Source organism: Phocoena sinus, chromosome 16 (assembly GCF_008692025.1).
Source record: "Phocoena sinus isolate mPhoSin1 chromosome 16, mPhoSin1.pri, whole genome shotgun sequence".
Lineage (NCBI taxonomy): Eukaryota > Metazoa > Chordata > Mammalia > Artiodactyla > Phocoenidae > Phocoena > Phocoena sinus.
In genome coordinates this window covers 1629783-1773961 of record NC_045778.1, presented here as the reverse complement: position 1 = coordinate 1773961, position 144179 = coordinate 1629783, and the positions used below count along the sequence as shown (strand labels likewise).

Genomic DNA, 144179 nt, shown 5'->3' with positions numbered 1-144179 from the left:
CAGCTTTACACTCAAAGTCAAGAGCAGCCGTGGTGGGCCCCGAGGGGGAGGCAAGGGTGTCCAGACCCCGTGAGGGACGCACACGGGGCGGCCCAGGCTGATGCACAGGCGTCCTCTCTGCCCTGCCCCACATCCCCCCTTCCCTACGTCTCTGAGCACCAGGAGCCCAGCTCCCCTCACGCTGTGTGTCCCGTCTTCCTGTCGGGTATCTGGAATGCTTGGCTTGTCTGTGGACCTGGGCAGTGGGCAAGGTGTGGCCCCAGGGTAAAGGCAGTGGGCCTTGAGCTGCTGGGACCCTCTCCCAGGGCTTCAAGTGTCAGGTCTGGGTCTCGTTAATCTCAGATGCTCCTTGAGGGCGGTGGCCAAGCTCTCCAATAAAGTGGCCACCAAAGCCACGTCGTTCCTCCCACGGGGGCTAGCTTGGTGGGGCCGCTGGTCCAGCAGCAAGTCTCTGCCTGTCGTGACCTAGGGTCAGGGGTCTCCCCACCGTGCCCTGTGCCAAGGAGCAGCTGGCCCCAGAGGAAGCTAGAAGTTTTCCCATTTTGCAGATTGGAAAGACAAGGCTGAGAGGTGATTATAAAGTCCCAGGCTGCTGTTGCGTCAGGAAGCTGGATGTTTCTCCGGCGTCCCGGGATGCCCGGGGCAATGACACAGGGGGGATGGTGGGCGAGCCCTTGGCAGCCCTGGAAACACGGAGTCAGGCTCCTTCCTGGGGAAAGACCAAGGGGGCACGACCCTCCCCCATCCCCTCGGTCAGAATCCGCCTTGAGGACAAAGCCCGCCACCACCCTTCTCAGGTGTTTTATTTTTCTCTCTTCTAAGTGGCCTCCCCTTGTGCCATGCACCTGGTTTGCCATCTCGTGGGTTCATTATCGTCCAGACTGAGCTCCCAGCGCTGGGTCTGGACTGCAGCCTGGAGACAGGAAGAAGGGAGTGGGGGGAGAGCAGCCTTCCTGGGCTGGTCTCACAGTGACAGCTGAGCCGCATGCCTGCCATTCCCCCCAGCACGCTCATTCTCTGGATATAGGGGCTGCTGGCACAGCCAGGGCCCTGGCTCCAGGGCTGGACACACTGCTGCTTTAGGGCAAGGCCAGCGGGCCGGGCTGGGGCGTCAGCGTTCCCCCTGTCCTTGCATGGTCAGGGCCCACAGCCTGCATTCTGATTTGTGTGTATTATTAGGTCCCAGGACTCCTGCAGCCCTGGGTGAGCCTCAGAGGGTGGGCCCCAAGCCAGTCTGTGAAGGGAACTTGCTCCTGAACTTGAACTGTGTTTGGGGGTCCTCTGGCCTGCTTAAGATGGCAGGTCCACCAGCTCCTGCTGGTAAAATGGAAAGGTGCCTCAGTGCCTCTCCTTGCTGTCCCTCCAATTGCCCTTGAGCCCACGATGCTTGGCAGTCCCCTCCTGCACCTTCCCTCACCCCCGACCCCTGGGGCTCCTTTCTGTTCTACAACCTAGTTCATGGCTGACGGAGCTTCGCTGCTTTCTCTCCCTGGTGACATGGGGGAGTGTTTGCTAGGGTGGTTAATGCCACGATTCTACAAGGAGGGTTAATTCTGGGAATTGGGACCACACTGCCCTGGAGGTGAGGGGGGCGTCCCCGTCCAGGGCACAGAGCCCCCCGACCCCCAGGCAGGAGGAACGCCCAGACACTAGTTGGCGATGACTGTGAAAGGGGAGAAGCTGTGCAGCTTTGCCACTGAGAGGACAGGAGTGACAGGCCCCTCACTCTTTGCCTTTGGCGCCTGCCCTCCGCCTTGGGGGCTCAGAGCCAAGGCCAGGCCTAGTGAGCAGGTCTGGTTTGATTGGACTATTATTATTATGAGTTAATCTTTTTTACAGGTAAAGAACTTCATTAACCTTTGTTTCAAACGTTCTTCCCAGGCTTTTTCAGCTTACTGAGCTGCAGAGGATGAATTGTTTAAGCAAAGGCTGAAAAGAGATGCAGTGTCCAGGGAGCTTGGGCTTAAAACTCTCAGAGATCTGATTTTATCACATCCACGAACAAAATGTTTAAAAGCGGCCATAACAGACTGGCAGCTCCTAGTAACGTCTTCAAGTTTTCTCTTCGTCAGACGTTGACTGCATTCAGTTTGCCTGGTTCTTAGAAGCCTCATGAGAATTCTCAGCGGGCTCTGGACCCTCACCATCACTCCCGACCCTGGTTGGAGCGCACAGGTGAGGGGCTGATGCCGGGAGGCCGGGCCTGAGGCAGGAGCTGCAGGAGAAGCCAGGCCAAGTGGAGGGCACCGCACCCTGACCCCTTGCCCGGCCCCTCGGCCAGAACCCCTTCCCAGTGGGCGTCTCAGGGTAAGGGCTGCAGCCTTTCTTCCCAGGGAGCTCCTCCCAGGCGGGCAGGCTGGCAGGCCGATCTCACCTGTGCTCTCACAGCCCTGGGTGCCCCACCTCCTGGGGACAGAGGTCCTACCTCACACTGGAGACCCTCCTCTGCAGAGGTGGGCACAGCCCCCAGGGCATCTGAGCTCTCCCCACTCGCTCCCGGGGACAGTCCCTCATGACTCAGTGCCTCGGGGCATCTGTAAACAAGGGGCACCGCGGTCACCTCCAGGGGCTCTCTCTGCCCCAGCCCTGAAGTCCTGCCTGTGCTGCCATTCCAAGAGCAGGACGTGGTGGGCTCCTGAAGGCCCTCTTGGCTGTGGCAGTGCTGGTGGACCCTCCACCCTCGGGGAGGAGCTCTGGTCCCCCGACTTGCAGCACCCAGGCCGTGGACCTTCTTGTGTCCTCTGCCCTCTGCCTGCCGGCTGGGGCCACAACGGTCACCACTGGGGTCACCACTGTGTCAGAGGGAGAAGTTGATATTTCTGCTGCCCTGAGAACAGTGTCCTGAATGGGGTAAGCGCAATATATGTGTTTGTTGAATGCATTAAGGATGTATTACTTAAGACCTCAATTAGAGATTTTTCAGAAATAAACTTTTATTTTGGAAAGTTTTTAGGTTTGCAGAAAAGTTGCCATGGGAGCATGTAGACTCCCATACATCATACCCCCAGTTGCCCCACTGGAAGACATTCTGTTAACTGGGAGAGTTGTCACTGTTGGGAACCAGCCTTGGAGCGATGCTGTTACCTACACTCCGGGCTTTCTCTGGGTTTCTCCTGTTCTCCCGTTGGTGCCCTGTTTCTGCTCCAGGACCCCATGGATGCCACGTTGCACTGGGCTATCATGTTCACCTCCTCTGGTCTGTGAGAGTTTGTCTTATCTTGGTTTTCGTGACTTTGACAGTTCTGAGGAGTTCCGGTCTGGTATTTGGTAGAAGGTCCCTCAGTTTGGGTTTCCCTGGTGTTTTTCTCATGATCAGACTGGGATTCTGGGTTTTTGGAAAGGATACTAAGAGGCAAAGTGCCCGTCTCCTCATATCACATGAGGGGACCCTCATGACACCCGTGCTGACGTGAGGGCGCGTGGCTGAGGGGGTGTCTGGCAGGTTTCTCCAGTCTGAGTGACTAGTTCACTTTCCCTACAATGTTCTTTGGAGCCCAGGCTTAGAGCTTAAAGAAGGGGGATTAAGCCCCACCCCCTGGAGGAGGGAGTATCTCCATATCCTGTTTGGAATCCTCTGTAAGGTGGAGCTGCCACTTCTCACCCATTTATTTACTTCTTCAATCATAATTTTCATCAGTATGGGTTTATAAATATAGCTGTTTTATACTTTGGGTTATAATCCAGGGCTCTATTATTTATGTTGTTGCTCATATCCTTCGAATTTGGCAGTAGAAGCTCTGACGGGTTGCGTAAGATAGTAGAAAATATGTATATATTGGTCTCTGCCCCCGGTTCCTGACACAGGGCTCCTGAAACCCTTGTGATTTCCTGGGCGTTAGGAGTGTCTTCTGTTCTAATGAGGTGACTCTGCATGGTTCCTGAGTGAGGGCTGGTCACTAGCAAGACCCAGCAGGATGAGAAGCTTGGAATTTTCAGATCCACCTCCCATTGTTTTGGGAAGGAGAAGGACTGAAAGCGGAGTTAATGATGGATCACGTGAGCCTCCATAAATCCCAGTAGGCTGGGTCTTTAGAGCCCAAGGGGAGGGGCCCACAAGGTGCTGCCTTGGCCACAGGGTCCTGAGAAACGGGGTCTTCACTCCTGCAGGAGGAGCCCAGCCAGACCCCTGCCCAGCACAAGCCTGCCCGTCTGAAGGTGGTTGGCTTTGCCTTCACCTTTGGGGACGTCGGCAGTGACCGCCCGCCAGCCACACAACCGGTTTGTCGCCAGCCCCCTCTTCTGTGTGGGCACAAAAAGTTCCCGCAGCTTGGGCCTGAGGTCTCACTCTTTAAGTCCGGGCAGAGGGCACATCTGAGGGACACGTGGGGCTCAGAGATCTCGGAAGCTTCCAAATTAAAGGGAAAGGAATCTTGGCTGGAAGCACCAAGCATCTTAAAGAGACGTGACTGTAGTAAAACAGAGAAGTGTCATAACTCTGGCTTCTGCTTCAGACCTCGTGCAGGGGGAGCCCTGCGGAGGGCTCGCCAGGACTGGGGCCTCATCAGTGCTGATCGCACAGGGAACTGTGTGCTCTCTGGGGAGAGAAGCAGGATTGAAGTCTGAGGCACGTAAGGCAAGGTAACAGGCATTTATTGGGCACCCACCATGTACCGAGCACTCTGCTGGCCACTGGGAGAGACAGCAGGGAAGAGGACACATCTCTCCTGCCCGAAGAGCATCTCTCCTGTCTCCTGAAGAAAGTAAGACGCACAGGAAACCACCCTGTTAATAGGAATGCTGGCTGGCGACACCTCTGTGATTCTGCGAGTTAGGACCGGGCTTCCCGCAGACCAAGTCCAAGGCTGCTCTCTCTGCAAGCTCTCAGGGCACCTTCAAAGAGGCACAGCCAGGCACGGAGGGGAGGGCGCACTGCCCTGCCCATGTCAGACAGGCATTCCCTCCAGTAAGAACCTGAGCACCACCCTGTGCCCTTCTGCTCCTGCCTCACATAGGAGCAGGCCAGGCAACCTGGACCTCTTGCCAGTTCCCTTGGAAGCAGAAAAGGCTACAGTGGTGTGGTACATAGGATAAATAGCCCCCAGAGATGTCCATGTGCTAACCCCCAGAACCTGCGACCCTGGTACCTTATATGTCCAAAGAGATCACAGATGTGACTAAGATAAGGACCTAGAGACGGGAAGCTTATCCTGGATTATGTGGCTGGGCCCAGTGGAATCACAGGAGTCCTTAGAGGAGGGAGGCAGAGATTCAGTCAGGGAAGGAGAAGTGATGGGGGCAGTGATGCAGTTGCAGAAAGGGACCAGGAGACAAGGAATCCAGGCAGCCTCCAAGGAAACGCACTCTCCCCACGGCCTCCAGAAGGAATGCAGCCCTGCGGACACCCATTTCAGACATCTGGCCTCCAGAAATGTCAAACAGTAAGTTTGTACTGTTTAAACCACTAGGTTTGGGTTATTTGTTACAGCAGTGGTAGGAAACTAATACAGCTAACTGTCTTATGAAAGATGGCCCTTTCTAGGGCTAACTTCCCTCTTGACCTGGACCACAGGTTGTACAGAAGCGATGGAGAACATGTTGCAAAGGGGGATGATTTCTTTGGGGTCTGTATTAGGTACTTGACATTGACGTTTATGTTGGGCTCCCACCACCTCTACATCAAAAGCACATTTTTATATGCATCCACCTTACTCGGGTGGCAGCAAACTTGCCTTCCGTTCTTGCTGACTTCTCTTTGGACGACAGCAATTAGGTGCCTTTGCTATTTCGAGCCTCTTCATTTCCTGGATATCAGCATGACCACAATACCCCACAGAACAGACCCTCTGCCACCCAAGGATTTATTTTCACACGTTGCTTTTCCCTTCTACGTGACAAAGTGTCTCAAGGGAAAGGCAGCTTCGCGGAGCCGGGCACACAGAACGGTGGGCGACATTTCTGTGCACACGTGTCTGTGAGGATGTGGGTGCCATGTTCTCTAAACCTCTCCAGAAATAGACGAACTAAAACTTCCACGAGATTGAGGAAGGCTTAAAGCAACAACCCCACTCTAGTCTCTGTGCATTGTAGCTGAACCCTCCATAAATGGAGGTCACAGATGCGCCACATGGAAACCAGCAAAGCTCGCGTCCCACGCCCTGCCATTCACGATGGCGCTCAGAAAGCAGCACCTGCGCGTCATATAGCATCTTAAACCTATTCTCATTGTACAACTGAGAGCTGCTTCTTTGCCTCTGAGACTTGAAATATGGCGAGTCTGGGCCGTCTAGGTGCTGGGCTCCTTGCCTAGTGTGGTGGTGAGGCAGGTATCTGTCGATGCACCACGTGCCTCACCCTGGAGCCTATAACTCAACGCGGATTGGCTTGCGTCGTGTATACTTCTTGATTGATGGATGCTCAAGTGATTTTCAACAGAAGTGCCAAGACCACTGGATATCCACATGCAAGAGAATGAAGTTGGACCCCTACCTTATTCCAACACAAAATTAACTCAAAATCAATCATAAATCTAAATGCAAAAGTCAAGATCTTAGAAGAAACATGGCAATCGATCGTTGTGTCCTTGGAATAGGTGATAGTTTCTTAGATATGATACCAAAGGCACAAGTCACAAAAGAAATAGGTAAATTAGACTTCATCAAAATTAAAAACTTTTTTCCAAGTTCTGTGTCTTCTTTTTTTAAAAATTGAGATATAATTGACATATAACATTATATTCGTTTCAGGTGTACAACATACTGTTTGATACTGTATATATTACAGAATGATCACCACAAAAGTCTAGTTAACATCCATCACCACACACATTTATAATTTTTATAATCAAGTAAGTGATTTCTGTGACTGGAAGAAAATGAGGACTCAAAGTAGGTAGGTGCCAACTGCAAGCTGCCAGGGGGAAAAAAAGAAGAATAAAAAAGTGAAAGGAAGGGGAGGGGAGATGTGTGGGGACAGCAGACCCTGGGGAGCATCAATTTTTCCTTTAGAAATTTGATGGGGAAGAAAAGGCCTTGGTTGTTGACTTCATTTCCTTTTCTTTGTTCACTAGTGAATTGAAGTTTGTTTTTTGTGAAGCGTGTGTGGCATATGCTCACTGGGCAAACTTGGCCTTTTGTGACGGGCCTGTTGCATCCTCTGTTGAAAAGCACATCCGATTTTCTGATTAGTTTGTAAGGACTCTACACTCCAGCTTATGGGCAGGTTTACAAGTTGTGAGCATATTTTGCGGCTCCTCAGTTTGAGAAGCTGTGGTGGGTTTGCAGGTATTTACACATTCTCAGCGTGTGTCACACATCTATGGCTGGAGTCTGGTTTTGAATTTCATGTGCGAGAAAAACTCATGTCACTGGGGATGATAAATTTCCTTCCCTCTAGAGTCTGGTAGAGCGGGGCTGAGAGTGCTTTGTGGGCCCGGAGGGGTCTGTGACACCCTTGCTCGTGGGTGAGGGAAGAGGAATGGCAGACAATCGTGGCGTGACAGGGAGAATAATGATGCGGACTTCAGATAGTGGGACAGAAGCCTCCTGACTTGCAGTGAGATCTTGGCAAGAGCTGGAATTTCTGCTGGAGAGGGTGTGGAGAAAAGGGAACCCTCTTACACTGTTGGCAGGAATGTAAATTTGTGCAGCCACTGTGAAAAGCAGTATGGAGGTTCCTTAAAAAACTAAAAATAGAGTTACCATATGATCCAGCAATCCCACTCATGGGCATATATCCGGAGAAAACTATAATTCAAAAAGACACATGCATCCCAATGTACATTGCAGCACCATTTACAATAGCCAGGGCATGGAAGCAACCTAGATGTCCATCGACAGATGAATGGATACAGAAGGTGTGGTACATATATACAATGGAATATTACTCAGCCATAAAAAAGAATGAAATAATGCCATTTGCAGCGACATGGATGGACCTAGAGATTGTCATATTGAGTGAAGTAAGTCAGACAGAGAGGGACAAATATCGTGTAGGATATCACTTTTATGTGGAATCTAAAAAAAGTGGTACAAATGAACTTATTTACAAAACAGAAATAGAGTTACAGATGTAGAAAACAATCTTGTGATTAGCAAGAGGGAAAGGGGGGAAGGGATAAATTGGGAGATTGGGATTGACACATACTACTATATATAAAATTGATAACTAATAAGGACCTACTGTACAGCACAGGGAACTCAATATTCTGTAATGACTATATGGGAAAAGAATCTAAAAAAGAGTGGATATATATGTATGTATAACTGATTCACTTTGCTGTACAGCAGAGGCTAACACAACATTGTAAATCAACCATACTCCAGTAAAAATTAATTAAAAAAAAAACTGTGTGCCAAAAAAAACAGAAAACCAAAAATCTGAGCTTAGAAGTCAAAGCCAAGGATACTCGGCCTCTCCTGATGCAACAAACGGCAGCCTCTTTAATGACGAAAGAGTCACAGGATAGAGAGGAGGTAAGGAGAATAATGACATTTCAAAATATTCTGCTTCATCAACATCAACAGATGTAATGATTCATGTGTCTCAGAGCATATTCAGGGAATAAGCAAAAAGAGGAAAGAAATAGAATTAAGCAACCTTGGCCCTACTTTGTCTCCTAACTTCTTCAATGTGACATGACACTTGTCATGTTTGTTTAGGCCACTTTTCCTCATGGTGCTAGGAACTTCTTGATCATTCTTAAGAGTGATACTGATTTTGATTACATCTTTGAAGATTACATCTTTGATTACATCCTTGTAATTTTGATTACAACTGATGATACCGTAATAAGGAGAAAAACGGATCAAAACGTAAACAAACGATTCATCGTGTGGAAACCGGCAATTGATCCAGCCCTGTTACCACTGTGTGTGCAGCGCATTTCCCACAGTCAGGGAGAAAAAGCACTTTGTACCTTCATACGAAATAAAAATAATACACCCACTCTATCTAGTTTTGGTCTCACCAAAGAACAAAATCTCTAGCATTTCCTGTAAGCCTGGACTCTCAGCAGGGACCACGTCATCCTGGATTTGGGGTTAATGTCTGAGACAGTAACACAACATCAGGGCGTGAGGAGCTGATCCTTTCCCACCATGAACAGACAGATGTAAACATGCAATCTGGTGGGGTTTTATAACATGAGATACTTGTTGGATTTTTTATTGGATGAGCTGGTCTTACTGAAGTCTGGCTCCCTTGCCCTTTTTGCAAATAAAAACATTTTTTTCATCCTGAAATACTTTTTGCCTCTGAACCTTCCCTTGACAGACTCAATGAATTTGATCTCACAGTTTTGAAAAGCCACACATGTCGCTTTTTGTAGAGCCATGTGAAACATCTAAGGGGCCCCAGAGCCCCAGTGCCTGCTTTCCCATGGCTCCATCCCAGGGCTGGCACCCTCCTTCACGGTGAAACTGGCATCAAGGCTCAAGGGACAGCAACGGCCTCCCTGGAAGCCTGGAAACTCCACGGGGCTGCCTCTCTCAGCCCACTGTGTAATCCATGCAACTGACAGCGCTCAGCTTCATCTCCTTGAGAAAGTGTTAGCCCTGGGGCTGCAGGTGGGCAAGATGTTGCTGGAGGAGTTTGGTGACCTTTGAACCCAGTCCCCGTCACCTAGGGCCATTTGTACGCATCCATGTATTTGGAAAGAAACATGGAGATGCATATGGCCTGATCCCTGGACCAGCCACAACGTGTCTGAAACCACCTCTGCCCTGCAAATCCAGGGCTGTGCTCGCCCCAACTGTGTGTCTGCTTTCCATCGGGGCTCCTGGACCCGGGAGGCCGCCCTCACTAGAGGAAGCCCTGCAAGCGGCATGTCAGCTCTGACGGAGGGAGGGCCGCCCCATCAGTGTGTCTCTAGCTCAATGTCAAAGCTCCGGGGTTCTAAGGGTCCCCATGGTCCTGTGGCAGCTGCCTGTGTCACGCCTGCGTTACACGGTAACTGAAGCCTTCTTACCATAGCAGGGGGTCGCTAGCAGAGCACCTGTCCCGTCCCTGCCGTTCGGCCTCAGTGAGAGGACCTGAGCGCTGACATCCCCCGCGTGGACCTTTCCGTGGGGAGAAGGAGAACGGCTGCGCGCAGACCTGGCGGAAGTGCTGCGCGCGCCGCGCAGGCGCAGAACGGGTGCTGAGGCTGGCGGGTGCTTTCTGGCAGCCGTCTGTCCACACCCTTCTGTCCTCCTGGGGACTGGCCCTCGATGCTGCCCTGCACTGTCAATCACATTGTGGTGCACCCACCCACCCACCCCCCCGCCCGCCCGCCCGCCCAATCGGAACCGGGCGCCTGACCCGGGATCAGCTGGAAGCAGCATTTGGTCCTGGATGAGTCCGTGATCCAAATGGTCCAGTCGTCGCCCAGATAGGTCTGTGGAGTGCAGAGATGGGGGCTGCTTCTGCGGGGCCGGGGCGTGCCACATGGGGGGGGCGGGGGGTGGCGCTGTGCGGCTAGGACCCGCCCGGGGAGGGAGCTGGGAGACAGAGAGACAGGTGGAGGCGCTCGGATCGGGTCTGAGGACCCAGTCATGCCCGCATCCATTCCCATTGCTTGACTAATGGGAATTTACTTCCTTCCCACCTTTGTTTGGCTTCAGCTAGTTTGATTTGGGCTTCTGTCATTTTCAACTAAAACAGTCCCAGCTGTCCCTTGTACCCAGGCAGCTACCTAGTGGTTAAAGGCACAGATGCCCGGGTTCTGATGCTGGTTCCACCTCTCCAAGTGCAGGACTCTGAGGCCCCAGCCTGTTTCCTCAGGTGCGAGGTGGCCCCGGTCGCTGTTAAAGAGCCTGTTGGTCATGCCCAGGTGATAACGGGTAAGAAAGCTTCCAACACCTGCCAATCATTATGACTGGGTCCTTTCAAGGCCTCCAACTGTTAGGTGCTCCAAAGAAGAGCTTTCCTTTGGAAAGAATGTTATTTTTGAGGCAGTTTTAAGTGTAACTGGATTAACCCGAAGACCTCTACTTGCTTATTATAGGGAAATGTATCCAGAGGAAAGGAACACATTCCCATTTCTCCAGAGAGCTCTTCAAGAAAGGAAATCCTCCTTTACCCCAAACATTCTGCTAAATTCCAAGGCAGAGGTGTTTTAATTAAGTGTGTAATAAATACCTATGGTGGCCAGGACAGTAGTAGGTCACGTTCCTCTTTCGGCTGCCGAGCCTCTTTTAAGAGCTGCAGGGCATTTGTAGAGTTCTGATTGCTTTTTGTGAAATCGCTGTAGGCTTTCATTCACATAGTGATTTGTATGCAAATCCTTGCAGGAGGCTGAAATGCTGTTTGTTTTTTTATTGGTTTTTTTTGTTTGGTTTTGTACACCTTCTTGTTCCAGAAAAGGTTTATGATAATTTATACAAGATTATAAAAGATAAAATAAAAACAAATAAGTGAAGAAACTGGACCATGGAGGGTGGAAAGCTAAGACAAATCTAGGCAGACAAATAATCTGCCTCTTATTTCTAGGGACTTGTGGATATACAAAAAATTTTCCTTCGTGACAGATATTTCCACGTCTGCGTGTCTTACCGTACCTGAGTAAAACGAATCCCTGGCCCATTCTACAGTAGTGCTCATGGCATCCAAGGAGAAAACCAAGCCAGTTGCTCAGAAGCACGATTCTTCATAAAAGTGAGGCCAGAGGTAATTACCTCCTGTGAGTCCTCTTAAAGAGGACATTGTGCCATGATGTGAACGAAGCCTCAAAGGCAAATGCACGACAGAATGCCTTGGTGTCAGTTAGGGCACTTTCAGCAGCAAGTGATAGAAAACTGACTGAAAGAGGGATAGACACCAAAAGTTCAGAGGTGGGGCGGTTCCACAGAATTTACAGTTCCAGGAGAGCTTGGTTTCTTTGTGATTCTTTGGGGTTTTTTTTTTTTTTTTTGCTTCCCCACTGAACACTTTCTGAGACACAGTAGATCTGTTTATATTAATGTAGTAAGAAATATATATATATATTTTTTGCGGTACGCGGGCCTCTCACCGTTGCGACCTCTCCCGTTGCGGAGCACAGGCTCCGGACGCGCAGGCTCAGCGGCCATGGCTCACAGGACCAGCCACTCCGCGGCATGTGGGATCTTCCCGGACCAGGGCACGAACCCGTGTCCCCTGCATCGGCAGGCGGACTCTCAACCACTGTGCCACCAGGGAAGCCCATAAGAAAACATTTTGACATATTAACTGATCATTTTTACTTTTGGTATTCCTGTCTACCCCGTGGCCTTTCTTTTTAACATTAGAGGCTAAGTCCAGAGATAAAAAAATGGAGTCAAAATCTTAGCCTTGACTCTAAATAAAATAGGCTTGTGAAAACCATAGCAGAGGTAATGTCTTGAAAACTAAGGATTTCAACTGACAAGAACCTGGCCTTTGGGGGAGGATCAAAAAGATCAGAATGAAGAGCTGAGTGCATGATGTCTACCTGGAAATGACAACTGGAAGAACACCTACCAGCCCATTCTCTCCACCACAGAGCGAGGGGAGGAAGGCCCTTTCTGGGCTACAGGGAGGAGAGTTTCTCCAAATTTCAGAGGGTAGGATAGTAGGGAAGGCTACTGATGCTGAGGGTCTCCGAGAAGGAACTCTGTGTCAGGTGCGTCCAGGCTGAATGAGCCATGATAATGACCCTTTGATAAGTTGGGAGGACCCCCGAGCACTGGGGTCTGTGCCCTAAGAAATGGCCAGCATGGACCAGGGCTCAGAGCATCATCTAAGCAGGGTCTGTACGTGGCCAAGGCTATGGCTCTCAGGGTAGATCAGGGAAAGGTCCTGAGACTCCAGGAGGTCCCAGAGGTGCTGAGAGAGCTGGGGGAGCCTCGTGGTCCTGGTGAGGGGGTGTAGCTGCTTACAGAACTGGGAATCTGGCATCCAGGACCATAGCAAGGCTGCGGGGGATGCAGAGGCGTGGGAATAAGGGGCCAGGTGGGCAGAGATGGACTGAGGCCAGCACCTTCTTCTCCTCACAGCTGCAGCACTTACCTGGGTCCCCCAGAGCCTTGACCCATCCCTAGGGCAGAGCGGGGGAGAAACATCTGAACTTAAATCCTGAAATGGCTCCATAGTCATTAATAGAGTTTGTCTGGAAATACCAAGATTATTTTTGCTCTTGGGAGAAAATAGGGGCTCAAGACAAAAGTAAACATGATCATGGAAAAATACTGTTTCATTTTCTCATGGTTGAGCTCACAGATCCTAGCGAAGCTTGGTGTAAGGTATTTTGGTGTTTAGTAAAATAATTGTTTCACTCCAACGAATACCCAATTATTGGTTATTAGCTGTAGGCAGGACTCAGATGAGTCTTAAAGTTTCTCTTTTATCCTTATAGGAAAATAGTTTGCCTATATTTCCTCATTTTTATTAATTTTCTATAGTGAACATTATTGCTGTGGCATTTATTCATTCAGTAAACTACTGGGGACTTCTAGGCACCAAAGGCATCATGCATCAGTTTGGCATGAGAGACAAAATACCAGCGACTTCAATGAGATAGAAAAGTATTTCTCTTTCTTATAAAACCCTGGGAATAGACAGTCCAGGACTGGAGTTGTAGGCTCCACAACTCCACAGGCCATGCACTCAGGACTCTTCTCTTGCCGTGTATGGTCTCATTTCACATAGTCACTTCCTGGTCTAACATGGCTGCCCAGGTCCAGTCATCACACCCATATTCTGGCTAGTGGGAAGGAGGAAAACGAAGGACATGCCTAGCTGTCTTCTGTGGAAAGCTCCTGGAGGCTGCCATGTGATACTGCTATTTACATGTCCTTGGGCGAATCTTGGTCAAAATGCATTGCTTTAAGAGTGACACAGCAAAGTAATTTTTATTCTGAGTGGCATGTACTCAAAAAAGTGGCAGTTCTATAAAGATGTAAGAAAGGGGAATGATTTAAGGGGATAACTAACAATCTCTAACAAGCACTAACAAAATCTCTTGGCATGTTTCATTTGTGTCAATTTAGTTCAACAAACACTGATGGAGCATTTATCACAAGCCAGAAACAGGCAAGACAGATGCTGGCGGGGTCCTCCTCCTTTCAGGCTGCTCTCCCCCTGAGGAGGCAACTGTCTTCTCATTCCCTTCTGATCTGATTTGGCTTTGCAGAGACAGATTTCTTTCAACAATATTTTCCGCTAGCAATGTTGCCTAATGCTGAACTTTGAGGGTAAAGAACTGTTTTACTTACCTGCCACTTTGATTCTTTATGAGGAATCACCTAGCCTACAATTACCTCTAGGCTTTGAGTGTGAATCATCCATTGATACTAAATCTCTTAGACCCAGAATCAAAGAATTTTAAAGCTAGAATGGTCTCAGAGAACACGGAGCCCACCCCACTCATACACCCGGGAAGGGATGCAGAGGCTGGCCAGCGCCAGAGGTGCTCGGGGTTTGTGGTCCTCTCCAGGCCCTCTGCCTAGCCCTCCACAGGGGAGGGCAGCATCTCGCTAGACCAGCGCGCAGTACAGTCCCAGGCCTCTGTCGCATGTCAGCAGGCAGTGCAAAGGGAGGCTGTAATTGATGCTCCATCCTGCTCTTTCATCCCCAGGTGGCTTGTCCCAATTCTGCAGATACACGGTTCTGAGCCCTGCTGGAGGCAAAGCTTGCTCCTTGTCGCCTCTCTCCACCCTCCTCCCCTCTCCTCATCTGAGCCTTCCAGCCACCCACGCCACCGTCCACCCCCTCAGCACTTGTCCATCTGTCTTTCTACCCATCCCTGGGTGCAGTGGGTGGGGGCAGAACTTACCCGCACCCGGCCCGGGCAGCATGTCCTGAGCAGGCGGGTTGCGTGTAATTTGTTGTCCTACTAGTAGAAAGAACTCTGGTGGTAAGTGATTGAGTGGGTGTATAAAGAGTTAAAATTACCAAGGTCATTCTTACTTGGGCTGAAGTTACAGCCAGGAGGGCTGGGGATTAATTAGCCTGGTCCTGGCACACCTGGAGGCTGAATCAGCATCTCCTCCAGCCCCGCCCTGGTCACACAGCCTCCCGCCTTCGATCGATCGTGTCCCTCACCTGGCCGGCCGGAGCTCCCTGCCGCCCCTTCCCCGCGGTTTCCGTCCTCGGAGCGGAGCGCATCCTCTCCTCGGCCCCTCGCGGGCACCACCTACGCTTCGCTCGAGCTTTCCGGGCACGCGCGGGAGCCAGGGTGGCCAGCGTTCTCCCCTCCTGTGCGTGAGTAACCCTCACGCAACCCAGAGGTGCAGACAGGGCAGCGGGACAGGTCGGGATAGAAAAAGACTATGGGAGCATCTCACTCCAACGGATGCAAGATGAGTCCCCTTCCAGTCCCACCCTCGGCGAACTGGTCGTCAGATGTCTCCCTGATCCGGATTCATCTGACACAAGGTCCCAACTGCTTGCCACAGGGCAGGGGTCGCTCAGGGCTGTCAACACTCTGCTTTTGAGCCTTCCTTTAAAGCACTGGGGCGGGGGTGTGCGATGGGGCATAGACGTTGATAAGTGTTGGGGGAAGGGTGTGTCTATTCTCCACAAGGAGGTTGAGAAAGTGTTGCCTGAGACGCAGAAACTCCTTTTTTCCACATGCTTTGTTGTTCTCTGTGTGTGTGTCTCGTGCATTTCAGAATTCCCCGCAGAGATTCGAACCAGAATGGAAAAAACAAATATTCCGGGCTGAAAAAGAAAGATGCTTCCTGGAAGTTATGATGGCATCGCATCGCGTGGGAGCGCCTTCCTTCTGTGGCCGAGAAAACGGAGGGCTATTAATGGATACAGATTGTGGGTGGCCTATTTCCTTGCAAGTCATCCTAAGTGGAAGGCCTAACTGTGCTCCGTCGAGCTCTTTTCCTCGAATTCATTTGCAAAAAATTGCTTCCAGAGTTTCCCTGCAGAGGAAGAATACACCATATTATTTTAGAGAAGGCCAAACACCGCGCGAGAATTCCTGGTCCCCTAGCCTTGTCTCCCACACCCGTGTGCATCCCTGACTGCAGGCTTGCAGCTACTTGGTACTCACTGTTGCTGGCAGGCTGGGGCGGGGGAGGGCGGCCCCCGTTTCCAGGCTCTACCACTCTTTTATTTTTTATTTATTTTTTTTCGGTACGCGGACCTCTCGCTGTTGTGGCCTCTCCTGTTGCGGAGCACAGGCTCTGGACGCGCAGACTTAGTGGCCATGGCTCACGGGACCAGCCGCTCCGTGGCATGTGGGATCTTCCCGGACCGGGGCACGAACCCGTGTCCCCTGCATTGGCAGGCGGACTCTCAACCACTGCGCCACCAGGGAAGCCCTCTACCACTCTTTTAGGGCACAGATGGAGGAGGGGTGAAGTGTGTTCCTAGGTTCTCCTCAGCACAAAGGTCCTGGTCTAGTGCATTTTGGATGTGACCTCGAGAGACACCTCTGTCCACAAAAATGGCCCCAGGTAGCAGTAATCAGACTCTGGGAAGGCCCTAGGCCAGAGGTCCATTTGGCTACCTTGGGATCTGTCCTTAAGGCCACAGAACAGCCTCAGCTGGGATCCCCCTGGAGCCTGTACTCGCACTTTTTCTTCCTCTAGTCCCGATTCCCTATCAGGAACCTAGTGTTTAAAGTGGGAGGACAGACGTGGTGAGGAAGAATTAGACTTGGGCAGTGAATCTTCTTTGTAGTCTGAGAAATAAGTGAAGATCTATCTCGGGTCATCTTATCCGAGCTTTAGACTTAACAAGACAGGCTATCCAATGCCACGGGTGGAGGACATGTTATTCATTGAAGGTTCTCTTAGGGCAAGTTCTCTTAGGTATTTCTTTGGAAGCATGTGTCCACAGAATGAAATCCCAAGGGTATAATGAAACCGCAGAAGGGGATTCCCAAACTGATACAAGACCAGAGGTACTTGCTTTGCTTGGTGGCGGAATGGGGATGGCTAGAGAGAGATAGAGGGAAAGGGGCCAGTGAAATCAATGAGCCCTCTGCAATCTTCAGAAAATACACTTGACTGATGAGCTCACCAAATGCTCAGAGGCTGGGTGGGGGAGGGTAATGGGGTCACAGACATTGGGGGCTTCTATTCTGATGGGCCCCAAGATTGATAGTTGGGCTGGGGATGGATCTCAGCCAAACAAACTTAGACCTTAGGGTGTAAGGGGATGCCAGTGGACATGTGTGTTCCAACACAAATAAACAAGTGAGTTTGGAACGAAAAGCAAAATCTACCTGCACTTTCCTTTTTATGCTACTTGAGAATGTCACCCATCTCCAAGTGGCAGGCTTTGGTCTTTGAGTGTGTTCGTGCTTGACAATGAGTGTCCAGCATCCCTGCTCACCCATGTGGATCACGCGACACATGCATCCCTGTCCGTGGCAGGCAGGGTACAATTCTCCATCTGCCTCCTTGACTGAGAATTCACACCCAGGGGGCGACATTGTGCCTCCAAATACCTCCAACTTTTCCCGTGGTGACTTGGGTTTCCTTTTGAATATTGCAGGACCCCCTTTCTGCCTTTTCCTCAATTCTCCCTCCCCCACAGTCGGGTCAGTGTGTCTCAAGTTTTTGGTGTCGAGTATTGCCTGGAGGTCCTATTAAAATGCAGGTTCGAATTCAGTAGATCTGGGTGGTCTGAGATTGTATTTTTAACACACTCCAGGTGAGGCAGGATGCTGGTTTGTGGACCACAGTTTCAGTGCTGACCCTCTAGATCCCAGAGGAATTTCTCAGCCCAGTGTGGTCCTCAAGCCGTCGGCATCAGAGTCCCAGGGAGGTGGAGGTGGGGGTAGGGGGGAGGGACTGGGCTCCAAACAGAATCCAGGGAGGACACCTGGCACCCACAGTAAAGTCCCAGATGACGCCTGTGCGGGCAGACGTTGGTGAGCAGCTGCTCCAGGAGAAGAAAGACTCACAGCCTGGCCCCCCGAGCCCCCCAGCCCCTCGCCGGGCAGAGCCGAGGTCACAATGACCCATGGGCTTGTGCTGCTGCTACTTGCACAGTCTCCTCCACCTGGGCCTCCAGGTTTTGGCCTCCCGAGTCCTGGAAATAGGACATCGTCTTCGTGGGATGGCTCCAATAAGTAGCACTTCAGATCCTGGCATAAAGAAGCCCTCCTCGAGGGGAATACCACATAAAAGAAAAATCACCCAGGAAAGCACTGGAGGGGGGCAGGGTGGGGAAGGATGCTCCCCCCACTTTGTTCCATGGAGCAGCCCTCAGCACAGGGGAATCCCCTGGGCCATCGCTGAGGCCGTGAGGATGGTGAGCCCGGCAGAGCTGGTCAGCAGGACCCTGGCTGCCAACCCAGGATGCCGCCTCGGGGTGGCACCGGCACCCTCCATGGTGGACGCAGAACCTCCCGGGAGATGCGCCTTCCCGCGGGGTAGAGACAGGCATTTAGCCCGGTAGACCCTGCCCTGCCCCAGCCCCCAGCAGAACATGAACTGGATCCCACGCCTGAAAGACGCAGGTGACAAACCATGTACAAATCTGATCACGTGAGTAGATGGTGTGGTCCCCTTGGCACTCATACCTGGTGGCTGCTGAAACCCTAGAAAGAGAGTGTAATTAGAGCGTAATTACACCATGCTTGCTTCATACATTCATTTCCCTGGTCAAGTGAGAAGTCTCACCCTTGACCAATGGTTTTATCTTCCCTGAAGGCTGTCTGCCTGCCCAGCGTGGACCTACGGATGATTTCCACTTTCATTTTAACGTAGACGTAATAACAACCCTAATGTTACCACCACTTCCCATAGCAGTGATGGTGCCCCTCGTGTGTGAAAGGACTTGCACTTTGAAAGCATGGTTCCCCAGCACCAGATCCCTGGAGACTCCGAGCCGCCTTCCTACCCCCTTCCTCCGAACACGCAGGGTGCCTGTCAGGTGCGGGCGTGGAGAAGTGCAGAGACAGCCAGCCGGTTAGACGCCCTGTGATGAGTGCGGTGAGAAGGGCGCAGCGGGAGGGAGGCTTCTAGAAGCCCCCCGTGCCTGGATGGAGCCCTGGAGACCGAGCAGGAGTTTTATAGGGAAACACACCAAGGCTGGAAGGTCCCTCCCATTCAGGGAACGGGAAGCAGCCAGCACTGCTGGCGCTGACGATGGACATGGGCCGGGGAAGGGGAGGAGAGAAAGGCAGGCAGGGCCAGAGCGGGAAAACTTCCTATGTCCTGCCTAAGGTTTTGCCCCCTCCCCCCCCACCGCAGGATCCCCTGTAAGGCCTTACGCAGAGGAGCCTTTAGGAGTGGGTCCTGGTGGAAGCACCAGCCGGCAGTGCGTGGCTGCCCGCCTGGAGAGGATGGCCTTGGCATGCATCAGCGCTGCGCTTGCACAGGCGGAGAGATCCTTGCAGACTTTGGTGCTTGGCTCTTCATAGGGCAGTTCCCCCACTACCCTTCACGCCCCGGTTGGTGCCCTGAATGGATCTAGAGTTCGCCATATGTCTGCGATGGTGGCGGCAGGACTGAGGGAACCCAGCCATCAAGTTCATTTTCAAACAATTGGCGGGGAAAATACTTGGCACAATTAGCGAAATGGTTAGTATAGTCTTACATAAAATGGAAAATTGACCTTAAAAAATATCCAGGGCTTCCCTGGTGGCGCAGTGGTTGAGAGTCCGCCTGCCGATTCAGGGGACACGGGTTCGTGCCCCGGTCCGGGAAGATCCCACATGCCGCGGAGCGGCTGGGCCCGTGAGCCGTGGCCGCTGAGCCTGCGCGTCCGGAGCCTGTGCGTCCGGAGCCTGTGCTCTGCATCGGGAGAGGCCACAACAGTGAGAGGCCCGCGTACCGCAAAAAACAAAACAAAACAAAAAACCAGTGATCTAGTAAGTAAAGGGTTTCTCTCACTTCTGGGGGCTGCTCTAGCAAATTAATCAAACCCCAGGAGGGTATCCTTGGAACCTCCAAATTACAGGCAGCTGGTCAGAAGCACAGGTGGATTTGCAGCTGGCGTCTGGAGTAGCGGCAGTCTTGTGGGACTGAGTCCTCAGCCTGCGGGACCTGATGCCGTCTCCGGGTGGAGAGCGGCAGAACCGAGCTGAATTGTAGGACCCCCGGCTGCCGTCAGAGTGCTGCTTGTTGGCAGTGTAGGGAAAAGCTCCCCGCACGCTGGACTCGGTACTAGAATCATCAGACCTGCACCTGGCCTTGGAGGAGCTCTGGTTCCAGCGCTGAGACCCAGGGCATCTGGTCCAGGTTGGACTCCTGAGTCTTCCTGGGCATCACCTGGGCAGCAGGGACCCTGGAGCTGACCTCAAAGCCATCACAGGCCTGGGGCACTCGGACGTGGAACGCTGTTCACAGAGGTACTTGGGGTCCCTCGTTGCCTTGAGTCTTGCTGTAGGGCAGGTCCTCACACTTACATCTGGGAACTCAGCCTTTGAGGCTGGGGGATGCTCTTCCTCCTTCTCCAGCCTGTGTGGTGGTCGGAAGGGGAAATGGGGGGACACAGCATGTTTGCTCAAAGGACCTGCTGAAGTCTGAAGGCTCAGGTTTCTGAACTCTGAGTGGAAACCAGAGCCCTATGGGGCCCTCAGGTTACGACGGACAGACCTGGGAAAGGTATTTTCATGGACCCCTGCTGTGGGTTTGGGAACCAAGGTCGTTAAGCTGGTGGCCATCACGATTTAACTGTAGTGGGAGCAGAGGGGCCAGGGTCAGGGGGCTCCAAGAGAAGAAAGCCATGCGGTTTGGCTGGTATCCACCGGCCCAGTGTACCCAGTTGTCTGACCTACTGGCAGGAACGCAATCTCAGGCGCTCATTTAGAAATCAACACTGTTCCTCCGGCCCCCACGAGGGAGGTGGCCCTGAAAGTCCCCACTGGATGGATACTGTTCTCTGGGGACTGCAGACCTTGCCCTCACCCAGCCCGGCTCCTGCATCACCCCTCGGCAGGGTGGCCGTGCCCTCCCTGGGGGCCTACAGGGGACAGTCCCGGCCCCTCCCCACCCTGCTCCGGCTCAGGTGTGCCTCGCTTCTCGCAGGGCCGAGGGGCAGGCGAGATAAATTCCCCAGTCAAATCCACCTTTGTTTCTCCAGAGAAACCGGATCTGGATCTTCAGCCCCCATCAGCGAGAAGGTGCTGAGTCTGCCCGCCTGGCCGAGATGCCGGAGAGGACCAGTCTGAATATAGCGTCAGATCAGAAAGTGGAGAACCGGGTTCCAGCTTCTCAAAAAGAATCAAGCCGTCAGCCTCTTCGGGAGCTAAGTCTTCTTTTCAACATCTCAGTTATTACACACACCCCAAACTTAGTTCCCTAACCTCTGAGAAAACTTCCGGTCCGATGCTGACCACTGTTGTCAAACCCACCAAATCTAACTTCAGAAGGGAGTTGATCTGAACATCCTCGGTTCTGTATGGGCTTGGTTCGATGCTTTTATTTCATGCGAAGCAACCGCTGAAGAAGGATAGCCATTTCCTTTGTGCCCAGGAGCCCCTGGCCCCTCCAGAGATGTTTGGAGCTATTTATAAATGTGACGCACGATGCCTGCCTTGGCAAGCGGGTCATACAGAACTTGAAGTTTGGGGAGGTCGGAACAGATACCCCAGCCTGAATCTGGCCATGATGTCATTTGCCTTCTAATTCCAGGTGGCCTGCTGCCCGGGGAAGCCATCTGAGCCCTTGAGGGAAGCAGGGCCCCACGGGAAATTTTGGTCCCTGAGGACCCCCGCTGGTAGGTTGGGAAACGTCTGGAGCTGTAACAGGTCCTGGGGTGGGAAGGCTCCAGCACTCCATTTTGGGAATTTATGCCCCCAGAGAAGTTCTCACGCGTTTTAATGGAAATCCGTTTCCCTCTGCTTCACCGTCCTCTGTCTTGTCCTTTTAGGCAACAGCACAACCCAGGGCAGAGCAAGATGCTTTAACCACCCAGACCCCAGACCCAGATAATCTACAGCTGGGTCTTCTGAAGATGCTCCTGGATGTAATTTGGAACCGTTTTTTTTTTTTTTTTTTGGGCTATTTTTAAGGCCTCATTGAGAATAGTAGAAATGACAAAAAGATTAGAATCAGACACACATTCTTTTAAGGAAAATATAATAGATCCTAAGAAACTGTATGTCTGCTTGGCATTGCTTCCCAGAAAACTCCTGGGATTGACGGTGGAACATATGGTTTGTGACTGTCATGCAAAGCACGCAGAGGTGGCTGGGGGCTGCGCTGGCTCAGCAAGGGCAGGTCCTGCCAACCTGGCGCCCCTTCTCGTTCAGACCATGCTGTTCAGTTTATACCTCAGGTGGAGCACATAGAGAGTAGTTTTCTTATTTCATAAAATACGAAATATAAAGTATGAAGTAGATCAGATCAATGAATAAAATACCGACCAAGAGGAGTATCAAGTTTGGATTTCAAATTTTAAATATGAAAAGAAGAGTGGATATATATGTATAACGGATTCACTTTGCTGTACACCTGAAACTAACACGGGATTGTAAATCAGCTATATTCCAATAAATATTCAAGACAAAACAAAACAAAAATTTTAAGTATGGGAGAAACGTTTTGGCAATTCATGGGAAAAATAACTGGGGAGCTGTTAAATAAACCACAGTGTGGTGTGATTGAAAAGCACACATAAACCCGCCCTGCCTGCCTGAGCAGCTACGTCCTCCTTGAGGGTGGGTTCTGTTCACATTGTCACATCTGTTCCTACACCAGTGCCAGCCACACGATGGGGGCTCAGCCGTCTCTGGCGATTCCTGCCTCAGCCCTCGTGGGCTGCAGGGAGAGGGACAGCCCTGACGCCAAGGTGGTTCCCAAAGGCTGGGTGTCCCCTGTGAGAGGCAGTGCAGCAGCTGGAGGACCGAAGGCCTGCACTGAGTTTAGGGACAAGTCGGTGCTCGCCCAGGTGACAGCAGTCGGAGGGGCTCCAGATGGAGCCGTGCAGAGGAGCCCGTTTGCAGGTCCAGGTGGCTGACCTTGGCAGACACAGTGCTCAGCGAACACCCACGGGCTCCTCTACATTTTCCTCTGCGGTTGGTTGAGTTCATGTGACCAGATCTCACGGCCACGGATGTTACGAGCTGGTGTGTCTCCTCCATCCCTCTGAAATTATAGAATATATATGTACGTATATAATCTCTGTCCCTGGTTCCAGTCACAGAACTCCTAGAATCCAGGTAACTTCCCAAGTGGTAAGAACACTTGGAACATCCTTTGTTCTAATATTTGGTCTCTGACTTTGGTTCCTGACATAGATCTCTTAAATCCTGTGGAATTTCTTGGGCAATAGGCATGTCTGCTGTTCTAATGAGGCAACTTTTGGTGGGTTCCTGGATGGCTTCCAGATGCCGGCTGGTCACGAGAAAGGTCAAGCCATTCTAATCATGGTTAGAATGTTCAGCCCTACCCCTGCATCCTCCGGGAAGGACAGAGAGCTGGAGATGGACTTAATGATTGATCTTGCCTATATGATAAAGCCTGTATAAAGACTCCCAGATTGTGGAGTTCTAAGAGCTCCCGGGCTGATGAACACGTCTACGTGCAAGAAGGTGGTGCCCGTCGACTCCACAGGGACAGAAACTCCTGCGCTCGGGACCCTTTTGGACCTTGCCTTATGTGCCTCTTCATCTAGCTGTTCATTCATATCTTCTACTGTCTCTTTTTTTTTTTTTTTTCCCGGTATGCGGGCCTCTCACTGTTGTGGCCTCTCCCATTGCGGAGCACAGGCTCCGGACGCGCAGGCTCAGCGGCCTTGGCTCACGGGCCCAGCCGCTCCGCGGCATGTGGGATCTTCCTGGACCAGGGCACGAACCCGTGTCCCCTGCATCGGCAGGCGGACTCTCAACCACTGCGCCCCCAGGGAAGCCCCTATCTCCTTTATAACAGACCAGCAAATGTTTCCCTGAGTTCTGTGAGCCATTCTAGCAAATGATCAGATCCAAGGAGGGGCTCATGGGAACCTCTGATTTGCAGCCAAGTCGAACAGAAGGTGTGGGTCACCTGGGGACCAACTACGGGTTCTTGGCATCTGAAGTGGAGGCGGTCTTGTGGGACTGAGCCCTTAACCTGTGGGGTCTGATGCTAAACTTCAGGTAGACAGGGTCAGAACTGAATTGCCGGACACCCAGCTGGTGTCACAGGCTTTCTTGATGTGTGGAGAACCTACATTTCCGGTGTCAGGAGTATTGTGAGTGAGTGCTATCGTGAGAGTGAAGGTGAAACACGCAGGGAATGATTTTCTCCAAGGAAACCCTCCCTTCCCTTCTCCTTGTGTCCTGGAAGCTATGTGTCACGATGGCCGTGTCACAAGGTGAAGGGATCTGGTATCTCTGACTCATGCTGGGAGGACAGTCCCTCTTTGTTTGAGTGAGAAATAAACTTCTATTGTTTTTAATACTGAGACTTTTAAAATTGAAGTAGAGTTGATTTACAATGTTGTGTTTATTTCTCTTGTACAGCAAAGTGAGTCAGTTATACATCTATATACATTCTTTTTCATATTCTTTTCCATTATGGTTTATCATAGAATATTGAATATAATTCCCTGTGCTATACAGTAGGACGTTGTTGTTTATCCATCCTGTATATAAGAGTTTGCATCTGCTAATCCCAAACTCCCAATCCATCCCTCCCTCACCCGCCTCCCGCTTGGCAACCACACTTCTGTTCTCTATGTCTGTGAGGCTGTTTCTGTTTTGTAAATAAGTTCATACATACCATTTTTTTAGATTCCACATGTAAGTGATATCATATGGTATTTGTCTTTCTCTGTCTGACTGACTTCACTTAGTATGATAACCTCTAGGTCCATCCATGTTGCTGCAAGTGGCATTATTTCATTCTTTTGTATGGCTGAGTTGTAAATACTGAGATGTTTGAATTTGTCTACTATAGAAGCTGGTGGCTCCTTGTTCTGTCTAATACACTGACCAAGTAGGAAGTGTTTACAGGGACTATTATCTTATCCAGATGTGATGAAAGGCAGCCTGCTCAGATTTCCCTACTTTTCTAGAGAGTGAGGATTGTCACCTTGGTTTCGTCTATCTGCTTTACTTGTTCAAGCTCCTTTGGTCAGATTGTCTTTAATAAAAGGCTTCTGCTGATTTTTCAAAAGGCATAAAATAAATGAAATTTTCTAGCATTTATGGAGGGCTTGTGAAGCTCTCAGTGTGCATCTTGCTTCGTCCTCCCAGCAACCCTATGACACAGGTGCTGTTACCAGCCCCATTTTTCAGGCTCAGAAGCTGAGGTGACAGAGGCAGGTGGCTCCCCTGGGCACAGTGGAGGCAGGCGGGGAGCTAGGTTCTCAGCCCTCGTCCAACTGACTGCAGAGCCCTCTCTCCTAACGGCTAAGTGACTCCGCTGATCTCATCTATCCTCCACTAATGCTTGAGTCCCCAACAAGTGTCTTCCGTAGTCTCTCTGGTAGAGCCCTCAAACACATTTCTGGTCCATTTTAATTTGCCAGAAAGTTCTTTATCCTGAGGTGAAATCTGAGTCGCAGACCTCCAAGAGATGGATCACGAAGCATTCATGTGTCATCGTTCTCCTTCTACACTGTATTCTGTATGCACCTTTCTATTTTAAGAAGACAAAGAATCTGCACAGGAAAAGGGAAGAGCTAAAGGAGAGTTTCCAACCAGCCATCCATTGCAGAGAGAGGCATCACACAACAGAACTGATGAGTATTACGTAGTGCATTTCAAAGTCATGGTGAGGGATGAAGGGTGATGTTGGCCATTGGTCTCAGGATCTTGTGCTGTGCTTTTATTGCTATTTGAACATCCTGTACATCGAAATTATTTTTCAAAAATCTTTATCATGGACCATAGACAATAGTATTCTTCGGAATCATCTTTGGGGTTTATAGCAGGTGGCTCTCACAGAATGTAATATATTTTCTTCCATGTGAATGAGGCAAATGAAGGAGTGGATTCTGCAGCTCTGTCAGTAAAGGTATGATCTTGGGACACTCACTTACCTTTGCTAGGGCCTTGTAAATGTGCCCTCAGCTTTCAAGACTAATGGGATGTGGTGTAAGGAATATCTAGGCAGCCTCTGAATTTCAGAGGACCCATGAGGGAATATTTTTCATATTTAATCCCACCTCCACCACTCCCAAACCCCACCAACAGGGATTCTAATTTAACTTTGCAGTCTTGATCAGAAGGCTCAGATACTTTTCCTCTACTATCTATGCTTTTTAATCAAGATTTCTTGATGACCTGTGTCCATGTGTTTAATCTCTAGTAGTGAGAAGTTAGGGAGCACAGTTCACAAGACAACCTTCCCTTTGGACACTTGAGTCTGGTAATTCTCTAGAAGGATTCACAGAACTCATTGAAAGCTGATATACTCATGGTTACAGTTTATAACAGCAAAAGGATGTAGATTAAAAACACATAAGTGGAGAAGCACATGGGCAGAGTCCAGGAGGGAGGGCTCCGGACTCAGGCCTTCCAGTCTCCTCTCCCCATGGAGCCATGAACAGTGCTAACTCCTCCCAGCAATTATGTGTGACAGTACGCGGGGAATATTGCCAGCCAGGGAAGTTCACCCAGGTCTTGGTGTCCAGAGCCTTTATTGGAGCTCCAGGGTCAACTGTCCGCGTGGCTGGCCTCAGTCTCTAAACCTTCTGGAGGTTGAGCTGATACTGTATGACTCAAAAGCCCCCCACCATCAACACATTGCTAGACACTCCGGTGCAGTCCAAAACTCCAGGTCAACAAATGCCCCACTCATTGGTAGGGCATTCCAAAGGCTTAGAAATTACCCACCAGGGGGTGAGGGCAAAGGTCAGCCCTCCTATTGGTCCATGTTAAAATTCTCACTACATATGCAGAAATGTTTTCTTTTAGATAAGCTTGCAAACACCAGTCTCTTTTTTTTTTTAATCTTTTTTTCTGTTTGAGATAAAACAGTCAACGGCTTCATCCACAGTAAATGCACTTTGAACGCCTGCTCTTGTGCTTGGAGAATCCTGTGTTAACTGCTGACATATTTTACCTTGCCGTACCTCAGCCATGTCTTCTCTATCAGCAGATCACGGCATGTGACATGTTACATGCGCCAGCAGCACAAATGGATGGAGTTGTGGAAGGGTTACCACCCCTTGACCACAGAGTGCTCAAGGCTCAACCTGGCTTCTGACCAGTACTGTTATTTTGGTCGTGGTTGCCAGTTCCCAGGGTTCTGAAAAGAAGGCATGATGAGATGCAGAACAATGTCAGCAGCCTCAAAAGCTACAGTTGATTTGTCACGGTCACTCGATTCCCTTTCACATACCTGTTTTCTCCTTCTCTCCAGGCTCAGAAAATGGGCGACACCCTGGCTCCACAAGGCTAAGACCTCTGCCTGTGCGTGAGGTCTCATTTATCCCACTTTTAGCCCCTTTCTCTCCTCGATTTTTCCCCTTCTCCAAATATGAACAAGTTACTCCTGTCTCTGAGAAACATTTTTATTTGACCTAATTATATCCCAATTTTCTGTTAGAGTTATTTATTTGTTTGTTTATTAGATTAAACACAAGCCAAAGACTTATTTAACTCATGATTGAAGGAGCCAGTGAACTGAGAGAGCTGTTTCAAGGGACTATGGGAGATACAGAAGTATTTATAGGCACAGAAAGAATGCTGGAAGAAGATTACAAAATTCCATACAAATTGGTTAATGTTCTATAGTGGAATAATAACTTTTGAAGTCTTCTTTTCTGTAAGGTATAAATCATTTGCATCTCTACAGGACAAAATTCTTTGGATAACAATAATTTGTGAGTGGTATTAGCAAAATTATTTTGTACCTATTTCTTTTTTTTTTTTTTTTTTCTGCTGTACGCAGGCCTCTCACTGTTGTGGCCTCTCCCACTGCAGAGCACAGGCTCCGGACGCGCAGGCTCAGCGGCCATGGCTCACGGGAGCAGCCACTCCACGGCATGTGGGATCTTCCCGGACCGGGGCACGAACCTGTATCCCCTGCATTGGCAGGCGGACTCTCAACCACTGCGCCACCAGGGAAGCCCTGTACCTATTTTTGTTAAGCCACATACAAAATATCTTTTCTGATCACAATGGAATAAAACTAGAAGTCAATAACAAAATGAAAGCTGGAAAATTCACAAATATATGGAAATTAAACAATACTCTCAACCAACCAATGGGTCAAGGAAAAAGTTACAAGTGAAATTAGAAAATATCTTGCAAGAAATGAAAATGAAAACAAAACATAATTATGGGAGGCCAAAACTTACGGGAGGCAGCAAACACAGTGCTAAGAGGGAAATCTCTAGCCGTTAACACATTTAAAAAGGAAGATCTCAATTCAACAACCTAACTTTACAGTTGAGAAAAAGAAGAAAGAACTAAACCCAAAGCTAACAAAAGGAAGGAAGTAATAAACACTAGAGTGGAGATAAGATAGAGAATAGAAAACAATAGAAAAAAATCTGTGAAACCAAAAGTTGGTTCTTGAAAAAGATGAACAAAATTGACAAATCTTATAAATTTATTTATATTTATTTTTGGCTGTGTTGGGTCTTCGCTGCTGTGCACGAGCTTTCTTTTAGTTGCAGTGAGCCGGGGCTACTCTTTGTTGCAGTGGGCGAGCTTCTCATTGTCGCGGCTTTTCTTGTTGTGGAGCACGGGCTCTAGGCGCACGGGCTTCAGTAGTTGTGGCATGTGGGCTCAGTAGTTGTGGCTTGTGGGCTCAGTAGTTGTGGCTTGTGGGCTCTAGAGCTCAGGCTCATTAATTGTGGTGCATGGGCTTACTTGCTCCGTGGCATGTGGGGTCTTCCCAGGCCAGGTCTCGAACCCATGTCCCTTGCACTGGCAGGCAGATTCTTAACAACTGCGCCACCAGGGAAGCCCAGAGTTGACAGATCTTTAGCTAAATCGATTAGGAAGAAAAGAGGAGAGAAGAAAAGTCAAGTTACAAAAGTCAGAAATGAAAGTGCGGCCGTTACTACTTATTTTATAGGAATAAAAAGGATTATAAGAGAGTAGTAGGAACAATTGTATGTCAACAAATTGAATAGCCTAGGTGAAATTTACAAAATCCTAGAAACACACAACCTACCGAGACTGAATTATGATGAAATAGGACATACAAATAGGCCTCTAACTAGTAAGGAGATTGTATCAGTAATCAAAAATCTTCCAACACAGAAAAGCCCTGGGTCAGATTGCTTCTCTTGTGAATTCTACCAAACATTTAAAGAGGGATTAACACCACTCCTTCTCAAGCTGTGCTGAAATATTGAAGAGTAGGGAACACTTCCTAACTTGTTCTATGAAACCAGAATTTCTCTGAGACCAAAGCCAGACAAAGACATTACAAGAAAAGAAAACTACACACACTTACTTTTGAATATTATGTAAAAATCCCTAACAAAATACTAGCAAACCAAAATTAGCAGCATGTTAAAAGGATTATACACTGTGACCAAGTGGGATTGTGGGATTTATTCTCAGAATGCAAGGATGGCTCAACATATGAAAATCAATTAATGTAATACATATTAACAGAATGAAGGAAACAAATCGTGTGATCATCTTAATTGATTCAGAAAAAGACTTTTGACAAAATTCAACACCCTTTTATGATAAAAAGACTCAATAAACTAGTAATGGAAAGAAACTTCCTCAACATAATAAAGGCCATATATGAAAACCTACAGCTAACATCATATTCAATGGTGAAAGACCGAAAACTTTTTCACTAAGGTCAGGAACAAGAAAAGGATGCCTATTTTTTGTCATTTCTTTTCAGAATAGTGTTGGAAGTTCTAGCCAGAACAATTAAGCAAAATCAATCAATCAATAAATGACATTTAAATTAGAAAGGAAGAAGTAAAATTATCTCTGTTCACAGATGCCATGATCATATATGTAGAAAACCGTAAAGATTACACACAAAAACCTGTCAGAACTAATAAATGAATTCAGCAAAATTGCAGGACATAAAATCAACATACAAAAATCTGTAGTGTTTCTATACAGTAATAATGACAATACAGAAAGGAAATTAAGAAAACAATTCTATTTACAATAGCATCAGAAATAATAAAATTCTTAGGAATAAACTTAATCAAGGTGGCAAAGGACTTGTACACTGAAAATTATAAAACATTGCTTAAAGAAATTAAAGAATACACAAATGAACGGGAAGACATCCTTTGTTCACAGATTGAAAAGACTTAATATTGTAAGATGCCAATACTACCCAAAGTGATTCACAGATTCAATGCAATCCTTATCAAAATCCCAATGATATTTTTCCAGAAATAGAAAAACTCCTCTTAAAATTCAAGGAATCCTGAACAGCCAAAGCAATCTGACAGAGAAAAACAAAGTTGGAGGACTCACAGTTCCGGATTTCAAAACTTATTGCAAAGCTACAGTAGTTTTAATAAGTGTGATACTGGCATAAAGGCATACATATCAGTGGAATAGAATAGACAGCCCCCAAATAAACCCTTTCACATAAACAAACCTTGGCACAAGGGTACCAAGAACGTTCAATAAGGGAAAGACAGATTTCTCGACAAATGGTGCTGAGAAAACTGGATACCCTCATGCAAAAGAATGAAGTTGTACCCTTACCTTACACCATACACAAAAAATCAACTCAAAATGGATCAGAGTTAACTGTAAGAGCTAAAACTATAAAACTCCTAGAAGAAAACGGAAAAGCTTCATAACATTAGCTTTGGCCACAATGTCCTGGCTATGCCACTGAAAGCACAAGCAACAGAAGAAAACATACATAAATTGGACTTCATCAGAGTTTAAAATTTTGTGCATCAAAGTACACTATTAACAGAGGGAAAAGACAACCCGCGGATTGGGAGAAAATTTTTGCAAACCATATATCTGATAAGGGGTTAATATCCAGAATATATAAAGAATTCCTGCAACTCAACAACAATTAAAACAACCCGATTTAAAAATAGGCAAAATGCTTAAATAGACATATCTGCAAATAAGGTATACGAAGGCCAATACGCACATGCAAAAACGCTCTGCGGTCTACATTAATGACTGTTAGGGAAATACAAATCAAAACCACTATGCGATGTCACTTCACGTTCATTCGGAGTATTGGTAAGGATGTGGAGAAACTGGAATCCTTGTGCATCGCTGGTGGGATTGTAAAATGGTGTATAAAACACAGAATCACTATCTGACCCAGCGATTCCACTTCTGGGTATACACTCAAAAGAATTGAAAGCAGGGACTTGGACAGATATTTGTACACCCATGTTCACAGCAGCATTAGTCATAATAGCCAACGGGTGATAACAACACAAATGTCTGTTGACGGATGAATGGATGAACAAAATGTGGTCTACAAAACGTGGAATGTTATTAAGCTTTAAAAAGGAAGGAAATTCTAATACATGCTACAAAACTGATGAACTTTCAAGACATGATGCTAATTGATATGTCAGTCACAGAAGGATAAATACCCTGTGGTTCCACTTATATGAGGTGGAATTTGACTCAGAATAGTCAAAAGTCATAGAGATAGAAAGCAGAATGGTGGTTGCCGGGGGCTGGGGGAGGAGGGGAAGAGGAGTTAGTGTTTGATGTGTATGGAGTTTGAGAAGATGAAAAAGTTCTGGAGATGAGATTCACAGCAATGTGAATGCACTTAATGTCGCTACAATTAAAATGGTAAATTTTGGGTTACATATACTTTACCACAATAAACAATTATTTACATTTTTACAAGTTAACACCAATCCTTACACAAGTTAAAAAATTTTAATCAATAACTAAGCAAGATACATACCACTAGCGCAGGGTTTCCCAGCCTTGGCACTACTGATGTTTGGGGCCAGATGATTAACTCTGTGGGCATTGTCCTGTGCACTGAAGGGTGTTTAGCAGCATCTCTGCCCTCCTCCCACTAAATGCCACTAGCACCCCTCTCCCCTTGTGACAACCAAAAACGTCTTCAGACATTGGCAGATGCCACATCTCTACTGGCTGGGAACCACTAATAAGGGTTCTGGAAATTCTGACTTAATCTCTGATATTGAATGTTGTCTAAGCAGCATCAGCTTGGAAGTCTATAGCCATAAACTTATTCCTTGAGCTATCGATCATTAGAAGTTTCTGGTGGAGTCCTTTGCACCAACATCCTTTAGACCATCATTCTCTGCTGTAATCCAACTTCCAGAGTCTGTCGTTTAGAGCAGAGCAAGTCCATACCTCAGAGGACTGATCTCGTTTATGGTGTGCCTGAACTATTTACGTGACTGACTTGAGTTCATAAACAGACAGGTGAGACTATTAAGCACCCCACCCTCACAAAGACTATTAACCCCAAGTCTTTACTGTATTTCGTGTGGCAGAGAAAGATTCTCATCATCTTCCTATATGCTTAGATCATAAAGCCAGATTCCTAATCATCGCTGCCAGTGGGGAATAAATTATTGGCCACGTGCAAATCAGAACCAGAAACAAACTAGTCTAAGGACCAGAAATAGAACCAAAAATCGTGGGACAAGGGTGGAGTGCAGAGAAACAGAGAGTCAAAGAGGTGAATTCTATTACCACTCGGGATTCACTCCAGGCACCAAGAAAATATGTTCCTGGGCTTACCTGGCCTAGGAGGTGCACCTTTTTGGGCAATGACGTTCTGAAAGTTGGATCCACTTGGACTTCACAAGGGGATCTCCAAAACTGTCAAAGTCCCAGATGCGTACGTTGAAGCTCCAACCCCAGTGTGACTGGGTTTAGAGTTAGGGCCTGTGAGGAAGTGATAAGGGTGCCCTAATCTGGCAGGGCTGGTGTCCCTATAAGAAGAGGAAGAGACACCAGAGCTCTCTCTCCATCACGTAAGGACACAGCAAGAAGGCGACCGTCTACAAGCCGGGAAGAGAGCTCTCAGCAGAATCTCATCATGCCAGACCTTGATCTTGAACTTATAAGCACCAGAACCGTGAGAAGTAAGTTTCCATTGTTTAAGCACTCCATCTATGGTATTTCGTTAAGGCAGCCTGAGCAGACTCATACAGTGTCATCCCCCCAAAGTTGTCAGCGTGACTTACAAATACAGGAAGAACGTGTGTCCAAGATACATTTAGCCCTTCACTGGGGGCCCAGCGTGATGGGCCTGGATTCATCCCCAAGGCCCGGGGTCATCCTGCTGTGCTGCTTTCTAATGAAGAGACCTACCATCTATCGATCGCTTATTAAATGCAGACACGGTTCTCACTGCTTCATAAACGGTAATTTTATCTAATCCACACAAGAACTTGCTGTTGAGCTTATTTTATACCTAAGATCACTGATGCACAAAGAAGTTAAATTACTTGACCAGGGTCACGGAGTTAGTGGCAGAGCCAAGATTCAAACTCATGCAACCTGGCCCCAGTGTCCCGTATACTTACCCCCACACCTCGTTGTCTGCACCCTCTCTTCTCTCTGTCTCAGAGTGCCTGGCTGATTATTCCTCTGTTGAATTCCTTTTGTCTTAATCAATCCCTTCTAGCAACATGAGTGTTAACTCTGGAGCCAGCCATACCTGAGTTCCAGTTCTATCTCTGTTACTTACTGGCTGTGTAATCTTGGTCAAGTTATTTACTAGGTCTAGTCCTCAGTTTCCTCATCTGTGAAATGGGTGTAATAGTAGATTCTATTTCAAAGAGTTGCTGTGAGAATTAACTGAGACAATGTAAGGAAAATGTCTGATATATAGTGGGCATTTGATGCCAGTTCTATTAGAAAGCTAATCATATATTGTTTTTCTCTTGAATACAGGATAGGGGCTCTTGTTTTGGGATCCATAAGCCAGCACGGGGAGAGGCTGACAGGCAGGCAAGTGTCTTGTGTGTACCTTTATTTTTTTCTGGGGAGAAAGCCTACAGCTTTTATTATATTCCCAAGAGAGTATGGACCTCCCCGAAAGTTGGGAACCACTGAACTTTGAGTCTGGAGGCTGAGACCGGAGTCCTTCACATGTCCTGCCCTCAGCACAGCTGGGCCACAGCAGGACATGGGTCTTTCAGGTCTCCTCCCCTGAGTGCAGCGCTGGGCACACAGAAAGCTTTCAGCAACGAGCCTGGAATTGAATTCCACTGGAATTTAGCAGCTATGTCATGGCCTGGGACAGTGAGGTCCCTGATGTTACCAGCCTGTCCTCATTCCATTCAAAGATGCCCATGGTTAAAAGATTTCCAGATCACATCTCTGGTCCAATAACAATATTTCAAAGCTGAATATCCCAAATGCTGCATTGGCAAAGGATACTGATTACATCAATCAAGCTGCACTATGACATTTACTGCTAGCTGACTACTACACGGGTGGAGGGGATGACTGTGTGTATGGCAAGTCTCTGTTATCCCTCTTGGCCCTGGCTTCACTGGAGTACCTTAAAATAATAGCAGCTATCATGTAAAGAGTAGAAACAAACTATTCATTTTAATTTTTACCCTTCTACTTGGGGTTTGTTATACCCATCCCCAATTCAAAAAGGATTCATACATACATATATACACACACACACACACATATATATATTTATTTTTTGAAGTATAGTTGATTTACAATGTTGTGTTAGTTTCAGGTGTACAGCAAAGTGATTCATTTATGCATACATATATATGTATCTATGTGTTTATATATGTAGGCATAATGAATAGATATACACATATACATATACAGTATTCACGTATATTTAGATATTGATTTCCAATTAAGGTATTAAATATATCTTATGTATCTTATATATCTATATGAGATCTGTGTAGTTTTATAGTACACATTTCCTGCAAGTCTCATTGAATTAAAAAGTTCACATTTTACATGAATTCTGGAAAATAAATAACAATTTTCAAACCTTTAAAAAAGCATTTAAGTCAGCTTCCAAAATATACATGATACAAAAGGATCAAATCCATAAGAGAGGAAATCAGAGGAAAAGAAAATAATATAAAATAGAATAAAACTGTGGTATGTTAATGTACAAAATTGGTACACAAATTTGGCTCTATACTTTATAGCAGCTGAAGCAAAGAAAAAAACCAAAAACAAACAAACAAAAAAATCCCCCCAGGATTTCCAGTGTCCAAAATGTAAAAAACGAGTCAGCTTGTCAATAAAAGCCCGAGAAGAATTTGTGCCATGAGTTGTCACAGGGGGTCACAGGGGAAGCGTGGACCAGGTCACCTCCCTTCATGGATCTAACAGTTCCGTCTGCCTGTTTCCGGTCCAGTGCCTCAGGGAAGCTGATGCCCTGACAGTACATGCAATTCAGAAAAAGCAGTTCTGTGAGGTGCCAGAGCAGTACTCTTGAAGTACACTGTTTTCTAGTAAATTGGCTAGAAGGCAAGGGGAAAAAAAAAAAGGCTTTGGAATCCTAGAGCAATGGAGAAAGTGCGTATTCATTAGCAAGCCTCCGTGAAGGATATTTTCTTTCTCCCCAGCCTGGCGCTGTTCTCTAGGGGGGAAACCTGAAGCGTAGGGAGTCGGTGCTGCTCGACTAAGAACGTCATCCTCTCACGAATATTCTGAAGCCTCAGAAAATGATGGGTATCCTGATGTGCATGGTGCCGGGCTGATGGAGTATGGGCAGTTTGGTTGAGAATGCCTTCAGAAAGGCACACAACTAGGCAGCCCAGGGCTCAGCACTCCACCGCACAGAGCAAGACAGCCGGAATTCGAGTCTGGGCACGCCCTCAAGGCAGGCGTGCCGGATGCTGCCGACGGACACACATGTAGAATTCCGTGCTGACGAATTGCCATGGCAATCGCACTGCTTTTCTGGATTTGCTGGCCTATTATCGAGGAGTCAGGTAATTGGGGATATCTTGGCTTCTCTGTTAGATGGGACCGAGAGTGGGAACAGCAGGGAAGGGGAGTTTTCTGGAGGGAGACAGAGGCACTGCTGGAAGTGGAGGGGGGGAGGGAGGGGGAGGGTGGGGGAGAGCTGGGGGGCGGTGCAGGAGAGGCCCTAGAAGATAAGAAGCGGCAGCGGGGGAGGAAGGGCAGAGGACAAGTGTTGCTATGGTCTGAATGTCCACGTCTCCCTAAAATTCATATGTGAAGCCTACTGCCCAAGGTGATGGTATTAAGAGGTGGGGCCTTTGGGGAGCCCTCATGAATGGGATTCCTGCTCTAAGAGAAAAAGCCCCAGAGAGCTCCCTGGCCCCTTTGCCCACCATGTGAGGGCCCAGTCTGTGAGAGAGAGAAAGCGGATTCTTCCCAGAACTCGACCATGCTGGCGGGCACCTTGATGTCAGCGCTGTCAGAAATAAATGTCTGTCGATGATAAGCTGCCCAACTTGTGGTACTTTGTTAGAGTGGCCCGATCGGACAGAGACGGGGTCTTCACCTGAGAGCCCGTCCCAGGGCTGAGTAGCCTCTCAGGGAAGAGCTTAGCTGGTGGTCCAGGTCAGGGTCTGTGGTCAGTGGGTGCCAGCACAGAGCCTCTCTTTGCCTCTTCTCAGGAAGTGAAGGACTCCAGGGATTCCCTGGTGGCGCAGTGGTTGAGAGTCCGCCTGCCGATGCAGGGGACACGGGTTCGTGTCCCGGTCCGGGAAGATCCCACATGCCGCGGAGCGGCTGGGCCCGTGAGCCATGGCCGCTGAGCCTGCGGGTCCGGAGCCTGTGCTCCACAGCGGGAGAGGCCACAACAGTGAGAGGCCCGCGTACTGCAAAAAAAAAAAAAAAAAATTAGGTTGCATCAGGAAGTGAAGGACTCCAGAAGCCCCTGAGATAAGCAGGGGTCTGGACACCCTCACTGCTGCATAGACAGAGTGTGTTCTGCATTGAGGCTGGGGCTTGCTGTTTGGGAACCCTCTTCCAGTGAACAAGGCTCCAGGCTACCAAGTTGCGGGTATTTCCCCCAGGCTTCTTTTTTTTTTTTTTTTTTTGGTACGCGGGCCTCTCACTGTTGTGGCCTCTCCTGTTGCGGAGCACAGGCTCCGGACGTGCAGGCTCAGCGGCCATGGCGCACGGGCCCAGCCGCTCTGCGGCATGTGGGATCTTCCCTGACTGGGGCACGAACCCGTGTCCCCTGCATCGGCAGGCGGACTCTCAACCACTGCGCCACCAGGGAAGCCCCCCCAGGCTTCTTGGTAGGAACTCAAGCTAAATACTTCGTTGTTTTCAATGCATATTCTTGATTTTTCCTGTGGCCGGTATGGCCTTGAGATAAAAGGTTATGACCACCAGCACTAATCCAGTGACACAAAGGCTTTGCCCAGACCGTGTCCACATAAAAGGAACTGTTTATATGTATTTTTCTACATGATAGCCCCTGGCTACATCCACTGTAGACAAGAAGGGAGAGAGGGCAGTTAAACAGTACTGAGCTGCACTTGAGGATTTTTTGGTTTTAATATTATTTTTCTTTGCCCTCATTGAGCAGTCTGGACCAGGCTGTGGCTCTGACAGCCCCCTCTGGGGTCAAGGGGGCTTCCCCAGCAGTCGTGCATGGGGGCGGGGCTGAGGGTGCAGTAACTAGCCGGGCCCGCTCGGGCTGCAGACCCCTTGTTTGGATCAGGTCCTCACTCTCTGCAGGGCCTCAAAGGGGGCTTGATGCTTGTGAGTGTGCCCCCATCCCCGACCAAGGTGATAAGGGGAGGGGGGATGGACATGTGAGACACCATCTGATGGACATGATCGCCCTAGCCAGTGATTGCATGTGGGCAGCCAGGCTCAAGGATGACCCTGACATTTTGACCCTGTGACTGGGAGAATGAAAATGCCGTTAACAGAAATGGGGAAAGGAGACAAAGGGACTGGTGGCGAGAGCAAGATGGTAAACATGAACACCGAACATGAGCTGTTGGCAAGCTATGCACCAGGGGAGAATGGCCAGTGAGCTGGATGGCGGTCTGCAGGGTGGGGGCCATGGAGGTATTGATGCCCCGGTAGAGAGCAGTAATCACTGCTATGTGGTCCCTTGTGCAGAGATGGCAGGCGGAGAGAGGTGAGGGAAGAATGAGGAATCCTTACTTTAAGAAAGAGGAGGGGCTTCCCTGGTGGCGCAGTGGTTGAGAGTCCGCCTGCCGATGCAGGGGACACGGGTTCGTGACCCGGTCCGGGAAGATCCCACATGCCGCGGAGCGGCTGGGCCCGTGAGCCATGGCCGCTGAGCCTGCGCGTCCGGAGCCTGTGCTCCGCAACGGGAGAGGCCACAACAGTAAGAGGCCCGCGTAGGAGAAAGGAGTCAGGACAGACCACTGTATCGAACGAAGTGCTCGATTGCTCTCAGACAAATCAACTCTGCTCATTTCAGCAGTAAAGACACATATTTAAAAGTCACTTGGGTGGCTTCCAGAATCTCTGGAAGAGGTCTGGGGCTCTGACAGGAAGAGCATCAGTGGAGACCAATGGGGCTTGCATTGCTGACACCATTGGCTCTGGACACTGGCATTTCTGCAAGCACTGGGGTCACTGCTGCTCCAGGAACTCAGTTCTGAAACTGGCATTTCAGCCAAAGAGAGACCCTCCTGGTCCTTGCTTCTCTGCACCAGCAGACCCTGATTCTAAGCCTGGGGGCAGGAGTATCTGATTAGCAGAGTTTAGGTCTCAGGACTACTCTAGCTGCAAGGGAGGCTGGCGGAAATATAGCATCTGTAGCTTCCACACTGGGAGATAGGTTTATAAAAAAGGTAGAGGGGATAGGGGACTCCTGAGTCTTGTCTGTGTTTGGAGAGAGAAGGAGAGGGAAAAGGCGAGGGAGGGGGAGGGAGGGAGGGAGGGAGGGAGGGAGACAGAGACAGAGACAGAGAGAGGCGACATCCAGAGACGAATGGGAAGACAGAGGCTGATGGAGGGAACACCGGCTGGGAGGGGTCAGGAGAGGCAGGAGGCGAGCATATGACATGGAAAGAACAACTTGGGAGGAAGGAAGTGTGAAGTCAAGGAAGCTCTTGGAAGATCGCCTCTCTTGGCTCAGAAGGATATGGATTGACACAGGATGGGATGGCACCCTGAGGGGAGGGAGTGACAGTGCCAGGGGCGGCAGGTGGCAGGGCTCTGGAAGTAGGGAGTGCAGGAAGTTCAGCCCAGCAGCCCAGAAGGAGGACAGCCTGCGGGGTTCGCCACTTTGTGAGGCTGCCATCCCAGTGCAGCCAGACTTAGTCAGTAGCAGGCTTCTTATATGGAATCTGTATGTCTAGGTAGCAAATCTCTATTATCTTTCTATGATCTTTCAGGAGTCCGCCATTGACCTTCCTTTCTATTGGCTTCGACTCTCCCTCATGGAGGGGCCCGCCCAGGGTTGCCTCTCACTGAAGACTCCTTCGACCAAAGTCCTCTCCTCTCCATGCGGGGACCCTGCTGCCCGGCCTCTGAGGTCCCTTTGGTGCCTGCCCATTTTCTACTCTCTCTGTTTCTTCTGTGAGCTCCTTAGGCCAGTCCTAAAGTTTCCCTCTTGCTTCAGAAACCAGTTGCAAGTCCACAACATTGGCCACAGTTGTGTCTTGTATTCTCTGCTCGTTGGTCCTGATTCTACCTGCAGAACAAATCGATACCGTCATCCACACGGGCAGTCCTTCAGTGCCGTATGGACAGAGGATTTTCTGGAGGAAAGGTTTACCTCCCCTGATATAGAAATACAACTTTGTAGTTATTGCTTATGATTGTGTTCAATTTCTTAACAGCCATACTTCACTTATGGTCAAATAGATCCCAGAAGACTTCCCCTCACAAATGCTGTCAGATGAGATCTTTCTCATCCTGTTATTCTTCCAAACACAAAGATGAATATATAGATGGGCATATGTTGTTTTGTCTGCCTACCGCTCCTTCCTCTGGGAAGCCACTTCTTCCTTGTTCCCTGTGGTTCTCCTGTCAAGTTCAGCCTCCCGCCCTATCCCCATTTACAGGGATGGGCACATGACCCATGCCTGGCCAATCACATCACTTCCTACCCCCCCCCCCCCCCCCCCGCAACAGCTAAGCATGTGACTGAAGAATCTGTCTATAATTGGAACACCAAGAAGTTCTCTTTTGCTGGTGGTCCTCAGCGAAGACAACATAAGCTTGGGGTACAAGTGGCGTTTTCTCCAGCTGTGTGCAGGAAGTCCATTGCAGTGGGAGAAGAGGCCAGCCCTCCTCCCACCCTCACCCCCCAGGAAAGCAGAGGTCAAAAAACTAAGAGAAAGAAGTAGAGTCCCGGTGACATCGATGGATCCCCGGGTCTAGGTCTGCTGGAGCCAATAAATATTCTTTCTGTTTAAGCTAGTTGAATCGGGTTTTTGTCACTTCCAAGTGGATGAGCCCTGACTAATAATAACACTTTAAAAAATTAGAACAAAACAAAAATCATTCCTAACCCTATTTTTCAGTTATACAAAAAATGGTATCATACCTTATATACTTTGTGCGTGTGTGGTTGTGATTTTAAGATATAGCTGCACATTCCTCCATCCAGTGTGCACGCCCCTTTGCAATGTAAGTTTGCTGCTGCTACTCCCGTGGAGGGGTGGAATTTCTCTCTCCCTGGATCTGGGCTAGCCTTGTGACTTATCTGAGCATTAGAATGCAGCAGAAGAGATGTATATGACCTTCAGAGGCCTTCCAACTTCTGCTATTAACCTCTTGGAAGAAAGGGCCAGGTGAAGAAGTCAGGCTAACCTCTTGGAGGATGAGACCGCAAGGAGGAGATCAAGACAGCCCAGCCCACAGCCAGCCTCCGTGCCAGGTGTGTGAGTGAGGCCATCTTGAACCTTCCAGCCCAACTCTCCCTTCAACTGAACACAACTGTTTAAGTGAGTCTAAAGCAGCAGAGGAACTACCCAGCTAACTCATAGAATCGTGAGAAATAATACACGGTAGTTGTTTTAAACCACAACAGGTGGTTAATTATGCAACCAAAGCTAACTGAAACATTGTGTTCTGACTGCACATCGTCATTTCCCCCACGTTATTAATATATTTATTAAGGTTCTTTTGTTTGCAACCATGGGAAACCAGTTTAAATAAAAGGGGGATACGTTAGAAGGTTCCTGGGGGATTTCAAGCTACAGAAGGTAAAGTTGGGGAGGGGAGAAGTCAGGGCCACCATGGGGGTGTCAACAGTAGGAGGAAACAAGTGTCTCTCCAGAAAACTGCCATTAACAATTAATGTTAATGACTTCTGGACAACTAACTTCAAGTTCTCAGAACAGGCTTGGGCCCAGCGTCTACCTCTGGAACTCCGGGCTACGATGGGGGGCGGGGCAGGACGCAGAGACAGGAGACAGAAGGGAAAACAGCCGTAAGTCTGTGGAAATCCAGGAGAGAAGCCGGAACCGGGTAACTCATCGTGACCCGGGCCTTTTTTTTCAATTGCTAATGTTTTGATTTCCCCGAACTTCTTTTCTTTCAGATCTTTTTTGTTACTAATGTATCCAGGCTCCTTTTAATAAAGGGGAAGAATCTGCATGGGGCCACGTTGGAAACTGTTAACAACCAGAGCAACGTTGTATACTTAGCACAACGCAACTGAGTCAGCCAAGGTTTTCTGTGCAAACGAGTCTCTGAGAGGGTGGCTTGGCAGTTTGAGTCAATAGCTTCAAACACGTTCGGGGTGTAGACGAGAAAGGAGTTGTACCAAAGCGTTGAAAAGGGGTTAAAGCCAGAGTAACAGGTGTTGTGAACAGAGAGAAGGAAGCAAGAGCCAACGTGCGGACTTGGGGTTGTTTCTGGGGAGCGCGACCGGCGCAGGTGTCGGGAAGAGAACACAGAACGTCGCGGGCTGGGGGGGCGGCCTCGTTCCCGGATGCGTCCTGCGGCGGCAGGGGACCCGGCCAGCCGAGTCGCCCGCGTCCCCGCGCGCAGCGCCGAAGCCGCCGCCCACACCGAGCGGGGCGGGACCCGGGGCCCGGGGCCCGGGGCCCGGGGCCCGGGAACGCGCGCGGTAGGCATCTGCTGCTGGGAGTGAGGCGGCGCTTTGCCCTCCCGGCTACTGCAGGAGCGCGGGCCGCCGCGTCGGCGGCGACATCTTGCTCAGCAGGAAAGCGCGGGGAGAGCGGGCGGCTCCGGGCTGCTGCGCCACACGCGCAGAGGACCGGCCGGCGCCGCGGGGCCGGGGGCGCACGGAGGAGGTAAGCGGGTTCGACCCTCCCGCCCGCACGCCGCTCTCGGAGGGCTCTCCTGGGACCGCGAGGCCGCCCGGCTCCCCGCGCCCACGCCTCCTTCGCCTCCCTCCTCCACCGCCCATCCGCGGGCTCCCGCGGCTTCTGGCTTCTGAGCTCCGGAGCCGCCCTCCCGGCTGACCCCCCACACCCCCACGCCCCGCAGCCGCTGCCGCTCGGCCCCCACCCCCGCCGGGGCCGAGCGCCCAGGTCCCCGCCCCTCTCCCTCCCTCCCCTCCCCTCCCCTTCCCCTGCCCCTCCCCTCCCCCTCCCCTCCCCTCCCCTTCCCCTGCCCCTCCCCGGACAGGCCGCGCGCTCCCTCCGCCCCTCGCCCCGCCCACCTCCCCGTCCCGCCCCCACCGTGCCCGCCCCCGCGCCCCGCCCTCGCCCGCGCTCCCGCCCCCACGTCCCGCCCCGTGCGGGCGGGGCTCCGGGTTTAAACGTCGCGGCGGGCCGGGCGAGTGGGGGGGCGGGGCGCACCTCTGTGTCGTACCGCGGGTTCCGTAGGCGACAGCGCGGCGCGGAACGGCGGGCATTCGGGGCCGGCGGGAGGCACCATGTCCCCGGGGAGCGGCGTGAAGAGCGAGTACATGAAGCGCTACCAGGAGCCGCGCTGGGACGAGTACGGGCCGTGCTACCGCGCGCTGCTCCACTACCGCTTGGGCCGCCGGCTGCTGGAGCAGGCGCACGCGCCCTGGCTGTGGGACGACTGGGGCCCGGCCTGCGCCTCGGACGACTCGGCGTCGTCGGCGTCCTCGGGCGCCGGGGCCCCCGCGCCCCAGTGCGCCCCGGCCTCGCCGCCGCCGCCCGTGGAGCCAGCGGCGCGCGAGGAGCCGGAGCAGCGGGCGCGCGCGGCCCCGGAGGAGGAGCGGGGCGCGGAGGCCGCGGGGGACGCGGAGGCCAGGGACGCGGAGGCCGCGGAGGACTCGGCGCTGCCAGGTACCTGGCCGGGGAGGGCCCCGCTCGCGGGACTGGATTTGCTCTTGGGTCTCCTCAGAACCGCCCAGCTGTTTGTCGCAGCGCTCAGAGCAGGCGCTTCCTTGATTTTATTTAATCTAGGTATTTTGGGTAGGCGGAGAATGCGCCTCCCTTGACAAAATAATGAAGGTGGCTGCCCCGCCTCCGCCCTCCCACCCTTTATTCCGTAATGAGGTGGCTCTGGGTTGAGCCCAATGTGAACGCCTTTGACGTGTCCCTGGCGAAGTCCCCGGATCTTCATCCGCTGGCCTTGGTGGCCTCTGGACCACTGAACTCCCATCTGTTTATTTCTGAGCGCCCGTTTGTTTATGAGAGGCTCCCAGCTTTCATCAGATTCTCGAAGGTGACCGCCAGAGGTTAGGAACCACTGAGCTAAGCGCTCCGTCTTTTGAATGGGGCCGTTGTTTTCAGTGCTAAGTCCCTGACCTCGCCGCGCTGTCCCTAAGGAATATTTTGCATTTGTTTACGCAGACTGTTGCGTAACTCCCGGCTGGTGGGAGATAATCCTTGTAAGTGCCTGGCTCCCTCCGCTTCTCGCCACCCCTCCTCCGGCTGCTGCTGTGAGCGGGAGGAGAGGCAGCTGGAAAATGGCTCTTGGGGGCGGTGCATCTGCAGTTGCTGCCGGGGCCCCGCGCCTTCTCTCCTGCCTGGAGGAGCGCAGAGCTGGGGGAACTCTCGGCGTGTGAGGCGGGCTGGCTGGTCACTGGTGCTAGGGGCCAAGTTGAATGGATGCCCCAGATACATCCTGGAGGAACCCCCGGTTTCTTCCTGATACTCTAACGTGGGCCAGGCACCACCCGGCGTCGCTCAGTTTTAAAGAGGCTCTGGTGAGCGAAATAACTAAAACGTACTGGGAGCTTGCCATGCATCCAGTCACTGATCTTAGAATACGTATTTTCTCATTCAGCGTTCAAAACAATTCTAAGAGATGGGACCACAGCTTTTATCTGAGTTTTATAGATGAAACTCAGGATACATGATCAGTGATTTTATCTTTGTTTGCCAGATTGCAAGTGGTACTCAGTCAGACTCTCATCCTAGCTTCTCTGTGAGATGCTGAGCAGGAGAGGAAATTGAGTCCTGTTATACTGTTTTCAGCTACTCTCAGTTCATCATCGGTGGCCGGTGGCAGAGCTGCCCCTCCATCCTCAGGTTACTTGTGAATTCCCACCCATTCCTAACCTTTGCTAGAAGTTCGCATAACAGAAGGTGGAGAGGGTAAGGGGGCACTGACCTACCAGCTCAGTTATGAGATGTACTTTATCAGACTGAATGGGCTTTTCTCTCCCCGCCTCTCCCCCTTCATTGTTTGCAAAAGAGCTGTCAGCTATTTCCATGCGTATATAAATGCGGTTTTTAGACAGCACTGTAGTGTGGATGGGGTCTGTGTTTGCAAGAGTTCGTGATTATTTTGATTTCCTTAAAGACACTAAATCCTCCCAGTGGCTAAGGTAGTTACTTTTTCTCTGCTAATATTTCTGGTTTAGGCATCCAGGAGAAGAAAGGATGTTTCTGCTTTCAGGACTCCCAATCCCAGGATCTTTTGGCTTGCTCCTGCCTGTCACAGCCCCTGTCTATCCCTGTGAATGGCAGGATCGAAAGTCCTTGTTTTTCAGTGGACAGTTTCTGGAATGATGAGCACGCTTTTGAGTTTCTATAAAACGTAAGCGCTTAGCCCTTGTCTTTACTGAAGCCATGTGTGCGCACAGAATCGTGTAGCTCTATATGGCTGAGCACCGCTACAGCAGCTCCCCTCCCCACCTGCCTATTTCCTAGGCGGCCACTTCCCACTCCTCTGGTTTGCCTTGCTGTGTATTTCTGTTTCTCCAGGTAACATGGCTTTTATTGATACTTCTTGATCTTTTTCAGTTTTTAGCACCATCTGTTGGCGTTAATTCTTTTTAGTGATCTCCTAACCCATACACATGGCCTATCCCCACCCTCTCAGTACCGTCATCATAGAGTTTGTTAGATTCACAGTTAGTGCCTGTGGAAAGGTGGCTCACAGCTGCCCTATATTGTTTTTGCCGTGATTCCCTTTTCTTTCTTTTGCAACACCACGGACACATCAGGTTCACTGTCACCCTCCCCATCTTAAGACGTCCCTCCCGGGGCCTCTGACCTACTTTCATCTGGCCTGGTTGCATCTTGGGATGGCCCTTGGCCACTGCTGCAGGGTCTCCCTGGCTTCTCTCTTGGGTAGGACCCTCTGTTGTGTGGCTCTCACATGGTCTTCTTTCTTGGTTTACCCTCTCCTGACAAAGATTATCTTCTAGTACCTTCCTGAGAAAGGGTGTGTGAGAGGTTTAACTTTCTGAGACCTTGCATGTCAAAAGATTCTACCCTCACTATTCAGTAGTTTGTGGCTGGGCATGAAAGTCTAGGTTAGAAGTAATTGTCTCTAAAAAATCTGGAGGCGTTGCTGTCCAGTGTTGGAACTCCTGATGTTGCCATTACACTTCCATGTCATTCTTTGTTGATAACACGTTCCCCGCCTCGGGAAGCTTTTCAGGTCTTCTCTTTGTCCTCTGTGTTCTGAAAAGTTTCCCCGATCCAGGCCTGTTTTCCTCCAATGTGCTTTCATGGGTCCTTGCAGTCAAACTCAGGTTTTGTGATTCTGGGAAGTTTTCTTGAATTGTTTTCTCATTTCTATTTATTTTTTTTCTGTTCCTTTCTTTTTGAACTCCTTAGTTGGATGTCAGACTTCACAAATGTATCCTATAATTTTCTACCCCGGCCCCCATTCCATCTGTCTTTTTCTTCTGTTTTTCTGGGCAGTATTCTCAACGTCATCTTCCAACTCTTCGATTACATTTTTCATTTGTGGGATCCTATTTAGTTTTTTTTTTTTTTTTTTTAATTTTTTTTTAATTAATTTATTTATTTTTGTCTGGGTTGGGTCTTCATTTCTGCATGAGGGCTTTCTCTAGTTGTGGCGAGCGGGGGCCACTCTCCTATTTAGTTTTTACTGTAAGAGCTGTTGAATTGTTTTCTAGGTTTTCCTCCCTCCCTTCCTTCCCTCCCTCTCTTTATTCCTCTTTTAAAAAAAATAGTATTTTGTTCTTGATTTGTGCACATAGTGTCCTCTCTTACCTTGCTGAGAATATCGCTAGGAGTTTTTTGTCCACTTTCTTCTTGCGTGTTTCTTCAGCACAGTCTGTTTCCCCTCCGTCTCCCTGCATTTGTTTCTTTTGCTTGTAATCCTGCATTTCCTGTTAGAAGCTTTTCTCAGATGTCTAATGATCCTTGGCTTCTCGTTCTTATTTAAGAAATGGGTATACGAAGCTGTCGGGAAGTTCCCTGTGTGTAGGGGGTGTGGGGGGAGGTGCTCGTTCACTGCAAAGTCCCTTCTCTCCATAGCAGCGTGCTTCAAAGAGGGTCTAGAATGTCTCCAATTCCTTTCTTCATATTCCTTTTTAAATTAAATTTTATTTTTTAACCAGTTATACGTATGCATAATTTTTTAAAAATAGGCTTAAAATGAAAAAATAATCCTGACCCATCCACCAGCCATGCTCCTCGCGCCCTAGGGGCCTCCTTTCAACTCTCTACCTTTCGTTTCAGCATTGTGGGCAACACTCTTTTCATTCAGACTAATGTTGGCTTTTTTAGTTTAAACATTATATACTGACTTCCCGTCAGTATATTTATGATGATTTAGCTCGAGATCTTAGCTCGGCCATCCCCACCCCTAGACACATACCAGCACCTACTTTGTCCCACGGTATTAACTATGTGACTGTTTTCATTAAAGCACTATTCTGTGTTTGGATGATCACGGCTATGTAAATGTTACTTGCAGGTAATCCATGTAGTACATGCTGATTACATTTTCTTGGTTATTATTTATGTTTCTCCTGGAGTTAATCATAGCTTTACTTTTATGTTTGTTTGTTTGTTTTTGGTACTCCCGTCACTCATTCAGCCTGAAAGAGTCTGGTAGTACCGTAAAACTTGTCATATGCCAAGCACATTAGGTGTTCTGTTCGTTTCATTATTTTCCTTGGAGACATTTTTGTGGAACCCTTGGTTCTCCTGTTTTAATTTAGACTTTACGCTGTCCAGACCTGACATAGCTGTCAAACTGAGGCTTCTCTTCCCTGATTGCCTGACGATTCCTTTTGCTCAACTCCTTTATGCGGCCCCATCTCACAAGTCTCAAGTCTCCCTTCCTTTTGGTGGAGAAATGTTGAAGGGGAGTAAGCATTTTGTCACCTTGCAGTCTGAAAATGCCTTTATCCAAGGGCTGGACTGCCATTTTGGCAAGATAGAGACTTCCTAGGTTAGAAATTTCAGTATTTGAAGGCATCATTACGTTGACCCCTCGGTTTAGGTCTTACTGTTGAGAAGTACCATGTTATTCTGATGCTTATTTTGTATACGTGACCTCTTTTCTTTCTTTCTTTTTCTTTTCTTTCCTTTTTTCTTTGGGGAGGGAAGTTTTGGGACATTCTCTTCACCCTAGGTGCTCTAAAATTCTATGTGTCTGTCATTTTTCATTCATTGGGCTGACAACTTGGTGGGCCTTTTTAATCTGGAAACATTTCTTTTAGTTCCGTGATGTTTTCTAGTACTGTTTAAAATAATTTCCTCCACTCTATTTAGTTTTTCTTTCTATAATTATTTTTAGTTGGATGGTGTACTTCCTGGATCAAACCGCTAACATCTTTATTTAAAAATTTTTTGATATTGGAATTTTTGGTTCTGTTTTCCAGAACTCTTTAATTTTATCTTCCAAATTTTGTATAGAATGTTAAATCCTACCATTCTAGTTTTTAATTTCAAAGAGATTACTTTTACTTTTTTGTCCCAAGTGTTCTTTAAAAAATTTTTTTTAAATAGCATCCTATTCTCTCTGGGTTTCTTTTAACTCCCCCCTCCCCCCGCCCCAAAGCCATAAATATCCTTTGAGCGCTCTCCTATATTCCCAGCCTAGTCTTTTTCTCTATATTTTGGTCTCTTTCTTATTAAAGGATGTACTTGAATGCTTGCTCTTAGCCTGTCTGCCCATATTTAAGAGTGAGGCTTGAAGGGCTTTTCGGGAGCTGTGTTCCCGGGGGAGCTTGTGACCGTAATTGCAGGAGGACCCTGCTGTTTCTCTGGGGGTTGCCAAGGTCAGTACCTGCCCGTTTCTCTAGTGTCAGCTTCTCAGTGCTCATCCAGCCTTCTGCCTGGGCGGGCACAAGCCTGGCTCTCAGCATCCGGCAGCAGAGTTGGGGGAAGGGAGGAGGGATCCCGTTCTTTACCACGTCATCCTGTTCTCAGGAAGGTGCCCCCTTACTTCCGCTGTGCCTGGTGCCCTCCAGTCGTCCCTCTCCAGGCTGTAAGGCACCTGCATTCTGGGGCGGGGGCAGGGCGGTCGCCTGGCCAGAGGAGCAGAGGAAGGACTGTTGGAGAAGTATGCATTGCTGCCCAACAGGATTACCCTGGAAACTAGTGCTTCAGACTCTGTTATTGCTCATGGTTTCTGTGGGTTGGAATTTGGCCCCAGGCACAGGACGTGCCTTGTCTCTGCTGCGTCGGACTGCGGCCGTCTGCTAGGATGCTTGCAGGTGACATCTTCAGGTGCCTGGCCCTCCTCGTCACATGCAGGCTGGCCTCCAAGGGCGAGCGTTCCTGAGAGAGAGCTGGGCACCTGCTGTATTGCCCTTTACGACTTATTGCCGGGAGCCACGTGGCACCTCTTTCACCCCATTCTCTGCTCATAAAAGTCTGCCCAGGTTCAAGGGGAAGCAGCATGGACCCTGGTTCTCAGCAGAGGCACATTCATACTACACTGTCAGAGGAACCCCTGGGGCACTGATTGATGCCGGACCTTTGGGAAGGCAGTCTGCCGCACTGGCCTTCTGGGGAGTCTGGTGCCTCGGTGCCAGTTCCTGCGGGGCTCCGCTGTGTCCTGGGCCCTTCTCCTGCAGGGAGTCGGTAGCATCCTGCTCTTCCTGTGAGTCACTTCTATCTCTTCGTCACTTTCCATCTTCCAAAATTTGTCTGACGTCATCGCCTCCTGGCTCTTTGTCCTGTGGGTTTATACCTTTTTTCCTTCACTTTAGTGGGGTTTTGGGAGGAAGGGACTATATGCATGTGTCGCCAGTGCACATTTAGCCTGCTGACCCCATTTGCTCTATTTTTACTTATTTTTCACTTTCTTTATTAGTCTTAGAGGTTTGTGAATTCTGTTAATTTTTTTCCTAAACTAACCCTTGGCTATGTTGGTTTTCTTTATTATATGTTTATTAATTCATGATGTTTTTTCCTTACTCTAATTTTTTAATGCTTACTTTTTTTTTAGTTTTTTATTTTTTAATTAATTTATTTGTTTTGGCTGCATTGGGTCTTTGTTGCTGTACGCGGGCTTTCTCTAGTGGCGAGCAGGGGCTACTCTTCGCTGTGGTGTGTGGGCTTCTCATTGTGGTGGTTTCTCTTGTGGTGGGGCACGGGCTCTAGGCTCACGGGCTCAGTAGTTGTGGCTCGCGGGCTCTAGAGCGCAGGCTCAGTAGTTGTGGCGCATGGGCTCAGTTGCTCCACAGCATGTGGGATCTTCCCAGCCAGGACTCAAACCCATGTGCCCTGCATTGGCAGGCAGATTCTTCACCGCTGTGCCAACCAGGGAAGCCCCTAATGCTTATTTTTATAACATTTTAAGATGGATGCTTATCATTGACTTTTTTCCCCTGCCCCCCCTTTTTTTTTTTGATATATTGATTTAAGGCTATACATTGCATTCTGATTACTGCTTTAGCTGTATCATGTTTAATGAGGAAACTGTAGAAACATTTCTAATAGGAACAGGATTAAGAAAGAAATGCCCTCTATCACCATTTTTTAATGTTTTTTTTTTTTAATTTTTAAAAATTGTGGTAGGGGCTTCCCTGGTGGCACAGTGGTTGAGAGTCTGCCTGCCGATGCAGGGGATGCGGGTTCGTGCCCCGGTCCGGGAAGATCCCATGTGCCGTGGACCAGCTGGGCCCGTGAGCCATGGCCGCTGAGCCTGTGCGTCCAGAGCATGTGCTCCGCAACGGGACAGGCCACAACAGTGAGAGGCCCGCGTACCGCAAAAAAAAAAAAAAAAAGTGGTAAAATACACACAACACAGATTACCGTTTTAACCATTTTTAAGTGTATAGCTCAGTGGCATTGAGTACATTCACATTTTTGTGCAATTATATGATTTGTTTTTGACCCATACATTATTTAGAAATGTTTTTAGGGGGAGGGATAAATTAGGAGCATGGAGTTAACAGATACAAACTACTATATATAAAACAGATAAGTGACAAGGATTTCCTGTATAGCACAGGGAACTATATTCAATACCTTGTAATAACCTGTAATGGAATACAATCTGGAAAAAAATGTGTGTGTGTGTGTATATATATATATATATACATATATATATATATATATATATATGAATTACTTTGCTGTACACCTGAAACTCACACAATATTGTAAATCAACTATACTTCAATTAAAAAAATTTTTTTAAATTTCAAAACTGGAGATTTAAAAAAGTAATTTATTTTTGTTGTTGTATCTAGCTTAATTACATGATAGTCAGAGGATACATTCTATAAGATTTCAATTTTGTAAATGTATTAAGATTTGCTTTATGACCTTGCTTGGATAAGTAGATTTCTGTAAATGGTCCACATGTGCTTGACAAAATTGTATATTCTGCAGTTGTTGGGTGCAGTGTTCTGTATGTACCCATTGGGTCAAGTATGTTAATTCTGTTGTTCAAATAGTTTAAAAAGTCAATCTGTTCAATCAGACTTTCTGTGATGAGGGGCGGGTTCTCTGCAGCATCCAGCGTGGCAGCCACGAGCCACACGTGGGAATCGAGCACTTGAACTCTGATTGGTGTAACTGAGGAGCTGAGTATTTATTTTTACTTAATTTTAATTAATTCAAGCATATTTAAGAGCCACATGTGGTTAATGGCTTTCGTATTGCACAGCATGGTCCTAAATCAAGACTGAGCTTATTTTTCGGTTACTGAGAAAAGGGGGTATTAGAATTTTTCACAGTAACTGGTGGTGACACCGTTTTGTCTGTCTGTAAATGTATTTATTTAAAACTTTGAATAGGATTTTGAAACATATACGTGTATACACTTATCTTGTACCAGGCAGTATTTCAAGAGGTTTTTTTTTTGTTTTTTTTTTTTTGCGCTACGCGGGCCTCTCACTGTTGCGGCCTCTCCCGTTGAGGAGCACAGGCTCTGGATGCGCAGGCTTAGAGGCCATGGCTCACGGGCCCAGCCACTCTGCGGCACATGGGATCTTCCCGGACTGGGGCACGAACCCGTGTCCCCTGCATCGGCAGGCGGACTCTCAAGCACTGCGCCCCCAGGGAAGCCCTCAAGAGTTTTATAAATATTAATTGTATGGTTGTAAGTTCTGTCTCTTCTGTGTTTCCCATCTTTTGTCTCCCGCTACAGATTTCTTTGAGCTTGTTTTTTCTTTAAGTACAGAGCGTGAACACGGTTGTCTTATGGTCAGTGATCATCCCATTATCCCAAGTCTCTCGCTGCTGCTGGGCCTTCCTTCCTGTCTTGTCTCTTGTGTGCCTGGTCATCATCCCAGGACACTCATCGTTGTGTCTGGAAGATTACCTGTAAGAATAATGTGAGGCCTGGGCTCTCCGGAGAGGGTTTTAGTTTCTCGTATTGGCTGCTTGTGGACCCTGCTGTTTTTAGTGTCAGCCCTTTTGGTGCTCCGTGGTGAGGAGAGTTGCTCCATTACCTGCATTGGGGTCTCCCCACTCTTCACTCTGCAGCCTGCTGTGACCTGCTCCCCCCGCCCATGCTCCCCTACATTCCCCGTGAGACAGCCTGGCTGCCCAGTGCTGAGTCTTCCTTTAAAAAAAAAACAAAAACGGAATACTTTATGTTTAATTGTGGTAAAACACACCTAACATAAAAGTTACCATCCTATTTTTTTGTTGTTGAGGTTTAGTTGATTCAAAATATTATGTAAGTTTCAGGTGTACAACATAGTGATTCACAGTTTTAAAGGTTACGCTCAGTCTATAATTGTTACAAAGTGTCGGCTGTATTCCCTGTGTCCTGCAGTACACCCTTGCAGATATTCATTTTGTACGCAGTAGCTGGTGCGTCGTAAGCCCCTGTCCCTAGATGCCCCGTCTCTTTTCTTCTGCATCCTCCCGCCCTCTCTGTTGTATTTGGCCCTATTCACTGATCTCTCCTTTTCCTTTTTTTTTTTTGCTGTACGCGGGCCTCTCACTGTCGTGGCCTCTCCTGTTGCGGAGCACAGGCTCTGGATGCGCAGGTTCAGCGGCCATGGCTCACGGGCCCAGCCGCTCTGCCGCACGTGGGGTCTTCCTGGACCGGGGCACGAACCTGCGTCCCCTGCATCAGCAGGCGGACTCGCAACCACTGCGCCACCAGGGAAGCCCCATCCTTTTCGGAGAGTCCTTCTCTGGCTTCTCTCCTGGAAGCTTTCCGACTTTGCTGGCTGTTCGCTCCCTGGCTCCCTGGCTGCTCCGTCTGCCAGCTCAGCCCCGGGGCCGCCCTCCGCCCCCTTTCCCCTCACTCCCACCGCCTACACCGCGTCCCCGTTGGGGGACCTGCGCTCCGTCTGAGCCTCGGCCCCCATCCGCCTGCTCAGGACCCCCTCCGATTCCACGTTCTCTTCTCGGCCCCGGATTAAGGGTCCAGCTGCTGCCTTCTTGGTGGCTCCAGGGGCATCTCACACCCGAGGCGTCAAGCACCCTTTCCCCATCCTTTGGCGGCCTTCTGCTGGAGGACGGCGTGACCAGCCGCTCCCAGCCCCTGAGGACGCAGACTCCTCTTTGCCTGCCAGCATCCTCGCGGTGTCCGTCGCCCGCTCCCCTGTCCATCTCGCCCTGTGCCGCTGGGCTCTCCGCACTGTGGTCTGATCGGTGTGCAGTTCACAGGTACCCGGAGCACCGGCCAGGTGTGGTGGGCGCCATTCTGGTCTTTCCCACCGCTCCGCCCCTGCCATCACTGTGGGTTACCCTCCCCTCCCCGGACTCTGCTATCTTTCCCTAGCTGTCCTTTCTGTCCCCACCACTCTGAGCTAACCTGTCCTTCACGTTCGTTGCTAGAGACCTCATTCCCGAAATGAAAATAGGACCACATCATTTTTCAGCCTAAAATCCTTCAGTGATTCTTCTTCATTTTCAGGAAAAAATAAAACTTCTGAGTTTGGCACAGAAAGTCTTTTCTCCCCGCTGCTACCCGCCACCCCCGCCCCGTGCGTTCATCTCTAGGCTCTCTGTGTGCCTGTCATCTTGAACTATGTATATTCTTTCTTCTGTCCAGGCCATTGAACAGGCCAGTCCCTCTTTCTGGAATTCACTTTCCTAACCTCTTCGTGGCTGGCTTTACCTTGTCCTTTGAACCAAATCATTATTGTCTTCTCTGGGCAGGCTCCCCACGTGGGTTAGAGGAAGAGAAGGAAGGGAAATGAATCGATGAAGATGATTTAGGTTGTTCCCATCTCTCTCAGTGTTGTGACTACACCAGCCTCGGTCCCCCTTCTACTCTCTGTTGTCTTGGTCCTGATGGGCTCTTTCCTCTTTTCCTACATCCAGGGAAGAGAAGCGGACAAGGTGTGGACACATCACTCAGAGGAGTGTGTGAGTGATGGGTGGATTTGGGCTCTCATGATGCAGTGGAGGGCTGGCACCTCACCTCACCCCAGGCAGCACAGGGCTGGGTTTATGGACATGGCGCACGGGGGTGCGAAGCACTGAGCCCCAGGGTCGGACGCAGGCTGTCTGCTCCCTAAAATGCTTAGTAATAAATGAAACAATTCGGTAGATCAGGGTCATTGCAGAAGACAGAAATGACGGTGATCTGTCAGGGTTCACACGTGTGCATATTGTGTGAGGACCTCTGCTTCCACGGGGACGTGGATGTCTGCAGGGAAGGATCCACTAAAGGGGTGCGGGACCCAGGTGTGTCCTAAAAGTGATGGGGTTTGGGAATAACAAGCTGGAAAATCATCACCTAGAGCCAAATTCTGGAGCCTCGGAAACGAGGGGTTTCCCACAGATGTGAACAACGGGGTCTGTGAAGTGGAGCCTGGATGCACAAGGAGCTCTTATTCGCACATAAGTTTAGTCTGAGATGAAACACAGGTTCACTAGGGGCTTACACAAAGAATACAACCTTTACAAGATCATAAAGTGCTTATAAAAATAATGAATGGAAAGTCACGAAGGGTAAAAGGGAAATAGTTACGTTTTGGACTGTGTGCTTAGTATCTGAGTTCACCTCAGGTGGGCGGTCTATTCCCCACTGGAGTTTCCCCAGCCCCGCTGAGAGATTTAGGACTGTGTAGACCAGGGGCCCTGGTTCACGTCAAGAACAAGAGCCCCCTTCCCAGATGCTCACACTGGGGGCGCCCAGCTGTGGTGTGTGTGTGTGTGTGTGTGTGTGTGTGTGTGTGTGTGTGTGTGTGTGTGTGTGTGTGTGTGTAGCTATGGAAACCCTCCCTATTGTGATGGAGGGCTTTTGAAACTAAGGAGCGTTTTCCATAATCATGGAGCTTCACAAAGAAATGCAGTCCTGGAGCTCCAGTTGAGTAATTTGAAGATGAACCTTTTGCAGCTGTTGAATGATTGTCACAGGTCCAGATCTGCCCCTGAAGCAAGACGGTAAGATGATTGGACTTATCCTGGGGAAAGCCATCAGGCCGAGTTGCTTTCTAGCTTTTAGTATTTAAGATGCTTAATCTCAGAATGCGAGTGATAGTTGTTACTTTTGAATAGGCTTGGTTCAATCTTGGTGTATTTATTGTTGATGTTAAAATGGGATAGACTGAAAATTATTATACTAACGTGTTTCTGTCCTTCCGTTTTAAGTGAAACTTAGTGAATTGAGCTATAAGTGAAAAAGTTACTGACTTTATTAAGCATTATGAATTTTTCATCCCAAATATTTATATCATATGTAATTATATGTAAACCGGAATTTAAAGCATTCATCTTGTTTTATCTCCTTTTCCAAAAAGCACTGCCAGTGAAAGACATAAAAGAAAAACCTGAACGACAGATCAGGACCAGAGAGCCTGACAAATTACCCAGCAGTACCGAACCTCAGCCACCACCAAGTGCCTTACCTGCCAGAGGAAGTAGGAGAGTGGTCAAGAGTCCTCAAAGGTCATCAACTAAAATAAAAGAACCTAAGCACCCGTTTGCCCTTTATGGGTGGGGAGAAAAGCAGACGGATACAGGGAGCCAGAAAACTCACAACGTCTGTGCTTCTGCCCCCGTGCGTGAGGTGGGTGCCAGCGAACGGGCTTCTCTGCTTTCCCCCTGCAGGATGGGGGATGGCCTCGGTTCTGTCATTGGCTGTCATACCCTGTGGTCGCTGTGATGCTTTGGGACATGGTAGGTCTTAGGTGGCCCAAGGAAAGCCTAGAACTGGGCATCTGATTTGCAAACAGGATGCAGGATGTTAGTTGCCTGGAGGTCAGGGGGTTTTGCTGGTACCTGGAAGGGTTTACTGACACCGAGCCAGGCAGAGAAGTGCCAGGACTCGGGGTTCTCAAGTTCTTGGGGGGCCAGGAGGTGCAGCCGAGGGGCATGGGCAGGGCTGGCGGCTGCCCGTCTAGATTTGCCTCTGGCCTCCTAAGAGGCCCCTGCTCCATCAGCCTTGATAACTGGTATCCATCCCCTTGACCCCTTTGTTACTGTCTGTCTGTTAGATCACATCTCCTGCATTCTCGACATCTCTCTAGACTCTCGTTTTCTCTTTGGATTAAATTAGAGTGATTGCGTTTCCCCTGCTCATCCATCCCCCAGAGGTCTGGTTCTCCTCGGACTCAGCCCTGGAGTGTCCCCGTGTGAAGGCCTGAGGACACGGCAGATGAGGGGGCCTCACACGTGGAGCCACGAAGCAATGACTGTGTTAGCACTAACACTGTCACTCCAGCCCAAAGCAAAGAGGGAATGGAAAGCAGCAGAAAGTTCAGGCTGTTTGAATTCTGGTTAAATACCAGGATCCAGTGTTCGCCGGACAGACCTCTAAGCCCTAGCAGATGGTGCCGTTTAGAGTGATATTTGAGACAACAGAGCTGTCCTCTGGCAACCCGGTGGGATTAAGTTGAACAGGGTTCATTAAACGTCTTAGCTGGTAAAATCCTTTGAGATTTGTTAGTATTTTGCTGTAAGACATTATTTATTTTTTAATTTATTTTTGGCTGTGTTGGGTCTTCGCTGCTGCGTATGGGCTTTCTCCAGTTGCGGCGAGCGGGGGCTACTCTTCGTTGCGGTGCGCGGGCTTCTCGTTGCGGTGGCTTCTCTTGTGGAGCACGGGCTCTAGGCACGCGGGCGTCAGTAGTTGCGGTGCATGGGCTCAGTATTTGTGGCTCGCGGGCTCTAGAGCGCAGGCTCAGTAGTTGTGGTTCATGGGCTTCGTTGCTCTGCGGCATGTGGGATCTTCCCAGACCGGGGCTCGAACCCGTGTCCCCTGCGTTGGCAGGTGGATTCCTAACCACTGCACCACCAGGGAAGTCCCTGTAAAACATTTAAATTCCTTCAATGGAATACTGATCCATGCTTAATGCTAAGGAGTTCCAGTAATATTCCAGAGCCAGTTTCTCGAGGCACCTGCAGATTAGTTGCTTACCATTTATATCTGAAATTTAGTCCGGTGGTCATTTTCTGTTGCCTAGTTTCTTTATTGCTGACGATGGGTAAGACAGAATCCAGGGCAGTGGCTCTTCTGGAGAAGCCTTTATACACAGAAGTCCTGAACATGGTGAGTCTGGCTTGCCTCTGCCCTGCTCCAGGTGACGTGGGGGAAGCTTCATTGTAAATGTTCTGGAAAATTAGCGCCAAAGCCACCTGAGTGAGTGTCCGTCTATTCTGACTCCCTTAGATTCATGAATCGGCGTTGCGAGCCAAGAGCAGAAGGCAGGTGGAGAAGAGGCGGCTGGCGGCTCAGAGGCAGCGGGCTCACTCCGCCGACGTGGACAGAAGCAGGCGGGCCAAGCCTGCCTCGTCGGAGAACCCGTGGATGACGGAGTATATGAGATGCTACTCCGCCAGAGCCTGAGGGGAGGGACAGTTGCTCAGACAACCTCTTCTAAAAAGTGTAAATGAAAGAAGGAGAAAACAAAACGAAAGCCGTCAAAAGAAACTGGACACAGCTTTAAGAAACCAGCTGATTATGCAAGATTTTTCTTAGGGAATTTCCAAAGGATTGTCTCTTTCGATGAATCCTGGTCACCTTCCTCAGCAGTAGGGTGACACTTGAAAGCCATAGACATTTGGTTATTTATGAGAATTCCCTAAATCTTTGATACTCTTACAAGGGTTTTGTTTTAAAGCATCTTAATCTTTTAAGATACTGACACCAAATGCCTTTAAATGGCTTACAGGTTCTTAACTTCAGTATCTTCCCTCAGTTTCGGTGGAGCCCGTGTTGCTCCTCTTGTGAACGACTTCTGAGATTCCGTAGCTGGTGAGATCACGCCAGCTTGCGGCCGAAGACTCATTTTCCTTCTGTGTAGATTTCTTTGTGAAAGAATATCACGTTAAAAGTGAGTTTCAGCGCTAGTACTGATTCCACGTATAGTGAAAGTAGAGCTTTGGTAGTTCCTAACAGTTCACTTTCTTTTGCATTTCAGTTCAGCACCACTTCACGTGGACCATGATATTTAAGAATTATTGGGCTGGGTGAGGGTCATCTTTTCTCTTTAAATTGTCATCTAGGCACTTATTAATAGTTCAGGTGCATTCCAGTATGCAAAGTACCAGTGCAGTGTGTTTAGAAGTAGTACTGGTTTTTTTTGAGTCCAAGACTGTCCCTTTATACTGTGAGATTTTTTAAGAACGCATAATGGGTACCGTTCACTTGCTTGCAGTCTGGCCTTCTGACACACACGCGCTTGTGGACCTCTGCCTCCTTTCTGATAGCTTGGCAGTGACATTTAGAAGGTAACTGTCCTGCTTGTTGGGGATGGGGCCAGATTTTAAGATACCCATTAGAGATGTGGACCACCCCTACTTTCTCCTCCGTAGAACTCCCCAGTAGCAAAGCCTTGATGATGTACACCGTTCAGACTTTTGGTTGAAATGCCTTCCTCCGAGGTTCCTAGCCGGTAGGTCTTGTGTAGGACCTAACGCGAGCGGATGCTGGCGTGTGCGTGGGCAGAGATGTGTGTAAACGAAGTGCTCCTTCTCTCTAGTACATTTGCTTTCGTGGTAGAAAGTGGTTTTGAGAAACACTGCTTTCCATCCAGGAGAGACAGGAACCTGCAGGAAGGATGAATGGTGAACTCCTCCTAGGAGAGAAGGAAGTACTTGGCCAGCTTAGCACGTGCAGATGTGAATGAAAATCTGGTGTTTGATGTGAGTCTGAGCATCTCCTTGACAGTTTTACTCTGGGTCTTTGAAGTATTATGGTCAGTTTTTAGAACACAAGTGTTTTATTCCATGTAAAGTCTTCACACAGTATCATCTTACACCACTGTATTAAGGTTTGCAAACTCATACTGAAGAGTCATGAGCTTTTTTTTAAAAAAAAAAAAAACCTTTTAAAATATTTGCATTGTTTTTAGGTGAATACATCGTGAGCTCTCCGGTCACTGCGATGTATATTTAGTACGAAGAAGGTCTGTGTGTTGTCCAAAACAACCTCGCTAGTGATTCTGGTGAATCTTGCTGTTATTATAGTCCTTAAACACTGCAGGTACCTGAAGATGAAATTCCTGTGGCGTTGCGATGGTGGAAACTGTTTCTTTAAAATCACTTCCTGCATGTTCCGTTTCAACCACCGGCTCTGGCGTTCCATTCCTGTTGCAGCTGACAATCTTAGGAAGAGGCCGAGGGGAGTAGCTCGGGTCCACACTGATGGACTGTCTTAGAAACCCGACCCTTCGAGGCTCTGAGCAAGCCAGACTCTCTCCTTTAGAAAACAGACTCATATTCAATGTGCTTACTTATTACCGCAAACTCCAGATGCAGATCTGGAAGAACCTAGAGGGCAATGCTGGCCAATTTTTCCCCATTTTTAAGTAGAGGACAAATGAACAAAATTTTTAAAGTACTTTTAATGTGCATAAACAATGAATGAGTCAATATGAAGTACTTGTGATTTCCCTTCCTATGTCCAAGTCATTAGTTGGTTAGGGTTTCTTTACTTTTCTCTCTCTTTAGGGGTAAAGATTATCTTTTAAGCCTACAAAATTGGCCTCTCCCGTTGCAGAGCACAGGCTCCGGACGCGCAGGCTCAGCGGCCATGGCTCACGGGCCCAGCCGCTCCGTGGCATGTGGGATCCTCCCGGACCGGGGCACGAACCCGTGTCCCCTGCGTCGGCAGGCGGACTCTCAACCACTGTGCCACCAGGAAAGCCCCCAAAATTTTTTAACAATTTGATGTCCTACTTTTTCCTTCTCATTCTAGAAACTGATGTTGTGATCATGTTCCCATTTCTTTGGACAACTTATAAGACGTCGAGGTAGTTTAAAATGACCTATCATGTTGCAAAGTTTGAAACTGAGAATCCAGTGATATTTAAAATATAGAATAAAATAATTGCTACATAAGACTCTTTTTAAAATTTTGGTTTTAAGTTCTTAATTAAAACAATTTTCTTAATTAAAACAATTAAAACATGTTTTCTGTGTTACTTTGATTAAAAGCAATAATAGAATATTGAGTAACACCTGAATGCCGCTACTGGACCCAGGTGAGTGAGAACTAAACAGGACTCTGTCCGTTTCCTTGTTTTTAAAACCTAAAAGATCGCTCTTATTTAGGAGGTGTCAAAATGCTTGCACTCCCCTACCGTCAGAAAATTTCCAAGCACTTATATACATTTTTTCAAGTTTACTGAAAGTAAAATAGGGCATAGGTTACCTGAATTAACTTGTTGTGAGCACACGTTTGTGGTGCTTCTTATGAAATAGCTTTGTCACTGATTCATCAAATGTAAATTGCTAGTAACCTGAAAGGTGTGTATACTGGGTCACATAAACTCAACCATCTGAACTGCACAAAAGAAAGGTGGCTTTTGAGTTCTAAGGCTGTGCTGGGCGTAAACTTTATCAACGGAAGGTTAGTACTTGATAAAGTGTTCAAACGTATTATTGGCAAAGAGGCCAAGCATATGTTAGAAGTAAAAACTTTCCTTGTTGACTGCTTCAGTAGCAAATAGTTTAGTGGATAGTTTTACATTTCACTGGACTAGATAAAAAATGGTGCTAATATTTACACAGTCTGATTCTGTAGTTGGTTTGGGATCAAACTGTCAATGCCTGACTTATAAGGTTCTTACTGTAGTCTTGTGATCAGCTAAATTATATTTAAAAAGTGATCCTAAAAGTGTGACCTTGTATTTGAAATGGATTTTGTACAACAGGATGAATAGGGAGCTCTTCAATGTAAGGTGTGTGCTTAATACCAAATTCTGTGCGAGGAGTGACGTCTAGGTTTTGGGTCCAGATTTGCTCCCTTCCAGCCTGCTCGTGTGAGAGGGGGAAAAGCGGCTCGTCTTATTACTTATTTCCATTTTGGAAGTCAGGACACCTGAGTGAAGACAGTAGCGGCCTCTTTTTGGATTTCTTTTATAATTAGCAAACCTGTATTTAAGAACAGTCTCCCTGTGTTGTTACTGTATATTTATTTTGAGCACTGCACTCACTTTAACATTCTGAAGAACAGAGGCTGGGCACTTACCATCGCCAGGCTCAGGCAGTGGGAATTTGGGGCTGTGTTTTCTAAGAACTATGTATTGCTTTGCGCTTGTATTGAATATTGCAGTTACTTGGAGAAATGTGAATAAAGTTCATTAATGTTACAGGCTGAAACGTCTGTTTTGTGGAAAATAACTCTGATTAGCACATAAATGGATGAAGAAAGTGGGTGATCACATTGACCCCTAAATGGATTTTTCATTAGATAAATGTTTAACAAGATACGTTAGATACTTCCAGGAAAAGACACGTTCTGTGTATATACTTTGCGTTAAATGCCACATTTTCCCTCACACCTTCTTATTGTTTTGAAAATTACAAAAGCGATAGGGCATGGGTAAAGTAACTCAGAGAGAAGTTACAGAGTAAAAAGTGCAGGCTCCTTTCAGTACCACCCCCTCACCAAAATTCTACACCCCTCCTTAGAGGAAACCAGTGTTAAGTTTGGTGTGTAAACTTCCAGACCTTTTTTCCAGGCACTTGGAGGTACATACACACTTTTTCTTTTTTTTTTTTTGCGCAAACATGGAATAATGTTATACACATTCTGTAACTCCCCGGCTTTCCCCCACCTGCTCCCTTGTCCACACGTCCCCCCGTGGAGCTGACCCTGATTAGCCTACCAAGCACCCTTGAGACTGGCCTGATGGGCAGACCCCTCCTCGGGTCTCAGACTGACCACAAGATGGTGTACACATGGGGCAGGTCCAAATAGCACTGCCAGAGCTTTGAAGACTGAACTGACGTTGGAACCAACACCCACAGGACTTGGGGGCTGAGCCTAAATAGGTTGATTACTTGCTAAAACAAAAATACCAGCATTCTCCACAGGACTTGGTCATGTCTCATCATGTAATATTCAGATGCCTAAGGTTCAATCCCAAGTTACTCAGCACATGAAAACCATGAAAATGGCTCTCATGGAAAAAGAAAATCAGTAGCTGCCTTCACAGGCTTTACGGAAGCTATTATTGAAAAGTTCAAACGAGAAATCACCCTCTTGAAATAAGCATTGAAATAGAAATTATCAGTAGAGAAACAGATGATAGGAGAACTAAATGAAAATATTAGAACTGAAAAATACTCCAACTGAAATTAAAAAAACCTTACTGGATAGACTCAATAGAAGATTGAAGATGACAAAATAAAGATAATCAATACAAATCATCCAGTCTGAACAACAGAGAGAAAAAAGGGCTGAAGAAAAAGTTTCCAGGTTGTGTTATAGGAGTCCTAGAAGGATAAGAGGAAGAGTGTAGTGCTTTAAAAACGTGCAGAAAGGATGGCTAAAAACCTCCCAAGTAAGCTGAGTGAAGCTGAAACAGGATAAACCAGGAAATCCAAGCCTAGATACACTGAAAACTGTTGAAAACTAACAGACATCTTGAAAGCAGCCAAAGAAAAATGAAAGATGACCTACAAGGGAACAACAATTCAAAGGCCCATGCGTTTTTTCATCAGAAGCTACGGAGGCCAGGAGGAAGTGGCACGTTTCTTAAAGTGCTGAAAGAAAAGAACTGTCAACTCAGAATTCTGTATCCAGTGAAATATCCCTCAGGAATGAGGGAGAAATAAGGATATACTCATGTGCAGGAAAACTAAGAATTGATAGCCAGGAGACCTGCTTTAAAGGAATAGTCAAAGGATGTGCTTCAGACAACAGAGAAGTGATGCCAGAAGGAAACTGGGAACATGGGGAATAGAACAGTAGTTCTAGAATTTGGTCTTTTGTTCTCGGTTCCTGAAACAGCTCCAGAGCCAGAAAGGTGAAAGGAGTGCCTTGTCATTTCATTCATAACAAGCCCCTTCCCAACACACCTTTTGAGATGACTTTTGGCCAGCCCCTAAGAATGGGGGCTGGTTGCCAGGGAAACCAACTGGGAGGAGAGGGTTGGAACTTTCAGTCCCATCCCTGACCTCTGGGGAGGACAGAGGGGCTGGAGATTGAGTCAATCACCAATGGCCAATGACTTAATCACTCACGCCTATGTGATGAAGCCTCTGTAAAGCCCAGAAGGACGGGGTTCATAGAGGTTCCAGGGTGGCAAACAGATGGAGATGTGAGGAAAGTGGTACCCACAGAGCATGTAAACTGCACTCTTTCCCTGTACCGTGCCCCATGCATCTCTTCCATCTGGCTGCTCTTGAGTTATATCCTCTATGATAAAGCAGTAATCCAGTAAGTAAACTGTTTTCCTCATTTCTGTGAGCTGCTCTAGCAAATTAATTGAACCCAAGGGAGGGGGTCCCGGGACCTTCTAATTTACAGCTGGTTGGTCAGAAGCACAGGTAACAACCTGGACCTGTGATTGGCGTCTGAAGTTGGGGCGGGGGGCAGTCTTGTGGGGCTGAGCCCTTAACCCATGGGACCTGCCACTGTCTCCAGGTAGCAGCACTGAGCTGAACTGTAGGACACCCAGCTGGTGTCAAAGGACTGCTTGATGTGTGGGAAGCTCCCACTCACCTGGGGTCAGAGGTGGAAGAGTGCTGTCATGGAGGAGACACAGCAGTGGATTTTTCCTGAGAACCTAACAAGAGCTTCCAAACACAAGCGTCTGAGCCCACAGTGAATGAGTGTGAGCACGTGAACGTTCCTAAAACCTGGCAGGCTCCTGTGGGAAGCACGGCAGATATCATCCCTACAAAATGACAGAATGCAAGACCCACAAAGGGTTCTCTGCATGCACGGGGAAAGCCGCACTACGAAAGTAAACAGAGTGGCTGTGGAGGGCAGATTAAGCTGATCTTCTGGGAAAAAGGCTAAAACTACAAAGAAGACTGTCCTGAGGCAAAATGCAATACATGAAGGAACATCTGACCCCGAAAGGAGAACTAGACAAATTTACAATTATAGTTAGAGACATCGACATGCCTATCGGTAACAGAACTAGTAGACAAAAGATTGGTGAAGACACAGAAGAGCTAAACAACACCATTAACCAAATCACTGACATTTATAGAACACTCCCCAGCAAAAGCAGAACACAAAATTTTCATGTTCACATGGAACATTCATCAAGACAGTTCAGATCCTGGTTATTAAAATAACCTAAAATTTAAAATCATACAAAGTATGTTTCTGACTATAATGGAATTAAACTAGAAATCAGTAAAGATAGGAACATCTCAAATCAGTCAGAAATTAAACAACCTGCTCATAAATAATCCACCAAAAAGATGGTCTCAAGAGGAATTAGAAGATATTTTAAATGGAAGAAAAATGCAATTACAATATATTAAAATTTGTGGGCACAGTTAAAGGAAGTAGTACTTAGAAGGAATTTATAGCATTGAGAGCTTATATTAGGAAAGCGGGCCTCAGATCAATAAGCTTCCGTCTTAAGAGACAAAAGTAAGCCCACATCTTCCAGAATGAAGGAAAGAGCAGAAATCAATAAAATTGATAACAAAAGCCAATGAAGCCAAAAGCTGGTTCTTTGAAAAGATTAGTAAAATTGATAAGCCTCTAGCAAGCTTGACAAAAAAGAACAAGCCATACTGTTAGCAATATCAGGAATGAAGGATATGATATCAGGAATATCAGTTAGCAATATCAGGAATGAAACGTGATTATCTGAATTTGCATTTCACTGACTATTAGTGAGGGTTACCTTCTTTTTCATGTTGATCAATCATCTATTTCTCTGATGAATGGCCTATTTATGTGCTTTGCCAAGCTTAAAATTATTTTGGGAAAACTAGAAAAGCACACTGCCTTTCCCCCACCCCCACCCCCCAGTGGGTATCTGTCTAACTAGCTAGGATCTCTGTATTATCTATCTGACCCCAAGCTTGTGTCAAACGTGTTGCAAATGCTTTGTCATAGCCTGTTGCTGACTGTATGCTTTCTTTTGTATAGAAAATGCCAATTTGCAGAGTCAAACCTCAAACCCTTTCTTTATGGGGTATTTTGAGTCACCTACAGAAAGATTCACCCTTTGGTCATAAAAAAATTCTTATGTTCTTCCAATGCCTTTAAAAAGAATCTTACCTTTTGCTTTTAGATCTTTAATCCAACTGGAATTAACTTTTTTGGTGAATATGAATTAGGGATCCAACCTTTTTAAAAAAAATTCAATTAAAGGGGAAGAAAAAGGCACTAACACCATCCAGTGAAGAGCCCTTAGTGATGTAAAATGTCACATCATACTTTTTCATAAATTGCCACAGATACAAGGGAAAGTTTCTAGACTCTGCTCTTCTGTGGATCAACTGGTCTACACCTGAGCTCACAGCACTGTTTTAACTTAATTTTGCAGTGCATTTTAGTATTTGGTATGGCAAGTCTCCCTACCCGCCCTTGTTCTTTGCTTTCCTTGGCAATTTTCTTTTTTATGTGAACTTTAGAATGAGCTTGTCGGTTTCTATTTTAACATTCCATTTGGGAATTTTATTAAACTGCATTGAATTTACTAATTTTGGAGGACTGACATCTTTATGATATTGACTCTTTCTATCCCCAAATAGAGTATGTTTCCATTAAGTCGGTCTCCTTATATTTATTTCAATAAAGTTTTCATCAAAAGGTCTTTCAGGCAGTTGAGTGTAAAAAAAAAAAAAAAAAAAAGGTCTTTCACATTTCTTGCTGGATTTTTTTTCCCGTTTCCATCAAATTTTGTAAATGCTTCTTGCCTCTGCATAGGAAAGGGGCTGAACTGGGAGGAATGCTGTTACTTTTTCTAATGAATGAAGGAAGGAGACAGAAATGTGGGTGAAGAAAGAAGTTGATGATGCTGTCATTAATCATGTATTTTGGAATTACCTCAAAAGAACCAGGGAATTGGAAATGACCCAACTGTTCATCAGCAAGGAAGTAGTTAAAGAAAACATGGCATATTCACACAATGGAACATCATTCAGCCTTCGATAAGAAGGAGAAAGCTCTCAATGTACCCAGACGTGCCAAGAGCTCCAAGATGCAGTATAGATGGAAAAAGACAGTGTGTGTAACATGTTGCCTTTTGTTTGAGGAAGAGAGGAGGAATAATACCTGTGTCCACATCAAGGAACTCTGGAAGGATACACACACTAGCCAGTGGTTACTGTAGGTGTGGGGTGAGCAGTGAGTGAGGGAGAGGCAAGGAGGCCCCAGGCTGACCTTCCATACTGCTTTGATTTTTGACATGTAAGAATGTATTAGCTATTTTTAAAAATCCTAGAGAAAACAGGAAAAAAAAAACCAAACCCAAAACTGAATACCCACTCTTGGAAGGTATGTCTCCCCCTGAAAACTCCAAGCTGTGTGTGGTTAAGCTAGGCTGACGGCAGAGCCAGCTAGGGGCCTGTAGGGGCCTCCTGGGCCTGAACCTGGCTGGAAGGGTGCTTTGAACCTTACCATATTCAAAACACGTAGATTTTTGGATAGTGAGGTGTAAATCCTGAATTTCCACCATAAAAACTAACCTTTCCTAGGAATAAAATTTGAATTTGATTACACCAACAATAGAAGCTTACTGAGTTTTTCAGAAGGACCAGGGCTTGCTTAGGTGAGCCAGGCTGCTGGCTTTTCCATGTGTTCTGATCGGGACATATAGACTCTGTTCCACTTTCCTCCACAGCAGGGCTGATTTCCCAGGGATGCCCGCGGTGTGCCCTTCATAACAGTGCTCCTGTAGCCTGTGACTGCTGTTTATAGATTAAAGGACACCTTCTTCATGACTGCCACAGTATGTATGGCAAAGGTTAAAATTTAATAATACAAAACATAAACCTTAATTTTTTAAAAAACGGCTTCTTCTTACGTACAGCATGGATTGAAGTTTGGGCCTCCTGCACTGTTAGTGGGAGGGTAGATTGGCACAAGTTCTCTGGAGGGCAGTTTGGCTTTACGGCTCTTAAAAAGGAGCACATCTTTGACTTGGCAATTCCACTCCTAAGCGTTTCCCCACGTACCCACGTGGGCCCAGGGAGGTGACCATAGCGCAGCATCCCGGGCAGACGGGGCACATCCGCACGCTGCCCCCATCGGCGCGCCTACGGTGGTGGGGAATGAGGAAAGGGAAGTGCGGGCAGCCCTGAGCATCTGGAAGACCCGGCCAACGCTCTCTGCTCACGCCTGCACAGGTTCAGGAAGCCCGGTGGCCCACGGGCAGGGGACACCACGCCTGCTGCCCGGGATCTTGCTGTGAGTGTCGCTTCAACTTAAACCCAAAACACTGGCCGTGCTGACTGTGACCGGTAGTGTGAACCAGTTAAGAGTGACTGCTTGTGACAGCTAACATCGCCATTAATCCATCTTTTACTGGTTTTATGACCTAGGTGTTGACTAGGGCCCGAGACAGACAGCCTGTTTCACTTGAGGATTTCAAGGGAACTGAAGGTTCTTCTGTCTCTGTGCTGCCTTCTGCTCCTTGAGAGGAATCCTGGGGGTCAGGAGCAAATGCCTGCTTCCTGCCAAGAGCCCCCTCCAACAGCCCGCCTTGCTGGGGGCCCCGGCCTGGCACCACACACCCCTCCCTTGTGGATGGATCCCGAAGCTGCCCGCTGTGCTTTCTACGACGTTTTCCGTGGACTCGACTCATACCCACGCCCAGCCGAGTGCTCTGCTGTGTGGCGTCACCCTGTGAGAATGGCTCTGACAACGGGTGAGACGCCATCTCACCGCGACATCCCCAGAGACAAACACCAGACCCGGCCTAAAGCCGAGGCCGCTACACGGACCCCAAACGTAACTACATTGGCTAAAAGTCTGAAGTCACGGGCTAGTGCTTAAAGCCAACGTTACTGCTGGAAACAAAAAGAGGAAGACAGGAAGGCCAGAGCACAGTAATCGGATAGTTGCAGATCAAGTAAAAAAACGCCGAGTTCCTAAGGACATTTTTCTTCTATTCTTGTTCAAGGACTCAGTCAAATAAACAGAGAAAAGCAGCAGCACAGACGAGGGCCAGCCAGCTCAGGAGTTTATGGGCAGAGAGCACAGGAGTGTTGCCACGGTAACTGCAGACATGAGATGCTGCTGGGCGAGGGGCGGCAGGCAGAGACCACCCTCCTGCGGGTGAAGGGCGGCAGCCTCGGCTCAGGCCCCCAGGCACGCCTCACCTTCACAGAGAAATACCCGACTCACAAGCGACTTCGGCACAGCCTTAGGCACCAAATACAAAACGACTGCGACAAGCATTCGGAAACCAGCTGGCACGCATTTTCAGTCATGCATTTTAATTGATGATCTTTTCAGTGTACTGAACGCAGGGACAAAAAGGCAAGTTATCAAGCTCGCACGTTTCTTTTTCTTTTCTTTTGAAATCAAAGCATGGTTTCACAGTGATGACATCAACTTATTTCCCACCTCCAACCACTTGGCACTAAAGGTATGTTAAACATGGAAAACACTCTTACCAGTTAAAATGAGAACGCTTTATAGTCCTTGAAATTCCAGTAAACACGTGTGTTTGAAATTTCCATGAAGTTTGAAGAAAAAAAGGTGCCACTCAACAGAAATCCCGGTGCCTTGTCCTACTGTGCCTTGCTGTGGAGACCACAGGGCTGTTCCCCGGGGCCTGCCGTCCACTTCCTGGGAGTGGCAGCCCTGGCCTCTGCATCTCGGGCCCCTGTACTCTGAGCCACTGCAAAGGGCTATTTTGAAGGTTAAATCAGATGTTAAATGTGAGAACACTTTTAAGTTGTAAAAAAGTGCTATGCCCCTTCGAGGCTTTACGATAGACATTTCAAATGACAGTATTAAAAATGAGGAATCTGTTAAACAAAAATTCTCCAGTAATTTCTCAATAAACTATGTTTTCTTTTAAAAGAAGAAAAGAAAAGTGGGCATGAAATCCTATACTTTGATCGGAGACACATTGAACAAGCAACGCAGCACTTGGGTACTGGATGTCTCCAAGTGCAGAAGTATATTTCTCACGGCTCAGATAGGGCTGAAGTTTGAAGAATCAGGTAAAAACACGTATAAACAACCTAAATAGAAAACCAAATTTAGAAGCTTCAGGTGAAATCATTTCATCTTAAAATTAGAGGAGGAAATCTATTATTTGCCACTCCTCTCCTACTGCTTCGAAAAGGTACAAGTTTTCATAGCTCTGGCTTCTGCTTCAATGTGAGGACCTGTCAACTGTAACAGAGTGTGTGTAATTCACAGAATTGAGAGATTCGACACATTTCACCCCAGGCATCTATGGCCCATCCTACAAGTCTTGGACAGCTGAGCAGGCCTAGCCCTGAAAGCAGACGTTTATCGACAAATCGTCTGTTCTATTGCTTCTCACAGCCTCAAGTGACCGGTCAGTGCACGCGGACAGCACAGCAGTCTGGACGCCTGCTTGCCCACCGGCTGTACCGTCAGGTACCAAGAGGCCAACTAAGAGTGCACAGACAGAGTTCCCAAGAAATACTGGTCCAAACAACAAAACCTGCAACCTAAACAGCAAAGCTCTTAACCCTAGAATGTAAAACAAGACAACTGGGTAACTAGGCACCGATGTCAACAGTCGCAAACGAAGAGGCTGCTCTGGGTTACGATTTGAGACAGTTTCATTACCATGTGTCTTGGAAAGAGAGTTGTGGACTGAAACTTGGACTCCAAACGCCTCCCAAGGTTTGGGAAGTTCTCAGCCATCATTTCTTTAAACGAGCTTCCCGCTCTCCCTCCCTCTCTCCTCCTCCCAGGGATCTAGTGATGTGCAGACTGTCTCTTAACGGTGTCCTGTGAGTCCTGGAGGCTTTGCATTCCCCCCCCCCCCCCCCGCCCCCGCTTTGCTTCTCTGTTTGAGTAATTTCCAGTGCTATGTCTTCAAGCTCACTGTTTCTTTCTTCCGTTGCTGTTGGAGCTCTGTATTCAATTCTTTTGGTTCTTTTTTATGTTCTCTATCTCTTTGTTGAACTTCTCGTTTTGTTCTCCTGACTCTGTTGTTTTATCTGTGTCCTCTTGCAGCTCTCTGAGCATTCATTTTTGGAACAATTATTTTGAATTCTTTGTTGGCCAACTCATGTGTCCCCATTTCTTTGGGGAGAGTTACCGGAAGTTTGCCGTGTTCCTCTGGTGGTCTCACGATTCCCCGATGCTTTGTGATCCCTGCAGTCTTGCTGTTAATAGGTATCTGTGCACTTGGAGAAGCAGCTATCTCTTCCGGACTTTATGGGCTGACTTTGGTATAAGGAAAGACCTTCACCTGCAGGCGGGGGCCTGCTGGAGTGTCCTGTGATCCCAGGCCTAGTGGTGCAGGGTTCCAAGTGCAGGGTCGGGGGTAGTCTGGGTGGGAGGGATACTGTGCCATTGGCTCAGGCAACTGTTTGGGTCCCGGCAAGCACTGTGCGGGCTCTGCAGTGGCTGCAAGGGCCGGCGGGTCCCTCAGTGGTACCTCCAGGTTCAGCTGCTTGGGCACAGGGCAGGAAGCAGTGATGGCCAGAGTTGGAGGCGTGCACACACCTGGCTGTGGAGACCAGCTGCAGGTGCCTGTGTAGTGGCAGGGGCTGGTCACAGACTCACACGTAGTGGTGGGGAACAGGGCCAGTCGCGAGGGCTTGGGCCAAGCGTGGGCCCACGGCAGCTGCGGGGGCCCTGGCAGGTGGTGTACTCTCCTAGGGCTGCAGAATCTCCCCACAGGTGTGTACACGACAGCGGAGGTTGGTGACAGGGATCAGCTGGGAGGGGCTGGCCACACCGTGCGCCCGGCAACGGGGGTCAGCCGCAGGGGCCTAGGCGGGCATCTTGCGCCTATGTAGCTGCAGAGGCCTGGGCAGGCTGCCAGTGCAGATCCTGGGCGCTGGCGGGGCCGGGGAGAATGGGGAGGGACTCAGGCAGCAGGTGCCCAGGAATGGGAGTACCCACGGGGTGATAACTACTGAGAGCTGGCGGGCTCCTCTGCGGAGCAGGGCACTAGGAACCATGGTTGTTCCAGCTGCACGGCTGACACTTTGCTTTGCTGGTCTCTAGGTGGGGTGAAACTGAACAGGTCCCTTGTGTGGTGCCCCAAAAGGCTGGGGAAGCTAGTCGCTCACACCACCCCCCCTTTCCTGGGGAGGAGAACTCCTTCTAGCTGGGGAGCTCCCTCTTGGTGCTGAGCAGTGCTGGCCTGCGGGATGGGGTCATGCAGACAAAAGGAAGCTGTTCTTCCCTTTCTGTGTGATTATTTTCAGGTTTTTGTTCCACTGAGCAGCTGAAGTTTCTGAAGTGGACTCCCGAGTTCTCCCAGAGCTGTTTTTCTCTGTGGATAGCTAATATGTTGATCTTTGTTGGGAGTCGGGGGATGGAGACCGGGGTCTCCCTACTTCGCCATCTTGGTGATACCATTTGAAAGTGAGCTCTAGGAGTTACGAAACTCCCTCCCAGACAGGAAGGGACTGAGTAGGATCAGATAACCACCTTTTGGGAGATTCTGCAAAACAGGCATCTTGCAGTGGATAGGCTTGATATCCAGGTACTTTAGAAGGACTTGGGGACACAACTGACTCTGATCATTTGTCCTTTCCACAAGCACTGGAGTCCTTTCTATTTGCCAGGCCCTAGGCACACAGAAGGCAGCCCTTTCCTAGGGAAGTCTCAGCCCAGTAGAGAAGACAAATAAAGACAATCTACGGACCAACGTGACCGATACCAAAAGCAAGGTCAGGACAGCGCAGGACTGGAGCGGTGTGTCTGCACGTGTCAGGAGTGGGAGAGGGTTACTGAGGGCTCCCAGCTGCACCCGTCAGGACAAGGGGGCTGCAGCCTGACAGACCTGGACCACCTGCAGGGAGCGTTACGGGTGAGGGCAGTGAAACACAGTCCATGCAAAGGCAGAGAGGCGATGAGAAGGCAAGGGGCATTTGGAGAAACACAAGAGTGTCCTATAAAAGCACCATTTTCCCCAGGAAATAGGCATAGCATGAGGGCATGTGACAGATGTTTATAGCCACAGAAACCAACATGGTGACTTTTCTGGAAAGGAGGATGGTGTGGTGGACTTAGCCCAAATGAATCACATCACAAATTTTCCTAGTCAATGTAAAATGGTTTGACGGCTCCCCACCCAACGTACAGAACTTAGCACTTTACTCTCACACAGAGTTAGTTGACCTTAAATATTTAGTGAACATAATTATTTCTATGGCATTTTGGAATGTGACATACTCAGAAATTTAGTGTTTTTCTGAAAATGCTAGCTTTTCTTTAAAATGAAATTTACACATGACATCAAGAAGTTAGAGAAAGGAGCTGTCAGAGCACAGGCTTATCTGTTTTTCATCCAGTTCCCGCAGGTGAAGGGCAGCGTGCTCTAGGATGAAGGAGCATATGCTGACATTATTGCGAGCTCGACCCGCTTCACACTTGGTAGCGTAACTTCCGGAGATGCATGGGTCAAGTTCAATACGTCCTTCATGTAGACATGCTGAGGTGATTAAATTAGGTGCGCCTCACATTACTACAGCAGCAAGTGTGATACTGAGAAGGTCTAACAACCAGTTCGGCGAGGGGTCCCACCACTCTGAAGCTGCGCTGGCTGTGGGTGGCAGGCTGGCTGCCCCGTGTCCCTGCTGAAGGTACAACTGTCCCCTGGGCTCGGGGACAGAACTTCCAGTACAATTAGCCACATGTTGGGAAATGACCGCCCGTAATGCTGGATTAAAGATGTGCGTCTTCGATACATGCCAGAAAGACAACTTTATATAATTGCAAGAAAAAAAAGCATAGCCATTCTTGGCTTGTAACAGTATCTTTTATGAAGTTCCCAATGGTATGTTGATTATATAAAATTAAAAAAATATATTCTTGTCAGAGATGCATACTGAACTATTTTTGGGTGAAATGACAGATGTCTTGGGTGTTTCCAAATATTACAGCATAAAAAAAGTGGGGCAAAGGTACAGTAGATAAAACAAGATTGGCATAATGCGGACAGTTGTGGAAGCTAGCTGCTACAGTGGTTCTATGTGCTATTTCCTCCACACTTGTTTGTTTAAGTTCAAACACTCCCATAAGTCCGTTGCTGACCTTAGAGGGTGATGGCCGGCAAATGACTCCTCTTTCTGAAGCTGGCACGTTGAGCGTTCTCAGATAAATCCCTCTACAATTCTAAAAGCAACTCCTTAAAGAAGTAAATACAATCAGGAAGCGACCAAGCAACAACTGGGATAAACTCAGATTGTCTGTAGGTGCACAGGTAGACTGATTAGTAAAGAGAAATCACTTTACAGCTAGCACAAAAAGTTATTTTAAACTTTACAGGTGTTTTAAAGTCCCTCTAATTTTCCCCTCCAAAAAAAGCAAAAAAAAAAGACAAATTTGACAGAAAATAAAGAACCATCTACTGTGTCACGGTATGAATTATAAATCATTTAAATTACTAATTTTCGCACTTTCTTCACCCTGAATGATACTGATCTGCTAGGAATCAATGTTCTTAAAGATTTCAAAAACTCTTACATAAGTCACAAGTAATATGTTTTCAAAAAACCGTTATAGTTTCCCAAATTGTGATGTTTTCATTTGCACTTAAATGCCGGACTGTGAAAGAGTAAATTATAATCTCAAGTCCAGATGGAGTGTAGAATCTTTTTCTAGGAAGACTGAGAAAATGCTTTTCTAGATATGTAAATTAAGAGCATCCTGAAAACTTAGTAAGTTGTGGGAAATACATACATAACATTTGTAACTAGATATATTTGGTCTTTATCTCTGGTTCCCGACACAAAGCTCCCAAAACCCTTAGAATTTCCTGAGTTTCAGGGGTCCCTTGTGAGCAGAGTTTATGCTAATGAACTGACTTCAGGTGTGTCCCCTAGAGAGCCTCAGTGTGGGGCTGGTCACCAGAAAGATCGAAGGAACTTTTAGCTCCACCCACTGGCCTCAGGGAAGGGGGATGTTGGAGATTAAGCTCTAGAAAAATTCTTGAACAGCAGGATTTGAGGAGCTTCTGAGCTTCCGGGTTGGTGAACAGGAAGACATCCATGTGCCACGAGGGTGGTGCACCCGAAACTCCACGGGGACAGAAGCTCCTGTGCCCGGTACCCTTCCAGACCTGGCCCTGTGTATCTCCCCGTCTGCTGTTCATTTGTATCCTTTAATGTCCTTTGCAATAAGCCAGTAATCTCGTAAGGAAACCGTTTCTCTCAGTCCTGTGAGCTGCTCTAGAAGTTAATCAAACCCGAGGAGGGGGTCGTGGGAACCTCAGACTTAGTGCTGACTTAACCTTAGCACTTAACCTGTGCTCGTAGGTGAGAAGCACAGGTAACAACCTGGACGGGTGACTGACATCTGCAGTGTGTGTCTGGGGGCGGGTGGTGGTAGTGGTGGTGATGCCGACTCAGCCCTTAACCTATGGAATCTGATGCCATCTCCGGGTAGACAGGGTCAGAACAGAACCCATCTGGTGTGTGAAGAATCAGAGGATTGGTTGGTGGTGTTGGAAAACACTCCACGGACCAAATATCACATCTTCTCCCCTCTTCATTTTTCCTAAAGGCCTTTATTAAGAACCACCATGGTTTGGTTCTCCAGCAACTTTTATTGGTCAAGGGATGTGGAATTATACGCAGTACCTGGGGTTTAATTAACAGGCTCACTTATAAATCAACTTAACATTTATCTTATTTAAAAAAATTTTTTGCTTTTGAATAAACTGATGTGGTCAAACAGACATGCTCCTACCCCATGCAAAAAGCTGTCCCAAAACGAGCAGCTTGCAAACCCACTGTAAATGAGATACTGAATGAAACATTCTTCTAGCGAGGTCCAAGAAGCAGCTCAGTCTGAGAATTTGCTTCATATCCTGACTTTTCAAAATCAAATATTCGAGACATAAAAGAAGCAAAATTAAGGTACGTAAAACAGCTATATCCTGATATTTTTATCCAAGTCACTTCCCAGAGTTTGTAGTGCTGCTGTGCTCTGTTGGTTAAAACAACAAAAGCAGTAGGCAGCTTCCAACCTAAAGGTAATGAAATTTACCAGTTCGCAGCTAAACGTCACAGTGGAAGAACACATGTAAGGTGAAGAATGCTTTTAAACCTTTCAGCTTTAAGTAGTGCTGTATTTTAACTTTAAAGAGAAGTTCTATTATATAGTTTTTGCATAAACATTTTAAAATATTAGAACAAGTCTTTGTAATACAATATATATTAGACTTCAATATAACTCATGAGAATTAAAAACATGTTAACTTGATAACTGTCATAAGGCAAAAGTTGTACAGAAACTTCTTAGTGGTGTCCCTTTAACATTAACTTGATTTAGTGGGTTGCCTTAAAATGAACACAAAACAACAAAAGACTAAAAAAGAGGCAGTGATGCTCTAATACTGAATCCCAGAAAAAGCACAGTAGCAAACGATGTGTTTTCTAACAGGGAGACCAGGTGGTTCAGCAAACTGGGACCAGGTTGAGCAGCCCCTGGTACATGGTTCATCTATTGCACTGACCAGATGCTGAGAGTAGATCGCTTGCCTAGGAAGTTTGGTTAAAGGTACCAGCATCTTTAATACTAATCACAGTGCCTGTAGAGCCGGTGCTCAGCTCTACTTCCTGAACTGGTCTGATGAAGATACTTTAAAATCAACAGGGTGCTGGACAGTGTAAAGTTCATGGAAAAACTCCATTTTTCATTTTGCTTTGGTATGTGAGTAACTACTGATCTAGTATTTCGAGTGTGGCTCACATAACACCTTGTGGACTGTGGTAAATGGAATTAACTAAGCGCTGCATTGGCGATCAATGCCAGAGTCTCTGAATATCAGGTCATAAACATAACCAACTGTGCCATATAACCGACACGATGATCAAAGCACACCTCACAATGAACAGGTTTTAGTTCAGACGATTAAAAAAAAATAAAGTATTAGACTGCATTTGGTGCAACGCTCTATCCATCATACCATACATCAGATACCATGCTGTGGAGACGTACTGGAGTAGCATATATACAGTACACAGCCAGGATTCAAACTGGGGTGAGAGGGCGAATACGGAACAGAACATTTTTACATACATGTGTACATTTAATGGTCTTGTCCACTGAACTGGATTTATTATACGTTTGCTGTGCCACATCTACTAGCTAGCATAACAACCCAAATTATTTTTTTTGCACAAAGATCTACTTCCATTTAAAGTAGAAAAAGATGGTGGCTAAAAAAAAAAAACTTCTTCAAGCGCCAACAATTGTGTCCCAAATACCACTGTATGAACACCTAAAAAATATTAAGAACAATTTAGAAATATGCATGACTAAAAATGTACAAACAAACATCGATTAAAGTCACAAAGGGAACTAGTGAATGAATACCTCCAATTTTTATTTAAACTTACCTAGGCATATTAGATAATGTTGACTACACATAAAAAAGAGGAAGCTTTAGAAAGTTAAAATCTCTACTTGCAAATTTTATAAATGAGCCTTAGCTACAGGCACATTCATTTAGACTTCAATGAACCCAGGAAAAGACTCGTCACTGACATATAGGGAGAAGAACCTCTAACTCAATCACTCCCATCAACTTTCCTTTCTGAGCAAGTGCATTAAGGATTTCCTACAAATTCTTTCAAGCAGAGAATCTAATTTTTTTTTAAATTGGTAAGGCTGGGTTTAATCTAGCATTTTGCTATTTGTTTTATATTTTCCCCATCTGTTCTTTACTTCCTTTTTTCCTCTTTTCCTGCCTTCTTTTGGATTTATTTAATTATGTATTTATTCCATTTTAATTCCCATGTTGGCTTATTAGCCAAAACTCTTCATTGTGTTGTTTCAGTGCTTTAGGATTTTTTTCTTAAGATTTTATTTTTTTAGAGCAGTTTTAGCTTCGAAGCAAAATTGAGGTGGGAGAAGTATGTAGAGTTCCCAAAAACCCCCTGCCTTCACACATACACAGCCTCCCCCGTTATCAACGTCCCCACCAGACGGTACCTTTGTTACAGCTGATGAGCCTACACTGACAATTCATAACCACCCCAAATCCATAGTTAAATTACAGCTCACTCTTGGTGTTCTACGTTCTAGGGGTTTGGACAGATACATGATGACGCGGATCCATCACATGGTATCATACAGAGTCTTTTCACTCTCCCCAAATCCTCTGTGCTCTGCCTATTCATCCCTCCCACCCCCAGCCCCTGATCTTTCCCCTGTCTCCAGAGTTGTGCCTTTTCCAGGATGTCACATAGTTGGAATCATGCAGTATGTAGCCTTTTCAGGTTGGCTTCTTTTTTTTTTTTGGCCGCACCGCATGGCATGTGGGATCTTAGTTCCCCGACCAAGGCTTGAACCTGTGCCCCCTGCATTGGAAGCGCAGAGTCTTAACCACTGCACCTCCGGGGAAATCCCCAGATTGGCTTCTTCCACTTAGTTATATGCCTCGAAGGCTTGACAGCTCATTTCTTTTTAGTGCTGAATAATATTCCATTGTCTGGATAGACCGCAGTTTACCCATTTGCCTTCCGAAGGACATCCTGTTTGCTTGCAAGCTTTGGCAATTATGAATAACGCTGCTATAAACATCCATGTGCAGGTTTTTGTGTGGACATAAGTTTTCAACTCCTTTGGGTTAATAGCAAGGAGTGAGACTCCTGGATCATACAGTAAGAGTATGTTTAGTTTCATTCATCTATCTACCTACCTATGTATCTACCTACCTACCTAATGGTTTTACCCGTGTTATACGACTGACAGTTTAAACATTGATTATAAACGTGTCTTGCTAATTTATTTATTTATTTTTAAGCATTACTCTTTTTTTTTTAATTTAATTTTTATTTTTGGCTGCGCTGGGTCTTTGTTGCAGTATGCGGGCTTCTCATTGCGGTGGTGGCTTCTCTTGTTGCGGAGCACGGGCTCTAGGAGAACGGCCTTCAGTAGTGTAGCATTCGGGCTCAGTAGTTGTGGCACATGGGCTTAGCTGCTCCGCGGCATGTGGGATCTTCCTAGACCAGGGATCGAACCCGTGTCCCCTGCATTGGCAGGTGGATTCTTAAGCACTACACCACCAGGGAAGTCCTAAGGTTAGTTTTATAAGAAAATGCCAAGCTGTCTTCTAAAGTGGCTGCACCATTTTGCATTCCCACCAACAATGAACAAGAATTCCTATTGTTCTACATCCTCACCAGCATTTGGCGCTGTCAGGGTCTTGGACTGTGGCCATTCTAATAGGCTTGTAGTGATGTCTCATTGTTTTACTTTGCTTTCTCCTTGATGGCATATGATATGGAGTATGTTTTTGTATACTTATTGCCATCTGGATATCTTCTTTGGTGAGGTGTCTGTTAAGGTCTTTGGCCCATTTTTAAATTGGGTTGTTTTCTTACTGTTGTGTTTTAAGAGGTCTTTGTGTATTTAGGTTTAACAGTCCTTTATCAGGTATGTGTTTCACAAATATTTTCTCCTGGTCTATAGCTTGTCTACTAATTCTCTTGACATTGTCTTTTGCAGAGCAGAAGTTTTTATTTTTCATGAAGTCCAGCTTACCAATTATTTCTTTCATGGATTGTGTCTTTAGTGCTGTGTCTAAAAAGTCATCACCACACCCTAGGTCATCTACATTTTCTTTTATCTTCTAGGAGTTTTATAGTTTTGCATTTTACATTTGGTCTACGATCCATTTGGAGTTAATTTTTGTGAAGGGTACAAGGTCTGGTATGTAGATTCATTTTTTTGCATGGATGTCCAGTTGTTCTAGCACCATTTGTTGAAAAGACTATTTCTGCTCCATTGTATTGCCTTTGCTCCTTTATCAAACATCAGTATGTGGGTGTATTTCTGGGCTCTCTATTCTGTTCCATTGATCTACTTGTCTATTATTTCACCAATACCATACTGTCTTGACTACTGTGGCTTTATAGTGTTTTGGAGTTGGGTAGTAACAGTCCTTCAACTTTGTTCTTCTCCCTCAATACTGTGTTGGCTATTATGGGTCTTTTGTCTCCTCTCCACATAGACTTCGGAATCAGTTTGGTTTTCCTCATATAGATGTTGTTAGAGTTCTACCTATTTCCTTTTTGGGGGGATGCTAATGTGAGGGGTATTGTGTTTTTCATTTCGAATTGCACTTGTTCATTGCTGGCATAGAGAAAAGTGATGGACTTTTGTATATTAACCTTGTATCTTGCAACTGTGCTACATAATCATTTATATAGTTTGTGGATTTTTTGGATTTTCTACACAGATTATCATCAGCCAACAAAGTTAGTTAATTTCTCTCTTCCCAGTCTGTGTACCTTTTATTTCCTTTTCTTATTGCATTAGCTAGGACCTCCAGTATGATGGTGAGAGGGGACCTCCTTGCCTTGATATTAATAGGAAAGCTTCAACTTTCTCACCATTAAGCAGGATGTTAGCAGTAGGTTTTGGGTAGATTTTCTTTATTAAGTTGAGGAGATTCCCCTCTATTCCTACTTTACTGAGAGCTTTCATTGTGAATGGATATTGGACTTTGTCAAATGATTTCTCTGCATCTCTTGATGAAATCATGTGATTTTTGTTCCCTGTTGATGTGACGGTTACATTAATTGATTTTGGAATGTTGAACCAGCCCTGCACACCTGGGATAAATCCCACTTGGAAGGATGTAATTCTTTGTATACATTGTTGGATTCAATCTAACATTTTGTTGAGAATTTTTGCATCTGTGTTCACAGGAGATACTAGTGTGTAGTTTTCTTTTCTTGTAGTGTCTTTGTCTGGTTTTGGAATTAGGGTAATGCCGGCCTCTTAGAATGAGTTAGGAAGTGTTCTGTCTGCTTTTGTTCTGTGAAAGAGACTGAAGAGAACTGGTACAGTTTCTTCCTTAAATGTTTGGTGGAATTCACCCGTGAACCCGTGTGGGCCTGGTGCTTTCTGTTTTGGAAGATTATTCATTATTGGTTCAATTTCTTTAATAGATACAGGCCTATTCAGATTGTGTATTTGTTCTTGTATAAGTTTTGGCAAATTGTGTCTTTGATAGAATTGGTTTATTTCATGCAGGTCAGCAAATTTGTGGGCACAGAGTTGTTCATAGCATTCCCTTATTATCCTTTTAACGTCCATAGAATCTGCAGTGATGCCCCCTCTTTCATTTCTGATATTAGTAATTATATATATATATATAATTTCCCTTAGCCCGGCTAGAGTCACTGATTTTACTGGGCTTTTTCAAGGAGCCGGCTTTGGCTTCGTTGATTTTTCTCTATTGATCTCCTGCTCTCATTTTATTATTCCTTTTCTTCTGCCTACTCTGGCTTTAATTTGCTCTTCTCTTTCTCGTTTTCTATGGTGGACACTTATATGATGGTACTTAGACCTTTCTTCTTTTCTAGTACATGCACTCAATGCTGTAAGTTTCACTCTAAGTACTGTTTGTGTTGAATCTTCCCAAATTTTGATAAGTTGTGTTTTTTCATTTAGTTCAAAATATTCTTACATTTCCCTTGAGATTGCTTCTTTCACTCATGTGTTATTTAGAAGTATGTTGTTTAATCCCCACGCATTTTGGATTTTCCAGTTAGCTTTCTGTTACTGATTTCTAGTTTAATTCCACTGTGGTCTGAGAGCAGACACTGGATGATTTCTATTCTTTTAAATGTGTTCAGGTGTGTTTTATGGCCCAGGATGTGGTCTGTTTTGGTGAGTGTTCCGTGTGAGCTTGAGAAGAATGTGTGAGCAGAGATTCTCACTGCTGAGAATCTCTAACTTTTAATTATGCAATCACCTCTCCTTTTCATAACGCGGCTGCAAAAAGCAGTGACAGCCTCCACCTCTAAGCCTGTGCGGGGCTATGGGTGGCGAACAGAGGGTGAGGCCGAAGGCGGCAGGGCGCCGCGACGCAGGCACCTACCTGTGCTCCCTGCGCTGCTTCAGCAGCCGCACTCCTGTGCGCTCGGGGCCTGTGCGCGGCGTGGAGACCGCAGCTGTCTCAAGGCAGCATCTCCATACTGAATACCTGAGCCCATTCTTTCTGGGTCCAGCTCACCTGAGGACCAAGCAAGTCTTTAGAAAATGTTTTCATGTTTCTGTGATCCCCACAATATATTAAGTGAAAAAAGCAAAGTGTAGAACACTGTGTATATACAACACAATTTTGAATACAGAGGAAAAAATACACACGTTTGCTTGTATGGGCATAAAAACCTCTTTGGACGGATACATAAAGAACTGGTAATAATGGCTGACTTCAAAAAAGAGCTCTAGATAGCCAGGGGACAGGAGACGGGGTAACAGAGGGTGGCTCACTCTATCCTCTCCTGCACTTTCTGGATTTGGAATTATGTGAATATATTATGTATACAAAGATTTAATTTAAAATTAAACCACAAATTAAAAAAGATACCATTTTTCACTTATGAGACTGGTAAAAACCCACGTATGATAATACACCCTGTGGGTGTGGCTTTAGTGAAATAAACACCTTCATTCGCTACTAGTAGGATGATAAACTGCTACAACCCCGATGGAGGAATTCGACAGCTTCTACCTAACTTCCAAATGCTTGTGTTCTTTAACGCAGCAAACCCACTTCTGGGAACTTATCCTATACGTACACTCACACACATGTGAAATGATATACAAAAGGTTATTTACTGCAACATTTTTTGTTACAGCAAAATACTGGCAACAACTCAAATGTCCAAAGTAGACTGGTTAAATAAATTATGGCAATACACAAAACTGAACACTACATACACACACACATGTACATTAGCATATATATATGTATATGGAAGTCTCTAAATACTGATGTGTCATCACTGGTAGGTAGAGTAAGTGCAGAGTTCATAGTGTGCTAACTTTTGTATAAAAAGGAGGGGAGAAAATAATGGTTTTTGAACCACATGAATGTACTGCCTCTTTAGAAAACTAAAATTAAAAAGTACTGCCGAAATGGATAAACAACAAGGTCCTACTGTAGAGCACAGGGAACTATGTTCAATATCCTGTGACAGGGGCTTCCCTGGTTGCGCAGTGGTTGAGAGTCCGCCTGCCGATGCAGGGGACACGGGTTCGTGCCCCGGTCCGGGAAGATCCCACATGCCGCGGAGCGGCTGGGCCCGTGAGCCATGGCTGCTGAGCCTGCGCGTCCGGAGCCTGTGCTCCGCAACGGGAGAGGCCACAACACTGAGAGGCCCGTGTACCGCAAAAAAAAAAAAACAAAACAATATCCTGTGACAAATCATAATGGAAAAGAATAGGAAAAAGAATATATATGTATAACTAACTGAATCACTTTGCCGTACAACAGAAATGAACACAACATTGTAAATCAACTATACGTCAATAAAATCTAAAAAAAAAAAAAAGTACTGCTGAAGAGTTCTAACGTGTCCTTATAGTTTTTTATCTGATGTAACTATGATTTGGATGACCTCAGAAGAAAAAGATCCTGAAAGCTTTATATGAATGAGCTCACACACGCTGTGTTCAAGGGTGGACACCAAAGGGGGAGGTAAGCTAAAGAAAAGCCCGTGTTGAGCTTGCTAACACTCAACATCACACCGATTTTCATGACAACTACTGAGGCTCTAGTCTTTAAAAATAACAGTTCTGTACCAGCTTGAGGAAATTTTTGCTGTTTTCAGGTCAAAAGACCACAGGAGGATGAAGCGGCCCTGTTCCTGCTGAGCCCAGCCCGCCGTCTGGGACCCTGGCGCTCTCCCACTACCTCGCCGGCCCCTACCTTCTCCGTCCGCTCCCCTCCCGCCTTCTCTCCTTTCCGTCCCTCTCTCTCCTCTCGCGTCATTTACTGAAACCTCTCGTTGAATTAACCGTCCTCCGGGGAGGGGCCAGGCTCCGCTCCCTCACCCCCTCTTGATGCTCCGCCGCCCCCTGTCTTCTCCTTGTCATTCTGCTGGTAAAGATGACTGGTGACTTCCTACTGCCCGCCCCACCGGACACTTTTCAGCTCACGTCTTGGCTCATGAGACTTTCCTCTGATGCATTTGATAACGAACAACCCTTTGGCTGAAGCTCGGCTAAAGTGATACCCACGTTCCCGGGTCTCTTCATATACCTCTGACTTCCCCCTCCTCTCTCTCATCCTCCGATCTCCAGGGCTTCGCTCTGGGCCACTGCCCTCCCCACTCTCTACTGTTCGCTGCGTGGTCTCGCTCCTTCCAGAGTTGCCACTACTCCTACAGGCTGATGGCTCCCAAGCAGACACCGCCAGCCAGGAATTCTCCCCACAGCCTCCTGCATGCCTCCTCGCGTTTGTCCCAGCGACGCTGCCCAGGGAACACTCCAAAACAGAAGCATCTTGATTCCCTTGAACCGGCTTGCCCTCTGGCTCTGCCATGACCCTCTGGGTCCCCGAGTTACCCAGGTGTGACACCTAGTTGCCCTCGGCCCCTCCTCCCTTCCTGACCCCACCTCTCAGGCCCCTCCCCAGAGGCAACGGCCCCGCCCCGCTAGTTAGCATCTGAGTCACGACGCCACTGCCAAAACGTTTCTTGGATTCATCTATGCCTCTTCGTCTCCGCTTCCACATCCTCGATAAAGCTTTAATCAGGCATCTTTTTTCGGATTACTCAAACATGCCTTTGTTGCTATCCTGGCCATCGGCCCTGGGCTCCCTCCAGTATGTCCCTGATGTGACCACCCACACACACGATCTGCCTCCAGCCACAATCTGACCACGTCATTCACGGCCCCCGCCCCTGAATGGCCACTCACCCCTACCGCAGTGCTCAGTCGTGGACGAACATCAGAATTAATCACACGAGAGAGCGTTTTAAAATCTGATGCTGAAGGCCTAATTCAGCATCTCTAGGGGCGGGTCTTGGAATTCAAACTTTTATGCATCCCAGGAGGCTCTAGCATACAGGCAGGGCGGAGACTCGGTCACGCTTTACAGGGTAAAGTTCTAGGTCCCGGATCACGATCCCTCGCCTGGCTGCTGCCTCTCCTCAGCCTTCTCTCCTGCCATTCCCCGCTGTGGTCCTTCTGTTCTAGAAACTTCAACTTCTCCCCCAGTGTCCACTAGCGCTGTCCCTGCTGGCCTCCCCTCCCCACACTTGACAGCCTGAGCTTGGTCACCACCTCCTCCTGGAAGCCCTTCCTGATATCACCTCCTAAGCAGGTAGGTTCTCCTTCTTCGTGTGCCCCAAGATCCTGTGCGCTTCTCAGTTACTGTATCGACCACACCGTATTGTAAGTATCTTTTGACTGCTTCCCATGAAAGACAGTTTCTTGAGGGCAAGGGTTGTGATTAATTTATTTCTGTATCCCAGCACCTGACAAACAACAGGCATTCAGATATTTTAATGAATCAATTAAAAACTGAATGTCCACATATAATTGCGGTGATACTTAAATAAAAAGTAACTCTAATAAATGACAACTACATATTATTTTGTCAGCTGCCTAAATTAGGGGTATTGTAAATTTATTTTTACTGAAGCAACAAACAGAACAATGATGAGACAGGTTACTACTGAGGCACGCTCAGTGAGCTTCGGGAGTAAATTCTCCCCAATGCCTGATCTAAACCTGCGGCACCCCGAGAGGTGCCCATAGATCACGCCAATCCACCACACACGACTGCTGGCCCAGCACAGTCCGAGGTGCCGACAGAGCACGGACAAAGGTCCGTTCTTCCTGAAGTGATGGCTCCAACAAAGGCTGTGGTTCTAAAAGCAAACATGCCCTGACACCCTGACTCTGCCCCTTCCGTCACTGGGGCCAAGGAGGCCGCCGTGAAGGAGGCGTGGGCTCCCACCTCAGCCGCGGACAAGACCTTGAAGCCCGTGAGTGGTGACTGCAGGTCGGCAGGGGGAGAGGCCACTCTGACCAAAGCACTCCTGGAAGTACTGAAAAGTGACACTACTGAGCTAGAGAGGAAACGACGCTAAAGGAAAGTTTATTAACGGAAAGCCTTTTACCTGATTCAATTTTGTTAAGTATTTTTCTCGCACACTGTACAAAGGCCTCTTCCACGTTCTCCCCGGTTAGTGCACTCGTTTCCAGAAACATCAGCTCTGAAATCGACATCAAACGAAACAAGAAGCCATATTAAGAAGACAATCACAATTATTCGATTCATAACTGCCAGCTTAGTACACGCTTAGAATAATAGACAAAATAAATTTAGTACTTAAAACCAGGTATTTCTGCAAATATGAAATCAATGTCAAAATATTTTTTTAAATATTAGAAGAAATCTAACTTTTTCCGAAAAGTAACTAGTATTTTGTGCTAGCACTTAAATGTGTTGAAGAAACTAAGCAAGCAGGACGCTGGTAAGGAAGCAGGCTGGCTGAAGGCACCCGGCTGTTGATATAAGACAAAGTAGCAATTGCCTTTCCAATAGTCTCCACGTCACCACAGATACAACCTACAAGTGCTGACATCTGGTGTGCCGCCCTGACAGTGAGGGGACCTTACACGAATGAGCCCTCTTCTTATGCACCAGCTGGTGACTCACGCAGCAGAAGGCTGCTCTCTTGCTTTTGTGAGCAAACCACAACCTCTCCAGATCCTTCTCTCCTTCCTTGTAAAAATGAGTTTCATTTAAATGACAGATAAATTCCTTTCGACCTTTAACATTCTAAGCGTGCATGTTTCTAAACAGCTTCTTTACAAACTCATGAAGGCTTCTGTTTATTTTCCTAGCAGAAACCCTGCTCGTTTGTGAGAGTGTAAGTGGGTGGTCCTGGAGTCCAACTGAAAGGTGATAGTAGGATATTTTAGTTGTTGATTGCTTCCAAAAATTAAAGTTATTTTAAAATGTCTGAATTCTTTTTTTTTAAACCTAAGCTATGTTTTTCTAAGTATCTTTTTTCTTTTTTTGTGAGATAAGTGTTTTTTTTTTGTTTTTTTTTTACATCTTTATTGGAGTATATTGCTTTACAATGGTGTGTTAGTTTCTGCTTTATAACAAAGTGAATCAGTTATACATATACATATGTTCCCATATCCCCTCCCTCTTGCGTCTCCCTCCCTCCCACCCTCCCTATCCCACCCCTCTAGGTCACAAAGCACTGAGCTGATCTCCCTGTGCTATGCGGCTGCTTCCCACTAGCGATCTATTTTACGTTTGGTAGTGTATATATGTCCATGCCACTCTCTCACTTTGTCCCAGCTTACCCTTCCCCCTCTCCATATCCTCAAGTCCATTCTCTAGTAGGTCTGCATCTTTATTCCCGTCTTACCCCTAGGTTCTTCCTGACATTTTTTTCCTTAAATTCCATATATATATGTTAGCATACGGTATTTGTCTTTCTCTTTCTGACTTACTTCACTCTGTATGACAGACTCTAGGTCCATCCACCTCATTACAAATAGCTCAATTTCGTTTCTTTTTATGGCTGAGTAATATTCCATTGTATATATGTGCCACATCTTCTTTATCCATTCATCCGATGATGGACACTTAGGTTGTTTCCATCTCCTGGCTATTGTAAATAGAGCTGCAATGAACATTTTGGTACATGACTCTTTTTGAATTATGGTTTTCTCAGGGTATATGCCCAGTAGTGAATTCTTCTCATTCAGCTGTCTATAAGCAACCATTAATTTTACGTGTCATCCTTATGTATTCTATACGGAAATTCAGAGAAGTTTAAAAGGCATCTTTAGCCAAATGACTTAAATTTAATGTAAGTAAAATACAGCCAATTAGTCCAGTATGTCTTCTACTGCTTCCCTTTCTATTTACGTCTAATATTTCACTAACTTAGCTTCAAATTACATTTTATAAAAGATGACATCATCTGATTAGGGCCTTTAAAGATTGTTATAAATTTCACTTTAAACCAAGACCTGTGATATCAAAGATCCTAGACTGAAAAGTCACCACAGAATGCTAAGAGATTAGCTTTTATCATCATAGTAACCTCTTTTTTTTTTTTTTTTTTTTGCCACACCACGCGGCATGCGGGATCTTAGTTCCCTGACCGGGGATGGAACCTGCGCTCCCTACAGTGGAAGCACAGAGTCTGAACCGCTGGACCACCAGGGAAGTCCCTCATCATAGTAACCTTCGTGGGCAGAATGCAATAGGGTGAGACTATGTTAAGTGAGTCTAGTGTACAGTAAAAACAATAGGAAGTCCCACACTTCCTAACTACAGCTGCATCTTAAACCTCCAGCAGGTGTGACAGGTGCAAGGCCACTTGCCATTTTCCTGAGCGAATCGGGAGGCTTCTAGGAACGTGACTTCCCGATCGGGGTCCAGGTCCTTCTTGTTCCCACAGAGGATGATGACGATGCTCTGGCTGGCGAGCATTCGGGCATCTGTTAACCAATTAGTAAGCGCATTGTAGGTTTCTCGGCTGCGTAATATAAGATTGTGAAAACAGCACATGTATTTTATAAAGCTAGCAACTCTTTCCAGTCACTCACGCCACTCCCAGCGCTTCTACACACGCAGGGCAATGCCCACAGCCTTTCAGGTGACTCAGACGATCTGGAAGCCCCTGGCGTACACCACACCCACAGGGTGCATTTCATCTTGTTTCCATGAACATGAGGCAACAAGCCAGAAGCTTGCTGTCTGTTGTCTGCCCAAGCAGGGTCAGTATTTACTGGGCTCTCGGTTCACGCAACATGCGAGCAGGACCTAAGGCTAACTGCTGCCACTCAACGGATCCGTGTGACGCGCTGGTACTTCGCTTCACACGAATTTAACACGCTGATTCTCTGTAAGGACTCTGTGACACAGACTCTTATTATCTCCTGTTTCCACAAGAAACCTGAGGCCCAGAGAGACTAAGTTGCCCAAAGTCACACAAGCAGCCAGTGGCAGAGCCAGGACTGGATCAGGTGCATCTACCTTCAGGACTGTTTTCAGCCCTCATCTATCTAAGGATAAAACTCTCGTATATTCTAAGGACTGACCGAGGAGGAACTGAACTTTACATTTAATTGTGATACCTGGGTGATAGCTACACGCAGGACAGTGCACTCAGATCCTCACGATGGGCCAAGAGCTCTATGTGAACCAAATCAACCGCCCAGCAACCTCACGAGTATTACGTGGTCATTACTCCATGGAACAGACAAGGAAACTAAAGTCCAGACAGCGGAGCACCTCGCCGGAGGACTCACACCGCTGGTGACAGCAAGTGGGCTTTGAACCCAGGCCGTCCCAGCCTAGAACCTGTGCTTGATGGAGGTCCGTTACTTCTAATAATTTACCACACACAAAGCTTCACTTTGCAAACCTTAAGGAAAGTATCAAAACATCATGTTAAAAGAAACATAATGACACTGGGGGTGCTTATCTATCTGAAGCTTGGGAACATGCTGCTTTACATGGTAAAGTGGTGGAAGGGGCTGCTTCGAAAACGCCCAAGACCCCCAGGAAAAGGGCTGAGGGGCTTCCCGCCCCACAGCCCTGCCACCGACGTGCCCAGCACACCCGCGGGGAGACTCGGACCTCGGGGAGCACAGGCCGGCGAGCGGTGTCATTACCTGGTGATGTCATAGACGAGCAGCGCCCCTGCCGCACCCCTGTAGTAGCTTCTCGTCACAGACCTGGAAGAGTTACAGGCTTTCACTTTCCACCACGCAGAGCCCGTACCCCTGAGCACCATCTTCCCACACAAAACACCCATTTTTGCCTTGGAAACCACAACATAGGGACGGAGGTGGCTTTAAAGAGAAATGATTCAGTTATCTGAACATGGGCATGAAGGGCTGTCCTGCCTGAAATCGTGTCACAGGAGTGACAGGGAGGTGGGGACGTGAGGCTGGGATGAGTGTCATCCTCCCTGGAGGGCGTGAGGCTGACCCGCACAACTGAGGGTGCCTTTGAGAACGTCGGAGGAGGGGCAGAAAGGGGGCATCACAGAGTCCCAGGGCACGAAGCCCTTGGCAGCCCCTCTGCTTGCCCGGGGTCCGTGCCTTCCTGCGGACGAGGGGCCGTGCGTGGCTGTGCCCCTGACGCCCGGCCGCGTGGCCTCACCTGTCTTCAGCAAGCCCCCACCCGAGCGCATCTCGCCTGTTCCCACAAGCTCCAGGATTTCTCCTGCAGTAACACACCTTCTACCCTGTATCTCGACGCTCTCCCTGCGTGTGAAGACTTCCCCACTCGCAGAATACAGTGGGCTCCGGCACCTCCCATCTTGGACGAGAGCCAGGCAGGCGGCGCTGCCGTCCCATCGTGGGCCCCTCGCGCACCCACACGTCTCAGGAGCTGCTTCGCCAGCACCCCCTCCTCCTGCCCCGTGGACACAGCAGCTCCACCGACCCCGTGGCACCTGCCCTCCCCCGCTGCCTGGACCCTCCCCCCGCCCCCAGGCCGCAGCCCCACTCCCTCCCGGTCTCCTCTCACACCAGCTACTCTGGACCATTCCTCTGAATCTGCCCCGCTGGTCCTGGAGCTCCTTCCCCCAGGCTGGGTCCTGGGCTCTCCCTTTTTTTAACATCTTTATTGGAGTATAATTGCTTTACAATGGTGTGTTAGTTTCTGCTGTACAACAAAGTGAATCAGCCATATGCATACACGTATCCCCATATCCCCTCCCTCTTGAGCCTCCCTCCCACCCTCCCTATCCCACCCCTCTAGGTGGTCACAAAGCGCGGAGCTGATCTCCCTGTGCTATGAGGCTGCGTCCCACCTAGCTATCTGTTTTGCGTTTGGTAGTGGATATATGTCCATACCGCTCTCTTTTCTCCCAACGCTCTCAACTCCGGTTTAATCCTCAGCTCAGCCTACTTCCGTAAGAGCCATCCGCCAGCCCGGCAACTCTGTGACCACAATGCACGCGTCACAGTCAACATCTCAGGCAGAACTCTGGCTCCCGGCCTACAGGCCCCTCCGGGAGGCGGCCCCGCCACCCACTCTGCTTACACAGCCAGGAATCTCTCCACCCACTCTGTGCCCATCACAAAGTGATGTGTCCCACAGTGGACACATCCGTCAGGACCCGTCTCACCAACTGGTCAGCTCCTACACCGTGCACGTCTCTACACCTTCACCAGCACCGTCCTGATCCGAACCACCAGCTCTGCCTGGAGCCCTGCCACGCGCGTCCCCTCGGTCACCTGTGGCCCTCAGCCCCTCTTCCAGGTCTTCCTCGAGGCCTGCAAGGCCCTGGTGCTCAGGGACTGGGGCTCAAGTTCAACCCCCAATGGTCAGTGATCGAATCGATCGTGCCTACGGACTGGAACCTCCCTAAGGACCCCTAAGAAATGAGGCTCAGACAGCTCCCGCCACCTCCCTGTTCCCCAGGCTGGGGTCCCGGTGGCTCCATCTTCCTCTCTTGGTTCCTCCCTTGTGTTGGTGAAGCATATCCTCCCGAAGTTTCTAAGGGAGAACATATCAAAGACCACCTTTGTTTCCCTCCATTCTTGTATAACTGAAGGTATTTCTGATTTTATTCTCACACTTAATGGAGAGTTTGGCTGAGTTCAGAATTTTAGGTTGGAAAAAAAATTTTTCACGTTGAGTTTTGAAGGCAAGGCTTTAGTTATCTTCTAGCTTCCAAGCGTTGTTGCTGAAGAGTCCGGTGCAATTCTCATTTTCGATTCTTGATATGTGATTTGCTCTTCCCTCTTGGAATCTTTTGGCATCTTCACTTCATCCCTGGTGTTGTGAAATTTTACGTGGCAGACCTGGTCTGGATTTTTCCCCCCTCATCTGTGTTTCGTGTAAGGTGGAATCTTACAGAGTCTCATTCCTCTAGTGGAAAATGTTCTTCAATTGTTTCTTTTACTGTTTCTTCTGCTCTTCTGTCTTCGGGAAGGCTTAACTGGTAAGGCCTTGAGCTTCCTGGACTGACTCTGTATGATTTCTTATGTTGTCTCTTTTTTTTTTTTTTCTTTTTTTTTTGCAGTACGTGGGCCTCTCACTGTTGTGGCCTCTCCCGTTGCGGAGCACAGGCTCCGGACGCACAGGCTCAGCAGCCATGGCTCAGGAGCCCAGCTGCTCCGCGGCATGTGGGATATTCCCGGACCTGGGCATGAACCCGTGTCCCCTGCATCGGCAGGTGGACTCTCAACCACTGAGCCACCAGGGAAGCCCTTATGTTGTCTCTTCCCTTTCTCATCTCAAGTTTACCGTTTCACTTTCTGGAAGGGCACTACTTTATTTAATATATTATTTTAATTTTGCTCTTTTTAAATTATAAGTTTGTTCTCATTCCCTGAACACAATATCTACTCTTATTGGTGAGGATACTGTAGTTTTAGTTTCTGTCTATTCCCTGAAAGTTTCTATTTTCTTTATTTTGGGCTCTTTCTCTTATCCTAAAAACTTCCGTCAAGTGTCTGCTGATCCTTGGTTGATCATTTATATTCAAGAACAAGGATGCCAAACTCTAAAAGACGCTCTTTATGTGTGGGCTATTCACTGTGAGATGGCTGGACAGAAATTGGGCTATTTCATTGGGGAAACAAAATGTTAGTATCTTTAAGCCTTTTCTTTGGGGCTATTTTTCTGCAGATAAGAATCGTTTCTCCTGCCTGAGACATACACACTTGGCTGCCAGCAGCTAAGGAAGAGGTGGGGGAAGAAGGTGAGGGTCAGCAGACTGTCACTTAATTTCTGTCTTTCCAGTCCTTGCCTCACTCATCCCTGCCCTCGGCTGGGCCTCTACTTTTAGTTTTTAGAGGAACCTCCATGCTGTTCTCTATAGTGGCTGCATCAACTTACATTCTCACCAACAGCACAGGAGGGGTTCGCTTTTCTCCACACCCTCTACGGCATTTATTGTTTGTAGACTTTTTGATGTTGGCCATTCTGACCAGTGTGAGGTGGTACCTCACTGTAGTTCTGATTTGCATTTCTCTAATAATTAGTGACACTGAGAATCTTTTCATGTGCCTGTTGGCCATCTGTATGTCTTCTTTGGAGAAATGTCTATTTAGGTCTCCTGCCCATTATTTGATTGGGTTGTTTGGGTTTTTTTGATATTGAGCTGCATGCTGTTTGTATATTTTGGAGATTAATCCTTTGTCAGCTGGTTCGTTTGCAAATATCTTCTCCCATTCTGAGGGTGGTCTTTTTGCCTTGTTTATGGTTTCCTTTGCTGTGCAAAAGCTTTTAAGTTTAACTAGGTCCCATTTGTGTATTTTTGCTTTTATTTTCATTATTTAAGGAGACGGATCAAAATAGATACTGCTGCGATTCATGCCAATGAGCGTCCTGCCTCTGCTTTTCCTGCAGGAGTTTTACAGTACCTGGTCTTACATTTAGGTCTTCAATCCATTTTGAGTTTATTTTTGCATATGGTGTTAGGGAGTGTTCTAATTTCATTCTTTTACATGTAGGTGTCCAGTTTTCCCAGCACCACTTATCGAAGAGACTGTCTTTTCTCCATTGTATATTCTTGCCTCCTCTGTGGAAGATTAATTGATCATCGGTGTGTAGGTTTATTTCTGGGCTCTCTATTCTGTTCCACTCACCCATATGACCATTTTTCTGCCAGTACCACACTGTTTTTTTTTTTTTTTTAAATAAGAAAGTCCTTCTAAGTCTGTCCAAGGTACTTTCTCTTTTTTAAAAAATAAATTTATATATTTATTTATTTATGGCTGCGTTGGGTCTTCATTGCTGAGCGTGGGCCTTCTCTAGTTGCAGCGAGCGGGGGCTACTCTTCGGTGTGGTGTGTGGGCTTCTCATTTCGGTGGTTTCTCTTGTGGCAGAACACAGGCTCTAGGTGTGCAGGCTTCAGTAGTTGTGGCACGTGGGCTCAGTAGTTGTGGCTTGCAGGCTCTACAGCGCAGGCTCGGTAGTTGGTGGCACACGGGCTTACTGGCTCCATGGCTTGTGGGATCTTCCCAGACTAGGGCTCGAACCCATGTCCTCCGCATTGGCAGGCAGATTCTTTTTTTAAAATTTTATTTTTATTTATTTATTTGTTTATTTTTTTGGCTGTGTTGGGTCTTTGTTTCTGTGCAAGGGCTTTCTCTAGTTGTGACGAGCAGGGGGCACTCTTCATCGCGGTGCGCAGGCCTCTCACTATCGTGGCCTCTCTTGTTGCAGAGCACAGGCTCCAGATGTGCAGGCTCAGCAGTTGTGGCTCATGGGCCCAGATGCTCCGCGGCATGTGGGACCTTCCCAGACCAGGGCTCGAACCCATAGTCCTCTGCATTGGCAGGCAGATTCTTAACCACTGCGCCACCAGGGAAGTCCTACCACGCTGTTCTGATTACAATAGCTTTATAGTAATACTGTCTGAAGTCTAGTTATGATACTTTTTTTTTTTTTTTTTTTTTGCGGTACGCGGGCCTCTCACTGTTGTGGCCTCTCCCGTTGCGGAGCACAGGCTCCGGACGCGCAGGCTCAGCGGCCACGGCTCACGGGCCCAGCTGCTCCACGGCATGTGAGACCTCCCGGACCGGGGCACGAACCCAGGTCTCCTGCATCGGCAGGCGGCCCTCTCAACCACTGCGCCACCAGGGAAGCTCTAGTTACGATACTTTTGAAGCAAATAATTATTGAGCATTTAAAATATTATACCTGACTTTAAGTGAAATGCTTGCACTGGGATTGAGTTTTATTTAACTGCATTTTGTAACTGTGAATATCTGTTCTGTTTGACTTTCTGTATCTATTCAAAAAAACACAACTAAAATATTAATCTACTTTCCTGCTTTAGTAGTTACAGAATATCAAACATGGAACCTATCTGCTGTGGACTGTGGTCATCATTCCAAACGTCAATCATGACTTCAGCATAATACAAGTGCTGAGGAGAGAATATTCTGTGGAATGTTTTAATGTAAAGCAAAACCAACCCCCAAAGAGGTTTTAAAAAATTCTCCTTTTAAAGTGAAATACAGAGAAAAATTGTTTGTGCTATTACTTTGCCTTGATTTTAATCCAAAAGTAATGTGTGGAATATGCAATGCCACGACCTCCTAATGTACCACTAGGTCCCAAAGAATAAATTCGCCTCCAAATTAGGACGCATGCACTCGGAAGAGATTCTAACGTATTCTTTCGTAAATCAATCCTGTGTGGAGAAAAACTGACTTTTAGCTTGTCTTAAAGCTTCCAGAGGTGAACTTTCTAAAATCTGTGAGGGTGCGGGGAGGGAGGAGGGGACCACATACATTATGAGAATATAATTGATTATTTCAAACCCACTTTTCAACTATTTTTATTAAGTTAGAGAAAAAGCTACCTGAATCGCTCTTGGCCTGCTGTGTCCCATATCTGTAACTTTACATATTTACCACCAACATTTATTATCTTTGAGCCAAATTCCACTCCTATTGTGTGATTTGAGTCATCTTTGACTGAAAAAGAAAAAGAAATTTTATTTTAGGACATTAGGGAAACAGGCTTATAGATTTACACAAGTAACAGTGAAATCAAGAGTGCTGTCAATGGAAAATGTAATTTACTGTCGCCATTCATTTCTCCAACAGTCAGATGCTAATAAGCACTCACTGTTTTAAACAGAATACACACAGTTCCTGTTCTCAAAGAGACAATAAAGCTTCTTCTCAAAACACCTAAACAAGCCATGTAGCTGAGGCTTGGTGGCCACGCCATGTAAGACCACATCTACCTGACCGCCGCTGAGGTTCTCGTGAATGGCAACTGCACAAAATACTGGGTACCATCTTGGAGGGCTTACTGCCCAGTGACAGACTGCACCTTGGCCAATGATCGTTTCAACTATTCGGACGAACATTCTAAAGAAATAGAAGTAAAGGGAAGGAAAGGCACCGTGGCCCAAGAAAGAAACTTGATGCTCACCCAAGATTAAGGGAAAAAGAAGAAAAGATAGAGCAAAAAACTCAGAACAAACACACCCCAAACCAAGACCTCTATGCACGTTACAGCTGCTGAGTTTCATGGACTCGAGTATTGTGTGTGGCAATCATTTGGAATGAATTTGCTGGAGAAATCAATACTGTCTGAATGGGCAGGGAGGTTGGCAAAATAAGTAGTTTGCTAAACCCAACTGGAATAAGCTGTCTTATAAAAGAAAATTTCTGTGATGTGAAAGGAAAAGAAAAAACAAATATCCTGGCTACACAGTCCATGGACTGGTTTATATTTTATAACTATAGGATAAAATTTAATTGTACCAGAAACCAGGGCGCCATCTGACAGCTGTGTTTGTTCATTGCTCCCTGGGGGCCTGGGGGGGGAAAGGGTCTGATTCCAGCAGCTTGTCTCAGGCCCAGACAGTGCAGACCGGCGTGGACATCCGCTGGTGTCCAGCTACTGGGCCAGCCTGGCGGGAGAAGCCTTCGAAGGCAGTAACGAAAGGCCAAGGGCATCCTGATTAAGACACAGCTACGAGAGCAATACGGTGAAGCCTCCTTATGTCATTACTGTGGGCGTGAGGGGTGAGGGGAGGATGTGAAGGGAGAGTGTCCGCCGAGGCCGGGCACCTGGCCCAGCGTCCCCTCTTCTGGGATGGAGCAATGCAAAGTCTGGGTAACTCGTACAGAACCCCAGGCCGCCCAGCGGGTGAACACCCGTCAAATTCAAAAGGGGCTGAGCCACGCTGGGTCCGTGCCACTACATGAAGGTTCCAACAAGCTCCTGGTCGATGGAAATGGAAGCAGCAGAAAACACTTCTAGAATCTTATTCTTCAGAGCTCTTTCCCAGGACACCCTTTGCTGCCTCTGTCTCCACCGCCCGCCACCTAATGCATCTCACACATTCTTACTTAAGAGGTGCTTCATTAAGTGAGATTAATTTTCTGTGCTCGGGCCTTCACCTGACTGCCTCTAGACAGACAGGTCATTCTCCACAATTCTTTCCATTACTATATAAGCACGGCTTATTTTAAGGGCCTTTTAAACCTACCGTCTTTTACAGTAGCTTGGAATACAAAATTCAACCTCTCTCACCAACACAGGGCAAGTCAACGGTACAAGATATTTTCTGTGGTCGAAAGGCCTGGGTTTGAGTCTAACATGCACCGTTCCTAGGTGACCATCCCAAGTGCACACACCAAGTCCTGTAAACCTCTGTTTATTTACCTGTAAAACAGGACTGATGACGATAGCTGCCTTAAGGACAATACAAGGCCGCTGGGGAGCAAATGCTATCTTATCCAAAATGTACAACTAGGGTTCTCAGGCCACTCCTGCCACGAAACAGAATTCCACAGCATCATACTGTATTTTAGTGTCTGGAAAATGTACAGGACAATGCACTACATAACGAACAATGACCCACTACGCAACTGAAATGCTAAATGAAAAATCAGATTACTAAACGTTTAATAACATAAACTTTTTATGTCATTTAAAAATACTTTTAAACTATGACATTTTCCCTGGAAACGTATTCGGAAGTTCTGTCCTAAACAAATCTGCACAAGAGTGCGCTCTCGGGAGAAGACACGCAAGAAACGCTGACCATGTGACGTCACTTACATTTGTTTTCAATAAACTGATGAAGCAAGCAAGACTTGCCGGTCCCCGCGTTCCCAATAACCAAGAATTTAAACAAAAAATCTGAAAAACAGAAAGAGACCGTGAAACAGAACTTTAGAGCAGGTGCTGCGAACTTAGACTACAATCATAAAATTTAATGAAATCTCAGTTAATATAAAAGAGAGGTAACTGAATATTTTGTGAAAATGGCAATAAACACACTGACTTACCTTTCCAACTTTTCGATACATGGCTTATGTGCTAACCGAGTGCCTTTTCAAACCGCTCTGGGGACAATTTCTTTTGATACTGGAAGTTTGAAAACTCCTCTTGTAATGACTGAAATCTCTTTGCTATTCAAATAAATACACACACAGTGACAAGCAAAAATCGCCTAGAAATTGCAATTCTTCTGTACAAAAGAAAAAACCTGGTAGACTTATAGGCTTCGAGAAGTCCACTCCTTTCTTCTTTCACAAACAGGTATAAGTTCTCCCTGCACTTGCAGACTTCTGTGGCCTTGCCTTCATTCCTGTGTCTGTGACCTTTGGGAAGGCCGGCCTAAGCCCAGGGGTTTGGGTCAGCACTCCGCGTGTGATATTCGTCCCATTCAATATAGAGAGAGCTCTTCACTTCTTCTTTACACAGGGGAATAGATTTAATTTGGGATCCTACTTTCCATAAACTGGAAATAGAGGCTTCTAGAATGGAATCTGTGAATCGGAATGATGGGGCATCGGTAGCCTGACCCTGGCTTGGTGATTCCTTTTGCTTTTTCTGTTGGCGAAGAGCTCTAGTTCTGTTCAGCCTAGCGCTGCAGGCACCAAGCCCCTCTCCACCCTCACACTTAGACCCCGACCCACATCTGCTGAGCCCCGGCTGCCAGGCTCAGCCCGTGGCCCTGAAGGGCCTGCTCCACATTCCTGGTTCTGTTGGGGGCACCTCTGAAGGTGTCACCTCCACACTCCTGTTTCAGACCCGACCACGCGCTCCCAGCCCTGGTTCCTTCCCCCCCACCACCCACCCAGCGGAGCACAAACGGTCAATTTGTTTGCTGGTGCTTGGTCCAGCCCTGTTCCTAAGAACTACTGTACTTATCACCCAAAGGTCAAGCCTACTCAACCTCTCGTGCTTTTCAAATAGTTACAGGCAATTAAACTTGCAGGACAGTGCTATTCACAATTGTTAGCATTTAAAAATACCTACAGTTTTATGCATCTCACTGCCTGTTTTGAAAGCATGCCACACCAGGGTTCATAACAGCACTAGTCACAGTCGCCAGAAGATGGAAGCCACCCAACGATAAACAAAATGTGGTACATACATGCATTGGAATATTATTCAGCCTTAAAAAGGAAGGAAATTCTGATACAGGCTACAACATGGATGACCTTTGATTGTGCTAAGTGAACTAAGCCAGTCACTAAAGGAGAAATACCAGAAGAGTCCATTTATATGAGGTACCCAGGGTGGTTGAACTCACAGAGACAGAACGTAGAAGGCTGGCTGCGAGGAGGCTGGGAGAGGGGAAATGGGGAGTCAGGGTTCAATGGATATGCGTATCGGTTTGAGAAGATGAAAAAGTTCTGGAGATGGATGGCGGCGATAGTTGTACAACAATGTGAGGGTACTTAAAGCCACTGAACTGTTGATTTTAAAATGACAAATCTCATGCTATGTATATTTTACCACACATACAAAATAAAATACACAAGTCTCATCATTGTCACTGAACAGCTTTTACAGCCCAAGAAATTAAGATTGCCAGGTTAAAATGAAAATACTGAAATTTCTCAATCTTGTTCAATATCCTCTTCTATTTAAGAAATAAAGCCTAATACATTACATAGGTTGTAAACACTGGAAGATGAGAACCAGGTAAAGATGCTGCCAATAATATAGGCAAAAGTAAGTCTTGAGAGCAAAAATAATTTATATATACAAATGCGAATGTTTCTCATGTTTTATATGCACGTAGTAAAAGGAGTTTCACAAATCCATCTAATCCTGAAACAAAAACTCATAGATCTAAGCACAGTCTTTGGCTTAATGCTTGTTCCATTATTATTTTCTGCTTTGGAAGTTTTGCTTAAATGGACTCTATTATGGTAATCGCTTTCCAGATTATACCACAACCTCAACAGGTAAAAGGGTAACATATCAACTGACTTGCACCTTGCTGGACAAAAGACAAGTAAGATGTGTAATTTCCATATGTAAAAATATTTAATTCCTCCAAAAAACTCTTCACACTCTGAATCTTGTAGCTCCAAGAGGTAAGTTTTCATACTTAAATAGAAAACCCTATTTTTGAAAACCCTCTTGGGTTAAACAACTAGAAATGCTGGAAAAAATATATCATATTTAAAAAAGACACACAGCTGACCTTTTAGGAAAGAAAAGGAAATCTCTAGATGCTTGGAACTGGAAAAAGCAGTAGGGGCCCCAGATGGAGGGTTGTCAGTATTGAGTTTTAACATCTGTGGGACAGGATTCAAGTGCTTGTGCCCATGTGAAGGAAGGAGTAGAGAGCTGAATCTGAACAAGTGAAGGACAGGCTGGAAAAATCCTCTCACCAGCTCAGGAGGACAAGGAACCTTCTCTGACTCTGCCTGACCTCTCAGCAGGATCAGCAGAAAAACATTACGCTCTGAAGATTTATCATGGGCTGGCTCCACAGGTGAGTGTGAAATTCAAACTTAAAAAACATGTCGACAAGGAACCTCCGAGCAAGAAAGTTAAAACAATAAAAATGGCCTTAGAAAGTGGTATCAACAGGATGCCTGGAAGATGCAAATGCAGGTCACTCTGGAAGGACACATCCTCAAACGGGATACATAGGAGACCCATGCTTACAGCTCCTCTGAAGACGAGCAATCCTCATGATCTAAAATTACAAAACATTCAAACAATCCATCATGAGTGAGTCAGCAACCCAAAGACATTACAATTTCAAGAATCTGATAAAAAAAAGAACCTGACAAAGTATACTCAGGATGACTAATACCATAAAAAAGGAACTGAATCCATACGAAAAGATGAATCCATAAAAAATGGTATAAAAGAAAAGATAGATTTCTAGAATGTGTCTGTCTAGAAATAAAAACTGCAGTCATTAAAAATAAATAGTCAGTGGGTGAGTTAAAGAGTAGGATCAACAAAACTAAGGAGAAAATTAGTGAACTGCAATCCAGACTGGAGAAAATTACTAGGAGGCAGAACAAAGAAATGAAGAGAGAGAAAATATGAGAGTTTAAGAAAAATGCAGAATTGAAGGGAAAGGTCCAACATATAGGTCTAGTACATATTCTGGAATGGAAAAAAAAAACAAAAACCAGAGAATGAGGTAGAGTCAATATTAAACTGTAAAAGCAATCAGCAAGAAAGGAAAAACTCCCTATTAAGAAACGAGGTTCCTTAACCCCAAAGGTCACCATCTTCACAGTGTTGGGGCAGGAGCACAAAAACAAGGAACTGTCTAATGTAGAATTCGATGTGCAAAAAATGACGCTTAACACCAAGGTAGACCTCTGCTTCCAAGAAGATGGGAGTAGAAGTACTTTTCCCCATTCCGCCTGCTCAGGACAACTTAGAACCCTAGACACTACATAGAAAAGAAACATAAGAAGACTTTGAAAAGTGTAGAGAAGGTGGCAAACTGCCCAGGGATCTTGGGGCCTGAGGAATGACACAGTGATGAGTCCCTTGGGTTTTTCCTTTTCCCTCGTATTTCCCAGACTTGGAGCTGAACAAGCTGGCAGCCTGGAAATGCCAATGGAGGCAGATTTTAAGAAGCCCCAACAAGAGCCTGCTCTCTCAAGTCATCGAACCAGGAAAGGGCAACCCAGCAAGAGAGAAACGTTTTACACAAAACTGCTCTACTCCAGACAAACGCTACAGGAAAAACTGTGGCCTCACGCCACCAATGCCAGCAAAGGCTGAGTGGGGAGCCGGACCACCACCCTTCTGAGGCTGCAGTGAGGTTCCCTGACGCCCCCAGCAGGGTGGTGTCCCAAGGCCAGGTACGGAGCCACAGTGCCCGTGGGGACATGTGGTCATGGGGTATGGGAGGCCGGACACCGGGACTCTCATCCCGGCCCAGCAGTACAAGGAACAGCCCTAGCCCTGGCCCTGGGTGTCCATGGGAGCTCGGCGGGCAGCCTGGGCTTCCATCTCACCCAGCAGTCACGGAGCAGCGCCCAAAAGCAGAGACGAGTTAAACAAGAGATTTAAATAAAAATCTAAGGTCTCATAACACAATGAAACAATGCCCAGAATTCAAACGGAAATCCTTCATTATATCAAGAACCAGGAAGATCTCAAACAGAAAGAAAAAATATTATCAACAGATTCCAGTGCCAAGATGATAGAGACGTCTGAAAAATCTGACAAAGATTGTAAAGCAGCCATCATGAATGCTTCAACAAGCAATAACAACATGACTGAAACAAATGAAAAGGAGAAATCTTCAGCAAAAAGAAAGGCTTAATAAAGAAAAAGAAGATATAAAGAAGAACAAAATGGACGTTCTGGAATTGAAAAATACAATAACTGATATATGTACCTCAGTGGATGGGCTCAAAACAAAATGGGACACAGGAAACAACCAGTGAACTGGGCTTCAAAATGATAGAAAAAAATCTTGAAAGCAGCCAGAGAGAAATGATACCTTACCTACAGGAAAAAAACAATCCAAATGACAACAGATTTCTCATCAGAAACCACTGAGGCCAGAAGCAGCACCAATATTTTTCAAGGGCTGAAAGAAAAGAACTCTCAATCCAGAATCTTATATCCTTATATCCTAAAAATATCCCAGAATGAAGGAGCGATCCAGACATTCTTAGAGGAAAAAAAGAACTAACAGAATTTGTCACCAACAGATCTACCCTAAAAGATGGCTAAAAAGGAAGCTCTCTAAACCAAAAGGAAAGGAGTTCCCTGGTGGTCCAGTGGTTAGGATTCCGGCCTTTCACAGCTGGTGCCCGGGTTCAACCCCTAGTCGGGGAACTAAGATCCCGCAAGCTGCGCAGCATGGCAAAAAACAAACAAACAAACCTGAAAGGAAGTGATAAAAGGAATCATGGAACATCACTGAAGGAAGGAAGACATGGTAAATAAAAATATGGGTAATTACAATAGGCTTTTCTTCTTCTCTTCTTGAGTATTCTAAAGTATGTTTGGGTGTTTAAGCAAAAATGGTAACACTGTTTGATGTGACTAAATATAAGAGGAGGAAATATTTAAGATGACTATATTACAAGTGGGGGAGGGTGAACGGATGCACAGGTCTACCCCAGAGATACTGCGGGTTCAGTTCCAGACCACTGCAATAAAGCAAAAATCACAATAAAGTGAGTGACACAAATGTTTTGCTTTCCCAGTGCATATAAAGTTATGTTTACACTATCTTGTAGTCTATTAAGTGTGCAATAGCATTCTGTCTAAAAACACAATGTACATACTTTAATTAAAAAAATACTTTATTGGTAAAAAATGCTAACCATCATCTGAACCTTCAGCAAGTCATAATCTTTTTGCCACAGGAACATCAAAGATCACTGATCACCATGACAAATATAATAATAATAAAAAGTCTAAAATATTTTGATTATTACCAAAACGTGACCCAGAGACACAAAGTGAGCAAATGCTGTTGGAAAAATGATGCCAACAGACTTTCTCAATGTAGAGTTGCCACAAACTTCAATTTGTAAAAAACACAGTCTCTGTGAAGCACAATAAAACAAGGTATGCCTATAAGAGAAGGCAAGGTTTTTATGTTTCACTCGAATGTAAAATGATGACACCAGTAGACTGTGATATGTATATATAATGTGATACCTAGAGCAACCACTAAAAAAGCAATGCAAAGAGATATACTCAAAAACATTATAGGTAAATCAAATGGAATTCTAAAAAACGTTCACATAAACCACAGAAAGACTAGAAAAAGAAAAGAGAAAATGAAAAACAGAACAGAAAGCAAAAATATAAAATGGCAAAAATAAATTCTAATAGATCAATTATATTAAATGTAAACTATATAAATATATCAAGTAAAAGACAAAGATTGGCAGACTAGTTGAAAAAACATGACCCAACTATAAGCTGCCTACAAGAAACTCCCTTCAATTATGATGTTCAGGCAGGGTGAAAGTGAAAGGATGGAAAAAGGTATATCACACAAATATTAATCAAAGTAAATCATTATCATTATCAGCTACAACAGGCTTCAGGGCAAAGGAAATGACCAGAGAAAGAAAGTGTCGCTATATAATGAAAAAAGGGTATTCCACCAATAAGACATAGGAAGCCTCAATGTGTGCACCAAAAAACAGAGCTACAAAATACATCAAACTAAAGCTTGATAGAACTGAAAGGAGAAACAAACCCACGATTATGGCTGAGACTTCAACACCCCTCTCTCAACACTGATAGAACAACTAGACAGAAAATCAGCAAAGACACAGAAGAACTCAGCTTAGTCAACCAAGAGGATGGAGTCAACATTTACAGAACACTCTGCCCAACAAGAGTGGGACACATATTCTTTCCAAGGGACGATGGAACGTAAATCAAGATGGACTATATACCCTTGGCCATAAAACAAACCTCAACAAATTTAAAGGAATTGAAATCATATAAAATGTGTTTTCCAACCACAAGGGAATCAAACTAGAAATTCATAATATAAAGACAATAAGAAAATCTCCAAATACTTGGATACTAACCAATCCACGTCTAAATAACCCATGATTTAAAGAAGAAGTCTCCTGGGAAATAGAAAAATACACTGAGCTGAACTGAAATGAAAATATAGCTTATCAATACTTGTGGGTTACAACTAAAGCAATGCTGAAAGGAAAATTCAGAGCACTAAATGCATATATTAGAAAAGAGGAAAAGTCTAAATCAGTTATCTAAGCTCCTACCCTCAAGAACACAGAAAAAGAAGAGCAAAGTAAATAAAGCAAGTAGAAGGAAGAAAATAAAGAGCAGACATCAGTGAAACTGAAAACAGAAAGACAAAGAAAATCCATAAAACAAAGAACTGGTTCCTTGAAAAGATCATTAAAATTGATAAACCTCTAGCAAAACTGGTGAGTTCAAGGTCTGGGGCAGATCAAGGGAAAAGACAGGACCTTGAGATGGTCACAGCACTCACCGCCTTCATTTGGGTAGCACTTTGACCGGCTGCATGGGAGGGAAGCCAGACAGCACCTGCTAGAGGCCTGTCACAGCCCCAGTGTGTCTAAGCAAGAGTTTGCAGATGACAGCGCGGCTTCACAGGGTATTCAAAGCAGGCAGCCTCTGAATGGCTAAAAATATGCGTATTGGGGCTATATTTAAAGCACCTGAGTGTGTAAGAATGGAGTTTGGTGCTGGCAAGGCTTTGAACTAACGTCTCAGCTTGCTGTGAAGAACGCCACAGAGATACCAACATGAAGGACCATCTTTAACTCATTTATGTAACAAAGACTCACAACAACAACAACAAAGGGAGGACGCGCAGAGCCAATCTCAGGTCGCAGCACTACAGACCCAGCAGGGCAACGAAGGAGTAACAAGAACAGCTCCACATACTTTAATTTGACTTCTTAGATGAGATGGACCCATTCTTCAAAAACACAAAGTAGTACAACTCAGCCAATAAAATAGATAACTTAAATAGCCACATAACTTAAGGAAACTGAATCTGTAATTTTAAAACTAACAAAAAAGAAACATTTAGGCTGGATGGTTTTACTAGAGAATTCTATGAACATTTAAAAAAAGAATCAACACCAACTCTATATAACATCTTTGAGAAAACTGAAGAGGAGGGAACCCTTCGCTAATTATTTTATGAAGCTAGTATTTCCCGATACCAAAGCCAGAAAAAGACAGCCTTAACACAACACAGATGACAGAGCAGTATCTCTTATGCACATTAACAAAATATCAGCAAAAAGAATTCAGTTTTACATATATAAAAAGTATACACTAAGAACAAGTGGGCTTTGTTTCAGGGACGACAGGCTGTTCAATATTTGAAAATCAATCAGTGTAATTTCTCTACTAACAGGCTAAAAAGGAAAAATCACACGATTATATCAATTGATGCAGCAGAAGCATTTTGTCAAAGTCAACACTCATTCATGATAAAAACACTCAAAAAAACAAAAAAAGACAGCAACCCAGAGAGGAACTCCCTCAACGGATAAAGAGCATTTTAAAAATTCTACCGCTAACCTTACACTGAGCGGTGAAAGACTGCTTTCCCGCTAAGATCAGGAACAAAGTAATAATGTCCGCTCTCACCACTCTATTCAATATCATACAGTAAGTTCTAGCCAGTGCAGCGAGGCATAAGGAAACAAAGGCACACAGATCAAAAAGGAAAAAATAAAATTGTTCCTATTGGCAGACAATATGATTGTCTACATAGAAAATCCAAGGAATCAAAAAAAACCCCCAAAACCCCAAAACCCTCCTATAACTGATAAGTGAGTTCAGCAAGGTCCAGATTGTAGGATACAAAAATCAATCGTATCTCTCCATACTAATGACAAACACATGAGTGTCAAAATTTAAAATATAACACCACTTGCAATCACTGGAAAAAAAAACTCTGGCATAAGTCTAACAAAAACATGTAAAGGGTTTCTATGATAAAAAATACTGCACGATGCTGATGAAAGAAAAAAAAGGAAATCTAAATAAACAGACATACTGTGTTCACGGATTAAAGACTAGACAAAGTAAAGATGCCAATTCATTCCTATTTCTAGCAAGACTTTTTGGTACATAGAGACAAGATTATTCTAAAATTTATATGGAAAGACAAAGGAGCTAGCATAGCAAAAACAATTTTGAAAAAGAAAAACAAAGTGGAAGCAATCACCTTACCTGAGTTATTATGTAACTACAGCAATCACACTGTGAGGGACTGATGGGGGAGACACATAGATCAATGGAACAGACCAGAACCAAGAAGTAGACCTACATTAATACGTCCAACTGCTTTTGAAAGTGCAAAAATCATTTCACAGAAGAAAGTGAGACTTTTCAACAAATGGTGCTGAAGCAACTGGACATCCACGGGGGAGAAAAAAGAACTCTGACCTAAGCTTTATATCTTATGCAAAATTAACTGAAAATAGATCACGGACTTAAAAGGTAAAACATTACTATGAAACTTTTAGGAAAAAATAGGAGAAGAGCTTCAGGATCTATGGCTAAGCAAAGAGCTCTTAGACTGGACACCAAAAATAAATAAATAAACAAAATAAAATAAATAATAATAAAAATAAAATAAAATCCAGAAAAGGAAAAACTGATAAACCTGACTTCACCAAAATTGAAAATTTTTGCTTTGTAGAAAACCTTGCTAAGAGAATAAAAAGACAAGCTACAGACTGGATGAAAAGATCTGCAAAATATCCAACAAAGGACTAGCATCTAGAATATATTCATCAATTAAAAAAAAACCCTCTCAAAACTCCACAGTAAAAAAATTCAAACAACTCACCATTAGAATTAATAAATGAATTCAGTAAGGTAGCAGGATACAAGATTAAATACATAAATCTGTTGCATTTCTTTACACTAACGATGAAATATCTGAAAGAGAAAGTAAAAAAAAAAAAATCCCATTTAAAATTTCATCAAAAAAATATCTAGGGGGCTTCCCTGGTGGCGCAGTGGTTGAGAGTCCGCCTGCTGATGCAGGGGACACGGGTTCATGCCCCAGTCCAGGAAGATCCCACATGCTGCCGAGTGGCTGGGCCTGTGAGCCGTGGCCGCTGAGCCTGTGCGTCTGGAGCCTGTGCTCCGTAACGGGAGAGGCCACAACAGTAAGAGGCCCACATACCGCAAAAAAAAAAAAAAAAAAAAAATATCTAGGAATAAACTTAACCAAGGAGGTGAAAGACCGATACACTGAAAAATATAAAACATTGATAAAGGAAATTGAAGCTGATTCAAAGAAATGAAAAGATATCCCACACTCTTGGATTGGAAGAATTAATATTGTCAAAATGTCCATACCACCCAAAGCAATCTATAAATGTAGTGCAATCCCTATCAAATACCCATGACATTTTTCACAGAACAAGAATAACAATCCTGAGATTTATATGGAACCAAAAAAGACCCATAATTGCCAAAGCAATCCCGAGGAAAAAGAACAAAGCTGGAGGCATAACCCTTCCAGACTTCAGACTATACTATAAAGCTATAGTAATCAAAACTGTGGTATTGGCACAAAAACAGACATATAGCCCGATGCAATAGAACAGAGAGGCCAGAAATAAACCTACAGTCAATAAATCTATGACAAAGGAGACAAGAATATAAAGTAGAGAAAACACAGTCTCTTCAACAAGTGGGGTTGAGAAAGCTGGACAACTACATGTAAATGAAATCAGAACACTCCCTCACACCATATACAAAAATAAACTCAAAATGGTTTAAAGACCTAAAAATAAGACATGACACCATAAAACTCCTAGACGAGAACATAGGCAAGACATTCTTGGACATAAATGGTTGCAATATTTTCTTAGAAATAAGAAATAAAAGCAAAAATAAACAAATGGGACCTAATCTATCTTAAAAGCTTTTGCACAGCAAAGGAAACCATCAATGAAATGAAAAGATAACCTACAGACTGAGAAAAAATATTTGCAAATGATGAGACCAACAAGGGGTTAATCTCTAAACTATACAAACAGCTCATGCAGCCTAATATCAAAAAAACAAACAACCCAATCAAAAAATGGGTGGAAGATCTAGATAGACGTTTCTCCAAAGAAGACATACAGATGGCCAACAGGCCCATGCAAAGATGCTTAGCATCACTGATCATCAGGAAAATGCAAATCAAAACTACAATGAGGTACCACCTGACACTGGTCAGAATGGCCATCACCAAAAAGTCTACAGGAGGGGGCTTCCCTGGTGGCGCAGTGGTTGAGAATCTTCCTGCTAATGCAGGGGACACGGGTTCGAGCCCTGGTCTGGGAGGATCCCACATGCCATGGAGCAACTAGGCCCGTGAGCCACAACTACTGAGCCTGCGCGCCTGGAGCTTGTGCTCGGCAACAAGAGAGTCCGCGATAGTGAGTGGCCCGCGCACCGCGATGCAGAGTGGCCCCCGCTTGCCACAACTAGAGAAAGGCCTCGCACAGAAACAAAGACCCAACACAGCAAATAAATAAAATTAGTAAACTCCTACCCCCAACATCTTTAAAAAAAAAAGTCTACAGGAGGAGCTTCAAGATGGCAGAAGAGTAAGATGCGGAGACCACCTTCCTCCCCACAAATACATCAGAAATACATCTACACGTGGAACAACTCCTACAGAACACCTACTGAACGCTGGCAGAAGACCTCAGACCTTCCAAAAGGCAAGAAACTCCCCACGTACCTGGGTAGGGCAAAAGAAAGAAGAATAAACAGAGACAAAAGGATAGGGACGGGACCTGCACCAGTGGGAGGGAGCCGTGGAGGAGGAAAGGTTCCCACACACTAGGAAGCCCCTTCGCGGGCGGAGACTGCGGGTGGCGGAGGGGGTCAGCTTCGGAGACGCGGAAGAGAGCGCAGCAACAGGGGTGCGGGGGGCAAAGCGGAGAGATTCCCGCACAGAGGATCGGTGCCGACCGGCACTCACCAGCCCGAGAGGCTTGTCTGCTCCCCCGCCGGGGCGGGCGGGGCTGGGAGCTGAGGCTCGGGCTTCTGTCGGAGCGCAGGGAGAGGACTGGGGTTGGTGGCGTGAACACAGCCTACAGGGGGTTAGTGCGCCACGGCTGGCCGGGAGGGAGTCCGGGAAAAGTGTGGAGCTAACGAAGAGACAAGAGACTTTTCTTCCCTCTTTGTTTCCTGGTGCACGAGGAGAGGGGATTCAGAGCGCTGCTTAAAGAAGCCCCAGAGACTGGTGCGAGCTGCGGCTAAAAGCGCGGACACCAGAGACGGGCATGAGACGCTAAGGTTGCCGCTGCCGCCACCAAGAAGCCTGTGTGCGAGAACAGGTCACTATCCACACCTCCCTTCTGGGGAGCCTGTGCAGCCCGCCACTGCCAGGGTCCCGGGATCCAGGGACAACTTCCCCGGGAGAACGCACGGCGGGCCTCAGGCTGGTGCAACGTCACGCCGGCCTCTGCAGCCGCAGGCTCGCCCCGCACTCCGTGCCCCTCCATCCCCCTGGCCTGAGTGAGCCACAGCCCCCGAATCAGCGGCTCCTTTAACCCCGTCCTGTCTGAGCGAAGAACAGACGCCCTCCAGCGACCTACACGCAGAGGCGGGGCCAAATCCAAAGCTGAGCCCCTGGGAGCTGTGAGAACAAAGAAGAGAAAGGGAAATCTCTCCCAGCAGCCTCAGGAGCGGCGGATTAAATCTCCACAATCAACTTGATGTACCTGCATCTGTGGAATACCTGAATAGACAACGAATCCTCCCAAATTGAGGAGGTGGACTTTGGGAGCAACGATATATGCATTTTTTCCGCTTTTTCTCTTTTTGTGAGTGTGTATGCTTCTGTGTGTGATTTTGTCTGTATAGATTAGCTTTTACCATTTGTCTGGTTTTTTTTTATTACTTAAAGATTTTATTTCTTAATAATGATTATTTTTAATAACTTTTATTTTACTTTATTTTATCTTCTTCTTTCTTTCTTTTTTTCCTCCCTTTTATTCTTAACCGTCTGGGGGACAGACTCTTGGTGCTCCAGCCAGGAGTCAGTGCTGTGCCACTGAGGTGGGAGAGCCAAGTTCAGGACACTGGTCCACAAGAGACCTCCCAGCTCCGCGTAATATCAAATGGCAAAAATCTCCCAGAGATCTCCATCTCAACGCCAAGACTCAGCTCCACTCAATGACCAGCAAGCTACAGTGCAGGACACCCTATGCCAAACAACTAGCAAGACAGGAACACAACCCCATCCATTAGCACAGAGGCTGCCTAAAATCATAATTAAGGCCACAGACACCCCAAAACACACCACCAGACGTGGACCTGCCCACCAGAAAGACAAGATCCAGCCCCATCCACCTGAACACAGGCACTAGTCCCCTCCACCAGGAAGCCTACACAACCCACTGAACCAACCTTAGCCACTGGGGACAGACACCAAAAACAATGGGAACTACGAACCTGCAGCCTGCGAAAAGGAGACCCCGAACACAGTAAGTTAAGCAAAATGAGAAGACAGAAAAACACACAGCAGATGAAGGAGCAAGGTAAAAACACACCAGACCTAACAAATGAAGAGGAAATAGGCAGTCTACCTGAAAAGGAATTCAGAGTAATGATAGTAAAGATGATCCAAAATCTTGGAAATAGAATGGAGAAAATACAAGAAACGTTGAACAAGGACCTAGAAGAACTAAAGAGCAAACAAGCAGTGATGAACAGGCAGAAGAACGGATCAGTGACCTGGAAGATAAAATAGTAGAAATAACTACTGCAGAGAAGAATAAAGAAAAAAGAATGAAAAGAATTGAGGACAGTGTCAGAGACCTCTGGGACAACATTAAACGCACCAACATTCAAATAATAGGGATCCCAGAAGAAGAAGAGAAAAAGAAAGGGACCGAGAAAATATTTGAAGAGATTATAGTTGAAAACTTCCCTAATAGGGGAAAGGAAATAGTTAATCAAGTCCGGGAAGTGCAGAGAGTCCCATACAGGATAAATCCAAGGAGAAACATGCCAAGACACATACTAATCCAACTATCAAAACTTAAATACAAAGAAAAAATATTAAAAGCAGCAAGGGAAAAACAAGAAATAACCCATAAGGGAATCCCCATAAGGTTAACAGCTGATCTTTCAGCAGAAATTCTGCAAGCCAGAAGGGAGTGGCAGGACATATTTAAAGTGATGAAGGAGAAAAAACTACAACCAAGATTACTCTACCCAGCAAGGATCTCATTCAGATTTGATGGAGAAATTAAAACCTTTACAGACAAGCAAAAGCTAAGAGAATTCAGAACCACCAAACCAGCTTTACAACAAATGCTAAAGGAACTTCTCTAGGCAAGAAACATAAGAGAAGGAAAACACCTACAATAATAAACCCAAAACAATTAAGGAAATGGTAATACGAACATACATATCGATAATTACCTTAAATGTAAAAGGATTAAATGCTCCAACCAAAAGACATAGACTGGCTGAATGGATACAAAACCAAGACCCATATATATGCTGTCTACAAGAGACCCACTTCAGACCTAGGGACACATACAGACTGAAAGTGAGGGGATGGAAAAAGATATTCCATGCAAATGGAAATCAAAAGAAATCTGGAGTAGCAATTCTCCTACCAGACAAAACAGACTTTAATACAAAGACTATTACAAGAGACAAAGAAGGATACTACATAATGATCAAGGGGTCAATCCAAGAAGAAGATATAACAATTGTAAATATTTATGCACCCAACATAGGAGCACCTCAATACATAAGGCAAATACTAACAGTCATAAAAGGGGAAATCGACAGTAACACAATCATACTAGGGGACTTTGACACCCCACTTTCACCAATGGACAGATCATCCAAAATGAAAATAAATAAGGAAACACAAGCTTTAAAGGATACATTAAACAAGATGGACTTAATTGATATTTATAGGACATTCCATCTAAAAACAACAGAATACACATTCTTCTCAAGTGCTCATGGAACATTCTCCAGGATAGATCATATCTTGGGTCACAAATCAAGCCTTGGTAAATTTAAGAAAATGGAAAACGTATCAAGTATCTTTTCCGACCACACTGCTATGAATTACAGGGAAAAATCTGTAAGAAATACAAACACATGGAGGCTAAACAACGTACTACTTAATAACCAAGAGATGACTGAAGAAATCAAAGAGGAAATAAAAAAATACCTAGAAACAAATGACAATGAAACCACAACTACGCAAAACCTATGGGATGCAGCAAAAGCAGTTCTACGAGGGAAGTTTATAGCAATACAATCCTACCTTAATAAACAAGAAAGATCTCAAATAAACAACCTAACCTTATACCTAAAGCAATTAGAGAAAGAAGAACAAAAAAAAAACCCAAAGTTAGGAGAAGGAAAGAAATCATGAAGATCAGATCAGAAATAAATGAAAAAGAAATGAAGGAAATGGAAATGATAGCAAAGATCAATAAAACTAAAATCTGGTTCTTTGAGAAGATAAACAAAATTGATAAACCATTAGCCAGACTTATTGAGAAAAAAAGGGAGAAGACTCAAATCAATAGAATTAGAAATGAAAAAGGAGAAGTAACAACTGACATTGCAGAAATAAAAAGGATCATGAGAGATTACCACAAGCAACTATATGCCAATAAAATGGGACAACCTGGAAGAAATGGACAAATTCTTAGAAATGCACAACCTGCCGAGACTGAATCAGGAAGAAATAGAAAATATGAACAGACCAATCACAAGCACTGAAATTGAAACTGTGATTAAAAATCTTCCAACAGGCTTCCCTGGTGGCGCAGTGGTTGAGAGTCCGCCTGCCGACGCGGGGGACACGGGTTCGTGCCCCGGTCTGGGAGGATCCCGCATGCCGCGGAGCGGCTGGGCCTGTGAGCCATGGTCGCTGAGCCTGTGCGTCCGGAGCCTGTGCTCCGCAATGGGAGAGGCCGCAGAAGTGAGAGGCCCGCATACCGCAAAAAAAAAAAAAAAAAAAAAAAAAAAAATTTCCAACAAACAAAAGCCCAGGACCAGATGGCTTCACAGGCTAATTCTATCAAACATTTAGAGAAGAGCTAACACCTATCCTTCTCAAACTCTTCCAAAATATAGCAGGGGGAGGAACACTCCCAAACTCATTCTACGAGGCCACCATCACCCTGATACCAAAACCAGACAAAGACATCACAAAGAAAGAAAACTACAGGCCAATATCACTGATGAACACAGATGCAAAAATCCTCAACAAAATAGTAGCAAACAGAATCCAACAGCACATTAAAAGGACCATACACCATGATCAACTGGGGTTTATTCCAGGAATGCAAGGATTCTTCAATATACACAAATCAATCAATGTGATACACCATATTAACAAACTGAAGGAGAAAAACCATATGATCATCTCAATAGATGCAGAGAAAGCTTTCGACAAAATTCAACACCCATTCATGATAAAAACCCTCCAGAAAGTAGGCATAGAGGGAACTTTCCTCAACATAATAAAGGCCATATATGACAAACCCACAGCCAACATCGTCCTCAATGGTGAAAAACTGAAACCTTTTCCACTAAGATCAGGAACAAGACAAGGTTGCCCACTCTCGCCACTATTATTCAACATAGTTTTGGAATTTTTAGCCACAGCAATCAGAGAAGAAAAAGAAATAAAAGGAATCCAAATTGGAAAAGAAGAAGTAAAGCTGTCACTGTTTGCAGATGACATGATACTCTACATAGAGTATCCTAAAGATGCTACCAGAAAACTACTAGAGCGAATCAATGAATTTGGTAAAGTAGCAGGATACAAAATTAATGCACAGAAATCTCTTGCATTCCTATACACTAATGATGAAAAATCTGAAAATGAAATTAAGAAAACACTCCCATTTACCTTTGCAACAAAAAGAATAAAATACCTAGGAATAAACCTACCTAAGGAGACAAAAGACCTGTATGCAGAAAATTATAAGACACTGATGAAAGAAATTAAAGATGATACAAATGGATGGAGAGATATATCATGTTCTTGGATGGGAAGAATCAACATTGTGAAAATGACTCTACTACCTAAAGCAATCTACAGATTCCATGCAATCCCTATCAAACTACCACTGGCATTTTTCACAGAACTAGAACAAAAAATTCCACAATTTGTATGGAAACACAAAAGACCCTGAATAGCCAAAGCAATCTTGACAATGAAAAACGGAGCTGGTGGAATCCGGCTCCCTGACTTCAGACTCTACTATAAAGCTACAGTAATCAAGACAGTATGGTACTGGCACAAAAACAGAAATATAGATCAATGGAACAGGATAGAAAGCCCAGAGATAAACCCACACACATATGGTCACCTTATCTTTGATAAAGGAGGCAAGAATATACAGTGGAGAAAAGACAGCCTCTTCAATAAGTAGTGCTGGGAAAACTGGACAGCTACATGTAAAAGAATGAAATTAGAACACTCCCTGACACCATATACAAAAATAAACTCAAAATGGATTAAAGACTTAAATGTAAGGCCAGACACCATCAAACTCTTAGAGGAAAACATAGGCAGAACACTCTATGACATAAATCACAGCAAGATCCTTTTTGACCCACCTCCTAGAGAAATGGAAATAAAAATAAACAAATGGGACCTAATGAAACTTAAAAGCTTTTGCACAGCAAAGGAAACCACAAACAAGACGAAAAGACAATCCTCAGAATGGGAGAAAATATTTGCAAATGAAGCAACTGACAAAGGATTAATCTCCAAAATATACAAGCAACTCATGCAGCTCAATATCAAAAAAACCAAACAACTCAATCCAAAAATGGGCAGAAGACCTAAATAGACATTTCTCCAAAGAAGATATACAGATTGCCAACAAACACATGAAAGAATTCTCAACATCATTAATCATTAGAGAAATGCAAATGGAAACTACAGTGAGATATCATCTCACACCGGTCAGAATGGCCATCATCAAAAAATCTAGAAACAATAAATGCTGGAGAGGGTGTGGAGAAAAGGGGACCCTCTTGCACTGTTGATGGGAATGTAAATTGATACAGTCACTATGGAGAACAGTGTGGAGTTTCCTTAAAAAACTAAAAATAGAACTACCATACGACCCAGAAATTCCATTACTGGGCATATACCCTGAGAAAACCATAATTCAAAAAGAGTCATGTACCAAAATATTCATTGCAGCTCTTTTTACAATAGCCAGGACATGGAAGCAACCAAAGTGTCCATCAACAGATGAATGGATAAAGAAGATGTGGCACATATATACAATGGAATATTACTCAGCCATAAAAAGGAACGAAACTGAGTTATCTGTAATGAGGTGGATGGACCTAGAGACTGTCATACAGAGTGAGGTAAGTCAGAAAGAGAAAAACAAATACCGTATGCTAACACATATATATGGAATCTAAAAAAAAAAAGAAAAAAATGATCAGAAGAACCTAGGGGCAAGACGGGAATAAAGATGCAGACCTACCAGAGAATGGACTTGAGGATATGCGGAGGGGGAAGGGTTAAGCTGGGATGAAGTGAGAGAGTGGCATGGATATACATACACTACCAAACGTAAAATAGATAGCTAGTGGGAAGCAGCTGCAAAGCACAGGGAGATCAGCTCAGTGCTTTGTGACCACCTAGAGGGGTGGGATAGGGAAAGTGGGAGGGAGGGAGATGCAAGAGGGAAGAGATATGGGGACATATGTATATGTATAACTGATTTACTTTGTTATAAAGCAGAAACTAATACACCACTGTAAAGCAATTATACTCCAATAAAGATGTTAAAAAAAAAAGTCTACAAATAACAAATGCTGGAGAGGGTGTCGAGAAAATGGAACCCTCCTACACTGTCGATGGAAATGTAAATCTGTGCAACCACTATGGAAAAAAGTATGGGGGTTCCTCAAAAACTAAAAATATGGCTACCATATGATCCAGCAATCCCACTCCTGGGTATATATCCAGAAAAGACAAACTCTAATTTGAAAAGATACATGCACCCCAATGTTCACGGAAGCATTATGTACAATAGCCATGATATGGAAGCAACCCAAGTGCCCATCAACAGACAACTGGATTAAGAAGATGTGGTATGTATGTACAATAGAACATTCCTCAGCCATAAAAAAGAATGAAATATTGCCATTTGCAGCAGCATAGAGAATATCACACTTAGTGAAGTAAGTCAGACAAATATTATTGTGATATCACTTGTATGTGGAACCTAAAGAATAGTACAAATGAATCTATATACAAGAGAGAAACAGGCTCACAGACATAGGAAACAAACTTATGGTTATCAAAGGGGAAAGAGGGAGGGAGAGGGATAAATTAGGAGGTGGGGCTTAACAGATACAAACTACTATACGTAAAATAGATAAGCCACAAGGATTTACTCTATAGCACAGGGAACTATATTCAATATCTTGTAATAACATATAATGGAAAAGAATCTGAATAACTATGTAAATGAATCACCTTCCTATACACCTGAAACTAATACAATATCGTAAATCAACTATAATTCAATAATTAATTAATTAATTAAAAAATCAAACAGCCCAATTAGAAAATGGGCATAAGACATGAAGAGGCATTTCACTGAAAAGGAGATACAAATGGCAAATAAACACATGAAAATATGTTTAAGGTCATTAGCCAATTTTTAGAAAAATGTAAATAAAACCATAATAAGGTATCACTACACGTTAACAGAAAGGCTAAAATAAAAAGTAGTGACAACACCAAATGCTGGCCAGGATGTGCAGAAACTAGATCACTCATACATTGCTGGTAGAAATATAAAATGGTACAGTGAACTGGAAAACAGCTTGACAGTTTCTCAAAAAAGCTAAACAAGCAACCACCAGATGACTCAGCAACTGCACTTCCAGGCATTTATCCCAGAAAAATGAAGACTTATGTTCACACAAAACCCTGCACATGAATGTTTGTAGCAGCTTTATTTGTAATCGCTAAAAATTGGAAAGAACCCAGATGTTCTTCAACAGGTGACTGGCTAAACAAATTAGTACATTCAGACCAAGGAACAGTACTAAGCAATAAAGAGGAGTGAACCATTCACACATGCGATAAGCTGGATGGATCTCCAGAGAATTATGCTGTGTGAAGAAGTCAATCCCAGAAGATTACACACTGCATGATTCCACTTACAGAACACTCCTGAAACAGATGAACAGATGAGCGGTTGCCAGGGCCTAGGGAGGGGTGGGGGCAGGGAGGAAGAGTGTGTGCCTTTAAAGGGTGCAGGAGAGATCTCTGTGCTGATAGAAGTGATCTGTATCGGTAGCCATGGCAACATCAAAATCCTGGTTATCTTACGACCATTTTGCAACGTTCCCACTGTGGGCAACAGGGGAAAGGGTCTGTGAGAGCTCTATTTTTTCTTAAACTTATGAATCTATCATGATCTCAAAATAAAAAGTTCTATAAAAAAATGAAAGAATAGGTGGTATTATCAGACAGTGACTCTGTAAGTTGACTCTGCAGATCCCACACTGAAAGGACCACTGAAGGGTGTGCTTCAAGGAGGACGTGGTACCCAGAGGGAGGGACCGGCAGGTGAGATGCGAGGCTGTGTGTCCTGTTATTTTCTGTCTGGAGATACATGTGTTTGGTTGACACAAACACGACCAAGCACCACAACCGGCAATGACTTGTTCCCTGTAGGTGACAAGGATCCAACTTACAAAGAGTTTCCGTTAAACTCCTCCTGTGGACGAGGGGCTCTGGATTTCACAGGCTTCCTCGGAGCTCAGTGGCATCATCTACAAAACCTGGCACTCTCTTCTCGGGGCGTGAGGTTGGCTGGTTTCTCACAGCAGTGAGGCCTTCACTCACGAGGCCCATATCCATGGGTTTGGTAGAAAGTGCGCTCGCTGGCTTTACTGATTTCTTTTGTTTTTATGATCTGCGTTTTTTTTTTCCCCCCTCTTTCCTTGCCGGAAGTTGGATGACATACACATTGCATATCATGTATGTTTTATATGACAAGTGTACGGTGCTTAACTGCTACAAAAAAGGCTTACCAGGAGCAGGTAACTAGGCATGTTACAAAGCAATTTATGGAGGGGTGTGTAGGGCACATTGTTAGGCTGTATAAGGTAACCAATTGTGAGCTAAATAATTATGTCTACTTCAGTTGGATTTGATGTTGTTTTATAACAGTGGATGTCACTTTGCTCAAAATCACAAAGAAATTTTTTGCATCTGACTTGTGATCATTATGAGGGTTTCCTCAGAATGACCTAAGCTTGAGGGTGGGGGAAAGCGCATATCCCAAAATAGAAAACCTAAAAGGGATATACGCTACTAATGTATTTTCAATTTTGCATGAGAAATGTTAAATGAGGTAACAGGAAAGGTAATGAATAATTAGAAACCAGTCTTGGGCAAAAGTCAGTCATTGAGGAACACGGACAAAATTGGATCAGGAAAAAATGGCCTCCGCTGAAGCAGCTAACACAAAGCCAAAGGATTAACTCCATGGGGGAAACCTCATTTGGAACCTACTGACTTTTTTTTTTTTGCGGTACGTGGGCCTCTCGCTGTTGTGGCCTCTCCCGTTGCGGAGCACAGGCTCCGGACGCGCAGGCTCAGCGGCCATGGCTCACGGGTCCAGCCGCTCCGCGGCACGTGGGATCCTCCCGGACCGGGGCACGAACCCGTGTCCCCTGCATCGGCAGGTGGACTCTCAACCAGTGCGCCACCAGGGAAGCCCTACTGACTTGTTTTTACACTCGTTTCAAGCAACCTCCAATTTCCTGGACCACAGCAGATCGGCCGCACGTGCTACAGCATGACTGTGGCTACACGGACAATGACGAGTGACGGGGAGCTGGGCACCGGGCCAGAAAGGGGCACTAAGAGCCCCGCACATCCGCTCCACCACTGACCTTCAGCCTCAAGAAAATCAAGTCACGCTGAGTAGACCATATGGCCTCTGCCTTCCTCGTTTCTCCAAGCACTGGTTCTGCTTTTAAGGTTTCCAGAGGTCAGAAAGGAAGCAAAGGTGGATGATGGCCTTGACTGCAGGATTCATTCCGTGTATTCTGCTTCCTGGCACAAAAGGTGCTGGGACAGTGGGTCATCTGAGAAGGGGTCCTGGGTTTCCGGCTTAGGGACCAGCTGGTCAGTGATACCAACAACTGAGGTAAGAAAGCCTGAAGGCTCTGAGGACATATGCATGTTGTGGGTGCAGATTCAGAGATCACACTTCAAATGCCCACGACCATGGAGGAGATCTGGGCAGGTGGCTCCTCTAAGTGCTGTGAACGGAAGCTCGGTAAGGTCACCCCCAGCACCCCGAGGTGAGCCAGGCCACTGGAGCTGGGGCCGAGGGTGGGCTGCTGAAGGGCGGGGGATGCAAGAGGCTGCAGATGAAAAGCGCTGGCAGCTCTGACCAGAGCTTGGCTGGGATGGAAAGAAGGGCCAGGTCAGTGAGGGGAGAGTGCAGTGTGGATGCCAGCAGGTGGGAAGTGACCAGCGGAAAAGGGATGACTGGTGACACACGTCCGTAAGCCTTGAGAGATGAGGTGTGAGGCAGGAGGCAGGGCTTAGTGTCCGCCGCGACAGAGACCTCTTTTCTTGAGACAGTAGGACCAGGGCTAAGGTGAGGTGTGGAGGTGAAGACAGGCGGAGAAGGGGCGGCAGGGCAGGGAGACTCCTCGGCATGGCACCTTCCTCTTCCTGTCACCTAGTGGAGGTGAGCTGAGGGCTTGAGATCAACGAAGGTTTAAAACAGCAGATGCAGAGGAAAAGCGAGCTGGCCAGGAGAGAGGGAAGGGTGACCAGGCACCCCGAGCACCCAGCCGGATGCACAGGCCATCTGTCTACAGAGGTCTCAATCGGAGAAGAGCTTTGCCCGCACGGCAGTGGGCAGGGCAGATGGTGGGGAACCAGGGCCGGGGTCACAGCGCGAGCGCAGCTGAGGAAGAGGCGAAGGGAAGGCGCGGGCGCTCATCGCCCCAACAGAAGGGGCTGGAGGGGCCGGGAGCCCGCAACTCCTAAGGGGGAGGACGGGTGAGGGTGACTGGGACGGGGCATGTGACAACATCCAGAGAGCAGCCGGGGACGTGAGGGCCTCAAAGTGGGGGCAGAAGAGAAGGCGAAGAAGGGGACAGGCAATGACATCAAGGAACTGAAAATACAAGCAGGGACCCCGCCGTCGCCCAGGGTGGACAAGGGGCTGTAGTAGAGAGCGGGACCCCAGACTAGGGGAACTTGGCGGGTAAGGAACAGCCCCGAGGACACCAGGGAACAGCAACAAGGAGGACAAAGTATCGCACAGAACATCAGATGACATGTAGTGCTTCCAAAAAAAAAACAGTTCTAGTTCACTGGGCAGGGGGACTCAAGCAGCAAAACCCTTGGTGGAGCGTTGGCTTAGGCGAGGCGGCCGGTCTGGGTGGCAGGAGAGCAGTGACCTATGGATGGCGGCGGGACAGGCGGCGAGCAGCCTGGCTGGTGGCAGCGGCACTGGGGCCTTGCCTGAGCCTGAGTTAAATGACGGCAGAGAGGAGCTGTGACACGGTGGGTTTAACATTCTCAGCACAGACCCCAGGGGCTGCTCAAGGTCACGGACAGGCTCTGAGACTGTGCGGACACGCTCGTGTGGGTCAGACCCACTGGGGGCCTGAGGTTCCTTCGCAGGTGAGTGAGCCTGGCCAGCGACCCAGCATCAAACCCGCAAGTTCTTAGGTGATACCTACTTGATGTAATAATATGAAAAAATAAAGAAAAGGAATTCTTCTCCTAAAGTAGAAACTGCCCAGAAAAGGAAGTTGGCGGCCAGTGAAGCAGACAGAAATGAAGAGACCTAATAAAAAAACAATTATCCTTAACCAGGAAATAAGTTTGAATACTTTAAAGAGTAGAATGTTAAATCTGATTGAGGTATACGAGAGGATAAAATTATATGAAGAAATAAGGGCAAGCTGTTTGTCAAAATGTTTCAGAGAACACTCCAACTGGGGTAATGAAAAGAGAAAAGTTGAACAGTAATTTTTGTATTTGAGGATTCATACAGAAAACGTGTCTTTCTGAACTACAACTTTGGAGCAAGCCTCAAGTACCATAATAGTATCTGCAATTTTAGAGATTACACAGAAATGAAAGCACCCCATGTGAACGGGAAAGGTCTCCGGCATTAGTTGAGAAGGTACAGGCTTCAGCACCCACCTCCCAATTGTGTCCTGAGTTAGAGATAGATTCTGACTCGTATCAAACATCCAGTGTGTGTCTAGCACACGCACTAGAGCAATGAGATCCAGGGGGTCATCAGTGATCAGAGACGAAATGGAGGAGAAGGATTTCAAAATTACGTACAAGTTTATGACAAAATTACTCAAGGTGTTAATTTATGAAAAGTGGGGAAACAGCAATGGCCACCAAATAATTGACTTCCATTCCCCGTCTCCCTCCACAAAGTATTAGTGGTTCTGAAGGTAAATGGTTAAAGGTAAAGTGGTTCTGAAGGTAAATGTTAGTCTTCAAAACACCAAATATTTTTATCGGCTTCACAAAGACAATGAGAACTAAGGTCAAAGGCAAGTATATTGTGTCTGCAAAATAACAAGAGAAATTTCGCTCTTCCTAAGAAGATCAGGTTTTCCCATCGGTGCTCGCCCACGGTGGAGGTCCGTGCTCTTTCCACAACTCTGCTGCGTCCTCCCCATTGGAGAAGGGACATCTAAGTCTGTCCTCTACTTCAGGAAAATCACTAACTGGAAGAAACAAGTTCAAACTGAACCGCAGCTGACATTTTTTGGAGACTAGGAGGCACTGCTGTGGTAGATGTTGTCTGCCTAACAGCCTTCCCCCAAGGAGCCACAGTAACCTCGGGAAACAGGACCCCAGAACTCCAGGACAGGCGCTGTTTTTAAAAACCGATTCCCAGGCCCCTTCTCCCTTCCTGAGACTGGATTAGAAACACAGGTTTCAGCTAAAGAGAGCAAGGCATTACCCTGCCTGTAACTGGTCCAGGGCAGGCACTTGACCTAACTTGGCCCAATCAGATGGGGATGATGAACTTTATTTCATAAACATGGGAAAGCACCCCTCTTTTCTATGGATGTAAACAAGGAAGGGTACCCAGATTACAAACAGTAGCCGTTTTATGGCTCAGGGGATGAGGATAATACAGCCAGAGGAGAGAGATGTTAAAAATTTAGGTCCTTGCTGACATGGCTGAGCTTCTGAATCAACCAGCCCTGAAACCTCATCTATAGCTATTTTCAAAAATACATGTTCAAACTCAACAAGAAGAGTGCACTAGAATGAATTCCGACAGACCAATACTTGAATAAAGTACTCTAAAATGAAAAAATATATACACTTTCATATTACCTATGCCACTTGCAGTTGGAAACCTTCTACCTCAGAAAATGACCAAAAGAGCTAACAATCTATTATCTATAGAACAGAAGTTTCCTTTTAAGCATAATTTCTAAAAAATTTTATTTTTGATCCTGTAGAGTCAATTTATAATCAGAAGGTGGTTAAGTAAACATGGATTTAGAACGAGGTGAGTGCATTCAACGAATGTATTTAATAACTACCAACTGCCGGGCATTTGAATGTTTGGTGAACAAAGATTCCCGTCACCTGGTATCTGTCCCCAGGGTGGGAAGAAGTCTGCCTGGGTGCCCCAGGCCCCAGGGCAGGGTGCCAGCCTCCCTGAAGTGCCTGATGGACACACTGAGGCTTGCCTCTGGGCTCCTGCACCTGCAGGCCAGCCAGCTGCCATATGACCATCATCTTCTCTCTGCAGGTGCAGTTACATTCAAATGGGCAGCAGTCAAGGGCTGCTGCCCCAGAATCAAAGCAATGGTGCCTCTGCAGCCCTCAGCTCCAACCGCTGGGAGCTGATTTCAGATGTGACTTCCCAAGGGAAGTCCATTCTCCAAAAGGATGCCTGTGTGACCTCTTTGGAGAGGTTTTAATTAGAATTGCATTTATATTACATACAATGTAAAAAACCGGTAGACTTCTACCATAAAGAAAAGAATTAAACTACATCTTCCAGTCAGCTTTTCTATTCATCGGAGCAAGCACGTGGCACGTAACCATATTTTAAATTACAACAAAGGAGGGAAAGATGCTGTGTTTTTAAGTCCGCAGTCTCTTCTGGAAGATTAAAACTTCACATTTGAAAAATGGTAAACCTCCCTCTAAAATACATCGTCTCATTCATAAAGTATCAGCACTTTATGAATGGTGTCCCTCCCCCCCATTTCTAAATATGAGCTGCTTTTTACGACTTCTTAACTGCCCAAAACACAGCATATAAGAGAAATAGGAAGAATCAGAAGGCCAAGGTCACTAAGTGTTGTCATATAAGCAATTACTGTTCTGCAGTGTAGTGTAGGGTTGCATCTAGCTGTGGCAGAGCAATCAAGCATGATTCCCCAGGTATCACAACCGTCATCATCAGGGATTTATTTATTGGCCAAATCTCTCTCAATGTAAACTTATTTTTGTTTAGAAAGCTTAGTGGGGATTACAAAGGAAGACAATTTGTAGACAGTGTTCGTTTGACTTATGTGTTGTGCTGTAGTACCCTATCCTTTACATCTGCCTTGCTTGATCCGCCTTTAGACAATAGTATCCTGCACATCATTTTAGCTTTTGATTCATAGTCACAGCTACAGAGAAGCAAAAGTCTTCTTTAGACATGTGGAACTCAGTCCATTACCAAGATGAGACTGGCAGAGAAAGCTGTGACGTCCAAAGGCAAGTGTTACAGACAGGACACAGAGGAATCACAGGTTTTCCCTCAAACTATTTCCACTGGCGAGTATTCTAATGGATTTGTTAGAAATGGGAAATAAAAAAAATCTATTCCATCGGTCTGAGCAGTCTCTAACGGATGGTTTAGGGGAAAAAAAAAAAAATCAAAGAAACTTCAGCTTTCTTCTCATTCCAAAAAAATATTCAGAGCAAAGATCATCTCTTAGGCAAATGGGTACCTGGGGAATAGCAACGGGTAATTAGTTGGGTTTGGGACATGGGGTAGGCTACCTCTCAGCCATCCACATGTAATAGGTAGGTAGGGAGTTGAAAACAAGATATTTAGCTTGAGGGACTGACGTGGCTAGAAATATTTAGGAGACTTCAGAGAAAGGCAAATGACAGGCAAGGATTGGAATGCTTTATAGTTCAAATGACCATGAAAAATTCTCATAAACTTCTGATTTTCCAAAGAACAATGTTTTCAAAGTTCTACGGCCTGGAGGCATTGTACAGAATAATGTCCTGAGATGCAGCTGTGGTCCTTGGACCAACAGTGCATGCACAGCCTGGGAGCTGGGCAGGTGCAGAAGTGAATATGCAAAACCAGAATCTGCATCTTAACACAGCAGGGGGCTCGGGGCACGTGCAGTTGAGAACCACGGTGGTTGCAGTGCTCCCCAAACTTCGGTTCTTGCTCACCAATTTTCAATGGTGAGAAAAAGAAAAATACAAACATTTAAAATGATAAATGTATTCAATTTAGAGAAACGTCCTTTTATTCTGATGTTATATGCTTCCTTTGTTGACATTTTTTACATGCCCTGTCTAACAAAACACAGTAATGGCAATTTAGGTGATTTCCCTAACAGCAAGTTTTTTCACACTTCATTGGAACCAGATGACTCTGAAGACGTTATTTCCTTTGCCTAGAATGTTCTCCTCACTCCACTTTGCTTTATCAAGCCTGAATTTCTCCCTGAATCATATTTTGACTACCAACTCCTATGTATTAGTTTCCTATGGCTGCTACAACGCCTATGTATTAGTTTCCTATGGCTGCTATAACAAAATGCCACGAACTGGATGGCTTATGTGGTAGTCTCGTAGTTCTAGGTTAGAAGTCCAAAGTCAAGGTGCTGGCAGGGCCAGGATCTCTCTGAGGATGCCAGGGAAGGACCCCTCCTTGCCTCTTCCTAGCTTCTGGTGGCTGCCGGCCATCCTTGGTGGTCCTGGGCTTGTAGTCACATCACTTCGACTTCAGCCTCTCTTTACATCACATTTTCCCTCCATGTGTCTATATCAAATTCCTCTCAACTTATAAGGATGCCAGTCATTGAATGAGAGCTCACCCTAATCCAACATGACCTCAACTGAACCTGATTACATCAGTAAAGACCCTATTTCCAAATAAGGTCACATCCACAGGTTGCCTGGGCTTAGGACCTGAACTTGAACATACCTTTTAGGGGACACAATTCAACCCACAGCAACCTATAGTGATAACATTCTAAAAAGAACATGTCCTGATAATTCTCAAAGTTATATGTCAAATGTTGTAATACTTTCAAAATAAAGCACAAAATAAAAATATTGAGTATATACGGTATCACTAATAAAACTAGTATATGACCAACGATTTGTGTCCTGGCTTCATAAATTGTTGTCACTGTAGAATGCATAAAGTCCAGTGTATATAGAGATTTGGCTTAGACTTTTCCTCACTCTCAAACTGTCTCAGCCCTTACATTTTTTTTTTTTTTTTTTTTTTTAATTTCTAGCATCTTCTACACCAGGGGTCCCCAAACCAGGGCTGCGGACCATTACCATCCGTGGCCTGTTGGGAACTGGGTGGCACAGCAGGAAGTGAGTGGCGGCGAGCAAACAAAGCTTCATCCGCAGCTCCCCGTCGCTCCCCGCCGCTCCCCGTCCCTCCCTGGCGCTCCCCATTGCTCCCCATCACTGGCATTACTGCCTGAACCCTCCCCGCCCCCTCGTCCATGGAACAACTGTCTTCCACAAAACCGGTCCCTGGTGCCAAAAAGGTCGGGGACCGCTGTTCTACACCGCTTAACGCTTCTCAGCTCCTTTCTGAACATCACTGCTCGATACTACCTATTCGATTCGTTCGTTTTGTCTCACAGATCTTGGTATCAGAAATTAAAGGCAATTTCTGATCAGTCAGTCTGGAGCTCCTTGGGAAGCCCCAAGCCATACTAAGTGGCCAGAGCATTAAGAACGCTGTGGATCTAACAATCTTTGGGAAACACTTTCGGTTTAGGGATATTCAGAGGGAGGGTTTCAATCAGAAACCTATGTGTTTGAGATTTCAATGTTGTATTACAATATTAAGTAAAGTATTACATAACATATGTTATTCATGTGGTTGGTGCTTTCAGAGCAGCAAAATACTGAACCCTATTCAGTCCCTGGCAGGTGAAATACTGCCTTAATAAGCGAAAAGGCAAGTAGACAGAGCTCATTAACAGTACACTGGTAAGCAGTGGTTCTTTATGTTTCATCATACACCTGTCAACCTACAGAGACTCCTTTTCCAGAAGGCAGAAAATGAGCACAGAGTACAAAGGAATTTAAAGATTAGGCAAAACATTCCTTTACCAGCTACCTAACAGGCAAACGTCCAAAAGCAGGGAACCTGTTTTCCTTTTGGGAACCAATGCTGTGCCAATCTACCAATGATAAGTGAAGGTGATAGCTTAGGACTTGGTTTTGGGTGACTTTTATTTTGGGTTGGCACTTTCAAGTGCCACCCTTGCTCTTCCTAAAACTAATTTCTATGAGTTTCTTCTACTAGAGGGAAGGATTAAATTCAGTTAGTTAAAAGTAAAAAACAGGGCTTCCCTGGTGGCGCAGTGGTTGAGAGTCTGCCTGCCGATGCAGGAGACACGGGTTCATGTCCCGGTCTGGGAAGATCCCACATGCCACGGAGCGGCTGGGCCCGTGAGCCATGGCCGCTGAGCCTGCGGGTCCGGTGCCTGTGCTCCACAACAGGAGAGGCCACAACAGTGAGAGGCCCGCATACCGCAAAAAAATAAGAAATAAAAATAAAAAACATATTTGGAAGGTATCATGAAATAAGAACACTAAAGGCCAAAGCCTGATGAACAGAATCTGATCAGTTAACCTGTGATGCTTGATGAGCTCTGTCTCAAGTGGAGATGCCAGATTTTACCAAGGTTATTGTTTCATATGAGACAACTGAATAACAAAATCTCTATCTTCCCATATTCCTCCTAACTCATAACCCCACTTGGTTTCCTACTTGGACTTTCCACCCCTCCCATGTGCTCCTTTCTCCGGGTCAGAGGAAAAAACAAAGTGTGGGCAAAGGAGCACTTGAAAATAAAGAAAAAGCAAAAGCATAACCAAAACTTGCTGGAGAAATGGATTTTCTTTAGGAAATCTGACTGTGGTTCTCTACAGACAGAGGCAGACCACGTGGATGTGACAGGTGCTGTAGCATCAGAAGCTCCCATGACACTGATCCTTACAAGCCAGGGACGTCCTGTCGGACTTCCTAAGCCTTCTAGGAACAGCCATCCTGCTCCCAGCGTTACCAAGAACAGGGCAGGTACCAGTCACAGGAGTGGCTGAAGGTGAAGCAAATGCCCAGGGGCCTCAACCACACTCCTCTTACAGGGACCCTGGATCCCTCAGGGCCTGGGTATGTGCGCACTGGTTAACGCCTCCCTGGCCTGGGTCTGGGTCAGGTTTCTTTTTAACATACCTTCAGAGACCACATTCCTTCAGAACTCCTGCCTTAAGTTTTTAACATTCACTAGTATCATACCTGGATTAACATTGTATCCCCCCTGGGCCGTAAACTCCCTGAGAGCAGAGCAGTGCCGGTGGGTACCTTGTAGTGTTGGAAACCATGCCGGCCCATAAAGCCGGTCCATACCTATCTGTTGATGGGAAAGGGGGCAGCATGTCAGGACACACGGAGGAGAGACATGACTGATTTGACGAGAAGTAATGGTTTTGAACTTGAGCCCCTCCCTGGGACTGTAAAGTCCAAATCAGACTTAATCTGAGAATGCACACATCTGAGAGTGATTCCAGACTGGTGAACACCTCATCAACCTTGATACAAAGCAGAAGTGTACTATGTTGTTTATTTTTACCACGCAGGACAAAAAGAAACACAGTTTATGAATTGGGAAGGCTTTCGTTTATTAAAAAAAGAAAATCTCTCTTGGGTGCCTTCAGGTGTGGGTGCTACAGAGGAAGCAAAGATCAAGCAGACTGGGTTGTGCTTCGGAGGTGCTTACGGTCTTAAAAAGACACATTTATAAAGAGCCATCACGCAGCCTGAAAAGTCTCTGTAAATAGAAATGGATGAACTTGCCTATCGGTAAGTCCTCGTAATTTCAGTGCAAAGGAAGACTTCCAATCTAGGAAAGCTCCAAGTGCAATAGCCGAGGAGCACACTCAACTGCAGGCGTCGCCTCAAGTCCTTCACGTCCCTTGCTAGGGACAATATCGCAGATAAGCCGAGTCTCCAACTGGCTGCCCAAACCCTGACTACTGATATCAGACTAAGAAAGGGAAACCCTACCGGCGTGAACGCGGAGAACCAGCAAGAGGACCCTCGGAGAAGCAGATCACGTAGACTGGCCACACTCGGCCGGCCGGCGCCCCGGCACTCGGATCCGCGCCCCGCCGCCCGCGCCCGCCCCACCCCGGCCCGCAAGGCCGGGCCCCCAGCACCCCACCCCGGCCCGCGAGCCCGGGAACCCGCGCCCCGGCCCGCGCCCCCGCCTCGTACCGTAGGTCTCGGACATGGCCGTCTGCGACATCTTGGGAGCGGCTCCGCCTCTCGCGGGGCAACGTCTGCAGCTCCGCCGGGCCGGTGGCAGGGAAGCCGGGTCGGCGGCCGCGCCTTGGTGGGGAACGCCACCGGCAGAGGACCGGAGGAGGGAGGGGCCCGCTGTCCCCACGGCAAAGGCCTGCCACTCCGCGGCTGCGGCCCCGCCAGACTGTCCGCTCCGCGCAGGCGCACGGCCCCGCCCCCCCACCGGTCAGGACGCGGCGGAACTGGCAGGGTAAGAGGGAAGGGGCGCGAGGCCCGGCCCCCGCTGTGGTCGCGCGTGCGCGCGGGGAGGCCGGGGCGGGGAGGGCCGATGGGCGCCGAGGATCCGGGTCGGCGCGCGGGGGGGCGGGGAGGGCGGGGCGCGGGGGGGCGGGGAGGGGAGGGCGGTCCACAGGCCTGGGGATGACTGGGTGGGCACAGGGCCTGGGACAGCGGGGTCCTTTCTCGCGCAGAGGAGGCAATGTGCCTGCACTGGCGAGGAAGGCAGCGCTTTGCCAAAGGCTTGGTCGTCGTCATCTGGGGCGCTCGGCCGGGGAAGGACTTCCTCCGCGCCGGAATGATCAACCCGGGGACGGGGTGAATGTGTAACTAGGAGGCCGTGCGTGGCCTCAGGTGTCCAGCTGGAGGCCAGCCCTGCGGGCGGGGAGGCAGGCTGACCTGCCGGGGCCGTCGCCGCTGGGGCCGAGCTGGCGTCTGGGGGAAACTGACAGAAGCTTAGGACGTACCTGTTCCAAAAAGTCCCCAGAAGACTGTAGACGTTGGCCACCCTGCACCTCACTTGAGGGAATGTGGCCTTTGGGCAGGAAGCATCTGGGCTCTCAGCCGCGGACGCATTTTTACGGGTACGAGTCGTTGGTGAATATTTTGACTTAAGGAGCACAACTGAATTCAGAATCCCCTTCTGTTGGAAATGCAGCGATAGACGTTGACTGAGAAGAGATTTTTGGTTGGGATTTTCCTCCATCGGAGCATGACCAGGGCCACGTGGTATCTCATAAGACCCAACCTTGTTCAAAAGACACAGTAGAATACTAAAAATAGGCCCTGGCTAAGCTCCCAAGCGACTTGGATGGTGGGGAAAATGCCAGGAAATGCATTTTATTCAAGCCCATGTGGCTTTGTCCTCCAAATTGGCATCAGACCTTCCCGAGATCTTCCCCTCCCCTCCAAAGGCTATCTGGCTCGGCATTTTACTCTTCTGTCTGATGCTAGCAGAAAAGAGATATCCTTGCTTCTAAATCACAGAGGAGGCCCCATCCTGAAATGTGGTGAGAACTGTAATTTCCTGGAATTCTTTTGTATATATCCCTTGTTCAGTGGCTGGGACACTTTGTTTTCTCATCTGGCTTTGTGCAAGTCAGGTTTGATTTGCACTCCTGTGTATAGCAGACTGACTCTGATTAGAGCTATTTCAGAAGAAAGACAGTGATCCCATTCTTTACATCTAAGGCTTCTTCCTGTCAGGAACTTCTGTGGATCATAAGAAAGGAATCATGGAGTTATCGAAACTGGACCTCGTGATTTGTGAAACCTGGACAGAGTGATGGAAATTCAGCGACTGTTTCAAAGCTGAGAGCAGTTTTCTTTACTGTGGAAAACGAATACTTAGATAGGCCTATGGAAAAGACTATTTGTTTTGGAAAAACCACCCAGAGAAGCCATTTTTGTTCTAGTTTGCAAATACAAAGCCGAATATCACAACTTGAAAGGGAAGTACTCAAGAGCTGAGGTGGGAAGGAGCCCAGCTTCCTTGAATAATAATGTGAAAGATGATTTGCACCTCAGCAGCGTTAGATCTTTGAGAGAAAATACATTTCTCCTAAATATTCTTGGAGACTGCTTTGATTCTGAGGTACCGTTGATTGTGTGGAAGGGAAACTTACTGCAAAATTAATTTGTGTTCTCTCCAGTTATTTTCTCCTTTCTCTTCAGGGGAGCCTTCCAAAATCCTAGGCACATCGGAAATTTGTCTAATGGAAATGAAGGGAGAAGGATTTCTTCGAAAGTAGGTCTTGCCCACCCCTCCTCAGGTCAGTGGGGCCTGGAAGCACCTGGTACTTTCCTTTTTGCTCCCTGGCAGTGTGTCACATTTAACGAGCAATTAGGAGCTTCAGGGGCTGCAGCCTCACAAGGAGTCCTATACCCCAGGACTGGCAGAGGCCCACATGGGTAGGGGCCGTTGTATCTCTGGAGGAACCAGTGGGGACAGATGGGCTCCTAGACAAGGGTCAGACCTAGAACGGCGGCCTGGTCCCCTGGAGGGGAGCCTTAGAAAGGGCTCGGGATGAGAATCCAGCATGACCCTGACATTCTGGGGGGCGGTGACACTGGGAACAAAGGGACGTGGCATCCTTGGCAGAGGCAGTCTTGGCGGGGGCACTGGTCACAGTCTCTGTGTCACTGTGTTTTTTCTTGATTAACTGAAGGAGGTGGGAGACAGGAGCCAACTTGTGTCTGAGTATTCGGGGACTCAGCAATACCTGGGTGATGCTGTGAGAGGCACCGAGCTCTGCACAGGTCGGTGGAGGCTTGAAAGGGAACCTTAGTTAGACACCCAGGCTGCTGACACCTGTGACCTGTAACTCATGTCTTCAAGGTGGAAGAGACCTCGGAGGCCACCGGACAGGTTTGCTTTCTAGTGCCAAACAGAACTTCCACTGTAATGGGACCTCGGGGTATTCAGTGAGGATGGGCTAAGTTAGCTGTAGTAACAAAGGTGTCCCAGCATACATGCAGTCCATCTCTCACTCAGACTGCCTGCTGCACTCATGCTGGCAGAGGCTCAGCTCCACTTGGCATTGGTAGACCCAGGGTGCCCCAAGTCTCAGCTACACACATGCTCCTGCTGTCTCTTGGGCGCCACGTGCATTAGCTCGTGAGGATCCCTTCAGGAACTGATAGAGTCACTTTCATCGACATTTTGCGGGACACAGCAAGTGACGTGGCCACACCTAATGTCAGAGCGCACAGTGTCGTCACTGCTGCAGAAGGAGAGAAGCGGGTACGTGGAGAGATGTGACATCCCCCCCAGCCCAGGAGGTCTCGCCTGTGCAGCCAGCTCATCCCGCTTTTATTTTAAACAACTTTGTTGAAGTATAACTGAAATTTAAAGCACACGCTTTGATAATTTCTGGTATCTGTGTGCACCTGTGGTCACTACGACTGGGGTGTCACTGCTTCCAGGCCTTTAAGGTGGACAGAAGCATTTTTTTTTTATGATTCTATTTTATCTGCTGTGTGCTAATTAGGAATAACTGCTTGTGAGGTTATCTGAGTGGTGGCGTTAGGGTTTATAACAGGGTCTTCGCCTCACCACTGGCCACCTTCCATTCCTAGCTGCTCACCGCCATTCTCCCCACCCGTGGTGCTGTGGATCTTCTACCCCCATATTTCTCATACGCCCCACATATGCTGTTACTATTTTTGCTTTCAGCAGGCAATTCCCTCTGTAAAATTGTGGTCAAATACACATAAAACTGACCATCAACCATCTGACTTGAAGAGTACCGTTCAGAGGCATTCAGTCCCTTGGTATCCGTGGGGGAACCGGTCCCAGCAGGCCCTGCAGATACCAAAATCCATGGATGTTCAAGTCCCTTAGATAGGATGGCATGGTGCAGTTGGCCCTCTGTTTCCGTAGTTCCACAGCCACAGATTCAACCAACCACAGAGAGAAATTTCAATCCGTGTTTGGCTGAATCTGTGGATGCGAAACCCATGAATATGGAGAGTCCACTGTGTATTTATGGGAAAAAAATCCATGTATAACTAGACCCACGCAGTTGAAACCTGCACTGTTCAAGGGTCACCCGTATTCACATTGTACGACCATCACCACCCTCCATCCACAGAACTCCTTCCATCTTGCGGAAATGTAACTCTGCACCCTCCGCTCCCATTCCCCTCACCCCCTGCCTCCTACAAACACCCTTCCATTTCTCGGTCTGTAAATTTGACTGCTCTGGGGACCTCATGTGAATGCAATCACAATGGTTGTCCTCGGTGACAGGCTTATTTCACGGAATATTATGTCCTTCAGATTCAGCCGTGTTGTAGCAAGTGTGAGAATCTCCTTCCTGTATACTCCACTGTATGTTTTTACCACATTTTCCAGCAAATTCCCTTTTTAATAGGTTTAAACAATAAGATCCAACATCTCATATTGAGCCCATAGGTAGCATATCTAGGACTCCTCAGCCCTAGGTGTGAATGCACATCTCCACTTGCTGTCATTTCCCTTTTGCCTGAAGGACTTCCCTCAGTGGATCTTGAAGCACAGGTCTGTGGGTGATGAATTCTTTCAGCTTTTGTATATCTAAAAAAAATTTTTTTTTTTTTTTTTTTTTGCGGTACACGGGTCTCTCACTGTTGTGGCCTCTCCCGTTGCTGAGCGCAGGCTCAGCGGCCATGGCTCACGGGCCCAGCCGCTCCGCAGCATGTGGGATCCTCCCGGACCGGGGCACAAACCCGTGTCCCCTGCATCGGCAGGCGGACTCTCAACCACTGCGCCACCAGGGAAGCCCTAAAAAAATATTTTTTTATCTCTGTTTTTGAATGATATTTTTGCTAAGTTTCGATTTCTAAATTAATGTTTTTTTTTTTACCCCTAATAAAATGTTTTCTGGCTTATGTTGTTTTTGATCAGAAGTCTGCTGTCATTCTTATCTTTATTCCTTTGTATGCACGGTGTCTTTTTATCACTGCCTGCTCTTAAGATTTTGTCTTTATCTCTGATTTAAGCAGTTTGATTATGATGTGCTATGATGTGGTTTTCGTCCTCCAGTTTCATTACATTTCTTTGTTTTGTTTTATGTGTGTGTGTGAGTTTATAGTGTTTATCAGATTTGGAAATTTTTCACCCATTATTTCTTCAGATAGTCTTTCTGCCCCTCCCCTCTCTTCTGCCTTGGTAACTGCATCACACATGTATCAGGCACTTGAATTTGTCCACAGTTAACGGCTACTCTGTTTCATTCCTGGCCAGTCTTTCTTTCAGTGTTTCATTTTGGATAATGTCCATTGCCCTGCCTTTAAAGTCACTAATCTTTCCTGCAGTATTTCATCCGCTGTTAACCCCATCCAGTGTATTTTCCACTTCACATATCGTAGTTTCGTCTCTAGAAGTTCACCTTGGTGTGTGTGTACCATGTTCAGTGCTTGGTCTCACCTCTCGCATCTTGAACCTCTGGAATATGTTCTAATAATGGCGTTCATGTCATTTTCTACTAATTTGAGCATCTGAGTCATTTCTGAAGCTGTTCCTATTGGTTGGCCTTTCTGCTTGTTGTGAGTAATGTTTTCCATGCCAGGTAATTTTTGATTGGATGCCAGACATTGAGAAGTTTACTTTGTTTATATATGTAAGTATTGCTGTACTTTGTTCTGGGATACAGTTAAGCTATTTGGAAAGAGTTTGATGCTTTCGGGTCCTGTTTTTAAGCTTTTGTGGGGGGCCCAGAGCAGCATTTTGCCCCATTACTGAGGCCAACACCTTCTGACGACTCCACCCAGTGTCCTTGAACTTGAGGACCCACTGTGGTTCTGGACTTAGGCGCTCTCCTGGGCCCTGGGTGGGTGCTGGGGATTCTCCCCTCCAATCTCCGCAGGTGACCCTTCCCCTGGCCCCAGGTAGCTTCCTCGCAGGCCTGTGTGGGTCCATAGATGAAGGCATGAAGGGACCCCCTCTCTGCACAGCTCTGCCCCTTCCTCACTGGGCCCCGAGGACTCCCACTCTGTCTGCCCAGCTCAGGGGTGCTGCCTGCTCCTCAGGCCGCGATCTCTTATCCTCACTCACTGCCTCATTATTGATCGCATCCAGTCTCAGGGCTTTAAATATCTGGTAAAGTTGATGCTGCCAGGTCTCCTTCTTGCCTGGGCTTCTGTATACAATCGCTTCCTTGATATCTCTTACTTGAACACCTATTAGGTTTCTTACTACTCACAAAATAAACCCCAAACATCCAACGTTCTCAGCAAACCCGCGCCCTCAGCGAACGGCAGTTTGCTCAGGACAAAACCTTGGAGTCCTCAGCTTCGCTCTGTCGCTCGTGCCCGCGTTTGGCCGTCAGCAAGTCCCCCTGGCTCCACCTTCAGAATCACCTTTGCCCACTGTGCTGCCCCCTCACCCACGTGCCCCTAACTGGCCTCCCTGCTGTCTGCTCTCCCACAGCTGCTGGAGCGAACCTATTAAAATGTAGATAAAAACAAAAAGAACGATCCTTTGAAGCAGCCAGGGATGGGGGTGGGGTGGGTGGCCACGCTCTGCTCAGAACCCTTCCTCTCATCACTTCCCAGGGCTCTATCTCTCCTCTGATGCTCTCCTCCCCCACCCCACCCCCACTAGTCTCATGGCTCTGATCACATAGGCCCTCTTCTTGTGTCTTGAACACACCAAGCAGGCTCTGGCCTCAGGGACTTTGCACGTGTTGTCTCCTCTGCCTGGAATGCTCTTGCCCAGACGTCTATGTGGGTTGTTCCCCCAGAGCCTTCATGTTTTCTGCTTATATGTTACATCATCCATGAGGCCCTCCCTTTCAGACATCAAATTGTGATTCCCTCTCCTCCCCAGCCCTTCACACGCTTCCTCCTTTGGTCTCCCCAGCATCTACCCCGTACATCATTTATTAGTATAACATCTGCTCCCCTCTAGGCTGTAAGCTCTGTAAGGAGAGGGGCTGTATCTACCTGTCTTATTCCCTGCTCTGACCTCATGCCTAAAATAGTATTGGGCACATAGAAAACCCTCAATAATTAAGTAGCTGTTGAAGGAGGAATGAATGAAATAAAACTCAGCAGCTCTTTATTAATTTGGATTTAGTTTAATATAATAAACTTAATTTTAAACTTGTTGATTTATGGGAAATTTAAAAGTCAGTAGTTTCATATGCCACCATGTAATTGTGGAAAGGCTGTAATAAAACCATTTAAAAGTATCATCTAATACTATTTACTGAGGACTTAATTAAACATTAGGTATAGTGCTAAGTGCTTTACATGTATTATAAAACCCAGTCCTCACAACAAACTCATAAGGTAGGTATTATCTCATTTTGTAGATTAGGAAACAAAGGTCTAGATGGATTACATATTTTGCCCCAGTTCTCACTGCTAGTATGTATCAATGTTGGGATTTTTCTCTAAAGCCAAACTAAACAAGGCATGTCTCCTTTTTTTGTATTTTTATTGTATGGTTCCATTTATACGAAATGTCCAGCAATGGCAAATCCATACACACGGAAAATATTATACATTAGTGGTTGCCAGGGGTTTGGAAGAGAGGGAAATAGGGAATGACTCCTTCCAATGGGTGTAGGGTTCCTCTTGGTTGATGAAAATGTTTGGCAGCTCGGCAGTGGTGATGGTTGCACAACACTGTGAGAGTAGTAAATTCCACTGAATGGTACAGTGAATTGTAAAATGATCCAAATGGTGAATTTTGTGTTATGTTCATTTTACTACAATAAAAAGGAGAAAGAATTAGGGAAAGGCTGAGAGTTTGGGAAACTAAGGTGAACTGGTCAAGAAAAAGACAGCTCTACTGTTCGGTGTTCTCTCAGCTCTCCCAGTGCATTAATCCTCAGCAAAAAGTAGCCTGAACTTGTACACGATAGTCATTCAACACAGTCCAGGGAAAAGTAAATAAAATAAAACCCAACTCTTCTTCTTCAGCACATGTATGAAAGGTTAACTTGCTGCTCAGCCACGTGGACATACATGAAGACGTTTCACTTTAGGTGTCCTCTGCTTCAGTACTTTACTCACAGCTCATTCACACATGTAGGCAACAGCATTCCTTAATTCGATGGAATCTGCAGTGCTGGTTGTGATCGGTCTCATGAAAAGAAAAGGGAAGGAGGAAAAAGCCTCCACGTTGGCTTGGTCATCTTGGGATGAAATGGATGCAGAAGACAGCTTGATTGTCAAACTGGAAACTGTTGTTTTCCTTTTCCTTTTCTTTTTGTCTTTCCTATAAGGTCTTCTGTCCACTTCCCACCACCTTCTTTCAAATAGGAAAGACACTAATTAGCTGCTGGATTTTTTTTGTTGTTGTTAAAACAACTATTGTTTTAGATTTCTTGTTGTCCACTGAATGTTATTGTTTTTACTGCCAAATGAGCTTCGGTGGTTGATGTAGGGGGTCTTTTGGGAACTTTTTCAAGTTTAAATGGAAAAGTGGTTTTTTTTTAACATCTTTATTAGGGTATAATTGCTTTACAATGGTGTGTTAGTTTTTGCTTTATAACAAAGTGAATCAGTTATACATATACATATGTTCCCATATCTCTTCCCTCTTGCATCTCTCTCCCTCCCACCCCTCCAGGCGGTCACAAAGCACTGAGCTGATCTCCCTGTGCTATGCAGCTGCTTCCCACTAGCTATCTACCTAACGTTTGGCAGAAGGCATGTCTCCTTTTTATCTATAATATGTAAGAGAAAGAAAATGCAGTATAAAAACATCCAAAACACAGAGGTGTGACTTGAAAAGGCATTAAATTGTTGAAAGTAGGGGAACCTAAGAAAGCCGATGGCCTCTCTGGGTGCTTTCTGTCCCTTCCCTTGACCCTCACAACACCTGCCCAGGTAGCTCCCCTCACCCTCCTTTACAGCTGAGGATGCACCAAACCCAGGTTCTCTCGGGCACCACAATGCTGAATGTACAGAGATGTGAGTGGGAGACTTCCGGTTGTGAGATAGAAAACAACACTGCAATTAACATCCTGTTCTCCATGACCAAGCTCAAGGCCTTGGACCTCCTCTAAAAGCACATGGACTTGTTTACGTGTGCGGAACATACCGCAAATGCTCAATGTGAGTACACAGTGTATAGCATTCAGTTGAGGCTGGAGCTATGGGTACCCTTCAGTGATGTGGTCACTCCCCCCCTTCATATTTTAATTTGAAACTTACCAGTGAACCGTCCATTAGTTCTAATAGGAACGCTTCTCTGCATATTTCTGCATTTAACAGCATTTGTATTCAGGGATTACTCACGAGTTCTTTGAATTTTTGTTCTTAACTCAGAAGAAGAAGATTGGGGCTTCCCTGGTGGTGCAGTGGTTAAGAATCCACCTGCCAATCCAGGAGACACGGGTTAGAGCCCTGGTCCAGGAAGATCCCACATGCCGCAGAGCAACTAAGCCCATGCGCCACAACTACTGAGCCTGCGCTCTACAGCCCGTGCTCTGCAACAAGAGAAGCCACCGCAATAAGCCCGCGCACTGCAACAAAGAGTAGCCCCCGCTTGCCGCAACTAGAGGAAGCCCGCACGTAGCAACGAAGACCCAATGCAGTCAAAAATAAATAAATAAATATTTTTAAAAAAAGGAGAAGAAAATTTTCTGGTTTTTGTTTTATTTTTATTATATTTTCCATATCAGATTAACTATCTGCCTGAGGATATTAAAATACACGTGTTTTCATTTTCTGATAAAAATGCTATAGAATTATCTTTCTTCTATTTCTTTTCCATACCGTGTTTTAAATCAAATGGCCTATTTTTAGCCTGGTTTCTTGTTTAAAAGATGGTTTGCAGGCTTCCCTGGTGGCGCAGTGGTTGCGAGTCCGCCTGCCAATGCAGGGGACACAGGTTCGTTCCCTGGTCCGGGAAGATCCCACATGCCATAGAGCGGCTGGGTCCGTGAGCCACGGCTGCTGAGACTGCATGTCCGGAGCCTGTGCTCCGCAACTGGAGAGGCCGCGGCAGTGAGAGGCCTGCGTACCGCAAAAAAAAAAAAAAAAAAAGATGGTTTGCAAAAACAAGTGGTTTTTTTTTTTTCTTTTCTTCTTTGATTTTCTCTCTAATCACCACCAAACAAAATTAACCAGAAATTTCTTTCCTGGGCTGATTTTTCAGTTTAATCAGTTTTACTGAGTTATAATTTACATACAACAAAATTCATCAATTTTGTGTACAATTCAATGAGTTTTGACAAATTTTGCCCCGTCGTGTAATAAACAACCACAACCATCATGATATAGAACCTTCATGTCACCCCAAAAGCTCTTTCATGCTCTTTCTAAATCTTCTCCTGGCTAATTTTTAAGAAGTTCTGATAGAAGATTACTGGCTTTCCCATGGGAAAATATAATATGTTCCATGAGATCGGAGTGGGTTTTTCTACTGCGAGGACACCCACCATATCCTCTATTTCCAGCCTGCTTGCCCTCCTCCAAACTCTGTCCTTTCTGTTGGTCTCCACATCTTTATTTGGGCCCAAACTGTAGCCAATACCATTTCTTTTGTGACAAAGGACCACAGAGCGGGGGCCTTAGACAGCAGACATTTACTGTCCCCCAGTCTTAGAGGCAACTCGACCAAGATCCAGGTGTGGGCAGGGCTGGCTCCCTCTGAGGCTGTGGAGGGGGATCTGTTCCCGCTGCTCTCAGCTCCTGGCGGTCACTGGTACCCCCGTGATCTCTGCCTTCATGTTCACGTGGTCTTCTCCCTTTGTCTGTCTCTGTGTTTTAATTTCCCCTTTTTATAAGGACACCAGTCACATTGGATTAAGTCCTAATAATCCTAACGACCTCATCTTAACCAATTACATCTGCAACGGTCCTGATCCTAAATAAAAGGTCAGTTTCTGAAGACCTGGGTGTTAGGACTTCAACATATGAGTGTGGGCTGGGGACACCATTCAACCCATAAATAACACTTTTCCTCACCCAGATGCTCCACAGAGCTGTAAATGCAGCACAGCAATGCTGTGTGTCAGTACAGGTCCTGCTCTCTCCTCCGAAGTGAAGACCAGTCTTCTGCAGGGTCTCTGAACGCCTGGGAGACAGGCAGAAGCACAGACTCTGGATCCCATCTTCAGAGGGTCTGATTCACTGATCCTGGCTCAGGGCCCAGGGATCTGCATTTTTTTAACAAGCATCTCAGGCTTCTGATGCAGGTGGTCCCCACACGTGAGGAATCCTGATGTGGGCTGGGGTGGGTAGCGCTTCATTGCTTAAGGACTCAGGCACTGACTGCCTCTGGGGCATGGAACGGAGGGCAGCAGAGGCTGAGTGGAATGTTAAGTGCGGTGGGTGCCGGGGCTTTTGTGTCTGGCAGTGAGGACATCTGGCTGGGAGTTAGTTCTCTGGTTAGAGGTATAGACGGGTTGGAAATCCACCATGGGCTAAAGTTCAAGCTATCCATGTTGGGGCAACTCCCTCCCCTTCAGGGCTCCCCACCACTGCCCCAGTCAGCAGAGCTTCTCTCCAGGGATGCAGCCGACACCAGCCGTCAAAGCTGGGGGGACCGGGTGGGTTGCAGGGCCCCCTCCTCACTCCCTCATCTTTCTCAGGAGGCTCTTGACTCGGGACTTTCCCTGATCCCCTCTGCTGAGATGGTCCATTTCCTTCTTAAAGCCCAATCTCTTCGGTTTCTTTCTTTCTTTTACTCTCCTGACCCCATGATTGAGTGATGGCTCAGTGTCAGCCTGGCAGAGAGTCTGGAGCCTCTGACCCAGTCAGAGCACTGGAGCGCTTTTCAGATGCCCCCAGATACGTGTGGGATGAGTGAGTGGATGAGTGAAAGCTGGTGTCACCTGTGTGGACTCAGTAACGACGGCCACGGAGATGATGATGAGCCTTTAAACTGTCCCAGGGGAGCCCACAGTCTGTGCCGAGACTGCACACCAGCATCCCCAGGACGGGTGAGCCACCCAGGCCCAGGGCTCAGGGACGCTTATTCTGAGGCTGCTTCTGTGGGTTTTCCTTCTGCCCCTTCTCAGACAGCTTGCGAGTTTCACTTTGCGTGTGAGTAAAGAGGGACCTTTCATAACTAACGACCCTCAGGGAACTGGTGATGTTGTTTGTGGGAGACGTGGTCTTGGAACTTGAGGGCTCTTTGGGAACCAATGTGCAGTGGGTTTGGGGGCAAGTTTGTGGCACATGAGTCTGAGCGGGAAGGAGGATAGAGAGACGGGGCCCACGCGGAAGCGGTGGCCAAAGCAGACTTCTCTTGGGCAACTTTACTGAGAGTTGAGATTACCTTAGCGAGATAGGAGCTTGAGCCAGTCCTGGAGGAACAGCCACCCTACGCCTCCATGTATTTTTCTGTTCACTTGGATCTCAGAATCAGTGGGGGCTCCTGGCTCCTTTAACTGAGCTTATTCCAAGGGAGTGCCCAGTTTAAGGACCGAGGAGACCCACTGTCTTCCTGAAGAATCTACCAGCACAGGGTGGCTCCAAGTCCATGGCTACAAGCGTGGGTGCAATGAGTTTCAAAGCTGCTCAGAAATCTGTGATTGGAAAACCAGTAAATCCTTGAATCTCTCTGCACCAGCAAATTTGAAGATCATAATTTAAGAAATAAAATTGAGAAACAATTCATGAAGGAATTTAATAAACCCGTAGGTATTTTGGAGTTATTGTCTGGTCAAGTGGTGCCCCCTGGTGGGCACTTTGTGGACTCTCTGCTTGAGCCCCAGGCTGCACTTTGGGGCAAAGCAAGGACAATCCCAGGAATTCCCAGTTTAGGCCCAGTTGGATGATTGTCTATGGATTGTCTACTAGGAAAGCATGTAATTTATTAAGGTGTTCTGGGTTAATTTGTGCCCCCCCAAAAGATATGATGAAGACCTAACTCCTCGTACCTGTGAACGGGACCTTATTTGAACACAGGATCTTTGCAGATGTAGCTAAGAAGAAATTTAAGATCAGGTCTTCAGGGTGGGCTCTTAATCCAATAACATTGCTGCCCTTATAAGAAGAGGAGAGAAGGCCACATGGGGATGGCAGCGCAGCAGAGATTAGATGGTGCAGCCGCAAACCAGGGGACTTGTGGTAAAGGCTGCCACCAACCCAGGAGCTGGGGCAGGGTGGGGGGAGCCCATCTTCCCTCAGGGCCTCCAGAAGGACTTTGCTGACTCCTTGATTTTGGACTTCCAGCCTCCGGATCTGTGAGCGAATGCATTTCTACTGTTTTAAGTCACTCCACTTGCCCTATTTTGTTACGGCAGCCCCAGCAGACTAATAGAGAGAGGCGGGGATTTGGAATCAGAAGACCTGTTTGGAATTCCAGCTACCACGCACTACCTCTGTGACCTTGGGCAAATCACTTCAGTTTCTTTGAGCCCCATTATTTTAAACTACAAAATGGAGAAATGCAGAAGTGTTTCCTTACCCCAAGGTTCCCATGAGGATGAAGGGTGATGCTGCATTTTGTAAGCTGTAGAGCTCTGCGCAAGTGTTGCATTATTATGCAAGGGAAGCTGGGATGTCGTGCAGTGCAGAGGCTAAGAGCTAGGCTCTGACGTCAGTTTGCCGTGGTCCATGTAGGGAAATATCATAAAGGAGAATATCATGGAAACTGGATTACCAAGTGAGCCAGAGGCAGTGACGCCCAGGAGAGCTGGAGAAAGTTAAAGGAATCTGTCATTTATTGCTCTGTGACAAATTACACCAGAACTAGGGTCTGAATACAATAACTGTGTATCGCTGCACACAGTTTCTGTGGCTCAGGAACCTGGAGCAATTTAACTAGGTGCTTCTGGTCTGGGGTCTCTTGTGAGGCTACACCGTCTGGAGTTTAGACTGGGGCTGCGGGCGCACTTCCAGGATGGTGCCCTCACGCGGCTGCTGGCCAGAGGTCTCAGGTCCTGGCTATGGTCCCCTCCGGAGGTCTGCTTGAATGTTTTCATGGCATGGAAATCCCTCCCACTGCCCCTTCTTTCCTACCTCACCATCTCCTTCCCTTCCTAGCGGTTCTTCACCTTCATGGGCCTGCAGACTCACTGAGACCTAAAGAGACCCATGGACCCTCCCTCCAGTGAGGTACATAATCCATGTACACAGAATGTCCTAGAGAGAGTTTCAGGAGGCTTCAAGGCCCACAGAGAGCTCTGTGAAACACAAATCTAACTGTGTAACTCCCTGTTTAAAATCCTTTCGTGACTCCCAGTGCCCCAGGATAAAAACCCCTCAGCACATCCTGATCTGACCCCAATTTCCTTTTAACAACAACAAGAACGCTGACATCACACTGAGTGTCTTCTGTGTGGCAGGGACTTTCATACTCTGTCTCATCCTTCAAAGGCCCCTGCAAGGACCGGGTTTTAGTATTCCCATTTTGGAGAAAAGGGAAATCTCGGAGCTGAGATGTGGCTGGTCCAAGGCCACATCTTCGAAAGCAGTCAGTTTGGGTTGTGTTGTCCAGTAAAAAAAAAAAGTCTGAGCTAAGGAGGCAGACGCGAAGGTGGGTTCCTCTGTTCACTCACACCTGTGCTGACAGTGCCCTTTGCTGCCGGTTCCGTTTGTTCACCTGGCTAGCAAGCATTCACCGTATGCCCGCCAATTCCGGGCTCTGTTCTGTTCCTGGGGCTGCAGCGGTGGACAAAGCCACGTTCCTGCCTCCTGTCTCCAGACAGAACTTGAGGGAATTGATAAGTAAATGTGGAACATGCCAGGAGGGATGCGTACAGTGGAAGAAGGGAGGGTGGCCCCGCGTGCTGGAGAGCGGGGGCTATTGCCACCATCCCCCGAGATGATGGAGGCTTGGGGGTGGGGCGATGAAGTAATGGGAAGTGGATGGGCTCTGGGGGTAATTTGGTGTTTTTGTTTTTTTTTTTGCGGTACGTGGGCCTCTCACTGTTGTGGCCTCTCCCGTTGCGGAACACAGGCTCCGGACGCACAGGCCCAGCGGCCATGGCTCACGGGCCCAGCCGCTCCGCGGCATGTGGGATCTTCCCGGACCGGGGCACGAACCCGTGTCCCCTGCATCGGCAGGCGGACTTTCAACCACTGCGCCACCAGGGAAGCCCAACTCTGGGTGTATTTTGAAGGTAGAATCGACTGGATCTGGATCTGAGACGTGAGAAGAGAGCCAACAGTGCATCCGGTACTGGCCTGAGCTGTTCTATCATCTGAGAAAGGGCGCCTGCGCGGGGAGCAGGTTGGAGGTTCCAGCTGTCTATCACTGAGGGACAGACCATCCCAGAGTCAGCTCTGGTCACGAGTCTGCCGTGTGGGCAGAGCTCAGAGCGGACCTCGTGGTCGCCGCGGCTCACAGGCTGGCTGGACCATCTGAGGCTCTGTGCACGTGTCTGCTGTTGATACTGGCTGTGGGCAGGACCCTCAGCTGAGACCCTCGGCCAGAAACCCCACATCTCACCTCCCTCACGTCCTGGGGGCTGGGCTCCAAGACTGAGGCTCCCCAGCCAAGGTGGAAGCACATGGCATGTTAGGCCCCAGCCGCGGAAGTCCCTCAGCTCATTTCTACTGTCCTCTATTGCTTGAGGGAGTCTCAAAGGTCGGCCAGGTTCAAGGGGAGGGGACCCGGCCGTGGCTGTCCGGGGGAGGGTGTCAGCATCACGTTGTAGAGGAGTGTATGGAGTGGGGATACCCTGATGCTTATCTTTGGGAAACAGCTACCACATGAGGGATGTGGAGACCAGGATCTGTCAAGTGTGAGTGGGGATGCTGAGTAGGTAGGTGGATGCACGAGTCAAGTGAGGTCAAAGTCAGAGAAATACAGTGTGGAGGCTGCCGTATACAGCTGGTATTACAGCCGGCGGGGATGCGTGGGGAGAGCGGCGAGAGGAAGGGGGTTGTGAAGCACGGCATTACTTACCACGCACTGAGTGGATATACAGACTCTGCATCGTGGGAGACATGTTGTGGAGACCATGCAGCTGGGCTCCCTGCTGATATTAGCGTCCATTTCAGCTCAGTTTCTGACTCTGCACTTTTTTCATCCCTCCCAGCTGACCCTGGTGCCAGAGCCCCACGGTCAGATCTCACACAGTTGCTTTTGTCCCCAGGAAACTGGCCTCTCTGCTGTGTTTTGCAGTGCCTTTGGGCTTCCCCTGCATAACGATAGCCATGAGTATTCAGATTTGTAGGAAACCTTTAACCTTCACCAGAGGTTAAAAAAATGAAAAATGAAAGAAAAGAAATGAGTGAAGAAAGCCACTTTTCACCCTTAAGAGAACAGATGAAGCTTAGAAGCAAAGCTCTTGTGAAGCATCAGGAGATCTTTATTTTGTGATCAGACTAAATGCCAGACTAACAAAAAAGGGTGAAACCCAAGCTTCTTAGCATGGTGCATAAAGTTGTCATAATCTGGCCCTTCCCTTTCCCACCTCATGTGATGCGAACCCCCATCATGTTCTGGTTACTCCACTCAAATTCCCAAACCTGCCACACCTGCTCACCTCTCCAGGGCTTTGCTGCCCTTTTCTATTCCTGGCAAACTCCTATGCATCCTTCAAAGTCCAGCTTAAATGTCCCCTACCCTACAAAACAGGTGTCCCTAGTCTTTGGTAGTCCTGTTGTGCTTATCCCAAGCAGAGAGTCAGTTCCTTCAGGGCTGTAATCCAGGGTACTCTTTTCTGCAGCTCTGGCACCCAGCAATGCCAGACACAGAATTGATAATCGCTATACTTTTTGCTTTTGAAATGGATACACTAAAACTTTAACGCTGCACTTTGGTGAAGAAAAGCACTTCGTTTCCCCTCTAATTGCTTGGTATTCCTTCTAGACTTGCCTGAGTGGCTGCTGAGGGAGGTCTCACCCCACCGCTAAGGTCCCTCATCTGTAAGGCAGCCCCACAGCCTGGACAGGAGGACAGTGTTGTCCCCAAACTCGGCTTGATTTCTGCCTGCTTCACAGATGGGGGTGAGGGAGCCCTACAAACTCACCAATTTCCAGGTCACTTGGCAGGATGGCTCTTATCCTGAGCTGCCATAGCCCAATGTCTGTTGACTCCTGTTCATAAAACCTGAACTCTCAGGAATCGATGGGCTTAACAAATCATTTTGACTAACTAAATGCATGGGCTACAGAAGCTGGTCCTAATGTAGTTTTAAGAAGCTTGAAGAAAAAGGGCAGAGGGATGTATACTGTAGTACTTTGTGAAAATGACATGGCTCTTAGAACATATGACCTTGCCTATATGAAGCTCTGTTTGTTCTAAAGTTTCTGATTTATAATGTTGTATTAATTTCTGCTGTACAGCAAAGTGATTTGGTTATACATATTATATATACATTCTTTTTTCATATTCATTTCCATTGTGGTTTATCACAGGATATTGAATATAGTTCCCCGTGCTCTACAGTAGGACCTTGTTTTTTATCTGTTCTCTATATAATCGTTTACATCTGCTAATCCCAAACTCCCAATCCTTCCCTCTCCCACCCTCCCTCCCCCTTGGCAACCACAG

At 46.5% G+C, this 144179-nt stretch overlaps 2 protein-coding genes and 1 long non-coding RNA gene across 7 annotated transcripts; 2 read left to right on the top strand and 1 right to left on the bottom strand.

Moving 5' to 3' along the window:
- The first annotated feature begins 41581 nt into the window (after positions 1–41581).
- CCSAP (centriole, cilia and spindle associated protein) lies at positions 41582–60667 on the top strand. The gene is made up of 4 exons (XM_032607426.1): positions 41582–41856; positions 42394–42825; positions 54867–55135; positions 56738–60667. The coding sequence occupies exons 2-4, from the start codon at positions 42444–42446 to the stop codon at positions 56912–56914; spliced, it is 828 nt and encodes a 275-aa protein (XP_032463317.1). The 5' UTR covers positions 41582–41856; positions 42394–42443; the 3' UTR covers positions 56915–60667.
- Positions 52090–127246, bottom strand: RAB4A (RAB4A, member RAS oncogene family). 5 transcript variants are annotated; one of them, XM_032607429.1, is made up of 8 exons: positions 126983–127233; positions 95739–95819; positions 93517–93631; positions 87857–87919; positions 86561–86715; positions 84325–84420; positions 80289–80423; positions 52090–54497 (listed from the first exon to the last, which is right to left on the bottom strand). In XM_032607429.1, the coding sequence occupies exons 1-7, from the start codon at positions 127011–127013 to the stop codon at positions 80308–80310; spliced, it is 657 nt and encodes a 218-aa protein (XP_032463320.1). In that variant the 5' UTR covers positions 127014–127233; the 3' UTR covers positions 52090–54497; positions 80289–80307. The 5 variants fall into 5 exon arrangements, with proteins under 5 accessions (XP_032463320.1, XP_032463321.1, XP_032463322.1 ...); XM_032607430.1 differs by lacking the exons at positions 52090–54497; positions 126983–127233 and adding exons at positions 67598–75674; positions 98595–98625; XM_032607431.1 differs by lacking the exons at positions 52090–54497; positions 126983–127233 and adding exons at positions 67598–75674; positions 98315–98585 and having other exon boundaries at positions 86561–86677.
- A 494-nt stretch (positions 127247–127740) lies between these two features.
- LOC116741242 lies at positions 127741–136098 on the top strand. The gene is made up of 3 exons (XR_004346083.1): positions 127741–129057; positions 135634–135835; positions 136049–136098. It is a non-coding gene; the product is annotated as an uncharacterized LOC116741242 (long non-coding RNA).
- The last annotated feature ends 8081 nt before the right edge of the window (positions 136099–144179 follow it).

Coding starts and splice junctions, on each gene's coding strand:
- CCSAP (XM_032607426.1), top strand. CDS start 42,444: ATGTCCCCGGGGAGCGGCGTGAAGAGCGAGTACATGAAGCGCTACCAG. Junction 42,826..54,866: donor GGAGGACTCGGCGCTGCCAG/GTACCTGGCCGG, acceptor TTTTCCAAAAAG/CACTGCCAGTGAAAGACATA. Junction 55,136..56,737: donor CTTCTGCCCCCGTGCGTGAG/GTGGGTGCCAGC, acceptor TGACTCCCTTAG/ATTCATGAATCGGCGTTGCG.
- RAB4A (XM_032607428.1), bottom strand. CDS start 127,013: ATGTCGCAGACGGCCATGTCCGAGACCTACG. Junction 87,920..93,516: donor GCAGGCCAAGAGCGATTCAG/GTAGCTTTTTCT, acceptor TAACTCTTCCAG/GTCTGTGACGAGAAGCTACT. Junction 80,424..84,324: donor ACTTAACAAAATTGAATCAG/GTAAAAGGCTTT, acceptor CTTGGTCCTCAG/GTGAGCTGGACCCAGAAAGA.